We start from the raw sequence: 140,881 nt of genomic DNA, 5'->3' as shown, positions 1-140,881 counted from the left end.
AATGGTCCTTTACATCAACCCGAACTCGCATAAGTTTGCCGTGCATTGAATATATTGAGCTCCATTCGCAGTCTTCAGGCTCAAGATTACAGAGATACGCGCCCATGCAGGTTTAGATCACGACGTCGGCCAAAAGGACTGCCCCTTGTTGTCAAATTTCAGAGTGTTCAATGCCTTGTCGCCAGTTTTCAAATAAGCTTCGTGATTTCTGACGTGAATAGCGGGGCCTACACGGCTGAAGCTTTCCGTATGAAGGTTCCTGTTATTCCGAATTTTCTACGCATGGCTCATACGGAAACCATACGGAGCACGCTGAGTCTCTACGGACTCTGCGGACCAGCGCTAGGAGAAAAGAAACATATGCGTTCTCCGTATGACGTCATGCACACCACACGATAGTCACATGGAAGCCTCAGAGAGGGCATTAGAAACTCTACGGAAAATATATGCATTGTATATTTCATATTTTACGGGATCTGCATCGTCATAATCCGTATGTTCGGCTCATACAGAACGTTTCAACACTGCAGTATGCAACACATTGTGTGAATTGTCCACAAGCCGCCCTAGTGGAATGTGCCGTAAGAACCGTACATATGGAATTATACGAACACGAAGCCCCTATGGTGTGAAAAACAAACGAATATTCGTATGTTTTCCGGGCGGTTGCTATATCCTTGCCGCAGTGATTCCGCATTATTTCTAGATTATGTTTATGACGCCATGCGGAGTCCGCAGGAGTTTAGAAGCTTCCGTATGCGTTGTCTGTACTACTCATATGGACTCCGTATGTTCAAATGGTTTACATGTGGGCCACACAGGAAGCATGCAGAATTATAAGAATCATCATATATGAAACATATCACCAGAGAAACAGGCGAATGAAATGTTTTACGTAAAACAACTGGCGCTCTTTTCGCAGCTGCGACGTTCGTGGTGGCCCCGAACACTCAACCCAAGCCGGAAGAACTGACGCATCTCACCTACGACGGCCAGGAGTGAGTAGGGCTATGGATGACCGCACGGTGCGGCGACATTTAGCGTGTGCGGTAGTGGCTGAGTGGCTTTGGCGTTCGGCTGCTGAACATTAGGTCGTGGGTTCGAATCTCGACTGTGAAGTTCGAATTTAAACTGAAGCAGCATGCAATAGACACCCTCTGTGCTGTGCGATGGAAGTGCACGTGAAAGATCCCCAAGGGGTCGAAATGATTCCACAGCTTTCTATTACAGCGCCTTTTTCTCTCTTTCTTCTTTCACTCCCACCTTCCTCCTTTTCCTTCCGGCATGGCTTAAGTGTCCATCTTGAGTGGTCCAATTACTGCACCTTCATTGCCTCGCTTGAAGGGTGTGTTCAAAATGCCAGCGTACCTCACGTGTGTACGTTTTGTAAACTAACAGAAATTGACAGCGTCTGATACCTTAACATCTTTTCAACTATATACTTCATGGTGTTTTATTCAGATGACCTCTATTGGCTCACTGCATGATGCAGCAGGAAAGTCTCCACGATTTCTCCCGGCAGAAATTAAGCTGACGTGCTCTGGCATTTCTCAATGTTTTGTCATGCTAGAATTTTCATTTAGGCACTTCTTCCTACTTGTGACTTCCGTACTAAATGTCTCCACATTAATGAGTGGCGAATAACATGCTTGGTCAGTTCACCTCTACAGTGCTTATATAATCTTAAGGAAGCATTTAATAAATGGCATTGCCATAAATAGAAAATAACTTAAATACTTTTTTCATATCACAAGCACACCTTAGTGCTTGTAATTAAGTGATGTGTTCGGACGACCCTCCCTGTAAAATTTCTTAATGAATATCACTATTTAAGCGAAAAAATAGGATGCATTTCTAACGCATTTTTAAGTGTAAAGAGACTAAGGCGAACTGTTCTCAAGTGATGCAGCAAACAAAAGTGCACTTGATATGATTTAAAAGTAAATTTTCATTGCTAGCGACTAAACTGGCGTGCGCATAACAGATGGCGCACAGGTGCGTTCATGTGCCACCAGATGGTGTTCACTACTACAATGGCACAAAACGGAGGGGCATGGCTAATGACGGTCGCAAAAATCGAAAGCAGATCAGGTGGACTGCCCAGCTCAATTCTGCAGCCCATTTTGCTGCAGAATTTTCAGTGTAGTTACAGGTAGCGCCAAAAGACCTCACACAGGTAATCACAAACGTTAGAGAAAATACGGAGAGCAAAAATAGAGGAAAACTTCGGATGACGATTGGGATGGAGAAAGATGCAGCGTAGTTTTGTAGTAGTTCTGAATAATAAATTCACTCTAGTCAGGAAGATAATACTCACAGCTGTGGCCGCTTTTTGCAAGGCGGAACAACCGTTGCCGACGCAAGGTGCTTATGAGTTCGAGCATGGGGCCATCGTTTCGTGAACTATGGGTGCTGGGGGTCAGGGGATCAAATTTGGTCACGGTTATAATAAGCCCCTTTCTGGCGTTTCAGTGAAGGAAAGAAACCAAAATCGTGCGAGTGATGTGCCTCTGTCATATGAGACACTAATCATGGATGTCGGTCGAGTCCAGGTTGTCATATACGTCCACGCAGGAAGGGAAAGCTTGGGCGTATTGCCAAGACTGACGTGACGGTCCAGCTGCCCGAAGGCCGCCACTGGAACGAGTTCAACTGGTTCTCGTTGTACTGCACTGATACCAAACAGAGCTACGCCGACGTCGCCATAGACAAGGCGCTGGCCGAAAGCCTGCCCCTGCACATGCCTGAAAAGAACGTCTCTCCGCCTACCCCAAGCTCGGGTATAGGATGAGTCGTGTCGTCTTTCACTATCGTTTGTAGTCTTGTTCATGGTTCTTGTAACGAATACCTTTCAACTAGCCCAACTTTAGTCGTTCGGACAAAAGTCGCTTACCCGCCGCGGTGGCTCAGTTTTTAGGGCAATCGACTACTGATCCGGAGTTCCCGGGTTCGAACCCGACCGCGGCGGCTGCGTTTTTATGGAGGAAGAACGCTAAGGCGCCCGTGTGCTGTGCGATGTCAGTGCACGTTAAAGATCCCCAGGTGGTCGAAATTATTCCGGAGCCCTCCACTACGGGCGCCTCTCCCTTCCTTTATCTCTCACTCCCTCCTTTATCCCTTCCCTTACGGCGCGGTTCAGGTGTCCAACGATATATGAGATAGATACTGCGCCATTTCCTTTCCCCAAAAAACCAATTATTATTATATTAAGTCGCTTGGATAAACCAGCAAACCAACTAAAGGCAGCTTTTGGGCTCGTGCCCGCTTACGCAGGCATGGACATCCGGCCCCTGCCCCTGTTGACCGTTTTGGGCCTGGCCGCTGTGGCAGCAGCGGTCACCGTCAAGCGCCGACTGGGTGAATTGTATTCCTTTCCTCGCACTAAGTTCTGCAGCCCATTCGGCTGTACAGTTGGCAGTGCAGTTAGAGGCACTGCCAATGGCCAGGTTGACGGCGCCAAATGCCCTCTTCGTTGGCAGATCTCTACATGAAAGCACTGTACTTGCATTATATCAGGCCCACTAAATGGCAAGAAAGAATATTGAGTTCTGTCTGCAATTGGATCTTACGTATGAAAAAACACGCGAACCCAACTTAAAGAAGTTAAAAAACCCAAGCACATAATGATGATTAGTACTTCATTTTGGAAAGGTCTTGCAGAGTCTCCGACGTAATGTTATCCTGCTGAACGTTTTTAGCTTGCAAACTATTCAGTGTCCTAAGGTAACTTTTGTTCATTTCGAATTTGTATATTTCCACGGCTGGTTTATTCAACCTTCACCTTAGTTTCGTACACCTAATTCGGGAGCAGCTAGTAGCATTTTAACCTACATCTCGCGCCTGAAGGACTACTGCTATCTCCCTACGCTTCATAATGCGTAGGACCTAGAGTGTTTTCTAAGCGTTTCACCTCTGAGAATGCCGTACACATGAACACGGCAGACATCTACACATTTAAAACCTCGTGTGTCTCCAGAGGGGGTGCTAGTTCAACTCAGAACCTCTCTCATATAACGAAGATGCTCGAACAAAAAGCCATTGGTAAATGGGCTGTAGTTATGCGCTTTCACGAGTGCACACAAGACGTACCCACGTGCCTTAGTGTGGACGTTTTCAGAAGCAATCATATTCAGCAACAATCATTTATTTACCCTTGAATGGCCCCTACCGGAGATTTACTTTAGGAGGAGGTGCGAACAAAATGAACGAAGTGCAATCAAATAAATACCATGGTAATACAACAATAACTCAAAACAAAACAAAAGCATCATCAGGCCTATTGTGCAAATTATGACATGAACGTGTAAGGCTTATTTTATTAACCTATTCCCTTTCATGAATATGCTCAACAAGAAGAGGGGAACACCGCTCGACCTCACGCTTTCAAACATTGGAAGAAGTCAGCATTGATGATGCCCGTTGGAAATAGGACATTATTTAAACTCTTATCTGGCCTGGAGGGCAATGTGCCCATTAAATTTGATTGGGAATGAATTGCCAGAATAAATTTAATTCGAATGCTATTTTTTCCTTCTGGAATGAATGTTCTTGTGCAGAACAACAAAATTTTTATTACAGGTTATAGCCATGCGCCGAAAATTATTATTTTTTTGCGTATGGACTTCAAAGACTTTTATTCTTTATTCAGAGATACCCCGCTTTTCCAAAGGGCGTATAAGCAGGGGGGGGGGGGGGGGGGGTATTTTTTAGAGCGTTTGCGACTAACACAACTGAACCCTAGAAAACCTATACAAACACTTTTAGCTTTCGCGGCTGTCAGTAAGTGCTCCATGCAGCTGAGCATCCATAGTTATCACGACAACTCGGACTAATTGGTACACCCCATCGATTTTTATGGCCGTCAAAAGTATTCAGTGCAAGTACGTCAAAGCGCAAGCTGAGGGACCATTTCTTTAAGTCAGATTTTGTCACGCCTAAGTGCACTAGGCAATCGATATTCATATATCTGCGCGGAATGTCGTCGCGCTCAATAGGTTTCTCTCAATTAAAAGTGAAGATATTGCAATAGATTTACGCAGTGTTGGCTTCTAGCCGAGTAACGTACCGCAAGAAGAAAACATTAGCGGGCTATATACGTGGTGTCCGAAGTATTACTTGAACTAAGGTTTTGAAAACAACGGACTGAGAGTGCCGAGAGAGGGCTAAGAGTGCCCTGAATCGTGCTAAGCAAGCCGTCCGTCTTTCCATCCAGCACACAGCTCTGCCTAAGCACACCGTGTCACTTTGGGCTGCCTTTTTGTTACACGAGGCGTCTTCCGCGGACAAAGCTGAAATGGTTTGATGTCCCAATTTTAATGCTATGTTTCCCACTTTTATTTCAGACGGCCCTCAACGCACTAAATGCAGCTGATGACGGCTGCTTAAAGGAACAGTGTGGTAGGTACTTCTTTAGTCATCGAACCACGGCAAATACGCCTCCAGGAATGGTTTCCTTTTCAAAAATCCTGCTCATAAGCTGAGGGTACTCGTCGTTTCGACCCGCATCTTTGGCTCGGTGTAATGGCGTTCCACTGCTGAGCCTTAGGTCACGGGGTAATGCTATAAACAATAAACATAGATTAAATAACTTGCCGCTTATAGCGTGCACAGACATATTTAATAGCTTAACTACGCAATGCATTAACTTTCCTGATGCGATGATTTTTTTGAGCCAGTGCCTCACGGTCTGATTTAACTGCATTAAACGCAATGGCGATGACAATACCGAGAAACCAGTTGAATAGTTTCGCCTAAATATCTAATATATTAGATACCAAAAAAAACATTTCATTGTTATTGGAAACAAACTCGGTACGAGATCTTGCCGTCGATAACGTGAATTTCAAGCAAGCCCTTCAACCTGTGACAAGGCTCTGGGCTACAAACGCACCATTAAAGAACACTACACATGTAGCTCTGTGACTCCTTTCAGGCACTACCCAACCCCTCCCCCCCCCCCCCTTCCGCAACTCAACGTCACCCATACTTATATTCTTCTCAAGATTCACACCAACACCCTTCTTACCCCAGCTCACCTGCATCACTTTCGCATTCGGTCTGACCCCTCCTGCCCCAACCGCCATCCGAACTCCCTTCGTGCCCCGCTTCTTCCTACCTGTAGTACCTGGCATGCGTCAGACCAACTGAATGACCAGCGTGCTCTGGTGCTCCACGCCCAGGATATTTTCAGCGCTTAATATGTCGCTATTTAATAAAATGCTTTTTTTCCTCTCTCTTAGACAAGCCAGCACCTGAAGATTGCAAATTCTCGCAAAAATTTGTAGTATCTCGAATATTTCTCACTTTGAAGATTTCTTATTTCGAAGATGTATATAATATGCATTGGTCGGCAGAAAGGTGTTTCACGTTAGCGGTGGCGAGCTCAGTAGGCACCGAATAGCATTAAGACTAATGCTGCGATTTGAGCTTGTGGCATCACGCGAATGTTATTATTTAAGCTCTAACCGCATTAAGCGATAACTCTCGACGACACTCTGCTCGATGGCTTCGCTCGTTGAAATGAAGGCCGACAAACTACTGTCCCTTATTGCGTCGCTCCGATTCTGGGCTTGCAGAAAATTTTGCCCATCGCCCGGAAGGGGCCCGTGAAAGCAACAAATGGCAGAAGGCACTGCGGGCACATGCGTGGCTCCCGATCTATTTTCCGAGCGAAGCTCGTTTCTCTAGCACGCTTTCAGCCTTGAAGCTGCCGAAGCTTGCCTCGTCGTTATCCACGCATCTAAACAGTTCAGCGAAAGCCTCGTAAGAGCTGCTGAAGAGAAAAGGTTGCTGTACCCGGTACGCTTCTCGCTCATTACAAATCTCAGCACCTCAGAGATATAGTTAGGTGCCACTGTTTAGTGTTCTCCTGATCCATATACTTTAAAAATGATATGTACTACCAAAGAAGGATCTTCATTATCCCTTTATTCTGCTTCATGCTGTTTAAAGAATTAAAAATGGGGTGCTAGTGCAAGTCTACTCGTCTGGTAACGCGAGGTGACTGAACACTGAACCAGCCACAGCCGAGGGACACTGCTGAAACGCGCCGATCTGCGGACAAGTCTCGTCACGTGCTAGTGTGAGAAGATTAGTGTCGCTATCAGATGTCGCGTTGAGAGGAACGTTTCACGCAGTTACCAGTTTAAGGCAGTTTGTTCTTAAGACCATTAAACGTGTCCGTGTGGCGCGTATACTAGATTGTTCTTGACAGTACGGCCGCACTGTGAAGTAGGCGGAAAGGCGAACAATAACTTTATTAATTGAGGGGACTCGCTAAACGTGATGAAGTCGTAAGCTAGCGGTATAATTTGCTTCATGCGCAATCATTGTGAATCATTACTTCATGCAGCCGCCAGGGCATCCACAGTGTGGCTTCATCCGACTGCTTCGAAGTCCAGCGCCGAGCTCGACACCCAGCGTCGCACTTATGAACTGGCAGCGGGCATCGTCCACTGGAGCGGGTCTCAAAAATAAATGCTTGCCTCTGAGAGTGAAATACAACCCCAATCTTCGAAGTGACTGATTACGTTACTACAGCAGAGCTCCTCCTTCCTAGAGCTCGCAATAAAATCATCTACTTGCCGCTTGGTGGCACTGCCATCTGTATGCCGGATACATTTTCAAAACCGGCGCATGGGTGGTGGGGAAACAATACTGTCGGGAACAGGCCCCTTCAAGTAAATCTGCTCCGCTCAAAGAGCATAGCAGATGAAAACGTAAAGCGAAAGGATCACTCTTGTTTGCAGGAAAGCTTAACTATTCAGGAGTTACCGACCAGATGCGCAGTTTTGCGCAAGTTACGACGCTACCTTAGTACTAACCATAGTTTCCAGTGCTGCATCTGTTGTGCTCTGTCTCGGGGTATTGGTTAGTTGGGCCAGCTGGTCAATACTAGCTCACATTAACACCGCATACAGGGCACGTACTTACGGTACCCGTTTGTCCTTATGGATCCAGACTAGGCACTGCTTTATTTGAACCAGAGTTCTGTTTATCTGTGTCCCGTGCTGAGAAGCATAGGGAGCTTTTATTGGGTGGTATTGAAAAGGAACTGAAATGTCTCTAACCAATTTATTGTTATTTTCTCTCTCTTTTTGTCATCAAACGAAGGCTCGTCACTGTTTTCCCGATTCAAAGTGTGCTGATCTCCAGCAGCATTAACTGCTCGCGTAGTGTCGGCCAAGTTCTGTAAATAGCGTGCCTCTGCTCAGGTTTATTTGCAACCAAACCTTGGAAGTAAACTCAAGAAGCAAGAGAGAAGGCAAGTGCGGAATGCACATGCCGGCAATCGCTGCCGAAGCGGCGGAGCGGAGAAGCTTGCGGGAGTATGAAAAGGTTCCAGCAACGACAATCATTCTCCAACGTAATCGTGTTGTTTTTAAGAGTTAGGATCTGGTTCTCATGTCAATAATTATTATTCATTTGGTTTGTAAGTGGCACCCAATTCCTGTACAAACAAGCAAAGGTTAAAGAGACAATAAATACTGCTATGCAAACTGTATGCTGAATGAAGTATCTGTACTATCCACCAGCAAAGCGTATATCCACCCCTGCACTTTGGCGTCGCACAGCAGCTGCTTCCTAATCACATGCCGCTGACCGAAAAGCTCACTGCGAGATAACAGAATGAACCTTATTCTCCGTTTCAATATTCTCGGTCCCCTTCCACTTTTGTGGTGGTAATCATCTGTGTATAATGATGTCACAGCAATATTCGGATAAGCTCGAACACTCAAACGTTCACGCAGAAGCATGCAGCCTTCAGTGCTGCATACCTTTCACGTAACCGAATTGCAAGCATTAAAAAGGAAGCCTTGTTCCACTGACAGGAAGGGGCTCACGCTTGTAAACGCAAATGTGTAATTAGGACAGCACGAATCTTCCAGTTTTTCAACCCATGCCCACCAAGTAAAGCAACTTTTCCTTGCCACCTATGTGTTGATGCTGCTTTCACTAGCATGTACATTCCGCATTGGCATAGACTTGGAAGTGATACATGCGGCTGCGAAGAGACAGTAGATCAACTGCTGTGTGAGTGTCTTGATTTTAGCGCCTAAACGCAAACTGTGGAGCGCTTTAGACTGCCTCTATCCAAGCCCTCTAGCGGAGAGTAGAATCCTTCCAGAGTGTCCACAGGAATCAGCATTCATCAAGGCATACTAAGTATTGTTTCGATTCCTGAGAGCATCGTGCTTTCAGGACTGCTTTTGACTTTGCTGCACATATGTGCATACCTGATGTCCTTGCTCCTCCCCACATCCCTCTCTTTCCTCTTTCCCTTCCTCATCCGTCCTTACTACTTCCCTTTTCTCGTTTTCTTTATTCCAATTCTGGTCTTTAAAGACTGACATGCCTAAGCTGATTGGTCGGTTTTTTGTCTGGGGTGCTGTTCTCGCAAGCAGTCGTCGCTTAGTACACGATCCGCCGTCGGACAAATCCAAACCGTCGCCGCAATTCCTCAAAGAAAACACTCAACAAGCATGAATGTACATTACGAATGCAATAAATGTAAAGTATTTCAGGTACGGTTCTGGATTGCGCCCTTTACACTTAAACGGCCCAGAGGGCGCAGTGGGCTCTTGGCGCAATAAGAAAAAAGCCGGCAGGGCACGAGCCACGTTCGGTGCCCCCGCGTTCTCGCCTGACACCGCACGATTTTTTCCGGCTAGCTTCTAGGCAAAACGACTGCCCAGAGCCACGTAACGAGATAGCTATCCATGAAGCCGTCAGGACGCGATTCCGCCTCGCATCCGCGGCAACCCAGCGTGACCGCCGGCCATCGAGAGACGTCCGACGTAAATTCACCGCCTTCGAGGTCTGTCCGCGCCCATCGCCAAGCCAGGGACCTGCCAAAGTCACAGCGGCCATCAGCTGAAACAGAAGGTTCACCGCCGCCTGGTCATGTAGGTCGGACACCGAGCATCTCTGGTCCTTCCGTCACCCTTACACGCCGCGGTCCTCCACGGCGCAGGCTGACGGCTTCCACGAGTGTCTCAGCGTCGCCCGTCCCAGCAAAGCCGCACACCTTGAAGCCCTCTTCCGAGATATCGGGAACTTTCAAGCGCCCTTCCTCAGAGGCGACAGGACGTCCTCCTACCAGGACAGAGAGAGTCTCTGTAACCCCGACGGCGACGATGCGGGAGCGCTTCGTTGATGTCCATGACGCGTCTACTGTAGTTCCGGGTAAGCTTCAGCCGCACCAAGAGGTGTCAATGGCTCCCGGGGAACAGAGCCGAAAGCACGAAAGATCCGATGAGCCTCCAAAAGGCGAACATGCCGCACTAGGAGTCATGGCAGCTGCGAAGCCACACCCGATGCACGCTTCGCCCAGTGCCGAACCTGCTGCCGCCAAGACGTCGTCACAGCAGGCTGTTGCGACTTCTAGAACACGACAGCGATCAACAGCTACATCACTGCCAAGACCCGAGCAATACACGGGATCACGGGTGCTTCCAACTTCAGCGTTCCCTCTTCCTGACACGGGGCTTCATAAAAAGCATAAAATGGACACTAGCAAAGCGATGGGAGACGTGGCCTGTTACGGTGCATGGAAAACCACGACAAACACTGGCAGACCAGAAATGAGCCGAAAAGTTAAAGCGTTTCGCCCAGATGGAGTCCCCGCCGGAGCCGCTAGCGCAACGGCTTTTTTGAAGGATCCTTCTGCGGAGAGCAGCAGTACAGAAAGTCGACCCGGTGAGCCTGTAGGCAGCCCACCGACCGGAAACTTTCAAGGCCTTGTCACATCGCAGCAGCTTGGCGATTTCGCAGGAAACTCCACATCGCTGACCGGAGGATTGGAAGACCTTCGCCGAGGGCCCGACTTATTGCCTGATGGTGGCACATTGGAGGTAAGAGGAAGCCTTAAGTACAAACTAGGAAGGGGTATTGAGGCTTGCTTCGTTTACAGAGCGAGCGATTATCAGAACAAGCTCAAAGAATCTAACAGAGGAAAAATCACTGATGTTGAAGAATTTAGGCTCGTAAAAACTCAAAACATTTTGTGATCCACTTCATATACCTCAAGCAGTATATCCGGTCTTTCTTAACATTCTGCGCCCTTGAAGGGGTTCTTCCTATTCCTATTTCTTATTTAACACTTCTCTGTCTGCGAAAAAGGGATAAAAATACAAAGTATCAGCTAGTTTGTTGGAACAAAAGCTGCATTCTCTTATGATTGATATCTGCTGCTCGTTGCCTTGCAGGTGCAGGTGGACATCACAAGGAAACACCATGGCCCAGCGGCGGCACCAGCTTCGCCAACATCGAAAGTCGATCGCAGTTCATTTTCTTCAATCGTAGAACGCATCCTTGCGACGATCATGATTCGCCCAGGCAACGCAGGTGCGATAAAGAGGGAGCAGCCACAGCCAAAGGCGGACGAAGTTCAGTCTAAAGAGAGCAAGCCACCGAATGAGCCACCACTTCCCACAGGAGAAGAAATTACAATCCCAGAACCCCAACAAGAAATGAAATTAGAGTTAAAGAAGCTCGAGAAACCTAAGGAGTCGAAGGAACCAGAAGAAGAAGTTGCATACGGATCACCGGTGGATTATGAACGCTTTCTTCCAATGTCTAAAGAAGCTCTGGCCTACACCGAACTGCTCGAATACCCCAAGGTCCAGCAAAATCCCCCTGCTAAACAAAGTAGAGAAGATTCAAAGAAGTCTGAAAATAAACCCAAAGAAGACGTTGACCACGGGTGGCCGGTTGACTGCGGACGTTTCCTTCCACAGTCGAAAGAATCTCTCCACTACACCGAGCTGCTAAAATATCCTAAGAGTAGGCGAGAGGAGTCAGCTAAATCAAGCACAAAAGAACCAACGAAGCCAGAGAAACCAGATGAACCTTGGGAAGATATTGAGCACGGGTGGCCAGTGGACTATGAACACTTCCTTCCCAAATCTAAAGAAGCTTTGCAGTACACAGAACTGCTCAAGTACCCGAAAAGAAATCCGGATTCCATTGATAAAGCAAATACGAAAGAAGTAAAGAAGTCAGAGAAATCAAAGAAACCTGAGGAAGGCATTGAGCATGGATCGCCAGTGGATTATGAGCACTTCCTTCCTCAATCAAAAGAAGCTCTGCGTTACGCCGAGCTACTAGAGTACCCCAAGAGCCACCGAAAGCTCTCTGTGGAACTTAATAAGCATCAATTAATGTGGGGGACGCAGGGTGTGCGTGGAGTCTCGCCACCAGTCGAGAGGTTTTCCTGGTCCTCCCCGGAGTCGAAGTCACCGGTATCCCCGACAGGTCCACGCAGTCCTTCGAAACCAATTGGCCCATCCAAACAGGAGACCACGCCGCCGCCCGCAGCGAAGCCAACACCGGCAGTCGCCGTCCGGCCCTTGAGTGGATTAGTACATGACACCAACGAAGAGCTGAAGTCAACGACACTTGCAAAGCAGGTCGACAAAAAGAAAAAGGAGACACCAAGACGAGCTTCTGCACCCCAAGACCCAAAGCCAACTCCCGAAACAAAGATTTCACCCAGTTCCCCGTCAGAAGACCACGTGACACCCCCTGAGCCTTCGCAGAAAGGCACACCTGAAGCTCATCCGGAACTAAAAAGAACGACTGCCGTCAGATCAATTACGGCCGCCTCTAATGATGACGAAGAACCGCAGGAACACGACAAAAGAAAGCGCCTTGATTTGAGCTCATCGACCCCTTCCACAGTTACCACACCTGATAAACACCGACCGGAGGAGGGTATACCCGCTGAGCAATCGGCTGCAGGCAGTCCTGAGATAAAAAGTGTCCCGGTCCGGCCTTTAAGTATGGCATCGCATGATGACTCTCGTCAGGCTGCACCAGCCCAACTCGCACATTCGGAGAAAGCATCCGATCCCCTCAGCCATCCGACAACGCGGCGACCAGGTATGCGGCCCTTCAGTGGTTTTTTTCACGCCATCCCATCTGGAGGAATCGGAAGTGCGCCCGGTGCGAAGCTGGTAATCACTGTCAAAAAGCCTAGCACACCTTCCCACAAAACGGCCGAGAAAACTCCGACCACCAGGCCCTTTATTACTAGCGTCCGACAGACGCTGGCTGAACGCTTGGACACGAAGCCTGTTGCCCACGATACGAAGCACGGTCTGAGTCATACGCCTGCCTCCAAGGCAGGGACTGCGCCTCTGGCCCCCAAGGAGGCACCTAGTCATGCCCCTTCATTAAAGAGTGGTGTTCATTCAAAGGAGCGAGCAAAAGAAGAAGGGAAAAGCCACGCGACACCGGTACCTCAAAAAGACACTACTGAAGCGGCTAAAGCACCAGCTGAGAAACCACCCGAAATACCAGAGCCAGTCTCTGTGTCAGGGCCCGCTACTGGTCTACCTACTGGTACGCGCCTCCTCAAGATGTCAACTAATGATAAAGCTTACCGTGAAATGATGTTGTGGGACTATGGACCGGTGCCACCACGAAAGACTCCGGTGTTACATGTCAAAGACGGATCTGCTGCAACAGTAGCGCCTGGACCACCCATCACCATACCTCCGAAAGAAATAGCTGCACCACAACAGCCCGCGACAAATGCCGCACATGTGTCCAAGGATACGGCACCTGCGCCTGCCAAGGCAGGAGCGCCGCAGCCAGGTACGGCTGTCACAAAGTTGCCCAAAGAAGGTGTGCCCGTAGCTTCCAAAGCAGCAGCACCACAAACTGCGGCACCTGCATCAAGGATGGCCGAGCAGCCGGTGTCCGCAGCTGCCAAAGCAGCTACTCCAAAACCTGTGGCGCCTACAGCAAAGGTGGCTGAGGTAGTGGCCAAAGGTGCCAAGGTAGCAGTGCCACAGGCCACCGCAACTACCGCCAAGGTGCCCATGGAGACAGTGTCTGCACCTCCCATTAAGGCTGCCGCGCCACAGGCCACGGCGCCTACCGCAAAGGTGTCTCGGGAAACAGTGGTTGCACCTTTGAAGGCAGCCGCACAACAGGGCGCGATACCTGCAGCCGAAGTACCTAAGGACGCAATATCTGCACCTGCCAAGGCAGCCGCACCAGAACCCAAGGCGCCATCCGAAAAGGTGCCTCAAGAGGCAACGTCTGCGCCTGACAAGGCAGGCGGACCAGACCTTGCAACCTCAACCCCTAAGCTGTCTAAAGATACGGTGGTAGCACCTGCCAAGGCAGCCGCAGCCACAGCTGAAGCAGAGAAAATGCCAGAAACCAAAGATAACCTCGGGAAACCACATCAGGAATCTGCCATCTCCAAACAGAAACAAACAATACCGCAGGCCGGAGCTGCCAAACTGACCATTAGTGCGTCTGGGGCCCATAAGACTGCCGAAGAGCCGACGAAACAACCGGGTGGCAAACCTGTTCCGGACAAGGCGCCATCGGAAGCCGCTCTAGGACAGCCTACCACGAGCCCTGCGCTCGCCAAACATACTCACGAGGCCGCACTACCTGTAAAAACGGCTGCAACCGATCCAGAAACGGGGATTCAAGGGCCTAAACCCCCGGAAGAAAAACCAAAACCGATAACGGCTGCTGCAAAGGATGCCAAACCAGCAGAAATAAGGCCTGGTTTTGGAACAGCTGCTAACGCTGCCATAGAATATCTTTCAACTCCATCACCTGAGATGGAAAATGAAGCCTCCCCTGGGTCCAGAGAGTTTACAGCTGCGATTTTGACTCACAAATATTCCAAACCAGCAGAGAAGCCTGCTTTTGGAACGGCTGCTAGCACCTCCATGGAAATTAAGTCAACGTCATCACCTGAGATAAAAAGTGAATCTTCCTCTGGACCGAGAGGGGTCACATCTGCGGCTGTGACTCGCAAGACTCCCACCGAAGAAAAGGGCAAGGATGCCAAACCAACAGGTAAGAAGCCTGTCTTTGGAATAGCTGCTAATGCCACCGTGGAACCCAAGTCACCGTCATCGCCTGAGATGGACCTAGCTTCCCCTGTGTCCAAAGACTTTACAACTGCGATGGTGACTCACAAGAGCCTCAGCGCAGATAAGCACGAGCCTCACACGTACAAGTGTGCCAAGCACAGGGATGAAACAGAGGCGCAGTACGAAATGAGGAAGGCCAAGGCCAAAGCCAGGGCAAGACTGAGAGCAATGGCAAAAGCCCAGGATGCTTTCGAAGAAGAAGAGCAAATATCTATTGTAAAACCTTCGAAAAAGAAGAAAAAGAAGCGCAAACCAGTGTCTACCGAGAAAGAAGTCACAGATCTGTCAAGGAAAAAAGATAGGAAAAGCCAGCTAAGCGTGACGCCCGATCATTACACAAAGTCCGGAATGTGTCCCTGTTGCATCATCTTGCTGATTATTCTCTTCATCATTTTAATCGCTTTGCTATATTTGTTATGGCCTCAGCCTGGGACCCCGCAAGACACAACTACCTCCCAAGTAGCGCCAACCGATCAACCCACTAGTCGTCGTCCTACCCTCAGTACATACTACTGCTCTAGCGATGTTTGCAACGCAGAAGCCAACTATCTGAAGTCGCTCCTCAGCACAAGCACGAAACCCTGTGATAATTTTTACGAATACGTGTGCGAAGCTTGGAGTAGAGCCCACGCGGTGCCTGGAGGGGGAGCAGGTGGTGTCGTGTCCAGCGACACAATACTGCAGGACAAGCTTGCCAGTGATATGGAGCCAGTGCTGCTAAGTATGCAGGACGCAGATGTCAAGATAGCCGCCGGTTTGCACGAAGACTGCATGAGACGAGACAAGGTCGGGCAAAACGGCAATACTGTGATCAACGTGGCCCGGGAGCTCTTCCGAGACTGGGCAATCAAGGAATGGCCCGTACTCAAAAATGGAACAGTCACCACTGAAGTGGCCTGGATGTTCGCAGGAGAGCTCGTGCGGGACCTCAATGTGGCTGCGTTAGCCTCCGTCTCTGTCGGCGTCAGCCCAAAAGCCTTGGAAGTCGCGGCTATCGAACTTGACAAACCCCGGCTTGTCTTCTCCTGTAACGACGCTTCTAGGCCAGCCGTGACGAAGCTCTTCAAAGACGCGCTCCTCGAGGTCATGAGTAGCTTCGCTGCGGCTTCGGCGGCCGTTGGAAACAGCGATGTGGACAACGTCATGAATGTCTTCATCCGGCTCGCCTCCTCTCCAACTTTGGCCGCCAGCCCCGACACCAGTCCTATCATGTACACTAGCGTCAAGCTCGTCGAACTCGAAAGCGGCTACAAGAACTTCCTCGAAAAAGTCTTCAACAGTATCGTTAAGATAGACGACACGACAGAGGTCGTTCTGAAGTCTCCCGACTACCTGCGCAACGACCTCAAGGCAGCCATGCAGGAACTGCCCCCTCAAGCCGTCGTTAACTACTTGGGATTCATGGCGCTGGTTAAGGCAGCGCCTTTCTTTCCGGAGAAGTTCTCCAACCTTCGGCAGCTCTTCGGCAAGGACGTCCTGGATCGAACACTGCCCGACGTCTCGCAGACGAAGGCGCTCTGCCTACTTGCCGTGCAGCAGGTCCTTCCCGGATGCTTTGCGAAGGCTGCCGCCAAGCTTCGAGGCATGTCCCACACCGACCTGCCCCTGGCCGAATGGCTGTCTCGCCTCGAGTCCACGTTCGACCGCCACCAGGAGCGGGTGGCATGGATCGGCGAACTGTCGGCGCTCATTGTGCGCTACCGGCTCAGGACGAACCGCATTGCGGCGTTTCCGTGGGGATCCCGCCAGGAGCCGTGCGCGCCAACCCCGCAAGAGATCCCGCGGCGCAGCGAACACCCGCTGCGCTTCTTCCACCAGGTGTCCATGCTGCAGGAGCAGAAGAGGCTCCAGCTGGTGCTCAAGACTGGGCAGGAAGTGAGAGCGCTGAGAGGCGAGGCCCGCTCAGAGCTCGCCACCATCCCGGAGTATGACGTGATGCGCCAGGCTGTCCACGTACCCATGGCGCTCTTCAACACGTCCGTAGCGAGCAACACCACCATGTTCTCATTCCACCTGTCCAGGTGCGCATCATGTATGGCCTCTTGTCGTTAGGAAGCCGGCGCGTTTAACTAATGCGCCTACTCTCCCAGTGCCTATTTCGCATTCGCCACTTAGGTATGAGCGGGTCGAACATTCTGCGAACCTAAAGCTGACGCTGTATTTTTGGCCGTCGCTAAGCCCAAGCTGCTTTTATTCTCCGGATCGCATCGCTACCAGCTGTCCGAAATGAAGCCAGTGATTTCAGCGCCGCCATATTTCAACAACAGCCACCACCTTTCGATTGGCAGTTTTTGCATTTTGTAGCAGCAGTTGGCATGCTATTGCAGGCGTGCAAAAATTGTAAAGGAGTGAATTGCGCATAGACAACACAGGGTATAAAAATAACTGCACGCCCGTACCAGTCCCCCGTTTTCCGCACGTCGAGCTGGGGGAAGAAAGTAGTAACAATGCTTCATTCAAATTACTGCTCCTTAAAGGAACAGTGAGGAGAACTCTATCAATTTTATTGTTAGCAAAATCTGATTGTTCGGCATTTCGTGGCTTTGTCGCCACTTGTCCGGGAGCGAAATATGCATTTATTTCAAAGAAATTTGCATTCGAAGTTGAAAATGTTTTCCCGTCGCTCCGATTCAAACTAGACGCCCTCTTATTACGTCACGGCGTCCTCTTGAACGTCGTGGGATGTAGTGACGTGAACGTGACGTAAACGCAGACTCCGTGATTTCTGGCGGCTAGCGGTGCGGTCTAGCAGCTGCCGAAACGAAAGCTACCGCAGCCGCACGTTGAGGGCATCCATTGGGGGTCGCTACCGTCGCTTCGTTTACGTTTGCACCGGCGTCTTGCCAGCGTTACGATGGATCCCGTTCCCAAACCCGACAACGAAGTTATCGCAAAAACTCCCGCCTGCATTTAAGCGACCTTAGCCCCACAGAGCTTGCGATGCTTTTGAGGGAGCAGGGTTAGGTTAGGCGCCGGCGGGTCGTTTCCCCCTTCCTCAGTGAGCAGCCGTTGCTAATTAAATATCTTAACCACAGTGCGGGGAGTCGCGAGGGTCGAGGACAAGGTCGGCGCGTCACGCGCATCGGAGGCTTTCCGAAGCTTTGGGGTCACTGGAATGTGATTCCTTGAACGGCGCCGTTGCACGGTGCAGCAGGCGGCATCGAGGAGGTTTCCCGCGGATGCAAAGGCCAGTTTTTTTTTTTTTTGCACAAAGAACGGATGGGTGCTCAAGGGCGCTCGCATTTAAATTTGGCGGCTAGAAAGTAAAGGCGACGCACGACGCTTCAACGGGTTCCGCGCGTTTCCGGAGGTACGGGGTCCACTGGATCGGGCTGTCGCGCTCACTTGCATGTACCTTCCGATGTGTACTGTGAATGGATTAAATTATCGGAGAGCTCAAATACAACAGCTCCGCCCAACCGCCGAAGCTATTCAATGGAGCCGCAAACAAAGAAGTTGGCGGAAAGCAGAGTCACGGTCTCTGCAGGTTCCAAATCTCTTTTTCTTAACTGCCTTAACTCCCTAATAAACAATTTCCGTAAAGTAGTTCGAAGTTGACTGGCACAGCCGGGAATGTTTCACCGGGCGAGCGTACGAAGACACAAGTGCTCTTTATACTGCATTGTACGATCACCGACCATCGTGTCATCATAGTTTTTCATCGACCGTGGCGATCATCTGGACAGCCTTAACAGGCTCCTTCAAAGGTTAACTAGCCCTTGAAGCGGCACTTGGAGTTCCTCTGCTGTTCGGCGCTTGTAAATCGAGGCGCGTCAAAACAAAACCACGGGGCACGCAAAGCTCATAGACGCGAAGCGCCATAGCAAACCGAAACTCTCCTGTCCGCCTGTGGCGCCGCGAAGCATCGGTTTTCTTTGCTTCCAACATTCAGGTTGTCTTAGACAATTGTCTACCTTTCTTGTGTGATAAAAGTGCACTACCAGTTTCAAAACAAAACTTACTTCAATATTGAACTGCCTTCCTTTGTCAGCCTCAGAGATTCGTGGATCCATGGAGGAAGGAAAATTCCCCCCATGGTGACGCCTCTTGTCCTAAGACGTCATCACGCTTGTACTTGCGAGATTGGCCTGTGGCGGCGATACCTGTATTTTGGTTCTTGCTATTTTCTACCATACAAGAGCTTTGTTTTCAGTAAGAGGGGCATTTTTGCGATTAGGAGCTGGTATTCTGTCGATGCAAGCCAACTCAATCTGTCCTCAGTGTCTCTTTAATTCAAATTAACTTCTTTTAAAAGCACTTTGAAGCCTTGAATGCGGTTATGTCATCTACACTTCCTCTCCCAGCAAGCCGCTGGCCTCAACAGCAGTGCTAGCTTCATAATGTGATTCATTACACCTTCATAGTATAGGGTCGACACCTTTGTTACTAAAAACGTTGAATACATTACGGCCTCATTTTACGCGATGTTGAGCGACGTTTTGCATAAAGCAAGCATCCATTTCTTCACGCTACGCGCCGCGGTCGCTCAATGGTCATGGCGCTCGTCTACCGAGCCGGAGTACATGGCTTCGATCCCGACCTCGGCGGCCGCGTTTCGATGGAGGCGAAACGCAAAGGCGCCCGTGTTCTGTGCGATGTCAGTGCACGTTAAAGACCCCCAGGTGGTCGAAATTATTGCGGAGTCCTCCAGTACGGCACATCTTTCTTCCTTTCTTCTCTCAGTTCCTCATTTATCCCTACCCTTACGGCGCGGTTCAGGTGTCCGCCGAGATGTGGGACAGATACTGCGCCATTTCACTTCCTCAAAAACTAAAATCCAATTTTTTCTTTGCCTAGCGTAGTGAAGCTTTCCCTACAAAATCCAAGGTGGAGGTGAAGTATGCATTTCTGCATTAAAATTTGCATGTCCTACATAACGTTATCTGATTCTGTAGTAGCGAAATTAATTGCCAGAATACTACCTAAATTTCACCATCGCCACAGCGTGGACCAGTTGTTTTTCTTCTCTTTGACGTACTTCCACGAATCATTTGAGGCACTTTTTTGTAAGAACACGTGGCGTCAGGTTACAACTCACCCGGGCCTTGCTCCGGCATCCCCCTAACCTCTCCATTCGCGCTGTTCTCTTTCCCGCAGGGTGGCCGTCCGCCTCTACCGAGCTCTGGTGCAGGTCCTTTTCCCCAACATCTACGAACGCGACGCCCCGCTGTCGCTGAACGAGGAGATGGCGCGACGCCTGGACAGGCTGCTGTCGTGCTTCGAGGAGGACCTGAGCAAGCTTCCGGCCGACGTCCGGGGCCCAGTGTCCGTCGACTCGGCCAAGTTCCGGGGCGCCCTCCTGCAGCACGCGGCAGCGATCAGGCTCGCACTGAGCGCCTTCGAAGACCTCCAGAGCGTGTGGCGCGTCTGGAATGTGGACTTCCGCTTCCAGGACCTGCCGGACTTCAACAGCGGCGCCCTCTTCTTCCTATACTACGCGCTGGACAACTGCGAGTCCGCAGACCCAGTGTACGAAGAACACCTCGGATCCTGGATGCCCGCGCACTACCGTGTCAACGCGGCGCTGCGGCACGTCCCGAATTTCGCCTCGGAGTTCAACTGCACCGGCGCACAACCGATGGCAGCGAAGAAGGTGTGCGAGGTCTTCAAGACCAGTCGCCGAGAGACGTCCCGACATTGAGGAATGTGGAGCCGCGGCAAGGCCTATCTATCTTGGCGTTGGCTGTTAATTCACCAATTACACGAACTGGCAACGTCTATAGATGTCGCATGCACATTTACATATTAGGGCTATTTTGTCACGAGAAGGCATTCGATGAGTCTTTTAAAAGCGCCCAGTACTGCTGTTCGCTTGTGGGCGAGGTATTCAAGCGCATTGCCGTGCACCTTGAGGCACTTATTGTATATGCCTCACCTCCAACTCTAAGCATGGTCTAGAGCCGTTGCAGAGCAAATTAAACATTGCGCATCGCACATTTCTTATTTGTTCTTTTTGTATTTCTTGAATAAACGCATATGACAAAATAAACCTCCTTTCCCAGACAGGAGTGATATGACTTTGCGTCTTTTATCTCTGCTTTTGCTTACTTTCTCCGCCGATTTGAGCTGATTTTCGTTAATTCGGCACATTTAATGTACAAGTGCATTCTAGGGCTCGCAAGCCAGATTTTGGAGGACATAATTCTGCTCCCCTATTATAGGTTTGACTGAGAACGGTCCAGACCCAAGCAGATCTTTTGAATTTAATCACCGTCTATACAAGCCCGTGCTTACAGGGACACGTAGGCAGGAGGCTAGGTCCGCCGTGTTACTGAGGAGGAAGTAATATCAGCCTAACATTGCTTAACTGCAGGACAAAGATCTCTATGTCTCCAATTAACCGTGTCCTGTGCCAGCTGCCGCAGCCTTATTCCCGCAAACTTCCTCAATCTCGTACGCACACCTGACTTACTGACGCCCCCCTGCTACGCTGGCCTTCTCTTGCAATTGGAGATGTAAAATGTCTAGAAATTTCGAATGCTGGAAAAAAAAACGAGGAAAAAAGTTTTTCTAGGGAGGGAGGGATGGATGGAGGGAGAAATAAACATTTATTGCGAGGGAAGAGTGTGATTGGAGCAAAGCAGGCGGAGTCTTTAGTCCAAGACACCAGTGGCTCTGGCCGAAGCCGTGAAGATGGCAATAAGCGCCTCCTGACCTTCCAGGATGGCGCTGGTCAGCCGCATGTCCTATTGCTCCAAGGCCGCATTGGGCGGCTTTAGCTGGTGTGGTTTATGGGTGCATGTTCATGTGGTATGGAGAAAGATAGGACTGGCGCCACACGATGGGTGTGCATTCATATATAGTGTTGAGTGGAGGCGGTGTAGATGGTGGAGCAAAGTGGAAGTTAGGGCTAGCTGGTAAGCCATAATTTGGAGGGAGGGGGGGGGGCATAGCGCGGGAGAAAAACGACCTCAGAGAGGCACAGAAGGAGTTGTAACTTGCAACTGAAAATTGGAAGCTAAATGACGTACTCTAGGAATGAAATGAACATCAGCAGTTATCCACTTTTTTTAGGTATTTTCAGGAGGATTTTCGGGAAAACTGAAGTTGTTGGCCACTCTAAAGGGCAGCTAGCTAGGGAGATTCTTGAAGCGTTATTCCTTCATAAGTTGGAAAGCGCTAAGTGCGTCAGTGACACAACGCTTGTGTTTGTACGTAAACAATCTATGTTGCCAAATGCTGAGTATTCTCTTCGATGTTGCTGCTTGAAGGTGGGGGAGGTGCTTCCTGTTTTTTATGCTCTTTTGGTCGATTTCAAGCCACCAAAATATCTAAGTTCAGTTTATCTTGATATCCAACCGCCACCTCAATTCAGTGTATAGATGAGCATGCGCGTTTGATTCCTCGAGCACGTCAATTCTGTTCTAATTCCCCAGTTGCAAGTTAACGCTCGTCCTGTGTCCCTCTCATGCCCTTATTTCCCTCGCGCTAAGCCCGTCTAAAATCGATGGTGGATTTTGGGTAAAGTAAGAGTCCGGATTCGGCGGAGCATGCAGGCATCCGGCGAAGACAGGTGCTTGTGAGGAGGGAGTTGATGCGTGGATTAAGTCGTAAGATATCAGGGCTCATAGAGTAGTGGGTCGAAAAGGGGTACATGTTTGGTATGTGTGTCTACGCTCGGTTGGTGTAATCACGAGCTAGGGTGTCAGCCTTGACGTTGCCTTCTAGGCCTTCGTGTGCGGGGGCTCAGGTGATGGCATGATCTTGCTGGTGGTCGACACCCAAAATGCGGCGGGCAATCTTGGGGGCTCGGCCGTTGATGAAGGGCTGACGCGCGGCTTACGAGACGGTGATAATGTGGGAGCTGCCCATTTTTTTCGTGTGCTTTGATGGTAAGTACGACAGCAATAGTCTCCGCCACGGCTGGGTTAGGGGCCTCAAAGGATGCAGCAAGGTAGAGAGAGAAGGAGTGCTTGACCGCCGCTGAAGTGTATATGAAGGGTAGTGGGTAGGAGACCGCGTACACATAAACCACTGTCGTAACGTTGCAGCACTGTCTGCGGAGGTAGAGAATGCGGGCTCGACGTCAGATAGCCTGGAGCTCGTGGTGCATGTGGAATGGGAAGGGGTCAAGGTGGAGACGGAACCGTACTTCCACAGGGGGCATACTCTGAGGGTCAGGGAGCGTGAAGCTTGTGGGTCGCCAATGTGGTGAAGAATGAATCTGCCTGAGGTAGTAGTGCGGAGGCGAGTACGTTGAGAGGCGAGGTCAGCCTCCCGCATCTCTTCGAAATAGATGTGGGTGTCAAGGGCGAGGAGACGTGTTGTAGAGCTCCATCTAAAGAGGCCGTGGTCACTGTAGCACAGGATGCATAGAAGAACGTTCACCTCGATCAGACCTGCATGAGTGAGGTAGTTGTAAGGCGGGCCGTATTCGATGCGGCTTATCTAAAGCGAGCGCTGTGACCAGGTGGAGAATGCCCTCTTCACGCATCCCCTTTCGATGACCGGCCTCCGTCGTATCGTGCGGGCGGTCTTCCGGGCATTGGTTCGAAGGATAGTAATAGTATTAGTAGGACGCCCATATTGTTGGAGCCAGAGGCCAAGGACGTGTATTAGTGAGCGCTCCATGATGGAGTGGTTATCGATAATGAGGTCAATGCGCCCCGGCTATGTGTAGTTGCGGCCATGCATACGGACGACTTCTGATTTCTCGCAGTCACATTGCACGTCACTTAAGAGGACACAGGCTTCTGGCGGATGGGACATGGCGGATGGGACAGCGGCCTCTTTGTCGTCCAATGAACGGCGGGAGGACCAGATGGCGATGTCATCAGCGTAAAACGTGTAGCCAGTCTGAGGGAGTAGGGAAAGTTTGTGTGCCAGCATGGACGTATGGCAATGTTGAAAAGGAGTGGACAGATGAATGCGCCCTGGGGAGTGCCTTTGTTTGTTGTTTTGAAAGTAGGTGAATGTGTGGAGTCGGTGTCGATTGTGTTAATGCAATTTTAAAGCGATGATGTATTCAATGATGCATTAAGAGTTAGCTGGTGCGCTAGTTGGTCGTCACACATAATCAAAGGATTCTAGCGCCCAGCCGTATACAACACACAAGGAAGAAGACAGAAAACGACACGGGCGCTTACTCACAGCAGTCTAATGAGGTGAAAGCGATCGACATACATACCCTTCCATAACCTTGCGCATGCGCACGTTACAAGACAACAGGAAAATACAACCAAAAGATCTTATATAGCAGGCGTGAAAGGAATATCTCATTTTCGCCCTCGCGCAAAACACAACATCGCGCGCCAGCAAATGTCCGGTGATAAGTTGCAGCAACAGCTACAAATGCTTCTATCCGAGCTACCGTAAGAAGACCAGCAAAAATGCGATAATTCTTCACCAAATACAAGCGCAGTCAGAGAGCATGCATTTCTGCACCAGTTGTGCCCAGCTTTGTAGGACTGTAGTATCTTCATAATTTGATATTGGCTTGATCCGAGTTAAGAGTACCATGCAGCCATAGTTAAGATAACTAAACCAGCTGCAATAGCGCTCATGAGCCCTCTCTGCCCTCCCTTGACAAACCACGCGGGCCGCACTACACGGACAGAAGAAGCAACGGACCAGTTGGACTGAAGGTAAGGGCACACGGCGTACGCCTGCATTCAACCTTGGTCGGCGTCCTTGCTGTTCTCTTAATCTGGGCATTCCTCACGTACGCGCAGAAATACGCGTCGCTCTATTTGCTTCTGCGAGTTATTTCTTCGCACTGTTTCCATGTGGGCGCTGGGGGCGTTCCCAGACGGTTTGGGTGGCACCAGTTGGCCTAAGATGAACACCCATGAGTGACAGACGTAGCTGTAAGCAGCGCCTGAATAGTGTCGGCAACCCTTGATAGTTCTTCTTACGGTCAAAAGCCGCGTTTCGAAGTTTTATGCAGGGACAGAACCAGCTTCTAGAGGCCCCAGCGTTGATTAGGGTGCACAAAGATGCTTTCGGCACAAACATGAAGGCTAACGAAAAGCCACGAAATTAAACTTCCGACGGGCCGCGCGCGGTGGCTTAGTAGTTACGGTGCTTCGCTCCTGATTCGAAAGATGTGGGTTCGATCCCAGTCTTGGCGGTCGCATTTCGATGCAGGCGAAATGATCGAGGCCCGTGTACTGTGCGATGTCAGCGCACGTTGAAGATACGCAAGTGGTCTAAATTCCCCAAAGCCTTCTACTACGGCGTCCCTCATAGCCTGACTCGTTTTGGGATGTTAAACGCTATAAAAACAAAATTAATATAAACTTTGAGTGGCGCAGCAACCTCTGAAAAGGAAAATTCTTTGCGTGGTGTTAAGAGAGAATATGGGAAGAAACGCTGGTTAGAAATATGTAGCTGAAATGAACAAGGGGTGGGTATGGGAAGGGTACATAATGTGAATGAAAGGGAAGCGATGGTCGTTAAGGGTAACGGGGTGGATTTCTAGAGGTCAAATGTAGCGTATGCGGCAAGGAGTTAGGTGAGCGGATGAGATTAGCCAACTTGCAAGGATAACGTGGCTGCAGCTGCCTTTTGACGGGGTTAAAAGAAGGACGGTGAAGATGCCTTCTGTCCTGCACTGCACTATTCGGCTGATTATGATTCTGACGATCAGGAATCGCCACATCAATGGGAGATATTGCCCTGGATAGTTTGCTTCTGACATCAATTCCATCCTCCGATACCACAGTCAAAATATGTGTGGCTAAGCACCTTCTTGGAGCTCTACATTTTTTAGATCGTCTGCAACGCTTACACAAATTCCTACTTCTCTCCAGCCCTTGCTTGCTGATTTTCTTTCGCCGTGATTAGGCAAAAAATAATGTTTTTTTTTAAGTAAGGTTGAAATATAGAAATCGCCTTACAATTAGCCTCGTAGAAACTTGCAATCAAATACACAGGACTTCCCTTTCTAGAAGAACAGCACAGCATTTTTGCAGAAGCGCCCGGACCATTTTTCGTGCTTGGTCAGCACCGTTCACATCTCAGCCCTATCATATTTATTCCTTCAGTGTTCCATCATTTAAAAGTTTCAGGGTGATCTTGCAACCACATTAAAGCGAAGGTCTCTCCGGCGCTTCTTAATTTTCCTGTTGTCGTTCTGTTGCAGAATCGGCCCAGACATGCTATCACAAACGGAACACGATGCTCTATTAAAGTTTTCCTTGAGTATGTACCAGCATCTACAGGACCATAACTGGCAGAGAGAAAACTTCGTATGCTCGCCGTTCAGCATAGCCTGCGCACTCGCCACCTTCGCCAGTGGTGCTTGCAACGTCACGGCCACACACATCTTCGCCGCACTAAACCTCAAGGCGAGCAAGTGCCGAATCCAAGAGCAGTTCTTCAGACTGCTGACGACACTATCGAGCTACGCCCCCGATGTCACGTTCCACGTAGCCAACCGAATTTACAGCGATGAAAAGTTTGCAATCCATATCAGCTACCGCGCCCTTCTAGAAGAGTCTTACAGTGCCACCATGGAGTCGGTCGACTTCGAAATCGGCCACGAGTCGATTCTGCACGAAGCCAACGCCTGGGTTTCGGAGAAAACAGCGTCCAAGATTCAATCCATCCTTCCATCCGGAAGTGTGGACGCTAACACGGCCTTGATTCACCTCAGTGCCATCTGCTTCAGGGGCTTCTGGGAGTGCCCTTTCGACTCGGATCATACGACGCGAAAGCTGTTCCATCTCAGCTACCATAGAGCCGTGCACGCGGATATCATGTACCAGCGCAATAGATTCAAGGGAGGCTACTCGGAAGAGTTGCGCGCCACTGCCCTTGAAATTCCATACAGGGGTCAGATGATGTCGATGGCCATCCTCCTTCCGGACGACGTCCAGGGACTTCGCGACTTGGAGCAAAGCCTGAGTCCAGCCAACCTATCTGAACTTTTAGCAGGCATGAAACTGGTGGCCAACGTGCAACTCTTTATTCCCAGGTTCAGGATTGAGCACAGCGTGGCTCTGCGGGAGACGCTCGAGGACCTCGGCGTCAAGGACTTGTTCACGCCGGGCAAGGCCGACCTCTCCGTAGCGTTCGAGACCGGTGCGCCAAGCGTCTCTGACGTGATCCACAAGGCGCTCGTCCAGATCGACGAGGAAGGCACAAAGCCTGAGGCGGCGGCAACGAACGCGGTTTTTCAATCCGCTCGTCCAATCGCTGCCCACTTTAAGCATTTTGTTGTGGATCGTCCTTTCATGTTCCTGATTAAGATGAACGACTTAGATGTTATCCTGTTTCTATGGTCGGTTCTAAAGCTGTGAACACGGATGACGGCAGACGTGGAAAATTTCTGCGCTGATTTCAGAATAGTTCTTCATTGTTTCTGTCACTGCAACACGACTGTGATTATCTTTGTACCTTGACACATCAAAGAAACGCGAGGGCAAAGTTCTCTGTTATTTCGATATTGTTTTCCAGCTGACTTCTGACCCCGTGTGCTGCACTCAGAGCTGTTCGTTGCTCGATATTACATCTTTGAACGCTTTTTACGTCGGACAAGTTGCCAACGTGCATTCGTGCAAATTTTTTTCAGTTCAAAGCTCACACAAATAAGCACTGTGACTCCGGAACGTACATGAGAGATACTCACGCACCACTAGAATCTATAAAAGTGAAAAGGTGACGTCACCTTGCGGCACGCGGTTGCAAGGAGACAATTGGGAGAAGCAGACATTTTTTTGTAAAACATTTTTCTTGGTTAATGACCACGTGTACATGACCTGCTATCTACACGCAGACCTGAATGTTTGATGCACGCAACCACGTCCGTAGAATTTATACTCTTTATCACCCTTTAAAGCATCAAATTTTAATTTTTATTATTCGTAACCTCATCCCATCGAACGTGCTTCTTTGGCGCTCTACACCAGGTGTTAAATTACTTTTCAATACCTTTTAAACAGGCATCGTTGGCTTTAACCACTTTTCGCCCAGCTGTTTGTCAAACGTGATCCTTTTATCGCTTTTATGGCCCTCTGCACCATTCTGGCGTTTTCTGCACATAAGCGTTGTGACTGGCTGCCTGTATAGTCCGTGTGCCTTTGAAAAATAAATATCAATTGTCAGTAGCATGTGGTCTTGTGTCTTAACTATGAATATTATATGTTGCGCTGAATTATTACCTAAGAGAGCTGCCACCGGTGGGGCTTTGAGGCCCAGGTTGCTCCCCCCGAGGAACCTCTCACGACCAATAATTAATTCCAGTTAAGTGGGAAGGTTGTGATGACGCCACAAGGTCGCATGGCCTACGTAACCTACCTAGGTTGCTTCTGCTGAGATTTTTCGCTGACAACACCGACGGCGACGCCGTATTTTCTGACGGGAGCCTTAAAAGACAGACAGCAAACTTTTGCTTACGTGTTTTCGTATGAAAATGTGTTTGACATTAATATATAAAGCTCCCCCCCTGATATTCGCGTACGAAAGCTAGATAATTTATAACTCAATTCCTTCTTGACGCTGTTTTCGTTTCATCAACCGACCGATGGCTGTGGCGTATGTTGGTCTTAAGATCATGCCTGTTTCTATTGTGTGCTGGCCCTTTATGGGCCAATTCCCAAGTCGATGTGACTGGCGACAATAACATGGACTTTTTCTGTAACGCTTTTGAACACGTTTTATACATAGCGGTGGTGTTCCCCTGCAAAAACCTGCTTTCGCACATTACTTCGTGCTGGGCAATGCTAAACCGCCAGCAATTTTTTTTTTTCAGCACGTGCTCATGCAGACGGGCGTATGCATGCATGTCGTCAACTCCAACGTCTCAAGCGGGATACGAGCGGGTGGTCTTCCATGTTTTCTGAGCCAGCGCCTCTATTTTTATAATGCCTGCCGAGTACGGCTGATCCCTCTCCTATCCTCCTAACACCCTCTCCTATTCTCCTCTCCTGCTCTCCCCCGTCGGCTAGCCTTCGCGCCTGCTCTACGCCTGCGAGGGATAGTGGCGCCTGACGACGGAAAGCGGACGAAGACAATCTTTTTAAACGTTCTCTCTTTCTTCGCGAGGCGGCGCTCCGCATCCCTCATAGTAATCATGCTGCCTGTCACCTATTGACGTGTCATAGAGCGCGCCGTTCGTGGCGCTGCTCACAACGGAGCCGCTGCAGGCGCTGGTTTTAAAAGGAGCCACAGAGAGTGGGGTGCAATGGCGTTGGAATTGTAACGAAAGACTGTGGCGACTTGCTCGAATCATGTTTGTCTTTTAGCTACAAGGCTGAAACATTCCGGGAGAGGTACTGAAACTGCTTGGCAGAGATATGAAATCAGAGGGTAAACGTAGTTAGTAATACGTTTTACTCTATTGATTTGCGATTCAATCATGTTGAGTAAGGAAAATGAAAGAATGAAATAAAGAATGAATGATTTATCTTCCCGAGAAGGCATTTTTCGAAACTGTCAAGTAGCAGTAGCTTTCAAGTCATAGCTGTACTTTTTGCAGGCTCAGCTGTCATCGTTACGATGACTAGATAAAGATATTTCTCTGTGCGCGGCAGACTGCAGCTATGATTGTTTTAAGAAGCGAAAAGAACTCCAGTCACAAATGCACGGCGCAGCAGCTGATGCCGAAGTATTTCGGACGTTCTGCCTGGTCTTGACTGCAACCAGGCGTCAATAAAACTATGCTAAACTAAAAAAGTGCTTGAAGGAAAGGAGGAAGATAAAATCGAAATTAAGTCCGCTTGAGCACGTCTTCAGGGGAAGTCACCGTAAAGGCCGAACCACAAGACAGCGTTTCTTCGGCGCAGCATCAGCGTTTATTTTACCTTCGTTGTCGCTTCAGGCCGTAGGAGAGGGCGATCAAACACACGAGGGCATACGAACTGATTGTCCAGACGGGCGTTGGGTGTGTTTTGTTTCGTTCACTGTTGTTCCGCTCGCGCACGAGATGCTTTGTCCTCCTCGAGCGTACAAATGTGGTTGCGCCACAATGCATATTTCTTATGCCTGTAAATAAGTGTCAATACAAGCAAATACACAAAATCTAGAAATGTAAATGGTTATAAACACAGAGTTGTAATGTATATAGCAGCAGACACATGCAAAGTATCGTATATGCTATTGCTGTAAAGACTTGTAAATATATGTAAATAAATGCACGTGAACGTCCCCTTCTTTTCTAGAAGCAAGCTTAAAATTTCCCACACTTCGCACAAAACTGAAAGCAGCAGTCGTGCTTGCCACAATTAACCGGTGCCAATTCACTGCTGCTGCGAGGACACCTCGTCAGCATCACGGAACACACCATTTATCCGCGCAAAACAATTTTCGTTAATCATGGTGCCACGAAACGAACAAACGTAACAACTTACAACGCTCTATTCGTCTGGCAAGGAACAGCATCCTCAAGCGATAGGCGGAGCGAACGCCTGAGCCCATGTGGTGAACACAAATATGCCGCGGATAAGCCGCGGTGCTGCCAGCGCGGAACGTAGCCGACCGTAGTCGACCGTAGCCAGCCGGCCGCCGAGAGAGGGCCGGCGCACAGGAGGGCCGGCGCACAAAGAAAGAATAAAACTTGTTGGCACCGAGACTCCAAGCCCCACGCCTCGTCTCTGCTTTCCTCGCGCGTGCCAATACCCACCTCTCCAAACGGCGAGCAAAGCTGCTTCTCCAGCCGATTGTCGTTGGAAAAAGCGCTGCGCCGCGGTTGAATAGAGAGCTACGCAAGAAGAGGTACGAAGCAGGATTCTGACAGACGCGTGGTGTAGGCCTGTAGTATAGGAGTAGGAGAGATAACGCCAGCACCGCGCGACCGTTGGCAAGCATGACGCAAGCAGTCCAACCATCTTGGTAGCGCCGCAGCGCGGCAGCTAACTGAAGTGAGGCATAGTGGCGGCTCCCATTGCGAAGCGGGCGATGCGGCTGGCATTGTAAAAATAGAGGAGGCGCTGTCTGAGCATTGTAAAAGCGGATATGCTGAAAAATTTTCTGGTATATACAGAGTGTTTCGCATTTATCTCTATTCATTGTTAAAAATTTTCCTGCGCAAACTACTTGCTTTCTGGGCTCAAGCAAAGACCATAGAGTAGCTTATGATGATATCCGTTTCTCAATAAATAACTTAAACATCGGAACGTGCCTGAATTGTTGGAAATCGGCGAACTGCAGTCGTCTGCGCGAATTTTCGTCTAGGCGAGCAGAACAACAGATTTGACAGGCTGCGCCATCTGAAGTACTGCGAAATATGCACCAGCTCCGAGCAGGGATATTGGTTGCATCGCAGTTCGTCAGATGGCGAAGTCTCAAATCGGATATCCTGCTCGCCTCGATGAAAATTCTCCGCGCAGACGACTGCAGTTTTTCGCCGATTCCGGACAATTCAGGCAAGTTCCGATGTTTAAATTATTTATGGAAAAACGCACACTATGAAAAGCCACCCTATCGTCTGTGCATGAGCACAAACAGGCAAGTAGTTTGCGTAGGAAGAGGAGGAAGGAGGAGGAAACTTTATTGTACTCTGCGGTTTTGGGGCATCTTCGGAAATGTTATCTCTTTGGTTGTATCCCCAGGAGTCTTCTCTGTCGACAGAACTGTGCAGGAGAATGTTTTACAACCCAGACAGATAAATACGGAACACCCTGAAGTAAACGGAGCGCGCCGCGCAAGAAAGAACTGCTTGTCAGCGCCGCCTAGCCAAACCACATGTAAGCTCAAAATCGCGACGCGCATATGCAGGCCCCCTACCGGCGCAACCCTCTCATTGCCCCGCTTGCCTCGCATTCGGCCGGCGTCAGGGTCGCGCTGATGATGATGGTAATCGGATAGTTGCGCCCTTTGTAGAGAGCGGGCATTTCGGAACGCACACACCGCTGCCCTAATGTCGCAAATCCCGCGGGGGCAACGCTACCATTATGCCGTTTCATCTGAGACAGCTGTAGGCGCGTTTCCATCGGAAATAGCGCGCGTCCTTCGAACTTTAGTTGCCTCTGGGATCCATTTCCGTCTCGCTATAGACCAAATATACTCAAAACACTCGATCCACCGCCGCAGTTTCGGGTTCTTTTAATACAGTTACCGTTCATTTTCGGCTTTCTCCTATGAGGAACCGATGGAGCGGCAAAGCATGCGCCTGGGTGTCTGTCGTGCGGCACATTGCTCCTGCATTGGAATTTCGCCTAGGAGGTCAGCTTAACTAATAAGACGAAACCGCCTTGGCGCTCTTTGCATAGCGATCCAGCGTCGCAAGGATAGTGACGGCTTCCAAATGTGCTGGATGCAGCTGCTGAGTTGCCACGCCTATATTGTCAAACAGACCAATGTCTATTTGTAACAGCGAGCAGTGAAGTAATGCAGCTCGCACAGAAGAGTTTGGATCGCTTGCCGGGTTCTGTCGTGGCTCCTACTCTGATTAGTGGGCGAACACGGATACTTATAAATGCCGAATTCCGCACGCAGAGCACGCAACATTGATGCACCGCTGCCGCGGCATTCCCGTGGGTGAGACAGCGGGTGCTTGTATAGTCATCCTAAGATGCGAAAGTGCATGCAAAGTGATTACCATGAGCTCGGCTCCGCACATGACAGCGCGATAGGCAGCGCACTGTCTCGGTGGCGATAAGAGCGTGTTCCAGTATAGGGACAGTGTGTTTCGCGGCAGACAGGCAGGGTGCATGCACTGCGCGACGCGGCGCCTGGCAGGGAGAAGGCGAATTATCAGTGATAACTGTAGAAAATTAACACGAAACTGCGGCAGTGCGCCTAGTGTTTCGAGAGCGTTTCGTTGCGAGCGAGACGCAGAACAGCCCAAGCGGCAGCAAAAGTTCGAAACACGCGGGTTATTTGCGGCGCAAACGCGCCTCTAGCTGTCTCACACGAAGCAGCTTAATGGCAGAGCCGTCGCCGCTCAATTTGCCTTATCAAGACAGCGGTTTGTGTATTCCGAAATGCTCGCTAGCTACACAGAAAGTATGGTGGAGCTGCCATAAAGAAAACGTAAACCAATAAGCTCCTGCCTGTGCCACTACGTATAACAGGGAGCGACCATCCAATCATGATCGTCATCAGCGCGACATAGACGCCGGACGAATGCGAGGCAATCGGAGGATTGAGAGGGTCGCGCCGGAAGTGGGCCTGCACATGCGCGTGGCTATTTCGAGCTTTCGCATGGCTCGGTTAGGTGGCGCTGACACGCAGTTCTTTCCCGCGCGGCGCGCTCCGTTTATTTCTGTCCGCGCCTGCTGTACGTACCCCACATGCGTGAAGCATCACCTCTCATTTGGCTCATTAACGAAAAGTTTCCCAGCGCGGGTCATCAAGCATGCAGTACGCGAGGCACCGGCACGCAATACCTGATTCTAGCGCATTTCATTCCGGTGCTCGTTCTTTTCTCTACAGCAACGCTGTAGCATACAGATGCGAAAGTCAGATAAGTTGGTATTAATGGTACCCGCCCTTCTGCGAGAAAAATTACCTACAGCTCAGCTACTGCTAAACCAGGTTAGCAAGCGAAAGCTATGGTTTATCGGGCAACTAGACGCGGCTTGGCGCCTGTAACGTTGAGTGCGTTCCGCCCACTGGACAGGCAACGCGCCCACCCTGCCAGTTGGCGGTTAAATTAATGGCTGAACGCGAGAGGTTGCTCATCCAGTGAACGATGCGGCATATTGCTGCAGTGCCGCGTGTCTGCCACAACGTTGTCAGCGCTAATGCATGCAGCCAACATCTCTACCTCTCACCACCGCCACGTACTTCAAAGCGCGATTGAGGCGTCCGCTGACCCGCCGCTAAGGCGCCCGTGTGCTGTGCGAGATGGCAGTGCACGTTAAAGATCCCCAGGTGGTCGAAATTATTCCGGAGCCTTCCACTACGGCACCTCTTTCTTCCTTTCTTCTTTCACTCCCTCCCTTATCCCTTCGCTTACGGCGCGTTTCAGGTGTCCAACGATATATGAGACAGATACTGCGCCATTTCCTTTCCCCAAAAACCAATTTCGTTCACTCATTCTCGCCAGGCGCCCCTCGCAAGGCGAACGGCCTCCACAAAAGTGCTCTGAGATTTTACACAACCGGAAACTGAACTCAAGAACCCGCCTACCTCCTCACCCAGGCTTAAAACAGAATAAGCAGTACTCTATCGACAACTTGATATCTCCTCACCACTTTATACTGAGCAGGATGAACACAACGCACTATTCTTCCTTTCTTCTTTCACTCCCTCCTTTGTCCCTTCCGTTCCGGCGCGGTTCAGGTGTCCGGACACTGCGCCATTTCCTTTCCCCAAAAACCAATTATTATTTATTATTACGTCCACTGACCACCCGTCGCGGTGGCTCAGTGGTTAGGGCGCTCGACTACTGATCCGGAGTTCCCGGGTTCGAACCCGACCGCGGCGGCCGCGTTTTTATGGAGGAAAAACGCTAAGACGCCCGTGTGCTGTACGATGTTAGTGCACGTTAAAGATCCCCAGGTGGTCGAAATTATTCCGGAGCCCTCCACTACGGCACCTCGTTCTTCCTTTCTTCTTTCACTCCCTCCTTTATCCCTTCCCTCACGGCACGGTTCAGGTGTCCAACGATGTATGAGACAGATACTGCGCCATTTCCTTTCCCCCCCCCAAAAAAACCAATTATTAATTATTACGTCCACTGACCCAGAGAGCCAGTTCTGCGCCTTTCCTTCCCTCAAAATCGCCGGAGTCTACAGCGTTGTCAACGCCAGTGAACACAATAAACGCCGACGTCGCGTGGTTCTCCACGGTTCATGGCCGTATGAAACACACGCCGAACAAGCTACGGAAGGAAGTAGTAAAGCTTTCACCTTAAGACAACATTCAACCGCATGATGTGAGCGGAAGGTTATGCTTGCATTTCCTGCCGACAGCCACAGCCGGCAGGCGGCAGACTACAGTTGGCGGAATCTACTCCGATTCTTTTACGCTTAACGTAACGTAACATAACGGGTGCCGGACAAAAGCTCGCCAATTCCGAGCAGTCCTAGATAAAAAAAATCACTGCTTTCTTTAGTGAACCCGAGCAAAAGCTGGCGGTGCGAAGCCTCACACCTATTACATTACTCCTTCACAGTTTACATGACATGTTTTCTTTTTGTTTCATGATTCCGCTTATTGTGTTAGGTTAGGGTTAGAGACTATGATTAGGAGCGATAAAATACGGTAGACTCTGGTGAGCTCACGCAGTAGATGAAAGGACACTGGTCAGCTTTTGTAAGGTTATGTAAAGAGATTGGCAGGCATAAGTGTGCTGAGCTTTTGTACAATCACGAAATAAATCGGTAAGATTTTGCTCGGGTATGTACAGAATTTGAGAGCTTTCGTTCGATGTGTTTCTTTCCGCAATTTATAGCATTAGAACAGCACAAAACAAACAGGTCTGAGCTGTTCACGCTCTCCCACTGTTAAAGAGGGACAATGATTTTAAGGCAAAATGTACTACAAATCCCACGTCAACCAACTGCTGCACAGTTTGCGAGGCCAATGGCTGGGAAGATGAATCGGCAATTTATTACGATGTCTGTGTCCATGCCCTTCTTCTTCTTCTTCTTCTTCTTCTTCTTCTTCTTCTTCTTCTTCTTCTTCTTCTTCTTCTTCTTCACCCCAGGTATATCCATGCCCTAACTTTCCTAACTTCGTTTTTCTCCTTCCTTGATTTCGAAAATGAAGGGTTAGGCTAACATGAGCGGATGGTGGTCATAACACAGAGCAAGTCTGTCGTCATCATCACCAGCCTGATTACACCCACAGCGGGACAAAGGCCTCTCCCATGTCTCTCGACTTGAGAGACGGCTTTATCCTGCAGTGGGCGTATCCATGATGATGACAGAAAACCATCCGCGTAATTACTTTATATTTATAAAGTTTATTCTCTCTCTATCTCCTATGTCCCTCTAATTAACCCTGTCTTTTGCCACCTGCGGCAACCGTGTCCGTGTAACTTTTCAATCCCATCCGCCCACCTAACTTTCTGCCGCCCCTGCTACGCTTTCCTTCCCTTGAAATCCACTCCGTTACCCTTAAGGACCAGCGGTTTTCTTGCCTTCACACTACATGCCTTGCCCAAGCCCATTTCTCCCTCTTGATTCCGACTAGGATGTCATTAACCCGCGTTTGTCCCCTCACCCACTCTGCCCGCTTCCGGTCTCTTAACGTTACGCCTATCATTTGTCTTGCCATGGCTTTCTGCGTTGTCCTTAACTTAAGCTGAACTCTTTTCGTTAGCCTCCAAGTTTCTGCCCCGTAGGTGAGTAGTGTTAAGGTACAGCTCTTGTACACTTTTCTCTTGAGGGATATTTGTAGACTGCCATTCGTGATCAGAGAGTTTTACCCGCAGCGGTGGCTCAGTGGTTAGGGCGCTCGGCTACTGATCCGGAGTTCCCGTGTTCGAACCCAACCGCGGCGGCTGCGTTTTTATGGAGGCAAAACGCTAAAGGCGCCCGTGTGCTGTGCGATGTTAGTGCACGTTTTAATAAAGATCCCGAGGTGGTCCAAATTATTCCAGAGGCCTCCACTACGGCACCTCTTCTTTCACTCCCTCATTTATCCCTTCTCTTATTGAGCGGTTCAGGTGTCCAATGATATATGAGACAGATACTGCGCCATTTTCTTTCCCCAAAAACCAGTTATTATTATTAAGAACCTGTCATATGCGCTCCACTCCATTCTTATTACTTTACTTATTTCCCTCTGATGAATCGGATCAGCAGTTACCACCTGTCCTAAGTAGACGTATTCCCTTACCACTTCCAGCACCTCACTACCCATTGTGAACTGCTGTTCCTCTTCAAGACTGTTCAGCATTACTATGATTTTCTGCATGTTAAGCTTTTTACCCATCGTGTCGCAGTTTAAGTTAAAAGCAAGAGTTATTCCACGTGAAAAAGGCATTCAAAAAAAGTTAGTATACCTGTATTATTACCGGCTCAGAGCACGAACCAGCGAAAACTGTTATAGCTTTGGCTCGGGCTCGGCCAAATAGCCCAGCGCTCTGCTGTGAAACCTCCTTCAGGTTGCGCATTCCTCCACCCTATATCGTAACCTTCTCCTGCCACGGTAGCCACCCACTGGGTTCTTCGTGTGGCAATGCGGCTGGGCATTCCTTCGCTCTCATCATAACCGCCCAGCTTCCCAGTAGCCGAGCACCATAACTACTGAGCCACCGTGGCGACTAGCATACTTTCTATGTTTGGTTCATGGTTTATGGGTCTGTAAAGTCCCAGAGCGACTCAGGCTACGATGGACGCCGAAGTGAATCGCTCCGGAAATTTCGACCACCTGGGGTCCTTCAACATGCACTGACATCGCACAGTACACGGGCCTCTAGAATTTTGCCTCCATCGAAATTCAACCGCCGCGGCCGCGGGATCGAACCCGCGTCTTTGGGGTCCACAGCCGAGCACCATAACCACTCAGCCACCATGGCTGCTGAGAAACTTTCCATGCATCAGATATGTGCTATACAAACAACATAAAGGCGCCTGATAATCTGGGCTTATTCGTTTCGAAGACATCACAAGCAGATGGCATTGCTGCCGCTGTTGTAGGCCCCTGGAGCACAGTGGCGCATGCCTATTGGAGCTGGGAAGAATAGAAGAGAAATTCGTCGCGTGCAAATAATTAAAAAGAGAGAGCATTGCGATAATAAAGCGAAAATTCAATTTTGATGGCATTTATTTGGAGGCCATATATGATGTTCATAGTTTGCTTCTGCGGCGTTAAAGGAGTCTAGCCCAAATTCCGCCGAATATACAAGGTTATAAAGGTATCCGACTGTCGGAAATTTAATTTGGGACGTTGAAGAGAGAGAGAGGGAATTAGAAAGACAAAAAAACAAGGGTTGGTGAGGCCCGGATGCCTGTGCCTGTCAGCATCCTTATTATTCTTGGTTTGTTTGTTGGCTTTTTTATTTTTGCCTAACCTTTCTTCGGCGCGTAAACATAGTACACTTATTTTAATCCAACAGCATGGCCGTCCTATAGGAGTGCCATGAAGGAGAAAACTGTTCGGCGTCGGCCAACCACCCAACCACCAACCAATCATGGCAGGTGGTGTTTAAGGGGATTTCCCTCTCTCAACCTGCCAACCATCGGCGTCTCCAACTGTAAAGGAGAGGGAGACACCAGACTAAGAATGACTCGCAAAAATTAATAGAAAGAAGCGATACGAATATAAATGGAATGCGAATAGAATCAGAATTGGAACAAAATCAGAACTGGGATAGGTTGACGAGTGAACGAAAAATACTATCGCATTTCCTACGGATCAATCCAGTTGTTTTCATTTGAATTATTACTTTTCTTCCCCCTTTTTGATCGACCTTATTGTCGGTACGACGACAAAGACAAAATATTTATGCACAAAAAAGACGAAACCTGCGCGCGCTGAAAGGGTGGCGCATGCGCACGTCGTCTACTTCGTCTTCCCTCGGAGTCAGGCCTAAGGACACGTGTACTAAGCACCAAGAGACGACGACGAAGCTGAAGGAGCAGCCAAAGCTCGCGCGTCGCGCGTTCCACTCGTGCTGGCGGTATCGAACGGGGCAGTCGTCTTGGAAGAGCGTCCCCGCAGCCGTCCTTCCATTCAGGCCCCACCGCGACTCGGAGTGAAGGCGTCGTCGTCCCCAGCCCTCTAGGCCCAGATGCGATTCGGCGGGCCACCCAAGCGGCGCCGCGATGCGGCTGGAAATGCGGGCCGCCTGCCTCCAATGTGGCCCCCGACCAGCGGCCGGCCGGCGCACGCGAGCCATCTGTGGCCGCCACGCTACCCGCCGCTCGGCTCGCCCTTCTACATGCCCTACATGGGCGCACCCCCGCCCGAGCCCCCAAGCCTGACCGCCGCGGCGAACGCGCAGGCCAAGAAGGACAAGGCCAAGATCGTCCAGTTCGAGTGGAACGGCTGCACGTTCTACCGCTACATCCCCGACAAGATGTCCGCCGGAAGACTCATGAGCACGCCAGGCGAGCCACCCGCGCACCAGCCGCCGCCACCGCCGCCGCCGCCACCGCCTCCACCACCACCCTTCGGCAGGCCCCGGTCCTACGAGTGGCACCAGCGACCATCGCGCTCACAGAGCCGTCGGCGAAAGCAGGTCTACCCACCCAGAGTCGCCCCACCTTGGACTCCTGGCCCGACGCTGCCGACGGAGAGGCCCGCCGGGGGCGCTTCCGGCGGAAGCAGCAGCAAGCAGTACGGTGCCGCTTCTTCCATGGCTGCCGCCGCCGCCGCCATGAGTGCTTCGGGAGGAGGACCGTTCCGGACCAGGGAGAACCCTCGGATACCGCGCAAGGAGAGCAAGCCACCGGCAAGTCACATGCATTTGCCATCGTTCCTGGCGACACCTTCGAGCAAGCCCGGCGCGACAGCGAAGACTCCTTCGCCGCCCACGGCAACGCACGTCCAGGGTCCACCTCGAGCCGCGGCCTTCAGGAGCAGGGATTCTCCGTTGTCCGCTGTCGCACCGCTCCCGTTCCCTCTGAGGGCCGCCTTCGGGGCCGATGAAAGCGGCGCGTCTCCCTCCCTGCCGAAAAGGGCGGAGCACCAGATGGCGGCATCGTCGACTAACCAAGCCAAATCCAAGACTAATGGAGGCATGACTATTCGCCGGTCCCAGGACGCCAGCGTGCCAGAGTCGGACGTGCTGGGAGCCAAGCCCAAGAAGCCACAGCGCATGAATAACATGACTTTCAACAAGTCCTCGGCGGAACGCTCCGGAAGCAACTCTGCCTACAACAGCAGCAGCAACAAGACGTTCACGAGAGCACCGCCCTTCAGGAACACTCCACGGGTCTACAGCTCGACGGTGCTGAAGGACTTCAATCTAGGCGGAAAGCAGGATGCACGCGGTGCAGCTGGAGACGGGAACAAACCAGTCCTGTCAGCACCCAAGGATTCCCCGCCCAAAGAGCAACGCGCCACGCGCCAAGACCGCCGGATCCGCTACAAGGCTGAGATTGTCGGCTCCAATATCATCGTGACTCCGCAGGAGAACAGCCCGGACAAAAAGCTAGACGGGGCTGCGACGGCGGCGCCAGGCACAGGGCAGAAGAATTCAACTCCTCCGAAGGTATCTGAAGGAAGTGGAGACAAAAAGAAAGCCAATGGCAGTTCACCTGCCGCGCCCAATCGTCCCGTCGATGCCCACAAAGTCGACGCAACCCGCTGGAAGGACGGCGAGGAATCAGCCTTCCAGAGCCGTATCCTGCATGCCGCCTTGCTGCACGGAACCAACCTGGCCAATGTGGGACGTTCTTCGGCGACTGCAGACGCCTTCACCCAGCTCACAGACTTCGAAGTCAACGAACAGTTTGACCGCTTCCTTTCTCCGAGCCCACGTTGCGTCACTCCAGGGAAACCTGAATCAAATGCCGATATGTCGTCTCCATCCGAAGAAGAATGGCGCGATCAGAAGTTCCGAAGTGTGTCGGTCCAGACTGCAGACATGGAAGCGACCCCGTCTGCCGCGGTAAAACTAGAAGAGGGCAAGCCTGCAGATGCGCCTCCAGAAACGAACACGAAGCACCAGGCGCAGATACAAGAGCCGGAGGCCAACAGTGCCGCCGAAGCCGAAAAGCTGGCTAAGCTTGAGGTGAACGGCTTACTGGAACCGCTTTCTGAAGGCGAGCAGGAGCCTTCACCGTTGTCGTACGCGGAAGAATTGCCTACAAGCAGCTCCGAGATCTACCTGGACAGTTTGGTATCGAACGGCACTTCAACGTCTTCACCACGGGATGACGCCTGCCGCAAATCAAGCAATGTTCCTGAGAAGAACCTGAATCCAGAATGCCCTGTGGCTCGTCTGGAAGAGCTGGATGCCTTTATTAAGGAATGCAGCCCCATTAAGGGAGCGCCACAAGATATGCAAGAACCGCAGGGAGCTCCTCCTAGCTGTGAGTCACCGTCGACTACTCCATCGGACGCCGTCTCGAGGGGCACCAGCGCGGATTCGGCGAGCCCACATGCTTCTTCATCACAAGAGTCCTCGTCCCTGTCCAGAGGCGACGGATTTTCTGACATTTCAGAACCCCGCTCGCCCTTAGCCAAAGATCTGCAGGTGCCAGACAGTACGTCTCTCGCGAGCGATGTGATCCTCATCAACTTCGCCGAGGACACGACCACGCTCAAGGAACACCTGGACGGCTTGGTGGCCGACTACAAAGCGAAGCAGGAGATCGATGCCACCAGTACTGCCGGGACGGCGTTCTGCCCAGACGGCGTCAGCATTGACGGCGCCAACAACGTTCTGGAAAAGCACGCCGGGTCCTCCCCGGCTAGATCAAGTGCTCCGGTGCTTCAGCCTTCTGACGTCTCGCCGCGAAGTACGCTCAAGATGGAATCAGAAGAAACACGCACGGCGGGTGGGGACTTCGGAACCACATCGGCCGCCAAGGAACTGCCGCAGGACAGCAAGACACGTGCAGCAAACACGCTCACCGAGAGGGGCGACTCTTCAAGTTTCAAGTTTCCTGCCTCAGGCTCTGGCATCCTAAGTGGCGAAGGCCGTTCCTCATATGGCGCCTTCGGCACTGTCGAAAACGGTGGTCACAGCTCACTGGCCTCTTGCGACAGCTGCGGTGTCTACTGCACCACAACCGGTTCCATGAACAGCGAGAACTTTTCGCGCTTATGCTCCTGCAAAACACAACAAGGTGCCCGGGCCAAGTATACCAGGCCGCCCATCTCGGTGCAAGTTGATGAAGCTCTCAAGGAAGAGTACAGGGATCCAGAGATAGTGCCGTGCTTCGTCGAAGAGAGCGTTGAATACTTGCTGCGGAGCGAAGACGAGGAGTACGAAGAACTGATGAAGCGTCGCAAGGCCGCCCGGAACACGGGTCATCACGGGAGTCGCGGGCGGTATACAACCGGCGGCGACGAGCAGTCTATTGCGTTCCAGCGCTACCCGGAGAATAGCAGGAGCTGGAACAAAATCAAGGCAGGCTCCGAGGCTTCGGCCATGGCTGCCGCTGCGGAGCGGTGCTGCAGTGACGCCACGACCCCGGCCGCGCCGCGGCCACTTATCTACGACTGCCCCTGGTGGACGTACGACCAGGGCCCGACCGACAGCAAGGGCACCAGCAACATTGCCCTGGCCAGTTGCGGCCAGGCGTCCGACACCTCTGTGTCTGCCGCCGCCACTGAAATCTCTAACGCAGCAGCCGTCCTGCATCCATGGTCTACCACCCTCAGGGCGGCGGCGGCTGCAGTGGAGACGGGTCTCCAAGGTTCCCACGGTCCGGCGGCAATCGGTACAATGACGGCATCTGTCGACAACAGCAATCCCTGGGCACCTTTCCTGGCCACCGCCCAGTCCTTTGTTGGACCCAAGAAAGAAGCCGCTATGTCGTCGGGAGATCATGAATCCGCCGACGAAGTGGCGCGCCAACTGGCCCGTTCGGACACCGACTTCACGACGCTCTACATGGAAGGACAACCCCGAAAGCCGTCGCTCAAGCAGCGCTGGCCTCCTGCGACCGAGGTAGACGCCATCGGCACGACCTCAGCCGCGGCGACTGCCGGGCAACAGCAGGGGCGTGCGAGCGGTGGAGGCGCAGGTGCGGGCTGCGATAGGGACTCCCTGTCATTCTACGAGTTCCCCATGAACGAGCAGCAGCACGAGGCACTCCCACCCCAGCAGCATTCCCTGAGCATGGAGACCCTCGTTGGATCCAACCGGCTCGACGCCACTTCGACGGCATCGACGGGCGGTGGGGAGCGGAGGCTTGCCGAGGGCGAGCCCATGCCTCCACCGGCAGAAGTCATGAGTCTCAAGGGATCGCAGGGTGCCCAGAGTCCGAATGCCCAGTACTGCGAGCTCGAGCTGTATGCCCCCGTGAGCAAGAGCGGACCAGCGGTTTGCGCGGTGGTGGTTCCGCCTCATTCGCTGGCCGAGGGAGACGGTGCCAGGGGAGGCGAAGTCCTGGTCGAAGCTGGACCAGGCGTCTGCGCTACGCCCCCCGAAGACTCGTCGTGCACTGACAAGAAGGTCGTGGAGGGTAGCGTCAAGCCCGTGGGCAAGATCCGCAACAGGTTCCGCGACCTCTTCTGGAAGCACAAGTGACGGACCGATGCTCAGCGCTCGGTCGCTTTTTTTTTTTGTCGCCCTGGAAACCAGTCTCTCATGAATGCTCCTTTCTCGCATCTGAGAGGCTGTTTCCAGACCAGGAAGTTCTTTTGTTCTTTATTGCTTGTTCTTCTCGTTACTTCGGGACAGTTTTCGCGTCTTCTTGTTACCATTCACCCTTGTACTGAAGCTCTCGCAGAACGTTTGTTTTTTCATCGCAAGGTGCTTTTTTACGCGAAGGCTAAAACAAGACTGAAATAGCAAGCTTTGAAATTATTGGCGGCATTGGAAGCTACAGTCATCTGTAGCAGTAATGCTGGACGTTGTTCTCCTGAAGGCGTTCGTTGAAAGATGTCACTTGTTGAGAAGCACCTATTGTTTTGTTCTGCTGAGAGCTTCTTCACTTTTGTGTCTGTTACTTTCGAATTGGCTTCTCTGTCCGTGTTGTGAAACGTCAAAAAATTGCTTAACTGCATTGCTGTGTGTCTTGAAACCATGTAAGCTTTCTTGTGCAATAAACTTGAAAGCAGGCTCGTTTGTTTGGTTGGATGCTCTTACTGGAGTCAACTTGTCCGAGTGGGCTCTCTCGGCCGAACGCGCTTCACAGCGCTAGGATCGCGTAATCTGTGATCGCATCCTCTATCGACATCGTTTAGTGCTGAGTTCGATGAGCTTTATTAGGTGGGCCTATTAAATTAAAACAAGCAAGTTATTGGAAATCCGTACAGAGGCTGTCGCGGTAAAATATGCCATTTCTGTATTTAAACTATGCGTGCTACTGTCTAGCTTTTTTTTCATACCAAAATCTTGTCTTTGTTGTTGATTAGTCTCCTTTATTCCTCTCAATTCTTACCCGATCCCCTTGAGTTGGTACATGCCGCTAGACTACCGGAGAGCAAAGACGTCGCGCACTCCCGCCGGCAGGTACGGAAAGTGTGTCTGAAGATGGAGTTCTATTCGCGTAGGTGGTGGTAACAGTATAGAGGCTAGAAGGGTCAAAACTTCTAGCCTCTATAGTAACAGCTTTACCAGGTAATAGAGGCCCCCGTTTCTATCACTTAGAGGCCGCCACTCTCTGCCATTCAAAAGCACCGCGCTACGAGCCGCTCTTTGTGCCAGACCCAAAGAAAGGCTACAAAGAACATACGAGACAAATCCGTATCCGAATTCCGAGTCACAGCAAAAGAGAAACATGGCGGCCGCTACAGTGGCAACTCCGCCGGTGTCTTCTCCAGGGGAGCAACTGGAGAAATGTCGCGAGGACTACCGGAAAAAGCTCACCGAGCACAAGGAGATAGAGAGCAGGCTCAAAGAAAGTGAGTATCTGACGCCGCCGATGGACCGCCGTCTTCGAGTTTTGCATCCCAACAGTCCGGTGTGCGCTGCAACTCGCCTTTGATAAACGCTGATTCACGTTCGTCGAAATTGCCTCCATTCGGTCCATGGCGTGCCTGTAACGGTATCCCGCAGGAAATTTAAAGTGCAAGATTAAGAATTTTTCTAGTTCTCGTTGTACTGATGCGTGTAGCGACTTCTTGCCTTTTCCAGCTAGCCTTGAGCTACTAGTGTTATTCGCTGAGACCAGCTACAAATTGCGTTACTTTTTTTTATTTTCGTAAGAATGAATGAGTTTCGAATTGTCGCTCCGCTCGTACCGTCTCTTTTCGTTGCACGTCCGGCGGTTGTTTTTCTCTGACAAAGCCTGAATCGTTTTATTTTCTGTCAAGCTGAATTTACCCTCGTCGATCAATGGGAAGCACTGGGCTGGACTGACTGGCGAGACAGAAAATTGCGTAAAACCAAAGAAATCAAAGAAAACAGATGACTGCTGCTAGTTTTAAAGATCAAGGAATAAAACCAGTGGACTACTTGAAGGAGTCTAGAATTTGGTTGCGATGTGCTGTTGTGGCTGTACTTCAAAGAAAAAAAAAAGCAGAATTCGTCCTCGGAGAGATAATGTTTGGCGAAATCGGCTGTTATAACACACGCTCCGGGAAGTCGTCTGCCGACACAAGACAGACGTGTAGAAATGCTGTGGGGGGTGTATATCTTAAGCGTGCTTTTTTTTTTTTATACTGCACACCAGTCTTGAGAAGCAGCAAGCAGTACATGAATCAGCTGTTTTTTTCTGAGCTTGTATGTATCGTTGCAACATTGCATCGCTTTGCATTGGTTATCGCAGTGATGGCAATACTCAACTCTTTTCAGTGCGTGAACAGCTTAAGGAACTAAACAAGCAGTATGAAAAGTCCGAAAATGACCTGAAGGCACTTCAAAGTGTTGGCCAGGTGAGTCTTAAGAGCAACGAATAGTTGTATTGCATTGTCTTTTACATAATTCATTTCTTCACATGGCATATTCATGTAAAATATGACCGCCACATGCAAGATAGCCATGATTTTAACTCAAAAGTGTGTTGACCTCAGGAACTGTTGATATCTTATTGGTCTCCTAGCCTTCACTGTTAATCTGAAACGACCGTGTTGTGTGTCTGTTTTAGATTGTTGGCGAAGTTCTAAAGCAACTGACAGAGGAAAAGTGTGAGTGGTTCTCTATATTTGTTGAGTCCTCCCTCTTGACGTGTTACAGTTGAACATTGATGCTGAGTTTATCCTCTTGGTCAAAAAAACCTAAGGAAGTATGTTGTTGTTATTAACCTGCAGTCATCGTTAAGGCAACCAATGGACCACGTTACGTGGTTGGATGCCGGCGACAGTTGGACAAAGCCAAGCTGAAGCCAGGAACACGTGTGGCCTTGGATATGACCACCCTGACCATCATGAGGCAAGTGCAGAATTAGTGTGGTCTGTGACGAAACCTCAATTAATCAAAGTTATGTGAACGCAATGGCTGTCTAATTCCACAGACACAGAATTCAAAATATCTTGTGGACTTAGAGTTGTGAAAGGTGGAGCAAAAGTGCATTATGACATATTCTTCCATGTTGAAAAAGTATAGACACCTAACTTTTGGATGCGCGTTTTCTTGTTTGTAATGCTGCGTAAGGCATTACTATACATGGCTTACCACGTGGTACTCTCCTAAGACTGGTAAATAATTTATAATCGAATTTCTTTCTCGTGCTGTCTCAGTTTCAACAGCCGAATGAGGACTGTGATGTCAACGTGTGCTTCAAGCCACGTGAGACATGAAAAAACTGAAATATAATCGCTGCTTCCACATTCGTTCTCTTTGGGCTCTTGAGGAAGGCTGGCTTCGGCACTGCAGTAAATTAAATCGATGAAGCAGCGATTATATGGACGTTTTGTGAATACCACATTAGGGGGGGGTATTTTTTCCCTAACAGGAAATTTTCTCTGGGAATACCACATCACCTCCCATTTGGTCCACAAAATGAAATTTTCAAGAACTACATTGTGCAAATACGCTCAAACTTCGTTTGCCACTGGTGGTAGAGATGGAAGGAGACTTGAGAGGCCTGGTTTCTAAGTTGGTTGACTAAACTGTGTGGTTATAGGAGCCTTCTTTCAGCGACACTGCACAGCGTCTGTCTTCATCGTTTATATAGAGGCAACCTTACAACAAGTTTGGTTTATGGTTTATGGGGGTTTAACGTCCCAAAGCGACTCAGGCTATGAGAGACGCCGTAGTGAAGGGCTCCGGAAATTTCGACCACGTGGGGTTCTTTAACATGCACTGACATCGCAGAGCACACGGGCCTCTAGAATTTCGCCTCGATCGAAATTCGACCACCACAGCCGGGATCGAACCCGCGTCTTTCGGGCCAGCAGCTGAGCGCCATAACCACTCAGCCACCGCGCCGATTTCCTTACAACAAGTGTCAAGCTTCGTGTCTCTGCTTTGCAGTTTTACATTGGCAGCAAGTTGGCACAAGCAGTACATGCTTGTTTGGTTGAAGTGTTATGATCTTTAGTGGCTGGTGTTAATAAAAAGGGTGCCTTTGCATCTGCTTTGAATTTAAGAAATATCTAATGTTGAAGACTAAGACGTTTTTTTTTTTTGGGGGGGGGGGGGGCCACATCGCTGGCTAAAATTGTTGTGATTTTTTACTGTAGTTCAATACTTGCGAGGCTTAATGGTACATAAGGCCATTGCCACCATACACTGTGCATACCTGGATGGCTTTGTGTGAGGGACTGCAAGTGGGTGCTTCGGCCTCGATTTCTGAAATTGAACGTTAACTGCTGGGAGAATACCTTGGCCGCGTTCACTCAGTCAGTATTCTGGCATTGTTCACATGCGGTTGTTTGGCCCCTAAAATGTGTGCCTCCTGCCACCTCTAGGTACCTGCCTCGCGAGGTGGACCCCCTGGTCTACAACATGTCACACGAGGACCCCGGCAACATCTCCTACTCTATGATCGGAGGCCTTGCCGAGCAGATCCGTGAGCTGCGGGAGGTAAGCGCAGGCCAAACTGCTGCTGAAAGAAAGCCTGCTAAAAGCAGTGGGTCTTGCATCTTGCTCTTTCATTTATTGGGAAAGTAGTAAGGGCACCCTTTGGCTGTTTTTTTTTTGTTTCTATGAGTATGTGCGTGGTTCACAGTGGTCGTTCAGAAAACACCACAGAAGATGACAAAGGACGCGTGCTGAATTGCTTGTACAACCATCTCGCTTCTTGTTCAGCATGGACAGCTGTGTTTTGAGCTGAGAGATTGTCAACAGTATCTAATGCATTGGCATTAGAAGACACATTGTGAGCACCCGCCGGTGTCGGCATATGTAAGGCTGTAACACGAAAGAGCCACCTGCCACGCCTGGCATGTGGCATTGTGCAGAGAAAGAAATACAGTCTCCACTTGTATTGGGGGGAGGCTGAAAGTGGCTGGCATTAAAAAAAACACACAAAAATGACTACAATTGACTCAGCAAAAATGAAAATGGTGCTCATTGGTTAGGGCACTTGGTTACTGAGCACCAATTCCAGATATCAAGCCCACCCTCCACTACAGCACCTCTTTCTTCCTTTCTTATCTCACTCCCTCCTTTATCTCTTCCCTTATGGAGCAGTTCAGGTGTCCACCAAGATTTGAGACAGATAATGTGCCATTTCTTTTCCTGGGAAACCAACTTTCAATGACTAAGGAAATGCAAGAATGCCTAAGAAGAAGAATGAAAGAGTAGTTCAGTAAGCAGTGAAGATTGTGCCTCATGTAGTGCACAAAAGCTTCTAATGCTAATGCATTGTAGCTGAATAATGTGACTAAGCACCACCCCTTAAATTTTTGTTCTACTTTAACTGCTGAATTTATAACGCCATTAGTTCACATGTAACGATCAGGGTTGCCTCATAAGGCAGCGCCATGGGAATTTTTTCCTCATTGTCTGCGCGCTTTAGGTTCTCTGACTTGAACATAACTCTCAGAAATTGCTACTCACTAAAAGTGTACATTGTTTTGTCGAGATTTGTGAGTCAGTTCTCCCTAACATTGCGAAGCCAGCCAATTTGGCATTTTGGTGAAATGCCTTGAGTACTAGACTTCCGGCAAACACAGTTCAACTGCCGTGTCATCCTGCAATCATGCCTTGACATTGAGCTCGCATCCTTGAAAATTTGAAAATTCTTCTTGATGAAAGTGTCTTTAGGGCTCAAAAATTGGTGAAAAAATCAACTTTTTTGTCATTAGTGTTTTCAAGAAGTGCAGCCCATATTCTACCTTTCTCTGGCATATTTAATTTTTTGGATGAAATGTTAGGCATGATTGCAGTTTATAATTTGAATTTTATACATCATCTCTTCATTTTTCCTAATTTTCTCAAAATGCAGATTTTTGACTGTTTGCTAGTTTACAAGAAGGATATCTCAGCATGTAGAGTAGGTAGGGCAATAATTTTTGCTGGTACATGGTGCTAAATGATTTAAGCATGCAATGTTGGGGTCACATTTCTCAATTTGTTATTACAAATTCTTTCATATGCTGTAATTAGGCTGCTTGTTAACCAGTCCTATGAACGTTGAATTTCAGTGCACTGCAAAATAACTAATATTGGCCCAATCTGAAAGGTATTTCCAACATTGGATTCCTTGTAGTTTATACTATCTAGTCACGTGTTACAAATGGGCTTATGATGAGTGTTTTTCTTTTTCTACTGTCTTAGCAAACTAATGACTGTAAATGTGCGATATCGCGGCAGATAATTGACATGTAGTGAAAAATAGATTAGATATTTGAAATCAGCGCAAGAAACTGAATAGGACTGCGCAGTTTCATCACATTTGTCCCCAAAGTAACAAAAATAGCTCCAAGCCTTTTGACTTCAGTAGCTTTTTGGCATTATTGTGTATGTGGCCTTGAGCCAGAAACGTGGCAGGTGGGAGTGTGACTCGGTGTTATAACAACCTGGCTCTGATTTCTCTTGTCAGGTGATTGAGCTGCCCCTGTTGAACCCCGAGCTGTTCCAGCGTGTGGGCATCACCCCTCCCAAGGGCTGCCTGCTGTACGGTCCCCCTGGCACAGGAAAGACTCTGCTCGCCCGTGCTGTCGCAAGCCAGATTGAAGCCAACTTCCTCAAGGTGCGTGTGCTGGCATGCGGTTTCAGTGTGTGCTTGTCATGAATTGTCTTGTTTGTATGCAGTCGGCTCTCGATAGTTCAAGCTGGAAGGGCACCAAGGGTTTGTTCCAATTGAGGAGAGTCTTTTGTAGCGATAGCTACATTATGGTAGTATTTCGAGCCTTCAGCGTGGCGGCGCCGCCACGCTGTCACGTGGTTGGTCACGTGGTGCGGAGCAGCTGCCGGCGGCACGGCGTCGTGGCTGATCACGTGACAAAGTTCCGCTCAGTCAGTTGTAGCTGTCGCGTCACTCCAGGTTTAACCAGAGCTAAACCACCACCAATTTTTTTTATGCACCAAATGTTGAAGGGACTGATGCATCAATTGAAATTAAACAAATAAAGTTTGAATTAATAACAGTCCACTCTTGCATCTGTTGTCTGCAGTAGAACCTTGATGATATGCATTTATCACAAGGTTGCGAAAAAATCTGTATAATCCAAATCGAACCAAATCTAATATGCAGAAGCATGTGAACTGCATTCACACAGATCTGTTTATGGCTGACGGGATTTATTTACGGCCATGCGACCACAGCTTACTACTCATACCTACACATTGTAGTTCTAGGCGTAATAATTGAATTAAGATAAAGAGCCTCTCCCGCACCACTACTGCGCACAGCACGACTGGTGATCGTGGCTTTGCCTTTGTATGGGCAGCACTTAGGGCTTAAGGGTGTGGTCTCGGTATGCTTGACTGTATCACCCGTAGTGGTGCAGGAGAATGTTCGAAGAATCCAGAATTCTGCATATTGTGCACAGTGCTTTCTGGCTGGGGAATTTTACAAGTTCACATCATCCCAAAATTCGTATTATCCATGTTCTTATCATTGAGTGTCTGCTGCAGTGTGTTATCTTTATGTTCTGTGCCTTGTGGATGTCACGCAGTCCCCGGTATGAATGGACCCCCTTGTCACTAATGCAGGAGGGACTTGGTTTTCTTTTTTTCATTCTTTATCTCCCATTGAGTATCGACCCCTCCTGCAACCTTCCTTGGACTTATAATGTTCTTCCACTTGCCGCTTTGCTCTTTGATGCGGCTTTTCTAGTTAATGACACTGAACTAGATGTACTCTTGCTTGGAGACATCTCTGCGGTCTTCCTCAGCGCTCATGTCGTTATGGACGCTAGAGCTGAAATGGGCACGTGGCACCATGCTGCAGTCTCCTGTATCAAATCCCTTGTCCTGCCTGCAGGTTGTCTCAAGTGCCATTGTTGACAAGTACATCGGCGAGAGCGCCAGGCTCATCCGCGAGATGTTCAACTATGCCCGCGATCATCAACCGTGTGTCATCTTCATGGACGAGATTGATGCCATCGGTGAGCGGTTCTTCCCAGAGGCAGCAAGCTCTTGCTTATTTTGGCTACATTTTCAAGTTCAGTTGTGTCATTGCGATGCACTGAAATCTATTGTGATTCTGCCTAGCAGTTATTACTTATTGCTGAGTGCACCTGAGAGACTGTTTTTACGCATTTTACATACTGCAGACACTCATGAGGCTATGGCAGGAGGTAGAAAGAACTGCTTACGTGTGGCACCTCTTTAGCTTGTGGCATTGCAGATCGTAGTTATTTTTTCTTCATTTTGAAGTGACCGTCAAAATCCTCCCTGGAAGGAAAATATTGGTTCTTGCACACTTGCACCAAGGTGTCAACTCCTGTCACAAATTATTGGCAGAGGACAGATTTCAGCGTTTGTATTTGTATGTTGTGCAGGTAGAGCTTAAATCTTGCATAATGTTACAAATGTTGACTCATTGTGGCTGCCGTTCGTCACTATACTCCGTTTCATACATCAGGCGCAGCGTTGTCAAAGCTAGCGCTCTTGTTTGCTCTGCCTGCATCCGCAACCAAAAAGTAGTGCATTCCTTGTGGTCAGCGAAAAGTAATGAATTCTTTGCACATATGTCTATTATAGGATACAATTGTCATGAACTTGAATAAATGCGCTCTTACTGCTCGCAACATGCTATCGATTTCTCGTGCCTTAGACCACTTGGCCATAGAACTAGCACGGAGTAACACGCCGTCCTTTATTTTCTCATGTGGACTACTTCCGTACCTTTCACAGCGTTGCACCTGATGTATGAAACAGAGCATAGTGACAAAGCTGTTGCCACTTGTGCATTACCCCAAGGCAGCACTGCGCACGTGTTCACAGCAGATTGCTGACATTTCCATTGTTTGCCGATGTCCAGGAGGCCGCAGGTTCTCAGAAGGAACATCCGCTGACCGAGAGATTCAGAGGACTCTCATGGAGGTAATGCCTTCCGTCTTTTCACCTCTTTATCTCTCTCTCTCTCTTTCTCCCTGTTTCTTTTTTTCATACAATCACTTTTCTTAGATGCTTGATGCACATGGAAAGCGGGGTTTAGGACCTGTTTCCACTTGTCACCATCGCACTTTACTCGAAGTCACGTTTTTCTGAGGTGCAACGTGTGTTGCATTGCTTCTTGCGCAGCTGCTGAACCAAATGGACGGCTTTGACTCGCTGGGCCAGGTCAAGATCATCATGGCCACCAACCGTCCCGACACCCTGGACCCCGCACTTCTGCGACCCGGTCGTCTCGACCGCAAGATTGGCAAGTCACCTTTTCACTGTTTGTGTCTGGAGACAGTACAGCGAAACCTTGATACTAACTCACATTTGGCTAATTCTAAATTCCAGATAATTCGAAGAATTTCTGCGGGCCCGTAATTTCTAATGTAAATTTGACAGGATAATTCGAACCGATGGCTTGCACCAGCCTGGTTAACTTGAAGATCTCGGGTGCTATGTTGGAATGCCCAATACCGAATTTACCGCAAATCCGGAGAAGTGCCCCAGCCCTGTTTGTTGTATGGCTCGCAGACCACCACAGCACATGCTTGCAGAGAAGACATGCTTCACTGCAGCACAGCAGGGGGTACTGGCTTCAGTGCGGCTAGCTAGGGCATCTAGGGGAGGCACTGACATTGAAGCACCCCTCACATGTCAACATCCTGTCCATAAAAAAATTCCCCTTGATTTGTCATATTCCGAACAAATTTTTAGCCCCCTTTAGGTTTGAATTGTCAAGGGCCGACAGTAGTAATTCTCGAGTTTTCTATTTAATGTTGAAGCTACCAAAAAAAATTCATTTATTGCAAAGCTAAATTATCACAAATTCTCATGCTTGGGAGTCTGTTGACTTCTCACATCGGGCTGTGACCGTGTTGTCAGAGCTGCTCACTCAGCATCTGTGTCGCTAGAATGGGTGTATGATTGCCATCATGTTTGCAGTCGCCTCCGTGCAAAATGATTAACAACAGGCACAACACATCACATACACTAGTATTAGGAGTCTAGATGGAGCATTGCTACTGGCAGCAAGGAAGCCCATGGTGTAGCATTTTTGAAAAAGCACCAGCCATTAATAAGGTGCCAGTGGCAGTCACCAGAGTGGCCACCTGCTGGCGCCGCTGGGATTCATGGCTGTAGAGTTCAGTCACTGCTCAAGCCCTCACAGCCCACCTGCGGATCAGTGAGGGTGCGCTTGCCAACAGCGGTAGCGGAATTCACGAACCAGTCACTTCAAGCTGAGCCATCATACCATACCGAATCCTAGGAATTTTATTCGCTGATCTCATTGTTCGAGAACTTACCTTTCTGTTCGTGGTCTTGCATTCAGGTATTCACTCATTCCATGTTTTCATCAAGCGATTGCTAGAGGCACATTTCTGTTTCTTTGTTTTATTTTGTAGGGCAGGCATTGTGCTTGTCTCCGCAACAGTTGCCATGGCTCACAGAAATGAAGTTTCTTCTGAAGCAGCCTCAATCCCAGGTTTTACTACGGCTTCCAGGGGCCTTATGCTTATGCTTAACCTTATGCTTAACAGATGAATATTTTATTTTTTACAGAGATCCCGCTGCCAAACGAGCAGGCAAGGCTCGACATTGTCAAGATCCATGCTGCACCCATCACAAAGCATGGCGAAGTTGGTGAGTGGAGAACGTTTCGGGTTGTTTCGAACCTGGTGGTATAATTGTATCGCGAGTGCAGTGCTGCAGCTACTGCAGTGCCTGTGTTTTACAAGAAGTTACATTGCCTAGGTGTAGACGACACTTCACTGGCAGGGAGTTGTGCTTGCAGGCGCAAGCTCAAAGTGAATAACGTGCCCAGTCCCTCACTGTTGCTTTTGAAGAGCTTATTTTGTGTTGTCATAGTTGTAATTCGCTTCCACTTCTCTACCCGTCTTTTCATTTCAATCTTGCTAGCAGAACCAATTGAAAGGAATTGTATGCAAGTTGCTTTGAGTTCATTTTATTGCTTTCGCTGACCTCATGTCTCTTTGCTTGCACAGACTGGGAGGCTGTGGTCAAGCTCTCGGATGGGTTCAATGGCGCGGATTTGCGCAACGTGTGCACTGAAGCTGGTGAGTGTTGCTGCGCTTTGTATGTTTGGCTTCCATATGCCACATCCTGTTGTGCTCTTGCCTTAGTTTATATAATGCACTTGTGGCATTAGGCCGTCTTATGGCCGATACTTGTTGGATTTCCTGAACCTGTCATAACTGCTGAATGAACTAGAGTGTGCGCTTGTCTTCACAAGTTTGTTGAACATGAGAATTGGGGAAAAGAAACCTTGGTTTTTTTAGCTTAGGCTGTCAGGGCTAAATTGAATGGTAGGCTGTGCACCTGTGTTTGTAGCTCTCACTTGTGAGTCATACACTCGAGCCACGAGAGGATGGTTTGTGCTTGTCCACTACACTGCCAGTGCGTTTCATTTGTTTTGTGCTTCAAGCCTGGTGCGTAGTTTTCTTTTTCTTTGCGAATTTATCATTACTTCAAATGCCCGGTGACTGCAGTGGTGCGGCCTAATGGCTTGAGCATCCATACCCACCGGTGTTACTGTGGGTGCAAGCTTTCCCCTGGCCTAGCACTCAGTTGCTCTGGAGTGATGTTGTGAAAATGGGTTTTTGACCCATGTTAGTCTTGGCACTTTTTGGCAAAACTGCCCCCGTGTCTTTAAAAATCAAAATCTCGGATGCATGCACACCATTGCTACCACAAGAGAGTAGTAGCACATGTTTATGACTATGATGTTGCGCATGAAACAACACAACTTTAAAAGGGCTCTGAAACGCCTTTCAAGGAGAGCACATCAACTCGCTCAATCACTGCATTCCCTCGTCGTACTGGCCAAATAATGCACTTCTACATGCAGCAGAGAACCGCCAATCACGTGCGAAAGTTCGGGAGCACTTTCCAGCGACCTTTTCATGCTCGCACCCTCCTCTGTCGCACCACTCCTGCATGTACCAGTTCAGAAATGGCCAATGGTTAGATTCTTTCAGATATTGGTGGCGAGTAAGCCACTTAGCTCCGGCGAGTCAGGAAGCTCCGCCCCCTGCTGTGGGGCCACTGGATGAGCGCCGACCTTTCAGTGTGCAAAACGTGACGAGAGGAGAGGGGAAAGCACAAAGGCACTGAAATTCAAATCTACAAAATGCATCAAACAAATTCTTGCTGAAGGATATTCGTGAAGCGGCGTCCTTTAACATCACCGCAATTTTATGAGAGCCCCTTTCAGAGCTCCTTCGAGATTGTCATCAAGCAGCAACCTCACTGGTTGGCAACTACAGTGTAAGAAGTGGTTGGAGTGTTTTGGATGTCACCGTAACGTTCGCCGCTTTCTGTCTGCACAGGCATGTTCGCCATTCGTGCGGACCGGGAGTTTGTGATTGAGGAAGACTTCATGAAGGCGGTGCGCAAGGTGGCCGACAACAAGAAGCTAGAGTCCAAGCTGGACTACAAGCCAGTCTAGGCATGGTTGCCACTTGGGATGCACTGGCCGCTTGGCCCACTGTATACTAGGACAAGAGTTGGTGATCAGATTAAACACTTTTTTTTTCTCCTTTTTTCTAACCTCGAACTGAGCCCCAAGCTTTGCTTTTGCATGTCTTGCTGACAAATCCAGATGGCAATCTGTTTGGAAGTTGCTCGTCTCTGCTGCTCATAAAATTTGTTCTGCGAGTGACTGTGGTCTAAGAGCTTCTCATGGGCAAAAAGCAGCCAAGAAAGCGTTGGTGCAGTTTTTGCTTGTGCAGTTTATTTGGCAGTGTGGGTGGTAATTTAATCAGTTTAGGTTTGCATCAGCTGTGCGAAGTGCAAGTTGCTCCGGTACCCATTGTCTGCTGCACTTCCTCACCCCGGGACCAGCTAGTATTCAGTGAACAAAAAACAGGCCTGTCACCAGTGTGGTAATATGTTCAGCTGGTACAGAATGACAAAACATCCAACTAACATGTCGGACTGCAGGCAAGGTTGGCTGGACAAATTCAAGGGAGTGGCGCTGGCATCTTCATCATTCACAGTCTCTACAGCTCAGTGCAACCACCGTCACCAATCTGCAAGTGGAGGCTTGCTGCAAGCTGTTCACTCTGTTTTGCGCTGATTTGGCTTTTCTATCTCCTTGCCCTTCTGGATGAATAACTGGCATAAGCCAATGTGCTAAAACTGGACTCAGTAAGCAGCTGCTTTACATCTTTATGAACAATGGCTTCCTTGTCAAACTTGATATTCGTTCCACACGACCACAAACAATGGCACTAAGCGCTTAATAGGACTGATGTCAACTTTGATTATTGTTCAGTAAAAATTGAGTCTGTCTCTCATTGGGTAATATGTTGACATTTGTACGGCCACAAAAGATGAACTTATGGCCGAGAAAACAAATTTTGAAACATTTTCCTCCCACTGGATTCAAGAACGTGATGTTCACGCCGAGAATGGCTGGTTGCCACGATTTGGGATCTGCATCGAAATATCGGTGTTGACGCACACAGCTGAACTTGTCAAAAATGGTTGGTGATGGAGATACCTGTATTTTGTTTTCTGAGCACCTTTTTTATCTTACGTAGTTGCCCTGGCTTGTTCAAAAGCAAAGCAGTGCATTTATTTTCACACTGTAGCCCATTAATAAACTATGATCATAAATATGGGGCAAACCAAGTCCCTGCTTTTGCACTGATTTATATTTACACTGTTTGGCTACTTCACCGACTCATGGCTGCTGTTTTGACTTCCTTGAGACAAATTAACGCTATTCCTCACAATGCATGAGCAATCTGTATTCTGCCCTTGAGAGCAGCTTTACACTCGGTTTCGAGTATGTCATTTCCAAATATCACCATCAGGCACGGAGCAATTACGGTACGAAGGCATGAAAGACCAATATGTAGCAACAGCCTTCTCCATAAAGCAGTTATATTGTCAATGCTTATATCCAGTTCGTACGACAACTTACCAAGCAGCCAGCAAGTGGAATGTATTTGGCACTGTTGCACAGCTGGTTACAATCCTGACCGAGTTCAAACCTGTTCGACATCAGATCTTTGATCCAGACCAAGAAACGGCCACTCTTACTGTTGTGTTCAAGAAGTATTCAGATGCTATAAACAGGCCCTACTGCTTGCTTGCACACAATTTGGAAATTGAACGGAAATATTTTCATCAAAAGTGCAGCTTGCATAATGGATCGACAAATGATGTCCCCAATCGAACAGATGGTGGGAGGTGCCACCGGCTCGGAAATATTTTTTTGAACGTTTTGCTTAATCCTAACATTACTACTATCAACCTTAAGTACAAGTGCATGCTGTGCCAGATGGGAACTTGCAGCAGCGTTGGATGTTGAGTGCACTGAAATCTCACGATCAGGATCAAAACTGCCACGTAACGAACCTCCATATAGCTAATTTCTCAATGTTAGAAGTTTCTCAAATACTCAACGCCGCCCCCACTGAAGCACATGCATTGGTAAACTCCATGTAACGAAGGTGTTGCAGCGGTTGACCTTGATTTAGCCGAACCACACAAAAGTTCATGACAATTAAATGTGAGCACTGATCGCAGTGAGCGAACGCAGTTGACACAAAAAGCTGTTCACTTCTTGTGAAGTGTGATGAAGTGAAGCATGGGGAATCAACTAGCCGAGCAGTTCGTCCTGAAGGCAGAAAGCATCCCATTATGACGAGAAAAAGTCCAGTGTTTCTGGGCAAGGAAATGTCCACTGCATTAAGGCATACCGTGCGGGCCGCGGATTAACTACGCACAAAGTGGCAGTACACCCTAGCCGAAAACAGCCAAAATATATCCGCTGACCTGGAAAAGGGTGATACCTGAAGTACTCCACGTAAGAAAGCACACGCGGAAGCTTTTATTCATGTAGGTCCTCAGAAACTCGTCATGTCTGCTGCCAAGGCAGCCTCTCAAGCTAAGTGCACCCATGAAGAGGCACCTAAACCAGGTACCAACTGCTCTATTGGACCCTGCATTCAGGCAACAGTTGAAGCACGTCTAGCACGCGCGCAATTTCTCCAATAGGGCCTGGGCTGCCTCATCGGCATCGCTTGCATTGGACGTCATTTATCCAGTGCTAGAAGCAACAATGTCACAATCAAATGACGCTGCAAAAGTCTGAACTGCACTATGTCTCTAAACTTGCAAAAGGTGCCTGTTTCCACTGTGCCTTACCACTGCAAGACTTCTGCCAGATTCCCTTCACAGGCGTCGTCACTGGTGGTGGTTAGCACTCGGAGCTTTGCCCCGACACAAGATGTGCTGGAGAGTGACGTCACTTAGTAAGCACTATAGTCAGAAACAACTCAAGAACGAACCGGCTTTTCCCACCCCTTCCAGCCAATGGCGTCAGCCAATTCTCATGACCCTGCTAGCATAACAATGCAGGATAGTCCCCTTACTACAACTGTCACGCTATCAGTCATGAGAATCGGCCAACGCCACTGGCTTGAAGGGGGTTCTCTGACACGGAAGAGCCGCTTTGTTCTTGAGTTGCATCTGACTATTGAGCGCGAAGCACGCGATCCATGACAATGCAACGAGATGGCGCCCAATTGCAGCCCTGCAGTGAAGCCGGCCAGCCAACAATGCAGCAATGGTGAAGCAGTTAGCAATTAGGAGCACTGGTGAAGTTTCCTTGCAATGCACAACGTAGTTCACGACTCATTACAAAAGACTCTTCAGCTTCGTACACGCTAATCGAGATTCGCGTTAAGCCACTGTGTTGTTAAGCGGGCACCGAGCACAAGAGAAGCCCAGTCGGGAATTTCATGCGACAAGGTCCTAGGCAGAACTACCACTTAAGCGAGTACATCTTTACATCTTAACGATGCTTTACTCGGCATTGAAAGCTTGCCTAATATGGCACACACACAAATCGCTGCAATGACAGCAAACTGCTCTGATGAGCCCAATTCAAGAGGCCAGAAACAAATCATAGGCTGATGTTTTATACATGCAAAAAAAAAAAAATGTAGACACAGACTGCAAGGCGGTGCTTCTGGCTAGACTATCATCTCGAGTTCCCGAGCGTAGCCTATGGCCTGGATGGCTAGGTCTTCTGTGGAGATGACGTCCTCCGTGTGCTTCACCTCGGTGCCAAACTGGTACACGTTGTTCGTGGCTGACCACCCGCGTTTGCTGGCGTAGACGTCTGTCAGTTGGGGTGAGTCAAGGAAGAGCATGCGGGTAACCTCGGGGCTCGAGATGCGCTCGTACGCTTTCTCGATGCAGCGTGCAATTTCGTCCCGCACCGTGTCCAGCAGGATGTCCATGAAGAAGCTGTAGTTGGGTGCCGGCACATTCCCCTTGGACTGGAAGACCTGCGTGCCAAAATCATGCAACTCCTATGCACCATTTCACTCTCATCCCGACGCAATGAGTGCGCATGTTGAAGTATGCAATTCTGCAGCCTATCACACCAACTTCTTCCCCATGCAGGCACAGCTGACAGTTGTAGCCTACCATAGCGTAAATAGGCTTCCATTTGTGCTATCTACATTCGCACCCACTGAGCCACTCACTTGGAAAACCAAAAATTAAAGAGCGCCAGAGCCCAACCTAAGGGTGAGCCCAAAAGCATAGGATGATGATGTTGCTGGGTTTTTTTCGTGCAAGGGCATCTAAGGCTAAAGACAAAAACACAAGGTTTTTGGTTGGCTCAGGCTAAAATATGTGCACATGTTAAAATCAACACCAGGTGCACAGGGTGTCGGGAGGTGTATAAGTTGGGTGGAATGGCCTAATGTGGTGTATAGCGCCTAAAAAGTGTGGCAAGAGTTGTTACATATAAAGGAAGAAATCAGGTAGCTCAACAGAGGTCCTTGCTTGAGCAAGAAGGGTGAGGCATCTGGCAGCTATGGCCAAGCTCAGCCTTCTTCTCAGCAATGAGGAGGGGCTCAGGTTACTTGAAATAAGAGATGTCTTGTAAAAAGCCTACATGAGTAAAAAATTTAAAAACCCTATGCAATGCAAACTTGTAGTCATCACCAAAAATAAAGAAGGGTGCATTGGCATTTTAAATGTGTACAGTTCTGGGAAGTGCTGCCATCTTTCTGTCTCCAATCTCGGGCACATGATTAATGTGTGGACAACTGAAATGCGGGCTCCACATCTCGCGCCAGTATATCCTTTAAAAGATGCGAGTACGTGCTGTATGTATGCCCTATCCTCAGTCTGCAAAGGGCAAGTTCTTTGAATCTATTTTGGTTTTCTGTGGCTTAACTTCCAATCCTTGGTTTTGACGGGGAAAAGAACAAAGGAAGAAGGCCAGTCCTGCAGTACCTTGTTGTAGCTGCCTTCCATGAGGAACTGCTCAAGGGAGACAGGGTGAGTGATGTAGACATTGCTCTGGATCTCCTTGGCTGGCAAGAGCTCCAGCTCCTGCAGTACAATGCAGGGCAGCAAAGTTAACGAGCCATTCCGAGGCCAGAAAAGAATCGAGATATCTGCTTTCATAACACGGCAGCAAGCACAAGGGCAAAGCACCAACAAAGACTGACAAAGCTCGCACAAGCCAAGAAAAGGCGAAAGGAACAAGACAGGAGACATAATCAACAAAACTTTGCACAAACTACAACAGGACACGAGGCAGAAGCACGTACACACACGCGTGTTGCGCTCCTGTGAGTGTGTGTGTGTGTGTGTGTGTGTGTGTACGTGTTTCTGCCTCGTGTTCCATCATGGTTTGTGCAAAGTTTTGTTGATTATGTCGCTTCATCAACTGGCCCAACAATCTGCACTTACTAAGGGAGGAAAGGATGTGCAAGACAATCCGAATGTGTTGTTCTACACACATTTCACTTCAGCTGCGCACATTTATCACTTGTTTGTGGGTTGTTAGGCGTGTATTGATCAGCCTTGCCCACGGGCTCTAGCAAATCAACGCATCGATTTAACAATACTGCAATCAAAAAGCAAGCAGCTAGAAAATCCACATACAAGAAGCACAGCAAGTAATTTGATTTTCGCAGCTCATCTCTGTTTAAGACATGTTATTCAACCTTGCTTCTTGGATTTCAAACAAAAGCTGCGCATAAAAGGCAGCGGGCATATTACTAACGCAACAAGTTGTTGCTGAAAAGCATCACAAACATCAGGTTTCCCAAGTTCCCACAAGCTAGAATAGCTCTAGTGGACAGACCCTTTTTCACAAATTGAAAGGCCACAGCAAGCACAAACCTGAAAGGCTAGTTCACTGGCTACTGTGCCCCAAAACACTCGATCATGCACATTTTTATCCCTGACAAAAGTTCCTGGGCAGATCACAGCACAGCCTTTGTGTGACAACACAAACCGTAACAGAGCAATGAACACTGTAACGCAGCTGCCTTTTTTGGACCAATAGGATTTCAACTCCGTGCAGACTCAAACATTAACTTCACGGCAGCCTCTACACAATGCCCAGAAGCTAACAGAATGAGCCAGGGGTCCTTTGTTTCGAATAATTTCTGCTATAACAAAAAAAAGAAAATAAAACACCATGGTTTGTGCTTAAACACTGCCAACAGCAGCAGGCGAAAAAATGAACCAACCTTCATTAACTCCTGTAATGATAAACCTTTTGGGCGCCGTTCATTAATTCAATTCAAAACAAACATTTGCCCAACTGAATACTATATCAAGGCCTCTAGAAAGTAATTTCATTAGTTTTTCAATGCGAAATGCCAACAGTTAATTTTTTGCAGGCATATACAAAGTCAGAATGGTTGAAAATTGTAACAGCTAAATGCCAGGGTGTATCAAATAAACATTTTGAAATAGTGAAGCAAATTTTTGTTTCAAATATGCACATCACGCTACAAATTCAGGGGGGAAAAGATAGGAAAGAAAATTGATGTCATTACTGGTGGCAGAATCTGGCTGCCTCTAAATGGCAGAGAGCATGCTACCAAAGCTCGATGTTTTGAGAAATGACATTCACTGCATTCGCTAGTTGGCATGAAAAAAGCACACTACATTCGCAATATGAAGGATGACAAATTCGCCTGAAACAAGGAAATAAATGCTTGGTATACTGCACTCTGAGGAAAAAAAAAGCTGCGAGTTCCCCATGCGCACAACTGTGTACACAGTGCATGAAATCGTTGAGCAGCATGGAGGACGGGATGCTTCAATTGTGACAATGCTCACCGTGTGGAACTCGGCAACCCTGTTCTGAGCGAGAAGGCAGAGCAGGTTGAGGCCGAGCAGCTGGTACTTGTATGCTGACTCAGGCAGGTCATTTCTGCGGGCAGTACAAATCGCATCATCAACATTATGGCGCGCAGATGCGATTTAGGAGAAGGCACTGCAGCCACAGAGCTGAGCGTCAGTTATGCTAGTTCACATGCACTGCTCGCCGGCGCGGCACACAGTAATAAGGCGTTCGGAACCGGCAGAGTCCCACCGCTCTGTCCCTCAGGCGTGGTCGAAGTGTAAAGAGTGAAAGTTGGAAGCAAACCAATAGATGTTCGGACACTATTCATTTATCAGAAACATCTCACAGAAGTACCTGTTGAAGGCGCCGACACCCGCTGCCCTTATGAGAACACTTGCATGAAGTTAAAAATGTTTTACTAGCAAGCTGCACCTCCTAATGCTGCGGCTGATGCAGCAAAATGCTCTGCTACCATGCTTTTTCTATAGTACTGCTAGCGGTAACAATATATGCTTACTCGGAAAGCCAGCACCGGTACCTTCAGATGTGAGCGCTTAATTTCGTATCGAAGAATATCAGTGCGTGTGAATGCGCATTTTTGCACTTGGTACCAGACGTCTTGCCCTTATTTCCAGTCCCAAGTTACTTTCGCTCACAAACTACTGAGAGGCACGGAGAAGGCAACGCTGCATGTTCAATATTGTTGAACAGTTTCAGCTTCTGTTATCACTAACGGGGATTAACACTTTGCAGCGAAGGAACTGGTTCATTAAGCAAACATTACTACAGCAAGACCAGCGTGAAGACCATAGTGCAGCTGGGAGCCGGTGACAGTGGCTACTAGTTTGGATCTTAAGCAGAAATCACAGCTTCTTCCCTTCACCTTTTGAGCATAATGTTCAAAAGTATATCAAATGCCTGGGTGAGATCTGAGAAAAAACAAAATTTACGACAAAGTTTATCGTATATTTATATGGCATTTCAGGAAATCATTATTACTGTCCGTTTCGCTTATTTAGAGAAATGGAAGTTATCAGAATAGCGTTTTTCATGTGAATGGCTGCAAAGTTGCCATGAAAGACGCAGCCATCGCTCGAACTTTGAAACTCGAACTGCAGCTCTCTCATCTTTGATTCTTGCTTTCTTATGCTGTGTTACCTTGCTGACATGTTCCCACTACCTTCATTGGATGTGATATGTCTTTAATCCCGTTACAATAATGCCTCGTGGGCGCTGTAGGCACCTGTAACAAATAAATAAATTAGCATGGTGGTCATAGCACACATTACCAGGCGGTGTATACGAACCGAGAAGCACAAGGGCTCAATGAGCTCCTCCGTAAAATTGTCTGATGGCTAAGCTCATCAGTTTTATCCTAAATATTCATTATTTGCAATCAAATTACTTTTAAGCGCTCACACGTACTATGACAGCAGCTTTCCCCACCTGTTTGGAACAGCCCAAAGAACACGCCTTTGACCCTGAAGGTTAAGCAGTGAGAACTGACAGTAGGCTAGGCTCGCAGCCAAAGCCAAGAGCAAATGCTTACTTTTTATACACATCCCTGCAAAGCCAAACAGAGATGAGCAAGAAGAATAACAACAAACAAAAACGCCCTGCAAGCTTAGCCAACTCCACATCCCACCCCTGGTAGTTTTGCGATGGCTGCAGTGGACGACACATTCAACCAGAAGCAAGACTCGACTACAGTGTCATTAGTTCTCGTGACTGCCACTAGGACCATTTTCTCCACTGGCCGGCATGGGAAGCTGCAAAACTGATTGACATCTAGTTGCGTTGGCTAATTGTACGTGGATGTCTGAGGCTAAGCTACTCTGCCATTCATTTTCGAGCAGTTATCGCGATCTTTCTCGCCCTTTACCTCCCAAGTTTGAATGGAGTGACAAGAAAAAAAAAGGACCCGTATTTATATCCAATTTTCTGTTATAAATGTGTGTCTTGCTGCTGGACAATCATAAGCATAGCCAAAAAAAGCCATAGAACAAATTTTTACTAACAACAAATATTAGAATTATCGTGGGTGTCCCTTTAAAAGAAATGCTGAACTGGAAAGGCACAAGCACTGCTGCTTTCTTCAAGCAGTACAGCTGGCATCATTCACACCCGTTGTCGAACCAAGAAAAGGGGCTTACTGGTAATCGAGGTAGTAGCACTTGAGCTGGGCCATATAGCGCTCGAAAGACGGGATGTCTCTCGTGACGATGCTCCACTGGGCGCCAATTTCAAGGATGTCCCCTGAAACACGGCAATAAGGCGAATGCGCCTACAACTCAGTCACGCATCCTTTTCAAAGACAGTCATTGAAAGGCACTGTAGTGAAAGGCACAGCATTTAGGTGAACCTAGGGAACTTAGCAACCTGCTCCTGAACAACGCTGCCAAATAAACGGCGCAAACGTCACCTCATGGGCATGAGATGCCAATACAATGACTTGCAGTATGTTATTTGCTTTTATGCCGTATATACGACCAAAGCTCTCAATCGCCAAAGACTAGGTTAGAAATACGAGTGTTCTGTTTAAAAGAAATAAAGGATTTCAATGTTCATGTTTAAAGCATTTCCTTCCTTTAGAAACAAAGTATGATTTTGCAACATTCAGTACGTGAGGCACAGAGGTAATCCGTGCATATTAAGAATGTTTCTGGAACTTCGCTAGCAATATTAATTTTTTGGTAAATCAAACGAAGGCTTGGGTGTACGGGTGATCTAAAAAAATAAAACAAAGAATCAATCCTAGGTGGTACGAGAGTTCATAAAGGACGAGAGATCAGCTCGCCGAAACTGAAACCGAACAAAACTCACGTGCTAGGAGGAGCTCCTTCTTCGAGACGTGTGTGTTTGAGGTGGGCAGGAACGGTAGTTGCGTCAGTGTAACCTAAACAGAAACACGGAATGAGCGGACGTTCCCGCGTCAGCGATACAATAGATCGGCACCGGTGTACAGCTCATTCAAAAACGCCGGTGCCTCGATGGCAGGAGAGACTAGAACGCTGCAGATCAGCTCCAACTTCGGAATAAACGCGCGCTAATCAGACGACGCATCGCTTAAAACCTGCCCCTCGGAATCCGACGGCACAACACCTCAACTGAACAGGGATTGCACCGAAGACATGACATTGCATTTTCCCGGTACCGAAGTACCTAGGCTTAATTTCTTCTGTAGCACGCGTAGCTTCCCACGAATCATACAATCAGTAGCGACAAACTGTCCTCTCACCTTTAACTTGACTAACAGGTCGCCGCATCTCTTGACATCGCGCGTCTTCTTGTTCCATTCCTGCGTGAGGAGCTGGTAACTCGCAACCAGTTCGTCGACGAGCGCCATGTTAGCCATGTCTGCCAATGCTCACTGATGAGGCAACGCGGTTTTTGACCGCAGATTCGTAACTGAACTGAGCACGGCGCACACAAAACTAATGCAACTCTTTATGCTCATACAAACTACTCAAATAATACCTGAGCACTTTTTTTCTATTCCAAAAGAGTTTAAATTGAACAATAATTTAAAAGGCAAAATAAAATAATCACGCTGTTTGGTATGAATCCAAGCTGAGCACGCCGGAACAGCTTGTCAACTCGACGGGGCGAGCGTGGGTCGCTATCCGATTTCACTTTCGGAGATATTTTTCTCCTGTGTGACATGGATGACCATGTTCTGTCAGCATTGGAAGATCTCAGGCAAGTCTCCGTATAGTGCGACTAGAATTTCCAGTCGTATCGTTATCCTGTTCCTGCTTTGTCACTTCTGTTTGACGACACCGTACCGGCACAACTCATCCACGCTGTCGCTAATCGTCGCTCTAAGCTTTCAACTGACGCCAATCGTTTTTTGCTGGGTGTCTCGATGGTTGCTCTCAATTAGGCGAGACTCCGCACACATGGTATACGTCTCGCTAATGTAGTCTCGCGTCACAATTTCCAATTGAAGGTGTAACCGCGTCCTAAGCGCTGTCGTCGTTATTAGTGAAAGCAAATATGCCGCATTGTGCTCGTGGCCTGTGGCATGTAGCAACCCGGCGTTCCGTGGACTGTTGCGTTGCCGCATGGCTCACAAGTCGTGCTGTTTAATCCGTAAGGCCTGCGAGGAATCCGACCATCTTCGCTTCGGAGCATTTGCGAAAGCGCCTGCACTATCTTCGAAGTAGCCTTGAACGTTCCTTTGCTATTATTACTGCCTCAACTGCGCCTTATAACGTGTTCGCTGTAGAGTGGAAGCTACTAGCGCGAGGCAACCGCTTCCTGAAGCATGTGGTGCGGTTGGCCCGCGAGGTTAAGCACACTTGCGCAGGCTGTCTCCTCGCGCTCGTAGCTTCCACTGCGCTTTAGGAAGTCGTGATGTGGAGCACGGATGTGGGCAGACCATCGCGTTGTTTACACGCATGGCTCAAAACGCGTGCTTTTTTAACCGTCGCGCGCACGTGCAGAAGACGCTCGTGCCACCACGTGCCATGTGTTGAAACGCACGGGCGCTGTACGAAATTTCTGCGTTTTACGTTTCGCCAAACCGCTGGGATAAAGAAGCCTGCGCTGAGCCGGGAAGGTAGCTTGAAAGTTTTTTTCAGTAATCGGGACGGTCTGCTCAACTTCGAGAAAGGGCTCAAGGTACTGTGGGCAGGGCTGCTATGACTTGTATGCGTTCGTGTGCTGTGCGATAGCAGTGCACGTTTAAGGGACCCTGAAATGATTTCGATGGGCATATTCTAGTGCAACAGATCTGTACAGGTGGTCTTTGCGGGTATTTGAGTCAAATTTGAAAGCTCTGAATGGTACCTATAATTTAGAATGAATTTTTAAATATTGCTGCTCGCAGTAGCACTACCGATTATGGCAACACACCTCATTGTGCGTCACCTACTCCGGTGATGTCAGTAGGCAGAAAAGCCAGCTTTCAAGCTCGCCCCGTCTGCCCTCTGACGTCATCAGGAAAGGGGACGCACGGTGAGATGTGTCGCCCTAATTGGTAGCGCTACTGCGAGCAGCAATATTTAAAAATTCATTCTAAATCATACGATCCACTAAGGCCACCTATACAGATCTGTTGCACTAGAATATGCCCATCGAAATCATTTCACGGTCCCTTTAAGGAACCCAAGGTGGTCTAAATAAATCCGGAGCCACTGCACTATGGCTGCTCTTCCTCTCTTCCGTCTTTCGCTCCCCCCCTTCAATACCCTCACGGCACGGTCGAGGTGTCCACCGACAAGTGACATATTTATTACTGTGTTAGCATTAGAAAGGTCTGTGCAGGCGGAGATGGCGACCACCGTCACGCGTGACACGGTTTGAACGTTCTGACGTCATCACAACCTGCCCATCGGATTGGGAGCAGACTGCCCACTGTGGCATGCGGCTGTTAAATTAATAATTGGTCACGATAGGTTGCTCCGGATGAGCAACCCTGGTCTCACCAGTCCCACCGGTGGCTGTGTTTGAAACAGCCACTTGCCTGGGCAGTGGCGCATCGCTTGACCGCTGCACCACTGTGCCAGGAGTGGCACGAGGACTCCCAGTGATCTATGAATGTAAACTAGATGTTTTATGTTTTATGGGGGTTTAACCATAGAGTTTCTTACTATTAACAAGAGGGAAAGCTGGCAGTGCTGCACCTGAACCTCCATGGACGCGCAAAGCATCATGGGGCGATGAGCTACCCGGTGCGGGACAGTAGGTTTTTTTCAGTAACACAGAGTGGCGTTACAGAGCTGTCCCGTTCCGTATCCACGGCGCGCTTCGCGTGCAGACGACTTTGGCGTAAAAGTAGTGTGCAAATGCCACGGCAGCGAGAACGCAACAGCACACGACGGTAATAAAAGGTTTTTGTTTTCCGAAATTCTGTGGAAAAACCTTTTAAAGTGCTGAAGCAACATTTTTTTCAAAAACATAACTCTTTTTAAAAGTGTGCCTGTTAAGCACGAAATATTGGCTTTTGTGGTCTGCAATGCTTGGCCAATAGGAGTGCAAGCCATTGCTTATTTTGAGCAAACTTTGCATTTACATGCTTTTCTGCTCGTTTGTTGCGATTTATAGACAGCATATTGAATGATAGGACATTCTTAATTATCGAACAACATTTGTTTTTCATTATTTTGTGGCCAAAAGTTGTAGTTCTGCAGTCGGTAGCTCTCTGCCCCATGATGCTTACAGTGTCCATGGTGGTACAGGTGGTCTCGAGGAAGCTCCATGCAAACTCCCATAGGCAGGGCGCCAGCTTTCCCTCTAGTTAATAGTGAGAAACTCTATGGGTCCAACGTCCCAAAGCGACTCGGGTTATGAGAGACGCCATAGTGAAGGGCTCCGGAAATTTTGACCATCTGGGGTTCTTTAACATGCACTGACATCACACAGTACACGGGCCTCTAGAATTTCGTCTTCATCGAAATTCGACCGCCACGGCCGGGGTCGAACCCACATCTTTCGGGTCAGCAGCCGAGTGGTCGAACCCACATCTTTCGGCCGAGTGCCATAACCACTGAGCCGCCGCGGCAGCCGGATGTAAAGTAAAGAATGACTAATTCCGCATATATGGGCATTAACTGATGAATACTGCCGCATCATATACTCTTAAGGCAGACCTACAATAGAATCAGCAGCAACAGAAAATGCTGCTGCACTCAAACGATCCACCGAGCATCAGCTAAGGTTTTATTTTATTTACTCAGAGTACCCCTAAAGGCTCTGGAAGGAGGCTATCTTACAGAGAGGGAGGGAAGCGGCAGTGACGGGATTTGCTATGAGCTGGGAGAATAAGCTTTATAGCAGGAAGTAGAAAGAGGTTGGCCTGGGGGATGATTACTCATCCATGGGGGAGGGGAAAAAGGAGAGGGAAGGTTGTGATGGGAAGCAGGGCGCAATATTAAACAAAATGTACTGGAGAATCCCTTGACCAGACAGAAATCAAGAAGTCAAACCTCACGTAAATGCTGTGATCTCTCCCTGCCTTATTATCATTGCACAAGTGCTGTTTATAGCAATTGCCTTTCGCCTCTGCAAAGCATAATGAAGGAGTTTCTGTGCGCCGTAGGGGCCAATATCAATATTTTTTCATAGAATGTTTAGAGAGGATGGGAGTAAGTTTTGTTACAAACCACGAGATGCATAGCATATAGGTGAGGCATCGACCAGGTGATGTTCCTATTCAGTTGTGAGAAGAGGAGCCCTTAGCCCAGAAACATTAGAATGCTATTGTGTAGCATCACCAGAGTGTGTATCTAGGCTTGAACCGATTTGACAGGTTTTCACAGAGGTTGTTTGTTGTTTGTTCTCATTTAGTTTATGTAACTACTGACGCTCTATGCCACTGTGCCAAAAGAAGGTGGGTGAAATGTAGTGGACTAAAATGAGGCCAATAGCAATGTGTTAATTCATGTGGCAAAATGCAAACACATGTGCATTCGTCTCTGTGTTCATCTACTGCAACAAAAACAACACTTAAAATAATTGTCAATGTTATTTGGTAAATTATTTAATTTTTTGTTGCCCTGAGTGAACACAGTCTAAAAGAGGATAAATGACATATGAATAAATTGATGCAATTGTTATTGTTTCACCTGCTGGAATGTCTTCATAAATTGTTCTCAGTTGATATGTACACTCGCTTTTTCTCCTTTTATTTGATGTATTTGTCTGTGTTATGAAATAGGTATGATGGCCCCCTGGCCGGTGATGAGCTGTTTGCCAAAGAGATTGAGGAAGCCAAGTCGGTGAAGTTCACTAGTCTTGTGGCCTGGCTATCAACTGAGATCAAAAACCTCTGCAACCTGGAAGACCATGTTAATGCCATTACAGGTTGAGTTCACAGTTTGTTCAGATTTCCTGCACTAATTGTAACTGATGGGGTGTGACTTTCCACTGATTAATAATAGTGAATGGGGTGGGGGTGTTGATGCATGCTATACCATGCCTGCTGTCATGCATAACCTATTGCTGGTTAGTTAGTTGACATTTAAATCGAAGGAATAACCACTCATTTTTTATTGATGTTTATGGGATGAGAAAATAGCTGCTCACAATACTACTACTGTTGTTTCAGATGTTGACGACTGGAACACATTCTTGCTCGAGATCAGTTCTTTCCTAAAGGAAATGCGTAAGTGCCGAAGCTCTGAATTTTTTTTTTGCGTGTTAATTTTCACCTTGTGTTCCCTGTTCTGAAAACACCGGGTCCCATTAACTTCTCATTTCAGAATGCCCGATAAATGCGCTGATGGATGGCCCTGTAAGCCAGAGGTTGGTGTCGAAAGAAAACAGGCTTCTGCTGCTGGGTGAGTTTCGTGATGCAGTTTAATAGAAGTGGGGTTTCCTTTGCTTGTTATTTCATTGCGAGGAGCATTGCTGCCATTGTACTTTGTGTTGTGGTAAAGGATGTTTCTGTTCATTTCAAAGTGTTCTCCTGAAAACTATATTTCAGTAAGGAGTCTTCTGCTGTGCGCTGTTGCTTTGTGCCACAGATTGCATCATTATTCAGTTTCAGGTGTCAGACATTGTGGCTTGAATAAGAGGTCTCACAGTACACAGTGTTTAAGGCTGTGTAGCCAGTTGCCGGACTGTCATCAGCTCTAAACCGTACAAGGAAGGAAGGAAAAGACTCTAAACCATATACAAGGGCTTTTCAATGTGTGTCTGTCTTTTCTCTCAGGTTTTCTGTGTGACGAGCTGCAGGCAGCGCGCATGATCAAAGTGCTACACCCAGACAGCAGTGCCCTCCAAGTGCAGATGGTGAGTTCATGCCTGTCACTTGGGTCGCTGGAGAACCTTTCCTTTAGTGTTTAGTAAAACAGGTTGCTCAGGTTTTGTGCAGAGCCTGGAAGCTGCATAGAACCTTGGATTAAGCCATTGCCACAAAAAGCTTTTGGCCATTTATTAGTCACGTCGCCGCGGTGGCTCAGTGGTTCAGGCGCTCGGCTACTGATTTGGAGTACCCGGGTTCGAACCCGGCCGCGGTGGCCGAGTTTAGATGGAGGCGAAATGCAAAGGTGCCCGTGTGCTGTGGGATGTCAGTGCACATTAAAGATCCCCAGGTGGTCCAAATTATTCCTATGGCACCTGTTTCTTCCTTTCTTCTCTCAGTCCCTCCTTTATCCCTTCCCTTATGGTGGGGTTCAGGTGTGTGAGGAGATGTGAGGCAGATACTGTGCCATTTCCTTCCCCAAAAATCAATTTTTTCATTTATTAGTCATACCAGTTAGAAAAATATTTTCCAAATTTGGCTTCTTACTACTAGAACTTGCCCCACATAAAAAATTTTCCATAAAGCCGTGGAACATAGAGTGCCTGGACTGAGAACCCCAGCGTGGTTTTCAGCCCAGGAGGTGACAAACTCTGGAAAGGTTTCCTTTCCTTCACTCTCTCTTTCATTTTTTGCTTGCCATAACATGTACATGTTCTGAGAAAGTAGCTTTTCCGTGAGCTTCCCAAATGTGTAAAACCTGCCCATATGCAAGCTGTGGCCAATCTTAGTGGTCATGGCATTTAGCTGCTGTTCTAAAGTGACGAATTTAAACTTGGCCTTGGCAGCTGCATTTTTATGGAAGCAAAATACAAGCATACCCATGTTCTGAGATATCGGCACACATTACAGAATGCTGGATGGTCAAAATTAACTACAAGTCCTTCACTGTAGTGTGCCCTCATAGTGCACGGAGTTGCTTTGGCACGTACTATATTCTTTAGGCTACAGTGCATTTTCTAGTGTAGCTCGCTGCACTTTCTCAGGCACGTGGTGTACAATGTGGCCAGCAGAAGCTCTTAGTTGTGATTTTGCAGCATCAGTCTGAAACAATGATGTGGGGCTATTGCAACGCCAGCAAGAATGGACTTAGGAGTCCCCACCTTGTTGGCCTCTGTGGGTCGTAGCACAGGTGGCCCCATAGGAGCAATTGTGAAATACGTAGTTGAGCACTTGGCTTGGCAGCCAAGACATGCAACCAAAGCCAGCCTTGCCCAATGGCTTAGTGGGCTAAACACAGAAAGCTCCTCTTCAGTCTTAGATTATCTTTGAGTCGAGGTTGTGTGTAAGCTAACATTGTGAAGCTGTAGCCTTGCGGCGCATTCTGCGAGTTCAGGAAGATTGCGTTCTTTAGTAGCCAGTGTGAATTTCTACATACATTATATCAATGCAATGCAGCTGCTTTCGGGACAATTCCAAACTGCTTGTTTTGCCTTATCGTCAACAAGCAGTGGCTAATTGTTGGTTTCATGCAGGATGAATCTGCGTTGGCCAAGGCAATGAAAGGCATGCTGATAACCCTTGGCTTTGGCAAGCCACCACCAAACATTACTCCTGCACAGCTCTTCTCAAAGGCGGAATCCAAAGTAAGCAAGGCTGCAGCAGCAGAGTGTGTTTGTGTAGAAGCTCGTGTGAGCATGTCAGACAAGTGGGAACAAAACTTTGTGCTGTCAAGAACTGTAGCATGTATTTCCCGCCCTAACAGGGATTGCTTGCATGAAGTATGGTTGTAAAAAAGCAGCTTAGATAGTGTTTTGTTTTGATCTTTGAAGTCTTCAGGTTAATGTCAAGTTTGTGGCTGCTTCTGTCAGAATTGCGGTCGCATTGTTTTTCACTGCAGGATAGCGTGGCATAGCATATTCATGCAAACCCGGGGTTCTCAAACTGAATTCCGTGCAGTGCTTTTTATGTGCCCCAAACATCTAAATCTCTGCATAGCATATCTCAACCCCTATATTTTCTTCATGCAGTTTATTTGGGATCTGACCTTACCGTGTGTGTGCTTATAGCACTCTGCAGGAATTCATTTCTGTCAAATTTGGCCTTTTCTTTTTCTGTTTGTGGAGCTGTGCATCTGCGTGCTATGTTTTTTTGCGAGTATGTCAGGCAGGAAGGGAGGAAAATAAAGTCAAACAGGACAGGTTTTCTCTGCACTTTGTGAAACTCTTTGGGATTCCCTGAGGCTAATACATTGACTGGACGTTTGCCCTTGCAGTGATGCAATTTTCAATAACTCGGGCGATGCAGAATGGTGCGACCAGTTGGGTTGTTTAGTAGTAATTCTGGGAAGGGCTGTAAAGTAGGGTGTGGGGTCCGGGGGGGGGGGGGGGGGGGGGGGGGGGGGGGCAGGGTGTAGTGTAGGCGTGCCTCACACACGGCCATTTGTCATGTGTGGCTGCTCATCCACCCATATAATGTGGGCTACCCGCATAACGAGCAATGTGCCGTGTTGCCATGGCCTCATGCATGGCGTCACTGAATTGTGACCAGTCAGCATGATGCATTGCACCTGCTTTCTCTCTGTCGCTCTCCCCTTTCCGCTTCGCAATATTTGACGTTATGCCAATGCCGCAGAACCGCGCCCTTAACAGGTGTTGCTGCATAAAAGATTGAGGACTCTTTGTCTACAACACTGCACATGTGCAGGTGCGAGAGCTGGTCCCCAAGGCGGGCCCAACGGTGATGAACAAACCGCTGTTCCTGGGCGGCCTCACCGAGAAGCAGTGGTTTGCGCTGGCCAAGCTGCAGGAGCAGATGCAGGAGGAGTACCGGGTGCGGCGCGAGACGCTCATCAAGCGTCTCGACGTCACCATCCAGTCCTTTCTGTGGGCCGAGCGCCTCAAGGTGGGTGCTTTTTCTCAGCCCCCCCGAGATGCACCTTATGTCCTGTGCCCATGCCGTTTCAAAGCTGTGGCCTTGTTGTACTCCTGAGTGTAATCTTTTTTTTTTTTTACCGCCAATCAACTGAAGGTTACATGTGCTTGTAAATCGTAGTTCTCGACTTTTTGCACGTGTTAACGTCTGTACGGTCCGCTTAGGACATCTAACAAGTTTGTGGCAGTCTTGTTGTTATCTGTTAGCTTGCCCTCTATTATTGCTGCACAGTTCACCGAAATTATTTTTTTACTGAACACATCAGCACTGTGCTTGGTGTAAGGATGCATTGTGGGAAGTCATTTAGTCATGTGATGGCCTACATGGTTGACCAATGCAGCCCACAAAAATGGCCAGTACAATGAGCAACAACGCTCACAAAAGATTAGGTACTATCTCGGTTGAAACATTTGGTATTATCAGTGGTCACAGTCTGGTTATAAATTACATAACGTCAAGTCCACTTATAATGAACACCCACTTGGTACGCACAAATATGACGCGGCCGTCATGTTGTACATTAGGGCTCTGGCACCAAATCTCTTATATAGAATGAACATCCGCGCACAAAATTTGGTTTAAGTTAACACGCAAGCACCAGGAACTCGTGTGTCAAAGCAACCTGCATGGTCTTCATCATGGTATTGCATGAGCATCAATCCAGCTCGCGCTTTTCAGTCAAAGACCAAGAAGAGAGAGAGAGAATAAAAGTCTGTCGCTGGTGCACATCATCACTTTGGCTACTGCGCACTCAACTGTGAGACTTGGCCCCTTCGGCAAATGACATCATGGCATAGAAGGAGCGGCTCATTGATGGGTCATCACTGGTACCTGTCTTCCCCTTCAGATGCGGGGCTCCGGGAATGCTTTTATGCCGTGTCATAAAAAGAGGGATTTTATCGCGCCTGAACACAACTACAGGATGAGACTCGATCTCATACTGCGCCGAAGTGCATTCTTCAGTCGCGTGCGCCTCTTATCGCATGTGCCGCATGCACTGATCCGTGACTCCTTAGAAGCCAGGTTAAACTTTGCAAGCTGAGAAAGCTCGAGCTTTTACTTCGTCTAATCTGCGTGCTTGTGTAGTGCCTGGACAAGAGCAGACAGGCGGTTATGCCTCACGGGCATCAGCTGTGCGTACGAGCTTCCCAGAAAGGCCCCTTCTCTTGCAGTGCATCCGTGCTATGCTCGCCAAGTGTCCCTACACTTTATCTGGCCCAGAAATTGACTCTAGCCAAGACTAAGGCTTGAATAATATGGAACGTCTCTGCGCAAGAGCCGGCCTCTGGTGCCACCACTGTACCCGCACACCACGTCTGTGTGATCTTCCACGAAGGACTGTCACTCGTTAGCACTCTGCAAAGTCGGCATCTTGACAAAACCTAAACGCCATAAATGCAGAAATGGCCTTATCTGCAAGCACAGGTTTTGCATCTCACTAATATATGCGCCATATTAAATGTGGCCTTTCATCGCATGATGTACTAAACTTTGCACATGATGCTGATCGCGATGTGCGTGTTGCTTGCATTGTTTCCTAACTGAAGCAGAAACAGGAATTGTTGCAGAAACGTGCTAACCGACATCAAGACGCGGCCAGGCCGAGAGTCATGGATTCTGCGTAGGCAGACCACCACGAAAGTCTGTCTTGCAGTTGTCATCTATGTTATGAACTGCGAACATCCGGACATAATGAATGAATGGCGCGAAATGGTCGTGTTCGTTACAAGTGGGCACGTCTGCAGCTGTGCGGGTTATTTCATGTTTTGTTAGGATTGAACATTTAAGCAAAATAGTTTTATTATTACGCAGTACAGACTTTCAGCTGCGAATGCTTCCAGTGGGCTTCTTTGTTCAATGTGCAGGGCATGGAGGACAAGATTATGCAGGTGTACCAGCCGAGGCGAAAACTCATGGAAGCCGAGCCCAGTGTCAGCGTCGGCCATGTTCTTGCCGCCAGAGAGGGTGAGGGCACGTCTGTTGCTGGTGGTTAGATTACTGCATCAAGGAGGCCACTACTGGCTTTACAAAATTCACTTCGAATTGCGGGAGGTGTATTACCTGATGTCCAAATCTTGTGCAACCGACTGCATTAACAGTAGTTCTGTTTACTTTCAACAAACTGGAGTGATGAAGTGGCAACCATGACTAGCACAAGGCAAGGGTAATTGGCAGCATCCAAAGGAAGCCTGCTTTGTGCAGCAGACTCTTGATCATTTGGTTCTTAGTCATTGTGGGGCCATGTTTTCGTGACAGCTCTTTTTCTGACGCATACATTTGCCCCCTTTTGCTTTGGCCTGCACCACCTTTGGTACCAAAGCAGGTAATATACAGGCATAGCTCCAATGAAAAACAAAACAGTCAGTTTGCACCTGAAAATGAATGGTGTTGTTACTTCTGCACTGAACTTGAAGATGTCTGATGAGCATTGTCCACCCAGAAGAAACCATTTTATAACGAAAGGTAATGGTGTTCTCTTTAGCCATGCTTGTGAGGTAATTATGGGTTGAATGCGGGCAATGTGTTCCTTTCTGTATTGGAGCTATGCCTATGCATTACTTGCTAGTTCTCAGCCCTTTGCATCGTAGGCTGTAGCAGTCAGACGCTCCTCCTCACTCCCCTTGCAGACCTGACGATGCTGGAGAAAACGAGTGGCGCGGGAGTGCGCAAAAACACTAAGAGCGCCATCAACAAGGTGCTCATCGGCATGGTGCCCGACAGAGGTGGCCGTCCCTCGGAACAGGAGCCCCCACCCCCTGAGATGCCCAGCTGGCAGAAACGCACCGATGGTCCACAAGGTGGAGGAGGTGGGTAAAATCTTTATAGGGCACATCGTGCTAGATTTGCATCTTACGGAGAATCTGCCCATGGTTCTTGACAGGCTTGAGCTCTAGTTCCTTTCTACAGCAGTAGCCGTCAAAGCAGCATCTCAGCAGGGAAAAAAAAAACGATGACACAGGCCATTCGTGATGAAAGATGAAAGGAAAGGTGCCACAGGGGCACTTGAGTGGTCGGAACTCCACTGCGCTTAGCATCGCGAGTGGGAAGTTCTGATCAGACGAAGGGTGCGGGAAGTGTTGCACTAAGCAGAAACTACACACTCAGGTTTGGTTGCCCTAAGCATTATGAGGAAAAGAATCTTATGGTTAAAGTAAAGGCGCATCCGTTCCTGCAGTAGTCTCTTCCAGCAGTTGCAGCTGTGCTGCATTTCAAAAGCACATCCAGAAATCACTTCTCAAAAGCATCTCTCAAAATGTGTATATCACTAAGCAGCTGCTGCTGTCAGCTTTATTGCTGCCAGTCCCGTTTCTTTATTGAAAGTGCTGTATTTAAATCAAAGAGCAAATGAAAAGAGACAACAGCAGAGAGTTGTCTCTCTTTGTTAGTCCTCATTACGTCTAAACACAGTGTTTTCAAGTCACAAAAGAATGCAGCACCAACTCGCCTCCTTCCCTGCACTGGTGGCAATCAAATTTGTATTCCGCTCATTCATTTTGAATGCCCTGACTGTTGTCAAGAGTTTTTGCTTGTCCACTTTTTCTGGTTCCATTGCAGAAATGGTTCCTTTTGCTGAGGCACCTTAATCTTCATAGGTGAATTTAATTGTATACCTAGCACCAACTAAGTGCACCGATGGGAAATTGTGTACATGACTTCTTATTTATTTATTTATTTGTTTATTTATTTATTGAATGCCTGCTTCCCCTTGATGGCATTAAAGGAGAGGGGTAACTGTGCACAAATATTTGGCTGTACAGATGGACATATATAATGCAGTTAAACCTGGATAAAACAAAATAGAGAAAAGTGCACAATTTTTCGTTGCTTAACAGATTTTCGCGTGAAGACTCGGAAGGACAGTGCAAAATGGAAATGAAGATGAAAAATGGATGTAGGTGAAATTATCTAGCAAGCCTTCACAGTAAATCCATGTTACAGTAAATTCTGTCGTGAACACAGAGAAACATTTAGCGATCGCATTGATAACGCAACTGTGGCAGCAGCGGCCGCCATCTCCGCCTCTTGTGACGCGACCCTTCTCTTGCTCTACACGGCTGCCATTGCCCTGGAAAAGAGACTGAGCCTCATGTCTCTGGCACTGTGTGCTGAAACCTGTGCGCTAGCAACACAGGTGCGACAGTGGGTGCACACTGATCGTCCCCTGTCTACTTTGCTATGTCTTGCTATTTTCTGCTGCTTTCGGACCTGAACTGTTGTAGTGCCACTTGGTGTGATGCTACAACACCAAAAACTGTGGAGACCAATGCACTTTCCTTAAGTAGGCACCGACAGTGCTGGAGCGCTGCATGTTATGTCAACTTTGTTCGCCCGTTGCGGTCAGAGACGTTTTTCTCGTGGCAGTTCAGTTGTTGTTGTCACGGAACTTTAGCATGCGAAATTTCAAATAACGCAGCTCTGAATAATAGGTAGTCAGCCTAGCGAGTTCGTTACATCAAGGTCAATTGTCGCGGCAGCATTGAAGTTCACAGAAACTTGAAATTCACAGTAACGTACATTTCAGTGAGGGCAGCATTGAGGAACTGAAAAACTTCATAATATTGAAGAATTCACTGCATCCAGATTGCATTCAGGTTTAACCGTAAACCAAAATGGATTATGTACCTGCGCACACATAAATGCATTGTTTGATGTCGAAACAATTTCATGCGGCAGAGCATTCCACTGGTGACACAGTCAAATAAAAAACAAGTGTCACTTATCTGTTCACTAGTGACAACAGACCTCCAGCTTCCTTCAGCAGTGTGAGCTTCCGGTGTGCTGCAAAAAAAAGTGTGCCTTTTGCTATTACAGTAGACTCTCTTTAAGACGAACTTGGAGGGACCAGAAAGTTTGTTAATCTTATCAGAAGTGTGCCTTAATAGAAATGCCCCTAACGAAGATGTGTGAGCATGCTAGGTGTGTCCATGTATGTGTTACATGAGAATGATTAAAATAGCCTTTCAAAGAGAGAGCAGAATTTCAAATAGGGCATTGAGCTGAAGAGGGCATGAAACAAGTTCACGCTGTACTGTTGAAAATGGAATTGGCCTTGTTTTCTTTTTCTTGGTCTCTTTTTTTTTTTTTTTCACTCCCTTCCACAGTGGCTGCTATTTGTGTGTTTTCTTATTTTTGCTTTCTATTCTGCTCCGAGCACTTCGAAGGTGCCCAGAAGGGTAGCTGTGTGTCTGCAGCATAGCTGTTACCAACTCCACGAGCAGGCGCACCGCACGTCTTTCCACGCACCACAGGCAGTACGCGCGGCGCCAACATCTGGCCATCTCTACGCCGCAATGCATGTTTTGAAGCCGTGTCAGTTGAGAATCTGGCTGCAGAGTTTTTGAGCCACAAGTCAACAAGCTGGTGCACTTTGTGTCTTTTAGTCTGTGGGAGCCAGTGCACAGCATGTGACACATGCGCGATGACAAGATCTCTGCACCAGTGCAGGCCCAATGGAGCCCTGCCTTTTCCGCACCGGCAAGAAAGCGCGCTCCCGCAGGGTGGCTTCTCTGCAGTCTTGCCTGAAAGTGCAGAGAAGTCATCTTGTGGGGATGCACTTTTTTGCATAGAAGCATTTTATGTTTTATTTCCTTGACAAAGCCGCACGGATGCCCCGCGAGCGCCATTGTGCAGGGTCGCCGTCGTCCGCCGTCAGTGCGAATGTTTGTCTTCATTGAAGCGCATGCGAAACAGTTCGTCTTGAGAAGATATTTTAGTGAGAAAGCATTTTTAGCCACACTCATGGGTTTCAGCAGTGTGCGTCTGTCTTCAGCCTCCAAGTAGCAAGTGTAACTGGCTCACTGGGTCGGTGGACACCTCATCGGGCTGTGAGGTACGCGGTGGTGGTGTCCACGTGCAAACGTGCAAAAAACCATGCTTTCACATAATATTTCGTGCTTAGCAATGCTAAACTTCCAGCCATTTTTTTACGTTGAGTCCTGTGGGAAGCCAACCAAATCACCTCACATTGTTCATCTCATCCGAGAATTCATCTTAACCGAGTTCGTTTTAACGGGAGTCTACTGTGCTACTACAGCTCTGGCAGTTCAGGTACAATTGGATCACTTTCGTTTTAAGAAGATGGGGGGGGGGGGGGGGGGGGGGGGGGGGCAACTGCTGTGGCCATTATTTGCAATGAATGCCAGTCTTATACTACATTACTACATTTGATTTTCTGTTCATCAAACTGATGTCACTGTCACGATACACTCGATTCTCAATAATTCGAACTTCTGATTATTCCAACAAATTTCGGGTCCTCGTTGTGTTCGTATTATCGAGAGTCAACTGTATTGTTCTTTGCTCACACTTGCATCGTGTAGTGAATGTGTGAAACGATCGTTGGCAGCATTCAGGGCAAGGGGCGGCCGTGGCGCCTACAATCGGGGCAGACGTGAAGACAGAGGGCATTACTCCGGCAGTGCACCCAAGCGTGGCCGATTCTGAATGCTGACTCTACGGCACAGCTCATCACACTGACTGCATTGGCACATTTATTTGTCTTTTTTTTTTCCTGCTGCCACAGTCAAATGCATTCATCTAAAAAAAAAGCTCCCCCCCTCCCAAGAAAAAAAAATTTATGGAGCCAATAAACGCATCATTACAAAGTCTTCACTTCCCTGCCTACTTTTTATTTTGGTTGCCGGTTGAATCACTCCCAGTGCTCCTCCATAGTGCACATCAACTTTATGTGGTAACGGTCACCAACATGACTGACTGAAGTTAACTGAATACAGACATCAATTATCATCATCATCATCATGTGTTTTCTTCTTTGCAATGGTGCGTAAGATGTTAGTGTACTTGTATCACCCTATGGTATTCACCTATGACGGCTAAAATTTTTTCTCATGCAGTTTAGCCACCGCGGTGGCTCAGTGGTTATGATGGCGCTCGGCTGCTGACCCGAAAGACGCGGGTTCGATCCCAGCCACGGCGGTCGCATTTCGACGGAGTCGAAATGCTAGAGGCCCGTGTACTGTGCGATGTCAGTGCACGTTAAAGAACCCCAGGTGGTCGAAATTATTCCGGAGCTCTTCCTTATGGCGTCCCTAATGGCTCGGGTCGCTTTTAGACGTCATACCCCCCATAAACCGTGAACTATCATGCGTTTTTAATTTCAATGGACATTTGATGACTTACATCAAAGTTCAGTATAGGTCACGTGAGGGATGAAAAAGCTGCTATATAACTGCTTCTTCACTGTTATAACTCCCAATGATTTAAGCCAGCCTGCCTCAAGAGCCAAGATGACAGCAGCAATTTTACCGCAGTTTTTTTATGCCTCATGTGACCTATACTGAACTTTGACATCACAGCCATTGGTCAGCTGTTAAGACTGAAAACTGAAACAGCATGAGAGAAGAAACTAAATTATAAATGAATTAGTTGTAGATGAATACTACCTGGTGATTATGTAAAACGATTACCAAAATTGAAAATATACAACCAGTATTTGGTGTCTGTAGTCCTTCAAATATTGGGGTCAGTAAGGTAGACTGAATTGGAAAGTAACATTTTGAACTAGAAGAACTGTGTTCTAAATTTAGTGGAAATGAAAATGGCGGCACTTCTTGTGTGGGATGGGGTGAGAGCTGATGTACATCAGTTGTGTTCATGCAGATGCTTTAGTAGTGTAATAGTTAGGTAACCTGATTTTTGGACCAATGAAAGTGCCAGATTTTGACACAAGACCTGTGTGGAATTTGGCAACTGGTATACAGTAGATTCCCGTTAAGACAAATTCTCGAATAACGAACTATGTGACGCCATTTGGTTGGTTTCCCATAATACTGAATGGGGAAAAAAAATCCGCTTAAGACGAACTGTTACGCCTGTGAGTCGGTCAAGAACTTTCACAGCAACCACAAACCGTGGCGACCCTACGCCACGGTATTCTATAGAAAAAAAAAAACTAAGAAACACTTCCACGCAAGAAAGCGTGCCCCATCAAGGCAACTTCCATGCACCTTTGCGCCAAAGTGCAGAGAAGCTGCATTGCGGGAGCGTGCTTTTTTGGAAGAAAGCTTTCTTTCCGGTGCCAGATCTCGTCATCGCACGCACGGAGTACGCCCGCACGTTGACATGGGGCTTGAAAGCTCCGGCGTTGTATTTTCAACTGAAGTCGTGTCCCAACATGCGTTATCGCGATGCAGAGATTGCCAGATATTGGCGCCGCGGCGTAGTACGGAAAGGTCCGTGGTGTGCCTGCTCGTGGAGTTGGTAACAGCTATGCTGCAGAAGGAGCAAGAAATAAGAGAGGGCTGCACAGCTACCCTGCTGGTCACCTCCAAAACATTCTGAGCAGGATGGCAAGCAAAACACACAAATAGCAACCACTGCACTTCTGTTTACACAAACTTCTGATCAGACTAACAAATTTTCTGGCCCTTCAAACTCGTTTTAAAGGGAGTCTACTATATATAATCAAAGAGCTCTTTTCAGACTGGTATCCCTGACGCATCAAAAATATCAACTTGAAGGCATGGTTGTGTCTTTTTGGCCTGAAATGTGCATTTTAAAGGGACTGACAATTGTCGGGACTGTGTTACGAGATTATGATGTAAATTAAAAGGTCTAGCCTAATGGGATGGACAGTTAGACAAGTTGTTAAAGGTGCAATTTGGACGGAAGAGCACAAAACGGACGAAAGACTCAAGAGTAAGGTGTGTTCCATGTTTCTAGTAAAGATCACATTCTTTCTCTTCCACCTCGCTTGTTCGAGGTGCACGTTAATTTGGCATTGGATGTGAAGCAGACAGCCAGACGATGGAAGGATGAGGCCACAGGGATGAACGGAGGAACTGGACTTTGTAATACTTCAAAAACAATACAGGAACAGGTGCACACAGAAGAAACACAAGCTTCACTCAGCTACCAGAGCTGACACAGAAAGTTACACTGAGCTCACTGCTCGGATGCAACACGCTGTTATATAACGTGGCCTGAAATCGCTAGAAGCTGGTGACAATGCTGGGAAAGGGAGTCGGCGCCGCAGCTTGTGTTAAGTGTAAGACAGGCCTTCGGCTCCCGAACCATAGGCGGCTGGCGCTCAAGGGGGGACACTGGTCATTGGGACCAAAAAATGACCCAGACATCAATTTTTTAAAAATGACATTTTTGGAGCCTATTGCTATTATTGTTCAACTCTAGCAGTTGTCTCCTCCAGGAAATTTGTATTTTGACCATAACATTAAATTTAGATCACTGTGTGGGCTCAATTTGTGCAGGAGCAGGCGATTTAACACCATGAAAATTTTGGACACCTGGCTGTCTTAGTGCGTCCAATATCTCAACATCTAGGACAGATAGACATGTCATATTGTTTACTAAGGGAAGCTGAAGTCACAATGTATGCAATAATCGAAGCACAATTGTTCAATCATGCTTCTAGAATGTTTAACTTTGCAAAGTTTATCGATGCATGATATTCACACATCAAATGCTGCTTTTCTAAGTGCTCTAAAATGACTATTGAAGGTAAAATGAAAAAACTGCTGTGATTATTGCACTCTTTTCTCACCATACTATGTAGCCATGGGTTAAAAGTTCTCTTTTATTGAGCTATTTTTTTGTACCGAGGTACTAATAAATGACTAATTAAAATTCTCAGAACTAGAAATTAATTTAAAAAGCAATTTCATATTTGAAATGACTAAAAAAAGAGCAAGTTGATAGTTTCATTAGGATTGGACTAAAAATAAGGAAAATAGGTCTAAGACCAGTGTCCTCCCTTAAGGAAGAAGACGACGGCAAGTGAAAAATGTTTCGATGCTCATGCGTGCTCTGGACTGACGGCTGCCTCTAGTCTGTACCTGGACTGTACCGCTAGCCGTTCGCGACGCAGCGCCTTGGAAGTCGTCCTGCATTACATAAGCTGCATCTCCCACCTCCTGCCTTCTCGATGGGGCTTGAATCATCTTGAACCTTCCGTCCACGCCAGTCGCTTCTTCAAGGTCGAAGGGTGAGGACGAGCTGGGCCGTGTGCTGGGACGTGCCTTCAAGACCGGGGACCTTCGAGAGCATTCAAGAAAATTCCTTTCTTTCTTTTTCTTCGTTAACAGTAGCGGCCTATATTCCTTTTTTGTCTTCACTCCATATTGTGCTGTTCCACCCAAAAGCATCTTGCCTAAAATTGACAGAATCAAGCATATTAGTAACGATGAAACTACAAGTTATAGTTAAAGTTTGGCATTGAGAATTAGCTGAAACAAGCTGAAGTGCCACTGTGTAGTGAAAATTTGGCTAATATTATAGGTGTATCCTGCCACAAACTACATCTTGGTTTTTTTTTTTTTTTCATAAGTGTTCATATTCATGCTTTATGCACGGTTTATGCTTTCTTCAGTGTTTTTTCTTTAGGTAAAAAAAAAGGCGTGGGTTGAAAAACAATGCTTCCTTTGCATAGCTGATAAAGTGCTTTGAGACATCGCTAAGTGGCACCACAGTGTTTTGAATTTCTTTGTTGAACGAACGGTCGCAGTCCAATGAAGCTGTCCAATTGCGGCCTGGCAGTAAAGCCCGTATTATTTTCTGGTCCCTCACTTTTTCTGGTGTGCAGCCACTGTCACGCTCACTGATCATGAATTTCACCATCATCATTTAAATGAGTGCATTCACCGATCTAAAAATTCTAGGTAATAATCCTCTGTGCCATTGAGAACTGTTGAAGGAGTCGGCATCTTAGGCACTTAGCTTTCCGGTGCGGCAAAGAAAATTTGGCTTGTAAAATTAAGGTTGTTGGTCCCTTTTATGCAGCTGAAGAAAGCGCACCTCTCGCTTTCTCTGCAGGCCGTGGAGGAGGCACAAGCTATTCAACGGGCCGTGTCCAAAATGCCGGCTGGGACGACCAGAGGAGAGGGGGAGATGGACGGGGTGACGGAGGCTACGGCGGTGGTGGCTATGGCCAGAGGGACCAGAGGGAGTCTAGGGGAGGGCATAGGCGTGACGGGGGTCACCGTGGTGGCGGTGGCGGCGGCTACGGAGGCGGCCAACAAGGCGGCTACGGAGGTGGTCAACAAGGTGGCTACGGAGGCGGTCAACAAGGTGGCTATGGAGGCGGTCAGCAAGGTGGCTATGGAGGTGGCCATCAAGGAGGCTACGGAGGTGGTCATCAAGGAGGGTATGGAGGCGGCCACCAAGGAGGCTACGGAGGTGGTGGTGGTAGCCACAGGCAGGACAACTATGGCCAAAGAGAAGGATACAGCGGTGGAGGAAGAGGCGGCGGTGGCTACAGGGGGGGAAGGGGAGGCAGGGGAGGGGGCAGTAGACAGTATGACAGATGATTGTAGAACCTTTGCATTAACTAGAACAAAAGGATGGGGCTGCAGTGGGGGGTTGGTTGGGGACCTGCATTTCAAAGATGCATTGCTGCAAGGGAACAACACCCTTTGTGAGATTGTGGATGCAAGGGGAGGCGGCAGTGCGTCTGTGGTTAGGGGGACAAATAAAGGGGCAAAAATATGCATGTGATAACCGTATGTACTCTTCATATGAAAAGAACAGCAGCTGTTGGATAGCGCTTGGAGGTTGCCAACAGATGCTAGTGCGACAGGATCTGATTATATGCACCGTTATCAGATCGTCGCAAAAAAAAAAGTTCAGTTGTAGTGCGTTCCTTAAAAACTCATGAAATGCAGCCACTTCATTGCTAGCATGTTTGCAGGGGTTTGTTTGTTTACTAAGAGAGGGCACCATTAGTTATGGCCCTGGGCCAACGCTTCCCTGAGTAAGAGAAGAGGCAGTCACAACGCACAAGTTATGGTTTGACATGTACATTTGAGGATAGATGTGTCCAGTCTTCTGTCGGGAGGCGAGGCTTGGAAATGAAGGAGGATGGGTTGGGACTCGGACAAACTTCATGGTCACTGCATTTGTGAATCGGGAAGGGAATTGGAATGCATTGAAAGAATGTGCTGCCACCCATAAGTTATTTTTTAGCATGCATGATTTTGCCGTGTGTTTCTGCTCTACAGCCAAAGCTGCTTGTGTGAACTGTATGAATGAATTAAACTGGTGGGTTTTGCACTCTAAGCCTCGAGTTCTGTCTCTATGGAAGTGTGGGAGGCACCAAGGTAGGACCTCAATTGCACTGCTTGCCTGGCTTTGAGAGATGCCAGAGAAAAGGCACAACTTGCGTTGCATTGATTCTGCAGGTGCTTGGTGACGCAGTGCTTTGCATCATGCAGGCATTGGTTAATTGGCCCTATTTTGATTTATTTGCTCTGCAAAGTAGAAAGCTACAGATTTGTGGCAGGGCTTTTGTTTGTGCACGTGCATAGACATTTTCAAACGAGGCTAGAGGTATAGCAGAACTTTAAAGGGGCTGTGAAGGGGGCTGTAATAAAGTTGCGGGATGCCTGGGATATTGAAGCACGCCATTTAACAGTGTCCAGCAAGAATTTTTTTTAATGCACTTTGTAGAAGCTGAGTTATCTGTAGTTAAAATTTGAATTTCAGCGTCTTTGTGCCTTTCCTTTTCCTCTTGTCACATTTTGCACGCTGGAAGGTAGGCGCTGCTTCGCCGACCCCCCCCCCTCTCTGGGAGCGGAGCTTCCCGACCCGCCAGAGATAAGTGGCTTATTGGCCACGGTAGCTGCCCGACGTCTAAAAGAATCTAAACAATGGCCGCCTCACCTTGTCTACGCAGATGCGGGGGTGCGAGTATGAAAAAGTCGCCGGGAAGGGCTCGCCAACTTTGACGCGTGATTGTGGGTCGTCTGCGTCGTGTAGAAGAGTATAATTTGGCTCTGGTTTTCATGGCAACACAGTGCAGTTATTAAGTGAGTTAATGTTCTCTCCTCGGAAGGCTTTCAGAGCCCCTTTAATACACTACTGTGAAACCCCATTAATTTGAACTCCAAGAGGCCGGGAAAATGTCCGAATAACATCCGAAGATTGAATTACCGAACGGGCCCCAAAAAACTGGCAAGAACTGTTCACAATATAGTAAATTTATTTGGTGAAAGCTAGGGTGATGGTCGTTGCTTTTCTGCTAAAAACTGCATGGAGTCGACTATTGTGTCATTACTACATGCACACTGTCGGGAACGTCGAAGCAGAACTGCACCAGAACTGTAAAAGCCTCATGGTGCGGCGCGGCATCAGTGGAGCATTCATCGTAAGCAGCAACCTTTCGTGTGAAAAGGCTCCATCACATGAACAGCGAACGGCTCGTGACAGGGGCTCAGTTTCGGCACAATGGAAGTGCGGAAGAACAACATATGCAAGCAAAAGCAAGGTAAACGTGCCTGGGCATTTCCTAGGCAAGTTGCCAGCAATTTGCGTGGAGGATAATGCGTTGGCATGTGGGCTTCGATTTCCTGAGCAATTTGTGTTCAACTGAATTCATTTGAAGCAACGACGGTCTAAGTTTCGCTTTGACAGATTATTTATTTGTTTTCCAATTATTTAATTGCAATTCCAATTTTAATTCTTATGCAATTTTTTCATTCAATTCGAATTTTTTTTCAATGCATTGGCAGTTCTTTCACTCTTCCTAACCCCTCAGCTGCAGCGCACCTGTGCGCTCTGTGCTATCAAGGGCATTGCTTTACTCTGTGCTTCCTCCTTCATGCTATGTCCTCCTGTTCCTTATTCCGCTTCACTCCACTGTATATGGTCAGACAGACGCCGGGTTTTCGTTTGCATGGCCACTCTAATGCTCATGCATTAAAAAGACCACCGATGCGCCGATCATCCGAAATGGCGCGTAAATGTGCTCGGCTGGCTGGCCGATGCGTGTGCGAAGCTCGAAAAACCGAAACTATGCGGCCAGAGTATTTTTTGGCGACGCCTGCCATGGCAAGCGGGCCAAAGGTGGGCGGGCAACACAGCACAGTGCAGCCATTGCCAGAGGACGGCTGTTTGCACGACTGTGCCAGCCATACGTCGATACGAGAGAGAGTTCTTGTGCATATTAACTCTTGTGTTCCTGCTCACTGCTCACACGCAGTGGCCCCGTCAAAAAAAAAACGGTAAGCCAGCATATCTCTGCAGCTATGCTGAATCTTTCCATCATCTCCAGTCAGTCAATCATGAATTAATGTGCACCTTATGCCACAGACTTACACGGACCTTAGGTGTTCATGGCCATGCCAGCAGTCCAAACCACACTATGAGCCTTGTTTCTAGATTCCCAAATCAACAGGGGTTCAACCTATGTTTTACTATACCGGGTCCCAGGTTTTGACATTGTTCATGCTGTCTTCTTTCTCAAATAGCTGGCAACTTGGGAAAGCGTATCACTGGTCTCACAAATTCACAATTTCTTTGATGCATACCAGGCTTCCAGCACACTAGTATTCGCTTTCATTTGGCCTAACAAGCACTCGCAAAAGCGGCACTTATTGAGACCACGTGAGGGCAAGTGCTCCAGTAAACTGTTATGCACATGGCCAAAGGCTCACTCAGAAGCTTAGGACCAGCAGGTGCAGCAGCGCGCACCTTTATTAGACTTTGTACCCATGCCGGTTTTTAAATTTTCACATGAAAGACGTGCTTTTGGGAACTATAGGATTGCAGAGGTTTATGCTGCTTAGCAAAGGTGGCTGTCCCTGCAAAAGTTAGTTAATTTTTAAAGAGATGAGGTCTCCTAGGCAAATGAAGTCAACTAAGGGCTGTTGACAGTGATGTGACATAGGGTGCAGTATTTTCCACAACATTCTAGAGAGAAGCAAATTTTTTTTCTCGGACTGAATCTCTTGGGACACTCAAGATGGACCACTGTAAAGTGGCAGAATTTGAATTTCGTGTGCTTTCCGTTAGGACCGGCAAAAAAAACAAAATAGATGGTACAAATGTCACAAACACTTCAGCTGGCTGTTTATCAAGGTGATCTACACCTTCCACATTGACACTTATTTTTTCCCCCCCGAGGCCAATATTCAAAAGTTACCTAGTCCTTTGCAAAATCAAAAAATACTGCAATGAAGAGAGATAACTTCAAAAGCATCCAGTTGGTCCCACTTTTGGCTGGGATGGGGCACCCGGTAATATATGCGGGCAAGGGCTAAAACTAGTTTACCCTGTTTCAGCAACAATTGAGCCTTGTTTGTATAGAATACCGTATTGATTGATTTGTGCACTTTGTTTTAATTAAAGGGACACTGAGGAGAATTCTATCATTTTTTTTTGTTAGCAAGATCTGATACTTCGGCATTTCATGGCTTTGTTGCCGCTTGTCCGGGCGCGAAAGATGCATTTATTTCAAAGAAATTTGGATTCGAAGTTGAGAAAGTTTTTCCCGCCGCTCTGATTCAAACTCGAGAACTCTTATGACGACACAGAACGGAGTGACGTGAACGTGGCGTAAACGGAGACTCCATGATTTTTGGATGCTAGCGGTGCGGTGCACAACCTTCCTTTGCTAGCCTCAGAGATTCGTGGCTTCCACGAAGTAAGGAAAATTCCTCCATGGTGGCGCCTCTTGTCCTAGGAAGTCATCACGCTTGTACTTGCGAGATTGGCCTGTGGCAGCGACACCTGTATTTTGGTTCTTGCTATTTTCTACATTACAAGAGCTTTGTTTTCAGTAAGAGTGGCGTTTTTGTGATCAGGAGCTGCTATTCTATCGATACAAGCCAACTTCAATTTCTCCTCAGTGTCCCTTTAAGGCTTCAAAAAAAGGGCATGCAAATTACGCACACATTTTGTGAACACATCTAAAAAAAACTCTACAAAAGTCATAACCCGCCACACCGTATATTGCTGCCCATACACCGACCCCGAAAGCAGGCCAAAAAAAAAGCAGACTCCAAATATAAAGCTGACTGGGAGGCTGCCTGCTGTTTGTGAGCGACAAGAAAATGAGTCACACCTACCACTGGCCTGGAAGTGAATGTTTATTACAAAATAAAATGAACAATGCAAACATTCTTACGGAATTGTTCTTGTGAGCAAACATGATTCGTAAGTGCTCCAAGCAAAAAAAAAAAAATGGTCAAAAATAATATGCGGGAAAGAACGCTCTCCTCAGAATCACAACAGGGATCTTCGGGCAGCACACTGGTCTCTGCAAAACCGTCCACCAAAAATTGACAAAGGAATGAAAATGACCAGACATTATATTGGACAGGTGCTGCCCGCAACATCATACACTCGGAAGAATTGTGTGGCGCTAGTCGGTTATTGTTGCGGGTATTGTACAGTATAATACAAGTGGTGGAGTAATGTGCCCTGCTCGAAGGCAAGGGGGTGCTAAAAGAACAGGTGTATCGACAGAAAGTTCATTTGCCTGCAAATGTGACCAAACCCTACCTACATACACCCATGGCATCATTCAGTTCCTCGAAAGGGGGGCAGACGAGCGCTATGTACAATTACGAGTGATACGAGACTTAACCATGTGGGGTGGCAGGAAATTACCGGTCGGTATACCTAGGGTGCTACCACTCCAGCCACTCGACATAAAGCAGCGAATTTCATCTACGGAAGAAATCGAGGCTTAGAATTAATACTATACAGAAACAGGATTTTTACAGTGCAACGACGACGGCAGTGGCATCGCCACCATTGCACCGTCGACTTATATAAACAAACATAAAATGAAAGAAAAAAATCCGTGTATACTAGTAAAGTAGGCGACCAAGTGTTACTCTTGCCAAGTGGTGCCAGGGGAAAGTCAGACCGCGCACAAAGGTGTGCGCAGAACCAGACTGATCTGAACCGCAAACAGCTTTTTTTTCTCATTTGGATGTTCTCAAAATACCAAATGATAAAGCCACAACCATCATCACCTGTTTACCAATGCATAGCATCGGTCAATCCAAAGGCAGCCCATTCAAACTCGCTGCGCAATTAGGAATGCCAGACGACATAGTGCTTGATGATCGCACATTGTCAACGAATGAGGGTCTTGGTGCTTCGTGTAACACGAACGACCTTGGCAACTAGTGGAAAAGCAGAGAGGAATCTGCACGAGCCTTTGCACCAGCATTAGCGGGTGCGCAATTAATCACTTAATCTTCGCGGACTCCCCGTCACTGCCAACTCATCAATACTAGATCGCTCTGTCATGCACAAGTTGCAAATGACAGTCCTTAAAGACAGCCGCCACTTTTCCGCAAAGCGCACAGATTGCACAGTCCCCTCCGCTGTTCTGGAAATGGCCCGTGCGTGCTGGCTGTCGATGCTTCCAACGCAGTCTCTCTTAGACGCAGCGCAGCTCGACGCCAAAGCATGTGTCGCCAGATGCAAGCACTGTGGGAGCCCAGGCGTTGTTGGAGAGGGTTACATGATGGCGGCGCCAGGCAGCAGCTTGTCGAGGACACGCACGCCCTTCTCCTCATATTCCTGGCGGCTCATCCAGAACTTGGGGTTGTCCTTCATCACTTCGGCCAGGACGGAGCCTCCAATGAAGACCATGTCCTTGCGCCGGGGAGGGTCCTCGATACGGATCTTGAACTTCTGCTCGCAGGGCAGAGAAGGAAGAGAAGTCAGGAAAAAGAGATGCGGATGATTCCCAAGGACAGACATAACGCTTTTCTAAACACCCTAGGCTAACCTGCGTCGCATGGAATGCCATGACCTATTGTGATCACTGCACGCTAGAAACTTCCTACAGTGTCTTTACATGCACCGACCGTGAATTGTCTAGGGCACCACAACTGCATGAGCAGCCCAGTTGTGGCATTCAACACACCTTATACCCCTGTCACACGGGCACTTGTAAGGCCTTAGAAATTAAGGTCCTTTGCCCCAAAGGCGCGTGACGCGCATCTACACGGCAAAGCGTCGAGACCTTTGCGATAAAGGTCCGTAGCAATAAAGGCGGCCGTCAGCGACCTTAAAGTTGCTTAAAGGAGCAACCCAGACGGCAGCGCCAGCTAGCGAGCTCAAAGAATAAAAAAAATGACGCAATTTTTAGTCTTGAAACTGTAAAAAATATCTAATTTATCTTATTTAATGGTTAATTTTGCGTTACAGTGCACTTAACCGTAGAGGAGGCTATGACTAAAGACATCCACACTGCTAAGAAAGGACTTGAACGCTTTTCAGCAGCCGCATCGACACCCACGTGCTTGTGCATTCGCTTTGCTGTCTTTTCTTCGTTTGCTCTTTGTTGTGTGCGTGTTTTGAGTTTGCTTGTGTGCACAAAGACACAAGCAACAAAGCACGCTTCTCGAACACGACGAGGAGCCGAACGGAAAAGTGCACCCTACCGTGGTCGGACCAAGAACGACGAAAAAAAAAAAAATGTTTCAAAATATCCGTTTCTCACCGTCAGAACGCTCGTTTATTATCGTGATAGCTACTTTTTCTAACATAAATGAAAGCACTCTTAGCTGAAGTGCTACCGTCTGCTTTAATTTCATAATGTTACTAGCGCCGCTTCACACACAGCGGTGACTTTTGGCATTCACAGAGGCCGCGTTCTAGCTCCTTTGGATTTGCCGTGTAGCAGCGCCGCTGCTCCTTTTCGGGTTTTCTCCTTTAGTGCAATAAGACGACTTTACGGCAAAAACAGAGAAGAAGTCCCGTGTGACAGGGTTATTACACAGTGGATACGAAGGTGCGAGAATCTAACAGAAAGAACTCCTCATTCACAGGGCTGCTCTGGACATGCACCAAATGGTCCGGTGACACTACAGCATTCCAGCACCACTGGGTGGAATGCCTGTTTGTGTGTGCGCCCAACTGTAAACAGCCACACAGAAATGCACACCAACTGCCAATTTATGCAAGGAAGAGTGCAACGCAGCTAGAATAACCCGGCTACGCTTTCGACAACTGTGCAGCATGCAACAGCTAAATGGGCACCCGCCTGTCTTTTCAATAGAAAAAACAAATCAAGAGCTAAACATAAAACACCAGCTACTACTTTTAGCAATCCTCCCATTGGCCTCGCTTCAGCAAAAAAAAAAAGGCATTTTAAATTTTCAGGAACAAAAATATCTTCCACGGCAGCGCTAAAATAATTACTGCTCTTCCAGTTTTCAGCCCAATTTACTGCCTTCAGTGAAAGCCACTCAAGCGGCACATGCAACCCAGTGGCTTTTGTCATCTAAAAAAATTGGCGATGGTTTAGCTCTGGTAAAACCTGGAGTGACACAATAGCTACAGCTGGCTGAGTGGAACTTAGTCACGTGACCAACCACGTGATCAGCCACGGCGTCGCGCCGCCGGCAGATGCTCCGCACCACGTGAGCAACCACGTGACAGCGTGGTGGCGCACCACCACGGTGAAGGCTCGAAACGCTGCCGTAATGTAGCTATCGCTACAAAATTTCATAGAGTCTGGCAAGGGTGCAGCTTATTCTAGGTATGAACTCGGCACCTATCCAAGACAAAGGACAGAAGCTATACACAAAAACAACTTTGTGCACAGCTTCTCAACAACCATTTTCAGGTTGTGAATGGAGGGAACAGACTCCTGGGATACCATGCACTATCAATGAGCACCCCTCATCATCGCAGATCACCTTCCCTGTTTTGCACAAGCAGGAAAAATTAAGGGGGGGGGGGAAGCAAACAGACGCACCATGAGCTTCTCCGTGTCCCCCCGGAGCACGCGCTCCAGGTAGAGCTGCTTGATCTCGCGCTCAAGACGGCTCGGCAGACCCGGGTACATGGTCGAGCCCCCCGACAGGATGATGTACTTGTACAGCTTGGGCCGCACATCCATGGCCGCGCTCTGAATCGTCTGGAAGAGCAGCTCCGCGATGCCCAGCCCCTCCACGTTGATCAGGTGCGGCTGGAATAGGGCCTCGGGCGCCTCGAAGCGCTCCCCGCCCAGCTTGATGGTGCGGCCGTCTGGAAGCTGCATGCACGTGAAGCACAGTGAGAGGGGCCTGCAACCACGATAAGGCTTTCGAGCACCTATGCTGAGCTGGAATAATATAACAACTCTTGCCACTTGATTCTATTCCACTACTATCACCTGTCACGCCAACTAGCAGACCCTGTCAGTCAGTGGCGAGGGCATGGCGGCACCTCAGCCCATGACGGGCAAAAAAGAACAGAATTATGCAAGGAATCGCTATATTATCCCAGCCTTTTACTCTAGTCTCAGTTGGTCAGTACTTTAGTGGAGATGCCTCATTAGTAAAACTAGAGCCGACTATGAACTCTACTATCCTTTAGACTTCGCCTTGGTTTAACCCCATTCTTAAGAAACCTGCTCAGAGTGCAAGAATCGCGTAAACCTGTATTCTACCCGAAAACGGAGGGATGTACTGCACCAATGGAATGACACTAGTGTCAACAGTTGTCTAGCACAGCTGTGGCAGGGCAGCAACGATACAGTTGGATGCTGCTCATGTACAGTGAATGCAAAGAGCTACAACACACAGAAAGGCACGCGCTCCATTGCACGTACACTTGAGCACTGTTTCGCACTGTGCACAGCACTGGCTGGATGCACCAGTGGTTTTTCAAATGAAGGTCTACAGGCCCTGTGGCATCCTCAGAAAGTATCAACTAAGGCCGCCAAAGAAGCTCTTGCTTTTCAAAGACTCCTCCAACTTCTCTCCACTGGACAAGGCCCAAAGGAGCAACGAGCGTTAAGCCCACCAGAGAGGCCGACAATGCATATTTGTGGACATTTTTATGCTTCAAGGTACTTGAAGAACAGCATTTCAATTGTTTAATGTTGTAGTGTAGAACCACAACACACACAAACTAAGGAAAGGTATTCCTTGCGCTACTGTACTGCAGAAATTCAGCATTCCTTGTGTTGCTTTCTAGCTAAACCCATAAAACCTGTTCAACTGGTTGCATATTCTTTGTAGTTGCATAAAACCTCCAGCAAAGGGGGGCTCTAGGCATTCCAAAGGCTAGAAACCATTCGCCAGCAAGATCAGCGCTGGTCGCTACAACCGCAAAAGGAGAAAAATGCACGGAACACTCACTGTGTACGACTCCACCAGGAAGGTAGTTTCCAGGGCGAGCTTCTGCTCCTGTTCCACGTTGTAGCTCACATAGCAGAGCTTCTCCTTGATCATGCGCACTGTCTCGAAGTCGGCGGAATGGTTGAACACATAGCCACGCAGCAACAGCAGCTGCCAGAAAAAGAAAAGACCCACACTCAAGCAAAACCTTCACTTTCCTGCACTATCTGAGCAACAGACACTCTGACAAAACTACATCACTGCCTGCAGATAACATACACAGACACCACAGAGCACGAGCTTCACCCAAAACACAACACTATCAGTGGCAAAGAGGCACAGCACACCACACACTGTCACATTTTATATTGCATCCTGCCACACTTGCTGAATCGCGGCTAAGTAAAAAAAAAACGGTTTTCTTTGGTTTGTCGTAAGATTCCTTGCAGGGTGCAAGCTAGTAGGTACGCTACCTGAACTCGTTACTTCAGAGAGAATGAAATGGTACCTTGATGAGATACCGTGTGATGTCTCGGCCAGCAATGTCCAGTCTCCGTGTCAGGTGATTCAGGGCAAAGCCCTCGAATACTGGGCAGATGTGGGTGACACCATCACCTGAGTCCACAACCACACCTGTGTAAAGGCCTGCAAAAAAAAATTAATAATAGTAAATAGATAAGTTAACAATGCACTACCTATTACATTCAATAATGGATTAAAGAAACAAAGAGAAGACTACTAGTGACAACATTCACATATTCTGCCATTTGTGCAAAGCGAATTTTTTTTCCCGAGAACAAATTTTGAAGTGCAACCCACTGAGGTAGCACCTCGAACCGCAACAAATGTCCAAGATTCCGGTAACTTCTGCATAAAAAACTCCGACATCTCTGCCTTCAATCATTTCCCTGCCCTCGAAGCACTGCTAGAAAGCCGGAGAGTGCAAGGAACGGCAATGTGCTCATGATTCACACACATCACTCACTACAACACACCTTTTATTATTCCAGCAATGGCAACTCTGGGATCGTGCGCAGATATAACGCAATGAAACTGGCCAGTCTGACACAGCAATGAGATGGGGAACGAGGAACACCAGCAGTTTCAAGCAGTACTTGAGAAAGAAGCACGAACCCTGCGCATATAGCGTAAGCACTGCCTGGATGGCGATGTAGGCGCTGTCAAACTGGTACTTCTCGAACATGACTTCGATCATACGCTCGCGGTTCTTGAGCGGGTTCATGGGCGGCTCCGTGAGAAGCACCTTGCACTCGCGTGGGTCGATGGCCAGCTTCTGCTCGCCAAACGTGTAGTCCCACACCAGGCACATGTCGTCCCAGTTGCGGACTATGCCGTTCTCCATGGGGTATTCCACCTCCAGCATGGAGCGCAGCTTGGACGCCTCGTCACCCACCATCACATCCTGCAACAGAGAGAGGCTGTAGCACAAGGTCCACGCGCCACAGCAACTGTACACAGGCAATCGCAAGTTTAATTGCACCAATCAACACTGCGTGGCAACTTCTTTAAAGGGTACCCGTAAAAAGCAGAAGCTGGTGAAGAGCAATTCGTGCAGCAAGGTATTGTTTTCAAGCAAGTTAAACGAATTCTACAGCTAAGGCCAGCCACCAACCAGCACTGTGAAATGCAAGTAGAAGCAAAGAATCAGAGTGAACCGAAAAACTTCTGGATTTGCCAAGCAAAACCATAAAAAAAAAATCGTCCTTATTAATGCCCAGTTCGGTGTCCTTTTTGTTGTCCTAATGTTTACTTTTACAAGTTCATGGCGGCTGCATAGATGGATAACACAGTGCAAGCACTGGAGAGGGTTCTCTCACAGCTGCCGCCGTCACCGTTCAATCATGTTCTAAGTGGCATTTATAGCATTATCAGATGCTTTACATTCGCTAAACACTCACACATTCAGGGTTAGGATACTGCCGACAAAATGCCATTTCTGTGCAAAATTTGGGCTCAAACAATTCACCCCTTAAACTGTGAGAAGCATTCAATGATGCATGTAAAATAGCGGAAAACACTGTACACTCGAAAGTAAAGGCTGGACAGCCGTCACCACAGCTGAGTTGGTAGAGAACCGTAGCATACAGTGGACGTGGGTTTGGATCCCACTAGTGGCATATAGTTGTTTTTTCGTTTACATTCTAATAAATTATTTTAGCTGGTCAGCAGTGCATGCCAAGCTTCGTCAATTACAGGTACCCACAAATAAACAAGAAAATGAGCAACAATACGGACGGAGGCAATTATGTTACTGTGGACTCCCCCCTCCTCACCTAAACAAAACTCCAACGCAGTCTGTGTTTACATGCCGTCTGATGATGTACCAGCAATGCAGAATGGCACACAAATGCAAAATGCAACACTCAAGGCCCCACAAGACTCAGTTTTATCTCATAAACATGAGCACAGCCCATTCACTGCAAAAATCCGCCTAATGTTTACGCTTGGTTTCGAATGCTCACAAATCCATGGTACATTTTACAAGTGTGCACGAGAAAATAAAAGAACCCTTCGTGCAATGCAATCATTCCCTTTGTCTCACATGCAGATGAAAGGAAAACAAGCAACTCCAGAGGTAACCAGAGACAAGCAGTGACGAGGAGACTCGTGCAGTCAAGGGCCGCTGGCTCCAGCAGTAAGCAAGCCAAGCATAACAAAGTATGCAGATCACCAAGCCCTCCCCCTTACACCAACGTAAGAGGCTCAAAGTCAGTCAGGCAGAAATGGAGACGCCGCTTCAAATGCTGCAGCAAACTGCTCATCAAAGTGTCGTTTCCCGCTTATTGCATGCAGCCAATTAGCGCACTCGCTCGTTCAAACACGGTATAACAAGTTTATGAACATGCAGCACACTACTATCGCAAACTCCCGGTTGCGACTACTACGGAAGGCGTTTATATATATGACAGCACAAACATCGTCGATTGCCGGTCGGCGGATACACAGACATCGGCACAATACCACACGAAATGACACTCGCGGCTTTCCCTTCGTCATAGTGCACAAGAATGCATCGCAGTCGCTGCAAGGTGCCGGAAAGACAGGTGCGGGCGTCTTATCAGAGAGAAAAAGTCACATAATCTCGGTGCGATGACTAGCGTACGACTCTTGCGATACAGTACTCACGTATGTCTCGGTCGTTGCGTCCTATGCAGCGTGAACGTGAGAGAGAAGTTATTTATAAAACTGAACGAACAACATACTCGTCGAGAGCTTAGGCGGGCCGAACTCTAACGCTCCCAAAGTGAGAAACCCTGCAGCTGCATCGGAACCCCCCAGAGAGTCGAGTGACATCACCGGAAACTACCCCGCAAAGACCGCTCCCTAAACTCGATAGCGGTCTTCAATGCACAGTTCGCGTATGCGCAGTCGGACGACACCCACATCTGGACTCGCAACATTCGTGCCACACTGACGGCGGTCGCGAACAGCGTTCAGTTACGGATTGGGAGTCAGTTCGACTAGTCCGCATTTGTTTCGAAACAAGTGACTCACCTTAATTTCGATGTCACCTATCTTGTGGGCGGCTCGTAGAATCGGCCTCCCGACGAGCGACGGGAATCGGAAGGCCGGGAAATTGGATCCCGCGTAACCACATTTGACAAACTGCAAAGCGTAAACACACGGGTGAGGCAACGGGGCCGGGCCGTCACCATCTTGGGCCGGCAGCAGCAGCAGCAAGCGGTTGGTAGTACACCGGCCTCTTGACAATCACAGGGCCATCGGCGATCGCCGAGCGCCCTAGGACCCAAAATACCGGCTCCGCCGTGTAGAGCACTTACCCCCGTTCCGTTGTCGCAAACAATAACTTTTTTACCTTGGCTATCCATAACGATTATTGGGGACAGAAAAACTTATCGCTAGCTAGACATTCAGACGCATATAGATTACACCGACATTCGCCGCTCTCCGCCCTACCATCACCGGAAGCCACACAGACCGGAAGTTTCGTTTGGCACGAGAAGGACGGTTGGGGCGGGGCTCGTCGTAGCCTGCGGTTACGTTACGCAGATGGCGCCACATGTTGCGCGCCCAATTTCAAGTTTTCACGACATGGTAGCAGGGACAGTGCATGGGTTTATTTCCTTTCACAAACTCACCGGCAACATGTTCTCCAATAAGCGCCGGCAACAACACCATACTTGAAAAACGTGCCAGAACACTTCGCATGATCTTATAGTACCATTTTCTTTTGCAGGCACTGCAAGCAGCAATCCACTGAAGCACTAATTTTGACATCAAATCAGCACGGGCAATTCAGCACTAAATAACACTTCCCATCAAAGTGAAAAACCAATCTATGCTGCTTGCATAACACAGATAACTACTAATGACATGCACAACTCCCCTTCGCACCTGTAAGTTCACGCTAGTCTCCAAAACTGTGTCTTAGAACTGCAAGACATGTTTCCAGTGCAAATAACTAGGTATCAGTTATCTGCACTGTTTCCCAGTTGTGCGTCTTACATATGGCAGGCAGTCTGCCACTACACTGCTGTATATTCTACTCCTGTTTACAGAAGATTATGCTTAGTACGACAAGTGGTGACCATAAACAGCTCTACTTGTTCAAGAAAGTTGAGAGCAGACACATTTTCAGTGGCCCATTGAGAATAGGCAACCCTAGATTGCTACTAGAGAGACGGTGCATAGCACAAGAGCAGCCCTTCATCTGCTTAACCGAATTAACGTGCACAATATTTCAGAACAAGCAGCACAATGTTGCCAAGGTGAATGCATCCCTAAAACCTTCGATGAACAGGAAGGTGGACCGAATATTCCATCTTTCTGCAGGACACTGCTCTCACCAGTTTGAACACAATCTATGATGTTTCAGCACATACAAGCCAAACAGTTTAGCTTGACCAACCATGCTACACAAAGGCACCGTGAAGACAGAACTGGAAGGCAGTTCCCATAGCTGAGGAATGTCTTCCCTGAGCACTCTTGAAAGGGCTGCCCACACTACAAGCTGCACACACGATGGACACTGAGCAAGCATGGTCCCATCAGCCAAGTTCGTGTCAAAGGCACCATCACGGAGAGTTGAAAGTCTGCACGCTGTCAGAGCAGCACTTCAACAGGGGCCACAAACTGCACTCTGGTGAAGGGCACAAACCCGGGGATTCTGGCAGTAGTCCTCGATGGTCCTCCACTCTTTCACGATGGAGCTCCGCTAGTTCAATGGCGTTCATTCACTTCGACATGCGAAGGCGTCCTTTCCACTTGTTTGATGCCTGCTCCCTCAGACGCCGTCGTTGAAGTGCTTCTGCTCGCTTCTTGGCAATTTCTTCAGGAGTGCATTTCTTCAGGGGTGCAGGTTGCGCTACGACAAACGAAAACAAGCAAGCGACTATGGTGAGTAAATGAGTGTAGAATACAGTGAAAAATTTGTAAGCAATTTCATTGCAGGTGGCACAAACAAGATAATTCTTAGTGGACCAGTGCAAAGACACGAGGCCAATGCGCTGGTTCACTAGGGATTATGTATGACCAACTTTCCCATCAGTTCATGTTGTACAAGCAAGGTAAGTGGCATAGACCAGACTTTGTCAAATGAGTGCCCTGAAATAATACGTTCCCTGGTAAGGAATTAAGCCAATATATAGAGTTCAGTACCTCTGACTTTAGTGTTCAGAAAGCGTTGTGTACTGTTTTGGTTTTTTAACGGCAGACAGAATTTCCCAACTATTTTTCAATTGAAGTCACAGAGTAAGAGATAGGAAAAGCAGCAATGCGTTTGAAACATGCCACTAATGCTTCGCTGATGTCATGAGCTCACTGTTTCCCTCTGTTCTCTCTCTCAGCACCCTTCCTAGCCGACATACCACATGTTGTGATCACTGCGAAACGAAATGCTGGCGCAAGCAACAGAAGGAACATTTTCAAAGCAGCACAAGAATGCTTGGCCAGGACACAGCGGGTGAGTTGGGAACATTTCATCAGGGCCACTGATGTCACGACGCCACCTATTGAATGTGCCACAAAGCTCCACCCTCATGAAGCACTAGTTAGTCATGCACTCTTTTCAGCAGAGTTGGCTCTCCTGTCAATTTTGCTCTGTGGTTAATGTATATTTTTACATGAAGGCTCACCAGTTTGTATCAGTGAATACACTGTTCACTGATTCGTACGGCAATATCTGCAGTCTTTATGATGTTTTCCACAAAACTCTGCACTGCACATTTGCGAAGGCAGCGCAGTGCAAAAGGAATCTTGCCCACGCATGCCGTAGAAGCATCCAGAAGCTTGGACAAACAACCCCTGATTACCCATGGAGAGCCTGTAACCTTGTGCATGCTGAGCGATGCCTTCTCCACTTCCCTTGTAAGCGATGGCGCTGTGTCGGAAAGAAGTGATTTGAAACTAATGGAACCCATCTCCATGCATGACCAATGGCGACACGTGCCTCAGCTGGAGAGGGAAAGAGAGGCTGAGCTGTTGATGCTAACATTATGCATGCACCTGCTTTGGTGCGAAGTGACAAACAGATGCGGCGGCACCTACAAATAAAGGATATTTAGCATCATCGGTTAGCGTGCTGCAATTCAAGCTTCGAAGAAGAGCTCCGCACGACTCCTGGATCAACGCCGCCCAACTAGCAACGGATCTGCAAGGTAGCGCACGGCAGTCTTTAGGACACCCGGCGGCACTTCGGTTGTTGGACTGTCGCAGTGCCCGGTGAGCAAACTGCGTTCTCTTTTGCTTGTCTTGCTAATGTATTAGTGCACTTTAGTTGCAGGATCTCTCTCGTATTGCAGCCTCTGTTACGTACTACACTGCATTGTATTGAAGAACACAGTGCATGTGCTCTTATGAGTGCTTCGTAAATCTTTTGGATCGTCCCTTTGCTGCGTAAAGCTTGTTTTTGTTTGCGAACCTGACTCTGACCCATCATTCTCTGGCTCGCGATCAGCGAAAACTGGGCAATAAATGGACACCACCGCCCCCACTTTGTCACTTAATGGCTGTTTTCTGGCTGAGCTTGCCACGCTGAGTCCAGGGCATCTCCTGGGAGACCAGAACAGCTACCCCAAAATGCTCTAAGGGGGTCTGCGAGCACATGCAACCAGTGCACATTGTGACAATGTTGAAAACCATGTAATAGTTCTTTGGTGCTCACTTGCTGGTCATGAACGCTACTACAAACCTCTTCCCCGCTGCATGTTCAGAGTAGGCATATACAGTGCAAGAGGGCTCGATTTGCCAAAACCACGTCATCTGGCTGGCATTGATATCGAAGAGGCACTAACAGTGTGGGCTGACAAGTCACTCATCCCTTTGTTTCAGCCCCTTAAAAGTGAAGCTATCACTACCTCCAAGCAGTAAAAACAATAAAAACAATGCAAAAGTACTAAAAACATCGGAAAGAAAGCAGCTGCAGGAATGCATCTAAACCACGTGAGAGCTTAGACAGCTCTCTACAGACAAAAATTTGGAGCAATTTTCATGACATGAATGCACGGGCTTCATTCCTTCCTTACAAATTTTTGTTTTTCACAGCCAGATACATTCATATAAAATTAAATGCTGAGTTATCTAACTGTAGGCAGCGTTGCCCTGCTTATCTTAATTACGATGTGCTCTGCCCTGAAGCCAAGTTCTCTGCTGGGAACCTGCGCATACTCCTACTTGCCATCTACCCTCCCCATATGTCTGCTACAGCAAGTTTTCTGAGATAAAATTACACTGTCTAGAATATACAGACTAATGTGCCGAGCACCGGCAGCTTGCCGCGGAAAGGGGAGGGGGGGGGCGGGGGGCCGTCATTTCCAATGACTGCCATCAAATGTCGTTTGAGAACGCTACACACACGGAGTGTGCTACAAAGGATATAGCCTCAAGTATCTATCTATCTGTGTGTCGCCAGCCGACAATCTCGCTTAGCAGATACTGCTTAGCGTGGCTGCCATTGTCGTGTGCACAAGTGCTTAATTTCTTTGGTGTGAGTCATTTCTCTGGCGTGTGTGCACAACCCGACTGTCGCAGAGCAAGAATGCCCAAGGTAAAGTGGTTTTGTTTAGTTTATGAGGGTTTAACGTCCCAAAGCGACTCAGGCTATGAGGGACGCTATAGGGAAGGGCTCGGAAAATTTCGACCACCTGGGGTTCTTTAATGTGCACTGACATTGCACAGTACATGGGCCTCTAGAATTTTGCCTCCACCTAAATTCGACCATCGCGGCCGGGATCAAGCCCGTGTCTTTCGGGTCAGCAGCCGAGCGCCATAACCACTGGGCCACCGCAGCGGCCCTAGGTATAGTGGCTTTGCAAAGAACGAACTTGTGACATCACAAGGCCCACCACTGGGAGCAACTGCCATTACAGAGCAGTGGCGCATCGCTTAGCCGCTACATCACTGCACCAGGAGAGGTATGAGGACTCCCAGGGATCTACGAATGTAAATAGAGAATGACCTTCTGCATATATGAGAATTAACCCACTACGCTATTGCGTCATACCCTTAAGGCGGAGCTTATGTGTCCCTTCCAGTTTTATACTTAATCATTCAGAGCAATTCCAAATAAGCAAGCCAAATTTCACCGCTCTACGACAAAAAATTTTCAAATTTACCTCCGATCCCCGCCTCCCCTGCAACAAAAAACACTATACCCTGCATATGAATATGTAAACACAAAATGATGTTGGAGACTTACATTCAACCTCCTCCAACCAAGACATGACCTCTGGTGTTGCCAGATCCGAGTCGTCGTCATCAAAGTCCAGGCCAGCCTCGCCAGTCCTTGCCGTCGTATACACACTCATATTTCCAGAACGTGACGCGCTGAGAGGGGTTTGTCTCGATGGAGACCTTGAATACTGATGCAACTTCAACGTCATTGGAACACGAGGCGGCGAAGGAGATGGTCGCTTCTGAGCTACTGGTGCCTTCACAGGTGGTGTCTTCACAGGTGGTGCCTTCACAGGTGGTGCCTTCACAGGTGGTGCCTTCACAGGCGGTGCTTTCACAGGCGGTGCCTTCAAAGGTGGTGCCTTCAAAGGTGGTGCCTTCACAGGTGGTGCAGCACATTTCTGAAGAACCACTTGGACTGACCTTGCAAGAGAGTTTTGGGCACAGGTGACAGGTTTCTGATTCACTGCATGTGATGAAGATGGAGCCACAGGTTTTGCCACTGAAATTGAGCTGCCCTTTGATGCTGTAATAAAACTCGCAGCATTATCAGACACTGCAGGTCGTACTGAGACTAGTGTGCTGCCGCTCATTTCCTTAGGTAGGCCGATTTTTTTCACTGAGGCGCAGTCTGCAAGACGACACAGAGCAGTCGACCCCTTAGAAACTTCGGCTTTCGGCGCTGACACAGAGATGGTCTTTGAGGAGGTAATGGAGGTACTGCTGGAAGACCTGAATGCTGATACGACAGCAAGAGAAGATGAGGCCGCAGATGTTGCAGGGGCCTTGAATAGAGGTGGAACAGAGATCGCTGCAACTTTGGCTTCCAGTTGCTGCTGCTGCTCTAAGGTGCTGCAGATTTGGTCAAGAAACTCATCTTCATCGTCATCCTCGAACAGAACTTCTGTCGATGACTTCCTCGAGCTTGCTTCCAGGGGTCGTGGTGGCGCCTAAAGGATCGAAACAAATGAAGTGCGATGGTTTCTTCAACTTCAAATGCAAGCATTCAAGCCAATACTGTAGACAATTAACCTATATTTTACAGACCAGTGAAACGAATGTTGCATGAGCTAGCAGATCATATGACACCCAAAATGCATTAAGTTTTATGAACAGGTAGACAAGTTCGATGGATACAGTCACCAGGGAGGGATGGAAGACTGACATTAATGGAACAGCGTGCACCATGAGAGCAAAGTGCACACAAGAACGTTGTGCTAGCCTTCTGGAATACTGCCATCATAACACTGTCACTACTGCCTAGTGGAGCATGGCCAGAACAACTAAGAATTGCACCAGCTTACACCAAATCTTTTTCACAATGAAAGATTGGGAAGTCAGAACTCAAAGAAATCTTTTTTTACTCCCATGCACTTTGATCTCACATGAAATGCACCAAAGTACATTAATGACTGCGAAGTATAACACAAGGGCAATAACAAAATTTGGCTCTCAAGTTGTGAGTGGCTATGATAGCCCAAGTATACTGTGATGTGGAGTATACTAGTGCATACTCTTCTTACTGAATCTGGTCTATAGTGTAGTTGGTGGTTACCCTGCAGATAGGAGAACAAGAAGTAAAAAGGGTATAAACACAATCTGGCTCTAGGTTTGTCACACTAAGTCTACAAAATGCACAACACAATAGTTTTAAAGTACGAAAGTACTTCCGAGAAAACAACCAAAAGTTACTAGTGCTATAAGCAAAGAAGCACTTAGCAATGATTCTTCAAGATAAGTTTCAGGGCCATGTGAGCGAAGAAAAATGGCTAAGAATGAAGGAAACTGAAGCAAAGCATCTAGTAAATGTCAACATGAAAGAATAAAATGCACACAAATACTGAGAAAATTAAAAATGCGCAGTAAACTTCAAGCAATATACACACATAAGCTTTTCCCTACTATGTGCATCAGACCGGAATGAATCGCGAACAGTGGTTACAAACAAAACAAAATATTTTACCTGTCTACTTTCAGCTACAATGTACAACTAGCATAGTTCATGTCTCTGGGAAATGGAGGCAGTGAACTACGTATTTACACGATTGTAAGTCGAGCTATTTTTCAAAATTTGAAAATCCGAAGTGGGGGGGGTCTACTTAAAATCGAAACCAAACCAACGCACCATAAGTAAAGGCAAGAGAAACGAGATATCAGGCATGCTACAGCGTGGTTGCATTTTTGCTGCACGGGTCCGTCGCATTGCTCTTGGTGCTGGCCTTGAGCAACTGCTATGTCAACGGGCAAAACCGACATCCCCACCCTGCGCGAGGCGGCCGATGGTGGCTGTCGACAAGCAGCAAACTGCACCAGCGCACTCCCCACACGTGGCCCCAGATTGCGTCTGCTGATAAACGGCGGCGGCCCGATAACGCAATCACGTTCTACTCTTAATAGGCGCCATCCAAGTTTTTTTTTGTTTAATTTCAACTGCGCACTCGGCACTCAAGGGAGTGTTGACAGTTGATGGAAGGGCCGGTGTTCCAATCATAGCGGCACCCCCACTCGGAACTGGAGCGGCACCGGGGAGTGTCGCTAGCCGACAGAAGAGCCGACGCCGCTCACACTTAGTTTCTCTTTGGCTCTCACGCATTTGACTACTGCCGGCCGCATTTAGCAAGCTTTTAATGTAGCGCTTCGTCATTTGTGCTCCGGGTCCAGTAAGTGACCGGCGCTCGTTCACGGCTACATTCGAGATGGCTGTCATTCTTTGCACCGAAGAAACGAACAACTGCGCGCTGGGCCGCAAGTTCGACGTTTGCAACAGGCAATACAGGTGTGGCAGCTGCAGCGAGGCAAAATTTTCAGCTGTTCCACATGATGTCGTCATGTGGCTTTTTGCGAAGTGCGGGATTTCACTGCACGACGATGTTAGAACGACGAGCTGTGGGACCGCAGCAGCGATCACAACGGCAGCGCTAGTGAAGATGATGGCGCAAGTGTGCAAGAGTAGTCCAGTGACAAATACATTTTCGTTTTCACAGGATAGTGCTATCGTATTCTATTGTTAAAGGCAAGCATAAACAACCTTCAAGTCCAATGATTTCCCAGTTCGTATGCTCAAAATCACGGACATTGAAATATTCCCATAGAGTTTCACTATATTTCTCCTGGTTAATACGTTCTCGGATAACACATTTCCTGGCTACTACATTCAAAATTTGGACAAATTGTGATCGTAAATAATGTTTATTTACACACATGCTCAAACATACAAGTGGGCCAAACGTGAGGGCACGCGACATTAGAGTGTTTTAGTTTCACGTACGTAGAGGGTTCACGTACGCAAACGTGAGAAGTCTACGTAGCCTGCACGCAGGTGGTTTGAAACCCTTATAGTTACACGTACGCGAAACACGCCGCGCATTACGCCTAGCGCCATCTACTAAAAAACATAGACACTGGTTGTAGCCTAAATCATCCAAGACAAGTCTTTAAGCCAAGCCATTCATAGCGAGACGGTTGCTATGACGACGACCAACGCTACTTCGTCAGGCTTAACAGCTGAAAAATCGCCCTTCTGTCTGAAAAACAAAAGCTATTTGTCACTTGAAACCTTATGCGAGGGTTAGAATGGGCGAATCGAAGGCGAATACAACAGTTTAGAACACGATATCGCCTCGAGAGATTAGCGACGAAGCTGTTATCGCCGTGAAGCGGCGGGCAGGGCGCCGCCATGTTTGTCAACGCTACGTATGCAAGCAACGCAAAGACCGCAACGTAAAAATCCGAATCTCACGTACGTACATGAGACTCGCGCATACCCTTTGCGTTCTGCGCATGCGCACTGGTCACCCGTAAGAGCTCTACGTACGTGAAGCCTCTACGTACGTGAAACTAAAACTCTCTATTAAGAGCTGGAATGCAGTGCCCGTAAACTGCTAAGATGGCTTCTTTGCATTGCCTAGGTGTAAAGAAGCGAAGCACCACCACCACGACCACCACAGCAACCACCACCACCAATAACAACAACAAAAGAACACCGCACAAGCATTAAAGAGAGGCATTTCTGCAGGGACGCGACATGAAGAGGAGAAACGCTTAGGTTTTTTTGCGGTGCATAAGCGCAAGAGGACAAAGCAGCTATGAACTACAGCGACGCGCTTAGATACGAGTGAGCCAGGTCTACAGAACGCATCTTAAAAAGCAGAAACACTGCGACAGTCAGCCGCCGCGGTGGCGTCCCCGCAGTACTTATGTGCAAGGGTGCGTAGCATTCGAAAATTACTAGAAAGAAATTTTGGCTACTTCCGTCACTGCTGTTGACGGACCGGATGTGTCATGAAGTTCCTTCTGCAATTAAGAAAGCGCAAACACAAACTGATATCTGCAAGTACTCTCCGCGATTAAGACAGCACAAACACAAACTGAATTCTGCAAGCACTAGAAAAGGATCTGTTCAGATCTTGTTCCAAAAAATGCAAATCAACATTTTTCTGAAGTCAAATTCCCAATAAATGTCTTTGTACCTCATTCAATGGTCATATTTTTCAAAATTAGGACGTTTGGATCGTAAGTTTTCTCGGATAATACATTTTTTTCAGCAATTCCTTTTAAACATATCAAAGGGGTTTTACTGCACTTCACGTCACCCCAAGTAACTATCAACTGTGCCTAAAAGCAAGTAAGCGAGTGGCTGGTTCCTTGTCACTTAAATTTATTCCTGGCCACGAAGGTGAATTTACTACATGGTGAGCTGCAGTAGTTTAGCCAATAGGCTCAGATGCTCTATGATTACTACGCTCACTACATGGTGAGCAAGACTCCTTTATAAATAATAAAAATTAAAAGAAAGTAAATGCAACTGCTTGCACTACCACCATCTATTATTAACAGAAAGACAGCAGTGGTCAGCCAAGCCTTCATTATCAACGAAGATGTTAAAGTGAGTCGGCGCAAGCGAAAAGTATTACCTCCACTGCCGGTGTAGGCTTCTCGGCCCTCACCGGAGCAGGATGTAGTGGTGATGGCGTCTTGTTGAGTAACATCATCGATAGCCGCGGCGACTTGCGAGTGGCACTCATCAGCCTGTTTGGTGTGCAACGGCCATCTTGACGCTGCCGAGGAGATGACATGGTTGGCGTTTTGCGCAATGGCACTGTACTGGTGCTCGAAGCCGCTGGCACGTCGCAGGTGGTGTCTGGCGATGATTGCGCTTTGCTTGAACGTGTCGGTGTCTTGAAAGGTTTCCTGAAAAACGCCGGGTGCAGAAAACTAAACCTGAAATTCAAGATGTTAGCACACTGCCTGCCAAGTGAAACCACCCTTCAAGCCATTACCAAAACAAATTTTCCTTCTAATATCCCCTGGAGCATGTTACCTGCTTGATGAAAATGAGCTTACCCTATAAACTGTACTGAAAGCACGAATGTCACACAGGTGAAAAGCGGCACAAGATGAACTGTTCTGAAATTTCAAATATGAATGCATTGTTTTCCATATTCTGATATCTTAAAGATTTAATAGAAGCAAATTTAAAAACTAAACGATGTCGTGCTGGGCTATTTGGCCAGAAGAAAGTGCCCAGAGATAACAGGCACACTCTCAAGCAAGAAGTATGAACTGCTTTCGGCCACCACTTTTCCCACCCTCTGTTATTGTGGAAAACAAGAAATTGACAATACACTGTACTAGCATGTGGCGCCAGGCATTCTCACGAGTCCTGAATAAGGAACAGCTGTAGCACAGTACACGAGGCACAGTAACAATGAAACGGGTACTGCTGCCGTTGCCAACTTGCTGTTAGCCTCACAAAGAGCCCGCATCAGTTTCCCATCTCAAGATGTGTGTCAGTCGTACTGGTTCCACACAAGGCAATCCAATGAATCTCAAAAAAAAAAAAGAAACTCTTCTGTTGTCATTACAATATTCACTGGCCATGATGTAGAGCAATTGTAATGCTAAAAGTTCTGCTCCACAGTTTCTACAAAGTTCAATCGATTTCCAACTGTGTGAAGCCAATTACTGTTCAAGTGTGTTCACGGCATGGGCTGCAAACACACTGTAAGAATATTTCAAGGATTGAGCATTCATCCAGCTCTACAAACCAAATTCACTTTCGCACTGTTTACATAGCATTACACAGGACCTTGTGTAAAATCCACTGTGATTTCAACAAGTTTGCCTTTGTCTGTAGGCACACTGCAATATTCCTCCAAAATCCCATCCGCACTGGCACTGTTGTCATGGCCATTAGCCACTCAAGCAAACCTTTCAAGCAGCACAAAAACGCACCACCCTTAATTAAAAGAGCCAACATGGGAGACAAACCAAGGAGTGCCAGACAATGTCAGCTCAGCACATGTCACCACATGTTTGAACAACAGCACTCCGCACAGTAGCACCTGCCCTTGAGACATGTATACCACCCACTATCTTACATCTCGCTTCACAGACTACCTTGCGGATAAGGGAAGCTCGATGTCTTGCGTTGCAGCAGCCAGAATGCTTTCGTCCCCCGTCAGCCACGTGTCGTAATCCTCATCGTCAGCCGTCGACTCCTCAACCGGCACAACGACCTCCGCAGTGATGCTGGTGCCACCTTTCTGGGATGCGATGTCTTCTTCCACATCACTGGCAGTGGAGTCATCACTGAAGATGCAATGTGTCAAAAACTATTTCTAGATTGTGTCGTGATTAAGAATAAGTACATAAGAAGAAACAGGGCGATAATGACTTGTTTAGTTTTAAGCAACAACGCTTGCACACTTCATAAGTTCTCGTATGGCATATCCACAATGGTAAATACAGCTAAAATACTGGATTTGCATAGGACTGAACTGTCTGGTTTAATGAATAATAATAAAAAGTACAATACACCAGCTACTAGCCTGTGCACAAAAAGTGCGGAACTAATTCACAGCATAATGCTTTGTTTGCAGACGTATAAGAAATCGCACTTACAGTATATCGCTGCTTGCAGCATCTGCAATGTGAAAAGGGCAAGAGAAAGAGACAACATAAGCACTGACTAACTGCACTTACATACAAAAAATTTTTTTCGGTTCATTTCAGAGTTGCGCACCAAAAAAATGAAAAGAGGTGAAAGTCGGTAGGCTAACATATGCTCTCGTGTTGCCACACTCCTCACAGATCACCTATAAAATGCAGCTGAATCATACGGGTGCAAATATCTGCATTCAAATATGGAGGAGGAATCGCACAACCAGTAGTACCATCACTAATATCGTCATTATCATCATCAGCCACATCATGTACACTGGCAAAAAGGACCCTCTCAGTGTTCTCCAAATATCACTGTCCTGCAACACATCATGGCCACTTTATCCACTAATCTCATCTCTCCAGCTGACTTTTCGATGCTCCCCGCTACACTGAACTAGAAGCATGGGTAGTGGAAAAATCCTTTCTTATTAGTGCAACTTACAAAAAAAAAATTACCTCTTCCAAAAAAAAAACTTTTTTCCCTGTGCATACTGCCAAAATATATCAGCAGGCGTATTGTTTTCAACACCACACAACAAGATGGTTCATCAACATTTTGGTTGCTGCATTATGAGACAAACAAAAGAACAAAAGTGACATTTGCAAAATATAAGTGACACCCTTGCATGGCAGTCCAGACATAGTAAATATAAACCGCCTAAAAAAAAAATATTTAGGGACATCTATAAACCACTACCTGTAAACAAATCAATCACGAAGCTGCCAAATTACAGCTGCATCACATTTTCGAACATATCTAAATTGCTGAGAGCAACCTGGTTCCAACTTGAAGGATATTCACAATAGAAAAAAAAAATGTTGGTTTTAAAACAGAAACTTAACAAAAATCTTGTTCTATACCTTGAAAGCCAACTATGGCACAGCATATACAAAGCAGCCTGGTCAAGAATCATCAACTTCACACTGTCAAAAGCAGCACACACCTATCAGTTCAAATGCAGAGCCTCTTCCATCGTCACCATTCAAAGTAAGTAAAGAACGAAGGAAAGGAGGAAGGAAGGTATGAAAGAAAAAAGTTGATGTAAACAAGGCACGAATGAAGAAAAACAGAAAGAAAGGAGGAAAAGGAAATGCAGGAGTAGCCAGCCCGACCTCGAGTGTCCAGAGGAGCGCTCCTCTCAGCCACTGCCGGTAAGAAGCCATTCTGCTTGGACTGCTGCACTATGTCCCACAGTTCCTGCATCTGGGCCATGACTGCCTGTGCACTGCTGCTGGTTGCGCTCGTTCCCTTCCTTGCACCACCTTTCTTCTTCCTGCAAGACCCACCACGGTGGCCGAGTGGCTTCAGAGTCTGCCTGGCGAGCACAAGGTGGCTGGGTTTCAATGAAGTCAAAAATAAAGATGCGAGAAGGCCCGTGTGCTGTGTGGTGTTAGTGCATGCTCAAGAACCCTAGGTGGTCAAAATCAATCTTGGAGCACTCCATTACAGCTCCCTTCATTGTCCACTCATCGCCCATATCAAACTGCCTTCCCAGAATTTACACGACAGGAATACACGAGGCACCAGTAACAGGCAGTTCCTCAGCTTTCTTTTTGGCAGAATTTACCTGCAAAAATAAGAGAGGGATAATTTGTGGTTCCCCCATGATGTCTCAGCAGCTGAAAAAACTTTGCAATGCTTCCAAAGAATGGTTCACTCAAAAAAGAAAAACTACCAGTTCCAACAAAGGATATTGCAACCATAAAGCATGTTCTTATTCTGCTATTCAGCTGACAGAATGCAACGCATACAAAAAAAAATAAGAAGAGATGCCACACCTATAGGAGGTATTCACGTGACGTCATCCGCAAGGGGCGCTAGTGGCCGGCGCGGCATTCGCCATGTTGGTGGTCGCGCGCGCGGCAGCCGCAGCACTTACCTCGCTTGTGATGTGTGAAATGTGAGTGTATTTAGCGTCTCGCGCAAATCATTTCTGTCCGACCGGTAACACCGTGTGACTGAGTGGATACGCCGTGAACTGCGCGAAGCAGAAAAGAGCGGGCACGCTGAAAATGTTACACTTTGTGAAAACGTCGACGCGTAGGAATGTGCAGGTGCCGGCGTGGTGTGCGACGTACTACAAGACGGCTGCCGTGCATTGAATTCACCCATATTAAGGTCCGCCTTGTGCACGGCGTAATTTTGCCGACAGGTCGAGGAATTAAAGCATGCAAATCTATAAGAGTGTGCAATTGCTTGACAAGCGGTCGACCCAAGCCCCACATCCGTGCTGAGGGTGCCGACGGCCGAAGTGCCGTTTTTCACCTAGGTGAGTAGTTAAAAGTGTTTGTTCGTTTAGCTAGCGTAACTAGTCATCTCTGTCTGCTGAAAGTGACGTGTTACTACTGAATGTAGCGGAATCGCTGCACATCGCGTTGCTGCGAACCGGCCTACAGATTCCAGGTCTTGTGCACTGGAAGCAACGCTACGTTTCTACAATAAAACCTGCAAAACATTCTTGTTATGTCTGACATTCGTGCTGCGAGTGCATGACAGTATTTGCTCGACCATTTTATCGCGTAAATAAAGCAGCTATGACGCAATATGCGTTTTTGCTGAAACAATGAGGCTTCGGCAGTTCGCGGACTACAGCCGCTGGAAATATGAGTTTCTGCAGCGTCCGTTTAGGAATATCGGTAATCAATCATGTGCTGTGTTATCCACCATGTGTCCTGCATGAGTAGCTGACAGCTATGAACTGATATTAAAAGCGGCAAGTCGTGTACATTCTTGCGTGCAATGCAGCCGGCCAGTTTTGCTGCCGAGTTGCGGCACACAGCTCGGTTAAATTACGGCACAGAATTCTGCTGCAAACTTGATGCACAATAAGCGTTCCACAAAGAAAAGTGGACGTTGGCGCATTTAACAACGTGCAAAGATGTTACAGATCACTAACAATACAGGCCGGGTACTTCACGGCGTACCGTGACACTGCGCGAGCTTTCGTGAAACGACCACAAACATGGCGCGTTTGCCGCGGCGACGCTCGCGCCGTCTGGTAGCGCGGCCTCAGTGAATACCTCCTATAGTTCGAAAGAATAAACAGTGCACACAAATATGCTAACCTGAACAAAAAGACTGCGTTCCTTGGACAAATCAACAGTTCCTCTTGAGGCAGCCAATGAAATCACGGACCGTAAATAGCTGATATGTCCAGAAGTATTAAGCATCTCCGGACACAAAATGTCCAAAATCTATCTTTAAAAAAAAAAGGTGCCCTCAAAAGTAAGCCTCCCACAACTAGCGCACAATGTCACCTGTCATGAATTTCTCTTCGAAGGCATTGGATACCGCAAAAATGCAAACGAAAGTTCCCAAAGTCATGGAGTGATTCAAATTCACCTTGGAGTCCGAACATGGCCAAGGGTCGAAGCCGTGACAAAGTTTGGACTAATGATGCTCAGCGCTGACGTTGTCGGCTTGGTTTCTTGGGGCTGAAAGTCGGTACATATATTGAAGGTCTCAATGAAAACGCTATTCAGTCTTGCTGGTACGATTGAGACGTGCAAAGCGCAGCAAAACATCATTATCAGAGACAATCGCAAGCGAAATAAACAAAAAGCAAAGCGTTTAACCTGAATATGAGGCTGCTGTTCGACGCCAACACTTTAAATGAACTTACCTTTGAGCGGAACAGCTTGACCAAGCTCTGTACGTCTGATCTACCAGGAGACCTAGCTGCAAATTCAGAAACAAAACGCCGTCACTTGATCCCTTGATGACTTTTGGAGACTTTAGTGTCACTTCTGCATACAAGAATTTGATAGAGAGGTGCGAAACCACGCCTTATTTAATACCTGCAACCAGCCTGTTACGCGGTGAGCTGCAGTCCCAGGTGACATCGCTGTTAACGACATCTTGTGAGCAGAGGAATTCTTCGACGGTAAAGTTGTCGAGATCGACTGGTGCATTGTCGTACGTTTGCTCGTGGCAGTTCTGCGGACTGCTTTCGTTGCAACCTGAAGGCAGACATGCAATTGTAAATACACGAATGTAGGCATTTTTCCCCCTATTCTTCTTTAGGTGCAGCACTTTAATGTCCTACCATTCGGCGTTGAGCGAAGTTTGTGGGGAGTTGACTTTGGTTTTCCTAAACGGCGCTTGGGTGTCGCCAACGTGCTCGACGCTTCTTTAGGCGGTGAACTTCTCGGCTTCTTCATCTTGAAACAGTCAGTGATTTGCCTATTCCATGACATGATCAGGACTCCGAAACGCGGCGTAGTCCACTAAACCCATATGACCGGCACAACGACAATCAAAACCTTTCCGCCATATGCAATCAGCCTTTGGCGATGCCGATGCGGCCCGCGTAACCCGCGATATGTTTAGTTATGTTTATGTTGTTCTTCGCCAATGATGACGATGGCCATCAACTCCGATATGGAAAAGTACCGCTATAGTGCCTACAAGGTTTCTAGAAGGACCTTCTGGGCACTATAGTGCCGCTATTCCCAGAATTTGTTCCAGAAACTCCAGTTACCTCAAGCAATCATAGAGATGACTAAGGATCATCAAGGATATCTAAAGATCACGGCTTGCCATGGCCTGCCAAGTGGGTTCTACGCTCACGATCAGTAACAAGTCTTGTAAAATGAGCGATCAGGGCGATCTGCTTTCATGTAACGTTCGAAGTAATGCGTTGATGACAGGTACGTGTGGTTCCAATGATGCTTCTGGTTGTGATCGCTAATAATGTGCAGCCCGTAAATTAGGATGAAGGCACATGGAGGAAAAAAATTCCTCCATATCACATCACATGGGAATGCGAGAGAAGCATGACATTCCGCAAACATACAACACCAAGTGCGGAGCAATGGGAGAGCCGGCTCACCAGCTGCGAGCTAGGGGTCCAAATTTAAGGGCCCTCATAGCACAAGCAAGCGAGGTGGCCCGACTCAGTGGTGCCCTGGACTAGGGGCCCACCCAAGGCTGAAGAGGACCCAAAGTTATCAAGAATGAAGCCTTCGTCCTCAACTCGCTAATATCTTAAGAACCATTAAAGTTTTCCATTCCATTCTATTCCATTCCATTCCATTCCATGGAAGGCGCAGAGGAGACACCAACGACACGCTTCCGTGCACGAGTCTGTAGTCTGTAGCAGGCAGTTTCTAGTGAGAAGCGAAAGTACTGTTCTTTTTTTTTTAGCCAGAAAATTATGTTTTTACACAACATATGAGGCAAGACATTCTTTTCCGCTTATTATGGAGCATAAAGGAAGAACTTGCGTTGATTTTAGCCAACTTAGACAATTTGCTTGCAGATACTTAAAAAAAAGAAAGAATTCCTATGAAATACTTAACTAAAACAAAAATTAGTAACGCGGAGGCAGGTATGGTTGTTATCGATCGTGGTGCAATCATAGAGTTTCTTACACTCAACAAACTCTATGGGTGCGATCATCATCACCATCGCCGTAGCGAAAAAAAAAAGAAAGGGAACATGGCCGCTGTGCGTTAGAATGCTGTGAAGAGTTCTGCGTTTCATTTTTGATTTGATTTGTTTGGCTAATATTTCTGTTAGCATTTAGCGTGTAGGAAAGGAAATGAGCACCATGAAGTCCAGCAAAGTGAGTACATTATGCTTCAATGTGTAATATTTTTTTTTCTTTCCAGCGAGATGCGTAATCAATCGCGCCGCTGGCTTGCTGCGGTCGTCTACGACGCGTGCCTTCGCTGTGAGCTTTGTCCTTGCGATGTTAGCTGTGACGATACCAGAGTTAAAATTTTCTTCTCTTGTTTAGCGGATCGAGTGCTGGGATTGACTGCTTCCGGCATCGGCATGAACCCGTTCGGCTGTGTGATGATTTAGAGAAAGTATTGCGTTTTGGACACCCGAAACTAAGTACAAAAATGTACTTAAGGCGTGAAATGTATTAAAATGGGCACTGAATGCCCGCGATCTACATTCAAGCCAAGAAATTGCTAAGTGATGTGAGAAAAGCAGCACTCTTGCAAGAGCTGTTGATAGGCCTCCTGCCTACGAGTGGCGCAGTTCGCATAGCAAACGCTGAGTGGCTTACAAGCAGGCTTTTTGCGTTCGTTATATTTTTTTGCTCTGCGTGACGGCCCCGTGTGCCAAGTTGTGTGAGGGCCTCGGGCACCCTTAAAGTACTGAACTTAGGGCGCTGTACGTGCTGCAAAAACCATGGAAATGAAAAAAATTAGACGCTTGAGAAATCGAAAAGTGCCAGTTACGATAAAACAAGACTTTTAGCTAATGAAAAAACAAAGTAACTGCTTGTAGCTTTTCCCTGAGGTCCTTTCATTATTTTTAATGGAGAAGAAAACCTCAGCATTCATTTATGCGGTTATTAAAAGCGATACCCTAGCTCGAAACAGTGAATGTGGGGCAAAAACCATGGAAATCGGAAATAGCGCACTTGAAAAACTGTAAAGTGCCCATTACAATAAGACAGCTGCTGTTTCCTAGGGAAGAAGTTATCTAACAGAGCCTAGAATCTCAGCGAGCCTTGCAAAGCAAATGCTCACTTACCGTGAAGAACGTTCTTGATTAGGAGCGGCAGTAAGATGTGTTGGAGCTGCTTTATTGGTGGCATGAGACGGCACTTCGAAAACTTAGGGTACAGGTTTTTGGGGTAGGCGTCTTTTGAGAACAAATGAGCCTCTTAGCAAGCCTGCACACCTAGGAATGGGGGTAAACGTTAAGAAAATGAAAGGGAACCAAAGCCATGCAAGCATACGTGGCCAAATTCAGGCCTTTTTTTGGTAAGAACAAGCTTTTGTGATGGCAGCGAACTAACTCACTTCAGCACACGTACAAATAAAAGGATGAAACAAGATGAATGCAGCTCACTTTGTCTTCTTACATCCACCCTTTATGGTGGCTCAGTCAGTGCCTTTGGCTGCTGTTGCTAAGGTCATGGGATCGAATCCCGGTGGCCATATTTCAGTGAAGATAAGCACAGATGATTGTACTCTGCTTGATCTCTTCACACGTGCAGCCCCAAGGTCATTGAGTGTTTGTCAGAAAGAAGCTGCAAAATTCCTTTGAGAGCGGTTGAGCCCAGTCTCTCGGGCAAGATGAACTCCACCTTAGCATATCAGAATGGGGGACATGCTGCTGTTATGTGCCAGCTCCAAGAGCTCGTGACGGTCTGGCATGCTGCTCACCCTCTCTAATTTTTTTCCCTCCCTTATTTTCTCTCTTGTCTGTCCAAAACTCTGTCTCTTTTCTTCCTGTCGGCTACCATTCAGGTGCCTGACAGGTATGTGGCAATTCAGAAATTCAGCTGTGGGCACTCCCGTTTTGTTCCTTTCTTTTATATATATCAATAACTGCTATTAACAGGCAACTGCTTTGAAAGCAGCATCTGCGCTTTGCTAGAACTTTCAGCCTTCCTAGTGCTTGTCACGGGGTTCAGAAGAATTGATTCTCCATTCCTTTTCAAAGACAGAAACAAAGAAAAAATTCGAGATTACTGCAAAGATTGCATTGGAAAAATGTGAAAGCATTAGTGTTTGCCGTGACATTGGTGGCTCCTAGTCGACGCCTTTCTACACCTACTTACCCACTCCGTTAAGATCCGACCACCACTCTTCGATCTCTGATGCTACCACTCGATGATGTGTACTTTTTGTTGCTGTACTCTGATTGGCTGTAGGCATGAAGTCATCAGACATATGGATGACATCACAAGGGCACACTATTTGTTCGTGCTAATTAACCTAATTAACTATATTCATTACTCGCAATTAATTAATGTATTAATTAATGTCATCACATTTTCTGTGATTAGGACTATTAATTATGGTCATTGATTATTACCGTTACTTATTGAATAATTTTAATGACTAATTACTCTGACTCAATATTGTTTAATCATTGACTTTATATAGTTCACCACACTACTCTTCAGATCATGACTGATGACGTCGCATCCGGCAACACATTTTGCAGACACTTACGGTGCCGACATAGCCTAGTAATGTTTTTGTATTTATAATTATTGTTTCAGGTGAATTTCATATGCTACTATAGGAGTATTCATGTGGCATCACTGGTACCATTTGGTAGTACGGCGCGCACCTTCAACAATGCAACCCGGTGCAGGTGGCGATAAGCCTATTAGACACTTGCAATGGCTTTCACCATGATCCATGTACAGTCGTCCACACACCTGTCTAGAGCGCTCGAGCTCCGTGCAGTCTGCGCTCCGCAGCACGCAGAGTGACGTCTAGCGGCAGCGCCTGGTTCGAGATTATGCACCTTTGAGTGTTGTCCGAGCATCAGACATGCACTATCTCGAACCAGGCGCTGTTGCTAGCCGTCGCTCTGCGCACTGCGGAGCACAGATGGTACGGAGTTGGAGTGCCCTAGACAGGTCTGTGGACTGTACAACAAAATGATGGCCATGGTGACGTCGGTGAATACTGTCCATGCTCTAGCAGTGCGAATAAAAATGCTAGGCATTTTATGGGGAAGTGACTGTCACAAAATATTTATATTGATTTCAGTTGACTATAGATTTGAATAAATGTCATTAAACAGCTCCCCGCCGCCCTGCACAGATGCTGTTAAAGCTAACTGCCTTGCACATATATATATGAATACTTTTTTTTTTTTTCGCCGAGTACACTGGTATACCTGCAGGTTCATGGCTGATCACAAAAACAAGAGCATTGACTGCAAGAGCGCTTCATTGTTCAAACCACTCAACACACCTAGGTTTGACTGCCTGTTCAAACCAAAAATGCCATTAGCGATTTCACTGTAGGTTCTAAAGCCAGATATTGGTGTTTGAAAACACCGTCAAACTGGTTCCAAGTTCATTTGATCACCTGATCTGTGCCATACCCAACAAGGCTTAACAGGGTCAAAAGAAACGAGTACATTTGCCTGAAGTCCAGCCTCAAGTGATTAGCATCGTAAAATTGTCTGAACTAACCAGCACCAATTTCGTCTTCACTCTTCCAGAACGCATGATCTCTGATGGGTGGAGCTAGAACGTGCTCTTAACAGCAAACAAAAGTACCACTCCACCACCCTTTGCATATCCGTAATTTCCTATTCGAAGGTACGTGGAAATGCAGTTCTCTTGTCACTTCCCTCTTGTCTTTCTCTGCCACCTTTCGACATCGGGCGTAGGAATCTGGCTTGAAAATTAAATCTCTGACACACTAGTATTGGCTGCGACTGGTCATGCGTGACGCGATGTGAGCTGTCCTTGTCTGGATCCTCTTAGTTGAGCAGACGACAGGCCAGCGATGATCTCGACGTTTGCGTAAATACAACAGACGAAGTTGGGTTGGAGGGGCTCGTAATGGCATCGGCTGGTGTGTTTTTGGCCACAAACTGACCACTTCCTACGCCCACAGAGAGTGACTTCGCTGAGTCATCGCAACCCATCATGTGTGATCGTCCACTCGACATGTCCGTCGTCTGCCGTCATTCCCCCCCACCTCATCGTCGTCTGCTAGCATCAGTGTGACGCTACTGCTAGCCGTGCTTTTCTTTACCGCATTTTTGCATTCACGTCATCATTCTTACTGCGTTCTTGTTTCTCAGACGACTTTGTCGGTACTGATCCTCCAAAACACCCACCGAATTTTAGGAATGACTGACATCTGCAGGGATTTTATTGTACTGCAGTGGATAGAAAACTGGATCAGTCGGCTCGTATTCGCGCAGTGCAGAAGATGCAGCAGACGGAACAAGCGTGACACTGTCTGTCGTCTACTCACTTCTGTTGCATTTTTTTGCTGCGCAATCTCCTTATGTCACTAGAGACCCATTCAATGGTGTTTATAGTATCCTGCCAGATTTTGTTGACTGCACATACAGCGTGTTCTGCAATTAAACGCGCGCCGTAGAATGCACCTCACAGCTAAACCGGTGAATTGTTCAAGCTCGAGTTTCGCACAGGCATCGATAGTATTTGGTCAGCAGAATTGCTTTATACCTCATTAGTTCAGGGTACTTTTTCTGAATCAATAAGAAAAAGTCAGATACTTGCATCGTCTGCGTCGGCGACGAAACGAAGCAGGCCACTTTCTCAGCAATTGCACCGGTGGCGCCATCTCGTTTGTCAGCCGTGGAGATTTGACAAAGGACGTGGGGGAGTGTTTTGCGGGAGGTTTGAAGATGCTGTACCACAAAAGACTACAAACTTGGTACAGTTTTGTCCAAACTAAGCTTTTTGTGATCATTGATGAAGCGGTTGCTGAAGAGCCTTCAAACCTCCTGCAGAAGAACCCCCTCCTGTGCCTAATCTCCACAGTCGACCAACGAGATGGTGCCACGGGTGCAATCGCTAAGAGAGCGGCCTGTTTTGTTTCGTCGTCAACGCAGACGATGCGAGTATCCGACTTTTTCTTATTGATTCAGGCAAGTACCCCAAAGAGATGTGGTATAAAACAATTATGCTGACCAAATGTCATTTCTGCGCGAAATTTGAGCTCGAAAAATTCACTGGTTTAGCTGTGAGGAACATCCTACGGTGTGCGTTTAATTGCGGAGCAGTCTGTATGCCATTCAGATAGGCATTACAGTACAAGCTTAGGTGCCAGCTATTTATTTATATATAAACTAACAAACTTGTTAGTCATAATAAAATGAGTGAATAATAAATTTTCTTCATTTATTATTAATTGTTGTACTCTATTTATTTACTGTTCTGCCAACATAGTCAGTAGGAATAAAAACCATTGCCATTCTGCGGTCCTGCATTTCGTGTCATGGCTGTGAGATAGATGCACTGAGCATAAAACATTTTGTTTGTTTCTCTTGGCCTCTGCACCTTTTGTTTTTACGGCCACTGCCAGTTTGTAGGCTTCCTTGTGGCTGACAGCAAATGGCTAGATTTTGATGCTTATAGCGCACTGTGTACTCGCAGGGGAAAAGGAAGGCCCCTTCACCGTATGTGACTGACGCCGAAAAGGTGAGCAGGTGTTCCGGTTGTTTCAGAATATTTCGTATTTGTATTTAGCACACATCACCTCCCAAAAGCTTGTTCAGCTGATATGAAATGTCAGCTACTAGTCTGTGTGGTAAGAATATATCATTTGCAAGTTCTTGAGGATGTTCATATTCAACACTTTGCCTCAAATTGCACATTGTAGCCCGATTAGCCAAAGCCAACCAGTTGGGGACAGAAACGCACGTCGAAATGGTGCACCGCAGTATCAGTTGATGCTCACGTCACTATTCGTATGAGTGTGAAGCAGGTGACATGGCAAGTGTGCTGCATTTTTGGCCGAAGTTGCGGCATGAAGGTTTGTCTCGAATGTCTTGAAAAAGTATGTTGTCGTGTTGAACCTTAGTGCGATGCCTGAAGCAAATGCGTTTGCACAGCTGAATTACAGGAAGGCGTGCCCGCTGCTTAAGAAAAGCTGAAACATGGAGCTAAGTTTTGCTGCATGCTTTTCCAACATCTGAACATGTTCACTAGCTTCCAGAGCAGCTCTGTACAGGATTCTGTGTGTCTGATATCGACAAGTGGCAATGGACCTGGACATTATTAGTAAACACTTGTTTGAGCATGTTATGCAAAACATCATCGCACTCGGCACATAATGTTCGCATCACTCGCAGGCCCAGCAGAAAATGCCGAACTGGTATTACAACAAGAAGGCGCTACGCAAGACGCCCTCCTACCTCGATGGCATCTCGGTGGAGAAGGAGCAGCGGTACAGGCGGGAGGGTGCCCGGTTCATCATCAACGTGGGCACAAAGATGGGACTGTATCCTTTCTGCTTGTGGCTAATCGTGGGGCAAGTTCCAGGTTGGGAAACCAGCTCATCGAAATGCTAGAAAGAAGGGGAATGTGGCTGGCCTTGTTAAAGGCAATAATGCCGCAGCATCAAGTGACGAGGACAGCAAGAGAGAACATACACGCACAAGCGCCAAATTACAACTTGCGTAAGTTGTGCGTGTATGTGCTCTCTTGCTGTATTCGTCACTTGATGCTGTGCCATTATTCCCTTTAGCATGTCTGACCAACTTGCCCAATCCTATACGTTTCCTGGTCTTGTGTCAGGGTCAGGCACTGGAAGTGACTGCTATTTGTTATCACCAGTAACTAGCACTGATAGGCAGGTTGAAGCTGAAGACCTAAACGTGGCTGTTGGCAGAGTTCATTACAGCTGTGGAGGGAAGGCTACTTCTACCTAGTCGTCTTCAATTGAATCATGTTATGATGCCTCTATTGGCAGAACCTAATGAACCGGTCTCCTTATAGGTAATTTAATATTGCAGAGTGTAGGTCTGCCTCCAAAGACTTTGGCACTCTGTAATGCTATAGCAGACATGTTAGTCTTAGCTTCCATCGTCTTGAAAAGTTAAATAGCAACTGGTGACTGCTCGGGATGCAAGGACTAGGTGGCTACAACTTGCTAATATTTCTGAGCTTTGCTGAAAAGGTGTAATGGTTCTCATGCTAGTAACTGTTATTTCTTACTTAGCTCGGTTGCTCTGGTCAGGGCTTAGCCTTTTGTATTTGCTCTTAAAAGCCAGTTTTATGGAATCTTGTAATAGGTCAGGTTGAATCAGGACCATGAGCAGCCATTGTAGCAAAAAGAAGCTTGGCTGTACTTCTTAAGTTTGCGGTTGGTTGTCCAGTGCTCACTTGTGGTGATGTGCGTACGACCGTGCATTAGTGCATTGCACCTTGACTGCTCATCCCTCCCAGACGCTACGACACCATGGCCACTGGCGTGGTGTACTTCCACCGCTTCTACATGTTCCACTCCTTCAAGACATTCCCCAGATTTGTGAGTGCCGTCCTGTCTTTTTCATCGGAGGCCCCTTTTAATGCCACTAAAGGAATAAGAGTCCATGCTGTTTGTGCAGGATTAGCAGTATGGTTACCTTTTACTCTAGAATCAGCATGGCTAGAATGGATGCTTTTTAAAACTCTGAAATCAGCTTCCCTGTACAGCTTGAACTCCTTCAGAGTAACAGCGCAGCCTTGTCCTTGAGGCAGAAATTCTTCCAACGTCATATATGTGCATGCCCACTCTCTGCTGACGGATCCGCACAGTTCCTTGTCAGCACTCCATTCGCTTTCAACTCAGTGCTGACATCAAAGTGAAGCTCATTTTTAGCTTGCACCAAATCATGCAGGGACCATCTCTGCGTGCTTGAAGCCAAATACCACCGGCACAGCATATAGTTTCCGCCTGCAGGGCAAGCTTGCCAGCTTTATGAAGGGATTTTTTCTCTGCAGGAAATATTACTAAGGGTGTTTCAAAAACGGGTTATGCTCTTGCATTGCTCACTGCTCAAAAATGGAAGGTTTGTGGACAGGACAGGGTTGTCGTTGGGGTAGTTTAAGCCGGAACTTGTGCCATCGCCCTTGTGCGATTGCAGATCACAGCCTGCTGCTGCCTCTTCCTGGCGGGCAAAGTGGAGGAGACGCCCAAGAAGTGCAAGGACATTATCAAGACGGCCCGGTCTTTCCTCACTGACAAGCAGTACCTGTCCTTTGGAGAAGACCCTAAGGTCAGTCCCCGAGGAAAGCACAGTGCAGCTTGAAGAGAAGTGAACGCTTGTAACATGTGATGCTTAGTTATTGGATTGTTTGTGCCAGACATTTGTGCTGTACAAACAGCAGATGACCTGTAGTCTTGCTGCGAAGGTTCGTTCATTATTTCTTGGCCATATTGCAAATCCCGGCCATCCTTTGCATAGTGCAGTGCAGTGTCATTGCATAAGGAGGGATGCGGGTCTTAAAAGGAAAATTTGTATTATTAGGGATATTTTAATGAAATTAGGTGTGTATTCAATCTGCAGAGATATAAGCATTTACAAGCTTCAAAAAGAAAGGAAGGAAGGAAGCAAGAGATAAATCCTATCAAACCACTTCCTCTCGAAATTAGGCTTCGCTATTCCCCCATAATATGGCTCTAGTTATACTTCTGAAAGCAGTAAGCATAAATACATATAGCGTTTTGTCCTAACAAGCATGTGCAATGTTTTTGTTGTTTTTTTATGTCACAGTAAGTGTGCTGGTCGTGGGTTTGCACTCGTGTGGTCTTGTTGAGAAAGGGCAACCTGTGAGGTAGTACGAATCGTCTGAAATGCCTTTGACAGTATCTTCCTCTGCCATTTTGTGATACCCCGAACAGCAGCTTGGGCTTGTTCTACGTCCTGTGCTATTATATTAACATCAGCACTTTGTGATGCAGGAAGAAGTCATGACCATGGAGCGAATTTTGCTGCAGACGATAAAGTTTGACCTCCAGGTCAGTCATCCCTACGGGTTTCTTCTCAAGTACGCCAAGTGTCTCAAAGGTGGGTCACAGCTCATCACTTTGTTCACTTCTCAGTTGCCTTGTGACTGCATTCACCCTGTATAGCTGTCATCTCCTTTTGTTTTATGTTCTTTCTTTTGTCTTTTGCTTCAGGTCAGCTCGATAATCTGTTGTTGATTGTATGGAAATTTGTTAGTGCATTGGCCGCTTAAATGATCCTATGAAATCTAATTGTCTGCCTTGTTGAAAACTCTGCAACTTACATCCCTTGATGCACCCAGCCCGGTTTTGCGAAATGTTAGCTCTTGACAGTTGCCATTGTGTGATTAGCATGTCAAGCATGGTGTTTGATGCGAGATTTAATGCTTGACGCTGTCGCTTGCTGCAGGTGACAAGGCAAAGCTTCAAAAGATGGTTCAGATGGCCTGGACATTTATCAATGACAGGTGAGAACATGCGACTGTTTTTGTGCCTTGCCAACATTTGTCACGAACCCTGGGGTTTTGCCCTGGGGTTTTGGAAGCGTGGAAAGCAGCCTTGTACTTTTGAACGGAAGCTGCTGGCGTTGTTGAATGAGTGAGGAGGAGTAGATGAGGAAGAGTTTGAAACAATGTTGAGGCAAGCTGGTTTAGCAAGTATATAGCAAACTTTCTGTTGAGTTCTTGGAGAAAATCTTGTAAGTGAATGAATGTTAATTGTGCATTGTGATTGAAGGCATTCTTAAGCTTCCTCTGTGCTCACCCTCCTTAGAACCACTTTGAGTGAAACTTCCCATGTTTGAGGGACTCTACTGCATCAGGGATTGCTTTAGGTCAGAAGGGCTTCCTGCGTCAAGTAAGTTTCGAAGAGGAAGTCGCTAGCTCTCACCTAAATGATGTCATTTGGCTGCTTAGTAAGGCCAGCTACTTTATTCGAGAGATGGTTTTGAAATTTTTGGCCGAGACATGATGCTTCACACACTGTCGACTCTAGTGCTGTCACTATTGTGCGATTATCTTGTAGGGTTCTCTTTCTAGTTGCGTTCTATGTATTGCCAACTTTTTGCTGTTGTGACCAGTTGATGGCACATGTTGATCATCCCTGCGCGTGCAGCCTGTGCACGACGCTGTGCCTTCAGTGGGAGCCTGAGGTGGTGGCCATAGCGCTCATCTACCTGGCGGGCAAGCTGTCCAAGTTTGAGGTGACCGACTGGGTGGGACGCACCTCACGTCATCAGCGCTGGTGGGAGGTCTACGTCGAGGACATCACCGTCGAGCTGCTCGAAGGTGGGACACACTTACGGGCTCCCCTTTTCTCAGGACCTTTGGGCTAAAGCTCCATAAGCCAACTGCAATGAAATTTGACATTGGCTAGGATGCCTCCTAAGGGGGGACGTGGGTTTCGTAGGTGAAATTTTTTTATTTTTTGGCATAGAGCGATGAAATTTGGCATGCTTATTGAGATGTGCGCTAAATGAATAAATACAAACACCACAGCGATGGCCGAGCGGTTGAGCATTTGCCTCGCATGCGGGAGGTGCGGGGTTCGATCCCCAGTGCCGCCGGGTACCCACCGGTGATACAATGGGTACAAGCTTTCCCCTGGTCTGGTGCTCGGCTTGTTTAGGATGAAATGCTTGGGAAATGGGTCTTTGACCCCACCTTGAGAAATCAAAAATACCTTGTGCCATGGCGCTCTTTGGCCTCAGATGCCCTTGCACCATAAAAATTCATCATCATCATCATCAATAAATACAAACTTTAACTCATAAATCTTCAGTGGTTTAGACATTAAAAATTTGGATGTGCTTTATTGCTATACCGAACTTGCAGAATGCCTGCCGCGACAACATAAAATGGTAGGAGCCTAGAGTCGCTCTTAAATTTTAGCCTAAGGAATGGTTTGTGTAGTGACACTCCCCAAAAGATTTTATAAGTCTGAGCTCTTCTACGCAGAACTTTATATATTTATAATCGACTCATTACAGTCATGTCAAATTAGTGACAGAGGAAAAAAAAGTGGAAAAGTAATTCAGTAATATAGGAATGTCACAATGCAACAAATCGCACGAAAAATCCACGAAGCCATTGTCAGGCTATGTTTTCTGCAAGCAGGCCAGTAGAGTAAAAAAACACGAGAAAACTGGCAATTTCACAGAGATCACAGTTTTGTTTGCTATCTACGGTCACAAAAAAATATTTTTTAGAGTCATTTCTGGGGTCTCTTTGGAGAAAAGCTTTCGGGATATAATTGAGAAAGACCTTACAAATACGAAATCGGGTGTTTTTTTAAATTTCGTTTTTTTTCCCTAGGTTTTCACGTTTTGAAGGCCGCCCCCCCTCCCCTCTTAATCTGTTGCTTATGTCATAAAACAACATAAAACAATGTCAAAACTGTGAAAGCAGTATTCGGCTGCTTTTAAAAGGAATATATTCATTGCTTCTGAAAGCAGCGGCACTGTGTCAAGTGCTATTACTTGGTTTGCTGAGGTAGGGAGAGCCTGCAGTTACTGCTGCCAAACGTTCCTCAAAACGCATGTTTTCGCATTCTTCCGACTCTCAAGAGATATGCTATCATCCTTCCTCCAGCCATGTTCTACAGTTGGGTCGTAGACGCTTGGGCCAGCATTCCAGAGCAGCTCGCCAGTCGCGGTTTCAAGAAATGAGGGATATCGAGCACGCTCGATGGCGCCAAAGACAATTTCTCATATAGGGGTATCTCTGACAAAGGACTCTGAAAACAGTGCATGCGACGACGACGGTCACTATAGCGGGAAACGCAGTGAAAATACTAAATGCTTTGGTGAGCTTTCCCTGCTTGCATTATATTCACATAAAAGCTTTTTCTCTTCTTCTTTTTTGTTTTTGCTGTCCCCAAATTACACTTCTTAGGTGTGGGTTTTATATGTGGGTTTTATTATATATATATATATATATATATATATATATATATATATATATATATATATATATATATATATATATATGCAATAGAGTGGGCACACGGTGGAAAAAGTAACAATCTTTATTCTAACGTTTCAACCAGGGTTTGGCCTTAGTCAAAGTATCAGGTACTCTGACGAAGGCCAGACCCTGGTCGAAACGTTAGGATAAAGATTGTTACTTTTTCCACCGTCTGCCCACTCTATTGCATTTATGTTGTACCGGATCCATGCAATCTTCACCCCCCTGCTTATATATATATATTATGCATGGGTTTTACAGCGCACGTCATTTCCGGCACTTGGCAATGGTTTGCCATTTTTTGTTTCGATTTAAAAAATTACGATTTTTGCAAGTTATTCCCCATGCACTCATTTTTTTCATGATTGCCATCCTTAGTTTTTAGGGTACTTGACATATTACTACTAGCACGGGATGAAAAATTTTATTGCAGGTGACCTTTAAATGTTTTTATAGAAGAGCAGGTAAACAGCAGGGTGTCAGGCACGTTGTACTGTTGTGAAGGCATAAGACAAAGCACTGTGTTGAATTGCTGCACCAGACTGCTGTAGAGCACCTAATCAGTGCGAGAATTTCTGCTAGCTGCACCATTTTGTCCACCTGCTGTTATGAGACTGACAGATGCTGTGCTGTCATATTGACACTTTGCTTACAGCCTGATAATGTGCCCACTGCATTGTCATGCTTTGTCCATCAAGATGCATGGGCACCTTTATGTTGAGTTGGTGCGTTTCGTTTAACTTGTCATGTGATCTCACTCAGAACGCTCGTTATTGTTAGACCATAGAGTGCCAGCATCAGTGTGATTTGAAGCAGGGCAGCAACTTGCATGCCGGGGTCACGAGCTGTTTCCCCTTGTATGCAGTGGACTCTCATTAATTCAAACTCACTTAATTTCTTAATTTGAACTTTCAGTTTATTAAAATTGTCCCCGCCGCCGCACTGGCTCAGTGGTCATGGTGCTCGGCTGCTGACCCGAAAGATGTGGGTTCAGTCCTGGCCGCGGCGGTCGCATTTCGATGGAGGCAAAACGCTAAGGCGCCCGTGTGCTGTACGATGTCGGTGCACATTAAAGAACTCCAGGTGGTCAAAATTATCCAGAGCCTCCCACTACGGCATCCCTCATAGCCTAAGTCACTTTGGGACATTAAACTGTATAAATCTAAAATGGTCCCATCAATATCTGGTATATTAAAACTGTCGCATTAATTTGAACTCTGCCCCTAATTTCAGCAAATTTCCGGTCCTTCTGGGGTGAAATTAATTAGGGTCGACTATACGGTTAGGGCCCTCTCCTCCCTTGCCCAAAAGAACTTTCTGCCTCACTGGCAGCCACAGCCGCACTGTGTCTCACTGTATTCTGTGTGCCCTGTGTCTTCAGACATCTGCCACCAGGTGCTGGATCTCTACTCGACGCCCATCCCTAACACCCCGCAGGACTCTCCGCCAGACTCACCTGTGCTTCCTGTCAAGTCAGGCAGGCACTCACTACCTGTGAGTAGACTTTTCTGCCAATCTAATTCTAGCTGTAGTTAAAGAGGAGGAAATGTGCTTGGGAGGGAGCCTGAAATGCATAGAACTAGTAACTGATTATCCTTTAGGGTAAGAGCCTGTTGTGCAGAGAACTGCTAACTGATGATCCATTAGGGTAAGAGCCAGTTGTGCAGATAACTGGTAACTGATGGTCCGTTAGGGTAAGAGCCTGAATGCAGAGAACCGGTAACTGGTTATCTGTTAGGGTAAGCACCTGTAATGCAGAGGACTGGTAACTGATGATCCTTTAGGGTAAGAGCCTGAATGCAGAGAACTGGTAACTGATGAGCCGTTAGGGTGAGAGCCTGTTGTGCAGATAACTGGTAACTGATGATCCGTTAGGGCAAGAGCCTGTTGTGCAGATAACTGGTAACTGGTGGTCCGTTAGGGTAAGCTCCTGTAATGCTGAGAACTGGTAGCTGATGTTCCATTAAGGTAAGAGCGTGTAGTGCAGAGAACTGGTAACTGATGAGCCGTTAGGGTAAGAGCCTGTTGTGCAGAGAACTGCTAACTGATGATCCATTAGGGTAAGAGCCTGTTGTGCAGAGAACTGCTAACTGATGAGCCGTTAGGGTAAGAGCCTGTTGTGCAGAGAACTGCTAACTGATGATCCATTAGGGTAAGAGCCTGTTGTGCAGAGAACTGCTAACTGATGATCCGTTAGAGTAAGAGCCTGTTGTGCAGAGAACTGCTAACTGATGATCCATTAGGGTAAGAGCCTGTTGTGCAGAGAACTGCTAACTGATGATCCATTAGGGTAAGAGCCTGTTGTGCAGAGAACTGCTAACTGATGATCCATTAGGGTAAGAGCCTGTTGTGCAGAGAACTGCTAACTGATGATCCATTAGGGTAAGAGCCTGTTGTGCAGAGAACTGCTAACTGATGAGCCGTTAGGGTAAGAGCCTGTTGTGCAGAGAACTGCTAACTGATGATCCATTAGGGTAAGAGCCTGTTGTGCAGAGAACTGCTAACTGATGATCCGTTAGGGCAAGAGCCTGTTGTGCAGAGAACTGCTAACTGATGATCCGTTAGGGCAAGAGCCTGTTGTGCAGATAACTGGTAACTGGTGGTCCGTTAGGGTAAGAGCCTGAATGCAGAGAACTGGTAACTGGTTATCTGTTAGGGTAAGCACCTGTAATGCTGAGAACTGGTAGCTGATGTTCCATTAAGGTAAGAGCGTGTAGTGCAGAGAACTGGTAACTGATGAGCCGTTAGGGTAAGAGCCTGTTGTGCAGAGAACTGCTAACTGATGATCCATTAGGGTAAGAGCCTGTTGTGCAGAGAACTGCTAACTGATGAGCCGTTAGGGTAAGAGCCTGTTGTGCAGAGAACTGCTAACTGATGATCCATTAGGGTAAGAGCCTGTTGTGCAGAGAACTGCTAACTGATGATCCGTTAGAGTAAGAGCCTGTTGTGCAGAGAACTGCTAACTGATGATCCATTAGGGTAAGAGCCTGTTGTGCAGAGAACTGCTAACTGATGATCCATTAGGGTAAGAGCCTGTTGTGCAGAGAACTGCTAACTGATGATCCATTAGGGTAAGAGCCTGTTGTGCAGAGAACTGCTAACTGATGATCCATTAGGGTAAGAGCCTGTTGTGCAGAGAACTGCTAACTGATGAGCCGTTAGGGTAAGAGCCTGTTGTGCAGAGAACTGCTAACTGATGATCCATTAGGGTAAGAGCCTGTTGTGCAGAGAACTGCTAACTGATGATCCGTTAGAGTAAGAGCCTGTTGTGCAGAGAACTGCTAACTGATGATCCGTTAGGGCAAGAGCCTGTTGTGCAGAGAACTGCTAACTGATGATCCGTTAGGGCAAGAGCCTGTTGTGCAGATAACTGGTAACTGGTGGTCCGTTAGGGTAAGAGCCTGAATGCAGAGAACTGGTAACTGGTTATCTGTTAGGGTAAGCACCTGTAATGCTGAGAACTGGTAGCTGATGTTCCATTAAGGTAAGAGCGTGTAGTGCAGAGAACTGGTAACTGATGAGCCGTTAGGGTAAGAGCCTGTTGTGCAGAGAACTGCTAACTGATGATCCATTAGGGTAAGAGCCTGTTGTGCAGAGAACTGCTAACTGATGAGCCGTTAGGGTAAGAGCCTGTTGTGCAGAGAACTGCTAACTGATGATCCATTAGGGTAAGAGCCTGTTGTGCAGAGAACTGCTAACTGATGATCCGTTAGAGTAAGAGCCTGTTGTGCAGAGAACTGCTAACTGATGATCCATTAGGGTAAGAGCCTGTTGTGCAGAGAACTGCTAACTGATGATCCATTAGGGTAAGAGCCTGTTGTGCAGAGAACTGCTAACTGATGATCCATTAGGGTAAGAGCCTGTTGTGCAGAGAACTGCTAACTGATGATCCATTAGGGTAAGAGCCTGTTGTGCAGAGAACTGCTAACTGATGAGCCGTTAGGGTAAGAGCCTGTTGTGCAGAGAACTGCTAACTGATGATCCATTAGGGTAAGAGCCTGTTGTGCAGAGAACTGCTAACTGATGATCCGTTAGAGTAAGAGCCTGTTGTGCAGAGAACTGCTAACTGATGATCCGTTAGGGCAAGAGCCTGTTGTGCAGAGAACTGCTAACTGATGATCCGTTAGGGCAAGAGCCTGTTGTGCAGATAACTGGTAACTGGTGGTCCGTTAGGGTAAGAGCCTGAATGCAGAGAACTGGTAACTGGTTATCTGTTAGGGTAAGCACCTGTAATGCTGAGAACTGGTAGCTGATGTTCCATTAAGTTAAGAGCGTGTAGTGCAGAGAACTGGTAACTGATGAGCCGTTAGGGTAAGAGCCTGTTGTGCAGAGAACTGCTAACTGATGATCCATTAGGGTAAGAGCCTGTTGTGCAGAGAACTGCTAACTGATGAGCCATTAGGGTAAGAGCCTGTTGTGCAGAGAACTGCTAACTGATGATCCATTAGGGTAAGAGCCTGTTGTGCAGAGAACTGCTAACTGATGATCCGTTAGAGTAAGAGCCTGTTGTGCAGAGAACTGCTAACTGATGATCCATTAAGGTAAGAGCCTGTTGTGCAGAGAACTGCTAACTGATGATCCATTAGGGTAAGAGCCTGTTGTGCAGAGAACTGCTAACTGATGATCCATTAGGGTAAGAGCCTGTTGTGCAGAGAACTGCTAACTGATGATCCATTAGGGTAAGAGCCTGTTGTGCAGAGAACTGCTAACTGATGAGCCGTTAGGGTAAGAGCCTGTTGTGCAGAGAACTGCTAACTGATGATCCATTAGGGTAAGAGCCTGTTGTGCAGAGAACTGCTAACTGATGATCCGTTAGAGTAAGAGCCTGTTGTGCAGAGAACTGCTAACTGATGATCCGTTAGGGCAAGAGCCTGTTGTGCAGAGAACTGCTAACTGATGATCCGTTAGGGCAAGAGCCTGTTGTGCAGATAACTGGTAACTGGTGGTCCGTTAGGGTAAGAGCCTGAATGCAGAGAACTGGTAACTGGTTATCTGTTAGGGTAAGCACCTGTAATGCTGAGAACTGGTAGCTGATGTTCCATTAAGGTAAGAGCGTGTAGTGCAGAGAACTGCTAACTGATGATCCGTTAGGGTAAGAGCCTGTTGTGCAGAGAACTGCTAACTGATGATCCATTAGGGTAAGAGCCTGTTGTGCGGATAGCTGGTAACTGATGATCCATTAGGGTAAGAGCCTGTTGTGCAGAGAACTGCTAACTGATGATCCGTTAGGGTAAGAGCCTGTTGTGCAGAGAACTGTTAACTGATGATCCCTTAGGGTAAGAACATGTTGTGCAGAGAACTGCTAACTGATGATCCGTTAGGGTAAGAGCCTGTTGTGCAGAGAACTGCTAACTGATGATCCATTAGGGTAAGAGCCTGTTGTGCAGAGAACTGCGAACTGATGATCCGTTAGGGTAAGAGCCTGTTGTGCAGAGAACTGCTAACTGATGATCCATTAGGGTAAGAGCCTGTTGTGCAGAGAACTGTTAACTGATGATCCGTTAGGGTAAGAACATGTTGTGCAGAGAACTGCTAACTGATGATCCGTTAGGGTAAGAGCCTGTTGTGCAGAGAACTGCTAACTGATGATCCGTTAGGGTAAGAGCCTGTTGTGCAGAGAACTGCTAACTGATGATCCGTTAGGGTAAGAGCCTGTTGTGCAGAGAACTGCTAACTGATGATCCATTAGGGTAAGAGCCTGTTGTGCAGAGAACTGCTAACTGATGATCCGTTAGGGTAAGAGCCTGTTGTGCAGAGAACTGCTAACTGATGATCCATTAGGGTAAGAGCCTGTTGTGCGGATAGCTGGTAACTGATGGTCCGTTAGGGTAAGAGCCTGAATGCAGAGAACTGGTAACTGGTTATCTGTTAGGGTAAGAGCCTGTTGTGCAGAGAACTGCTAACTGATGATCCGTTAGGGTAAGAGCCTGTTGTGCAGAGAACTGCTAACTGATGATCCATTAGGGTAAGAGCCTGTTGTGCGGATAGCTGGTAACTGATGGTCCGTTAGGGTAAGAGCCTGAATGCAGAGAACTGGTAACTGGTTATCTGTTAGGGTAAGCACCTGTAATGCTGAGAACTGGCAGCTGATGATCCATTAAGGTAAGAGCATGTTGTGCAGAGAACTGCTAACCGATGATCCATTAGGGTAAGAGCCTGTTGTGCAGAGAGCTGGTAACTGATGAGCCGTTAGGGTAAGAGCCTGTTGTGCAGAGAACTGGTAACTGATGAGCCATTAGGTTAAGAGCCTGTTGTGCAGATAACTGGTAACTGATGGTCCGTTAGAGTAAGAGCCTGAATCAGAGAACTGGGAACTGGTTATCTGTTAGGGTAAGAGCCTGTTGTGCTGAGAACTGGCAGCTGATGATCCATTAAGGTAAGAGCGTGTAGTGCAGAGAACTGGTAACTGATTATCTTTTAGGGTAAGCACCTGTAATGCTGAGAACTGGTAGCTGATGATCCATTAAGGTAAGAGTGTGTTATGCAGAGAACTGCTAACTGATGATCTGTTCGTGTAAGAGCCTGTTGTGCAGAGAACTGGTAACTGATGATCCGTTCGGGTAAGAGCCTGTGATGCAGAGAACTGGTAAATTGATGATCCGTTCGGGTAAGCACCTGTAATGCAGAGACCAGTAACTAATGATTTGTTAGGGTAACCGAGTAGATTTGGAGTGAATGAAAACATGCATGCCCTTTGGCATTTATGATTTATCTGCTGCTTTATCACTTCTCCATCTCAGAGCAAGCCATCTTTATTTCATTTGCAGTCATGCAGAATGTGCTGCATTTTTATGCAGAAATAAAGCAGTGTTCTCAGTGAGCAAAAGAAAATAAAATCAGACTTCCACCACTGTGTTCAAGTGGCATTATTTGTATCTGTTGGGCTTCATCTGCATGACTGTATTTGCACGCAGGAATTTCCCTTTGAAACCTAGCATCAGCTGTTAGATGTCACCTCTTTTCATTTGCAACAAACTACGGTAGATTCCTGTTCAGACGAACTCGGTTAAGATTAATTCTCGGGTAAGATGAACATACCAGAGTATTTGGTTTGCTTTCCACAGACTCGGTGTAAAAAAAAAAAATTCACTTAAGGCGAGCTTTCGCATCATCTGTGACCCATGGCGACTCCGCGCAGAGGTACTCGTGGACCGTCCGTGAAGGAATGTTGAGGCAAGCCAGAGAGAGAGAAAAATAAGTGAAAGAATGTTTCCTCCAAAGCATACCCCGCAAGAGAGCTTTCTCGCATATTTATGTTACTCCCGCAAGTTGGCTTCTCCGCGCCTTTTCACGAATGTGCGGAGAAGCTACCTTGCGGGTGCGGGTAGGGTTGGCATAGCACCTGTGCACGGCGCATTGATCTGTCATACCCAGACATCAGCGTCGCGTACGCGTGTCACATGCCGTGCGTTGCCTTTGGCTGGCGAAAAGACGTGTAGGTGGAGCGTAGCCAAATTTAAGGGGGGAAGCTGGTCTTAGGGAAAAAATTTTTATTAACGAAGTCACAATTATGAAGTCTTCAGGGAACATGTATTCCTGCATGCCAATTCCAAAGATGGAATTTAATTTAATGTACAACAAGTCCTTGTGGACTTGATGCAGTATGTTATGTAACTTTTTGTGGAGAGCTTTAACAAAATTTTGCTGCAGGGAACTTGCTAGAATGTATGCCGTCCGCTTGTCTTGACAGCAAGCTATGCAATAAGGGTAAAATTATTATCCTGCCTATCACAGAAGTTCAGTTACAGGGTTTTGAACTTCGTACTTCACAAATGGGAAGAAAAATTTGTCTTCCTGTTTCTGAAGTGACAACTTCAAAATTCTATAACTCTACTTCTATGACAGGCAGGATGATAATTTTAGCTTTATTGCATAGCTTAATGTCAAGAGAAACCAGTGGCATGTATTCTAGCAAGTTCACTGCAGCAAGGTTTCTTGAAAGCTCTCCACAAAAAGTTACATAACATATTGCTTAAGTGCTCAAGAAATTGTTGCACATGAAATTAAACGCCATCTTTGGAATCAGCGCGCAAAAATACATGTTCCCCGAAGATTTCATAATTGTGACTTCATTAATAAAAATCTTTTTCTAAGACCCTCTTCCCCCCTTAAAATGATGTGTCGTTACAGCGCGGAGTTTTGCGACGCAATGATCTGGCATGGTCTCGTGTCAGCGCTGAGTCTGCATCACCTGTGGTGGATGGAAAGACGAGTGCACCGGCTCATATACTTGATAGCACCGATGTTGCAGAAGTGGTATGAGAGAGAGGAAGATGGTCATTTGCTTTCAGAGCCTGTACCGCACAACTAGCTAGCTAGACAACTTCAGTGCGGGTCTAGCTGTTGGAAAAGCAAAAAAGAAAAACTGGAAAAAAAGCGCAAACAGTAGTCACTGCCAAAGGGAAAGAAAAACGAGACAGCTAAAAAACTTTAACTTAGCCAGTGCCATTTTCAAGTAGGATGACATGAGCTTTTCCTTACCCTCACTCATCAGCTCATGTCAAATGTAATGTCTCCTTGTCATTGTGTTATCACTGCAAGGTAATTTTATTAATTCTTCTTGAGTGACAGATATTTTGACTCACCTAGCTTCATTATGTATACTTTTTGGGGGAACTTCTGATAAAACTTCTGGTCAGGTGAACAAGTTTTCATGGTCGCCTCAGGTTCGTTTTAAAGATTAGGAAAAGCAGTGTTAAAGATGACAGGGCTGGAGGGAAAGTTAAAATGCACACCTCAGAGTGAATGTGTGCTGTTAATTCTTTGAGGTCTGTGTAGTAATAAATTGAGGGCACTTCTGTTGTGTTGTGGTAATAACGTAGGTAGAGCTCATCTAGTTACACTCTGCGATGTTTACATAAGTTTTGCAGTGACTGTACGGCACATTTTTTTTTTTTTTCACACTCGGTTTCTTCATTGCACTGGCTGCACTTCTTTTTGTGGTACAGTCATTAAGTTTTGGTTTTTGTTCTGTTTTTTTTTACTGTAAATTCTTCTTTAATGATTGAAACCAGTAACGCAACATTTACACTGCCGAGTTGCAAAGGTTGTGTGGCCTTTTTCGACTTGCCTCACAGTGATGCTAAATTCAAGAAGCGACTCTTGTTTTGGGTGGTTTTTAACTGTCGAATTTTTTTTCCAACACCACTACAGGTCCTCAGCCAATAATTGGCACTCTGGGAAATGCACAGTGGCACGTCGTGTTTGTTTACATCTGTTTTCACTAATGACGACCTCCATCGTCGGCAGTCCTCAAAGTATGCTCTAATATTGCTGGAAGGAAGACAGTGTTTACTTTGTGGTTTCTGTGCCAATAATGAAATGAATAGTTGAAAAGAACTTTGTGCGTGGTGTGCATGTTTCATGTGTGATACTTTAGGTGGGGGGCTTGGAACGAGCACACGTTACGTTCGTCTTTTAGGCCTATGCATTTCTTAAGGTGTGTGTGGCAACTAAAAATCTTCAAGTTTTTACACTGCATTTTCATGACTACGTTTAGTGCCTTGCAAGCTTTTTATTTAGTCATATAGTTGTGACGGTAATCATTGCTGCCTAACATTAGTGCCATCAAACTGTGCTGAGCACCTCCACTACTCACCTATTGTGAATAACAGTCACTTGAAGTATACCGTGCTGGTCATCAGCAATTCGCACAACCTTTGTGACTTGCCTCTGTGGATACACTTTTAGCTTGCATACAAACAGCATAAATGACGAGTCATAGCTTATGTTAATGAATATGTCCACTGGCAACGGCTCTAGCCTTTGTTGTCAAAAATTGATCCACTCGGCACATGCCCAGGGACTCTGCAGCTGTCTCTTTTCACTGTTACGTAGGCTTGCATTCACGATTTGTCGCCATTGCTTGAACTGAGGCACAGGTTAACTGCGTCGTTACCGGTGCAGTCCTCCCCGCCCAAGTCTCCTGCAGTGGCGCCACCACCACCACCACAACAGCCTCTGCAGCAACCACCTCCAGAGATGGTGACACCTGTTGTGCCATCTGTGGTCGTGCCACCACCCTCAGTTGCTCCGCCCATGGCGGGCATGCCCATCCCCACCATCGACAGCAGTGTCAAGCCGGTACCCATGGTGGTTGACGTCGGGCAGCCACCCCTGCCTCCAAGGCTCCACGAGCTACCGCCGCCCAGCGAAAAGCCGCCGCCCCCCGAGGCATACAGGGGCGGCTACCCCCCGGCACCACCGCCCGGCTACACGCTTCCACCACCTCCGCCACCGCTGCCCCCTACTTCCCACCCACCACCCAACCACCCTCCGCCACCTCCCCCTGGTGGCCAGCCACCGTACTATCATAGAGCACCCGAGCCACCACCTCCGCCTGCGTACCCGGGAGCCCCGCCCCCACTGCCTTATCATGCTCCGCCCCCTCCCCCGCCCCCAACATCTATGCCGCCTTACACTGGTGGGGGGCCCGTGATGTCATACCCGCCGCCTCCGCCACCTGGTGGGTACCTGGCCCCACCCCCGCCGAGGCAGCAAAACCCAACAGGCGTGCCATCCGTGAGGATCACACGCATCACCAACTGACAGAGTGTCGGTACCAAGCGTGCACTAAAAGCCGGCCCCTTCCCAATGTCCCCCGCTACTCGCACACTGTGAGAAAGTGTAGGAGTTGCTTGGTGCGTGTGTCACAGGTTTGAGGACTTGCCCATTCCATTGGTATCATTTCAAGTTGCCAGTCAGTTGCTTCCTGCTTACGTGGATGGTTTAACTCTGTTCAGGAACTTTTTTTTTCAATTTCAAAGCCTGCTGTGACAGCACAGTAGCAGAGACTCCACAGAAGGTATCGGTGATAGCTGCAATTGATATAGTTCACTGGAAGCAGTATACATTAATATGTATACTGCTTCTAGCTGCTAGCTCTGGGTGATGTCTGTTTTTTGTTTACTTTATGACTTCTGTGCTTTCCAAGAACTGTGCATCAAGGTGATACGCTTTGTCAAGCTATGATATGGTTTGGTTGACTGGAAACATGCAGTGAACTGGAATGAATTTCCAGGTATGTGGCTTCCAAAAAACTGACAGTGAATGGTTCAGGTGAGACAAAACAAAAGCAGTGAATGTAGGCATGGCGTTACCTTTACGGGTTCTTGCGCCGTGTTGCTTATCATAAGCAAAAGGCCTGTCTGTCTGCTGTGTGAGCCATTAAACTCGTTTCTTCACACCTTGTTCGTTAATGATTTCACTAGTCCTTTGACATCATGACATTTCAGAATCAGTCTGTTCATTTCAGTGTGTAAGGCGTTATTTAGCATCGCAGTCTTACTGCTGCAGGTAGCACAAAATGCGCGAAACTTCTCATTAATTGCGCGCAAATGTAGCCAAGTCCGCTGAGTTGGGGAATGGAGGGCTTGACGTTTGTAAATCTTCCATTGACTGTTTTTCTGAGTGAATATGTCGAGACTCCTTTGGCTAGGCCATTGTCAGACTCGATCGATGTGTGTGTGAATGTAGACCTTGTCAGAATCTACTGTTTCATTCTTCCATGCCGTGGAGGCAGGGCATGTAGGATTTTGGACTGCACAGCGTCTTAATCCTTAACGCGACTTATGGACTGGCTTCAAATGCAGAAGCTTTGAGTACTTGTGTTTGTTCCTTCTTGCTGAGTTGCTGCTTCATTATGATTTGTATTATACAAAGACTCAGATTGTCCAACTGCAATAAAAGAAAAGAATGCAGGCTTCAAAGTGTGTGATTGTGTGAAGCCATGCATGCATGCAGGACATGCACATGTCATGCGGCTGTGAATCTGGAGCCGGACAGATAGTTTCTGAAGAGGGAAAATATTGCATGTGGCACTTACGACCAGTTGACAGTAAGCACCTGCATGCTTGTTGCATGCATATAGGCCTCTGCCTGTATGCTTAGCTCATTCTTGCCCAGGCCTGTTGCTGAGGTCAGTTTTTACCTTCTGGCATTCTTCAATTACCATAAAATACCGAGCAAGTGCCCACCTGAGATATGAAGGTAATCATGAAATATTGCGGGACAGGTGCTTGTTAGTCTAGGCATGAAAATCTACAATGGGGACATGCTGGAGTGGGCCCTTGCTTAGTCAGATGACCAGTCATTAAATTCAAGATGGCAGCCAGCGGGGCGGGGGGCTCGATAATGTGTAAACACCGAAGCTTTTCTTTGGAAACCGCTTAACCTTAAGCTTCGAGTTATCATTTGGATGATCTCATTGCCGCATGCATAACCCCTCCCTCCGCGATAAGCACCACGAGGATACTGAACAATTGGCGCTTTATGCGTCTTTGCTTTATTTTTGAACTTCTCCCGGACATGAGACATAATCGCATTGGCGCGTGTTTGGCTTTTTTATGAGAATTCATGATCTCAAGGAAAAGGGGGATAGGGGGGGGGGCTAGATATTTTACAGTACTGTCAAAGTCGCTACTTGCCTTATTTGTCCTGTGTTAATGGGAAAATCTGTCGTCTTCAGAACAAATAATAAGGAAGCAATCTCAATTGGTCAGATGAACTAGTGCTGCCATCTATCAAATAAGGCAGATCAAGCAAGTCATGCTCTGTTTATTCCCACCATGTCTTTGACACCAGTCCAGACTCCAACACCATGGCAGATTCTTCCAATCTAGATCTTTCACCAGTTCATCACTTTTACATGCAGCAATATGTTGATGAGAATACTGCCAAAATAGGAAAGCAATACGACGAGCGGTGTTGAGATGTGACAATGCAAAGTGTAGCTTGCTTCACATGCTGTACAATTGGCCACTGTGAAGCTGCTATGCACAGCAACTTGAGAAGTGCAAGCCAAGAACGAGATGAGAGGATCGTTCCCTTTCTTTCTGAACATTTACACCGCAAATAGCATGAAGGGACTTCATAGTAAACAGTGCAGTGGTGCCATCTGTTGATAAACATTGTAACAAAGGCACGTATGATCGTGATTTTTTTTTTGCAGCAAAAGCTGTTATAGGTTTGGTTTGGTTTGAATGAGCCCTGCATTTCTACCATGGAATCTACAGCTTCAGCCGTAAGACCGTAATTACTTTTTGAATTGATTGAATTTAACTTCGATGGCTGCTACCTACCAATATATGGCAGGTTGTGAAGTGGAGAGCAGGAAATCCCCTCCCCCACGTTTAGGGGAGAGGGAGGCAGCAGGTGGCCTGATCAGATTCCCTTTTTTTACACTGACACGGCTAGGCTTTCTCTTATGATTGGCGATGTAGATTCCATGGCCAAATGCAGGACGAAATGGCTAAGCCAGTAAGCTTAGCTCTACAAATTTTGTAGTGCGCTAGTACTAATGCCCCCACTCACCGATTTCGCCAATGTCTGCCTGGCGACGAGGGTTGCTCAGTCGCCACTGTCAGTCTGGAGACACTGGTTGCTCGGGTTGAGCAACCTGTGTTTCACAAGCCCCACCGGTGGCAGCACCTGCCATCGTAGGGCAGTGGCACATCGCTTAACCGCTGCACCACTGTGCCAGGAGAGGTATGAGGACTCCCAGGGATCTATGAATCTAAAGTAGAGAATAGTTTCGCATATATTCGTATCAAGCCATTAACGGCATTGCGTTGTACCCTTAAAGCCGAGCTTAAGTGTCCCGTCCAGTTTTAATGCACTAGCACTAAGGCCCCTAATCGTTGATTTTACCAGTCTTTGTCTGAAGCCTGCTTGACCTTGAAAACTGAGCCCTGAACGAAAACCAGAGTGAAAACCGCAGTGCTAGTGAACCTAATTCGCATTCAGCCTAACAACAATAAATCATCCACCATTTGTTTTTGTCTGATTGGTTGAGAGATTC

The 140,881-nt window shown here is 47.5% G+C and overlaps 9 protein-coding genes and 1 long non-coding RNA gene across 12 annotated transcripts in view; 7 read left to right on the top strand and 3 right to left on the bottom strand.

The window, feature by feature from the left end:
- LOC144134362 (protein Skeletor, isoforms B/C-like) overlaps positions 1-2,791 on the top strand; it is a 12,673-nt gene extending 9,882 nt beyond the window's left edge. Inside the window, exons 6-7 of the mRNA XM_077667286.1 lie at positions 923-998; positions 2,575-2,791. Coding sequence (XP_077523412.1) covers positions 923-998; positions 2,575-2,791 — 293 coding nt within the window. The remainder of the gene's footprint in view (positions 1-922; positions 999-2,574) is intronic.
- A 481-nt stretch (positions 2,792-3,272) lies between these two features.
- On the top strand, positions 3,273-7,420 carry LOC144135315 (uncharacterized). The gene is made up of 3 exons (XR_013315446.1): positions 3,273-3,357; positions 5,343-5,397; positions 7,352-7,420. It is a non-coding gene; the product is annotated as an uncharacterized LOC144135315 (long non-coding RNA).
- Positions 7,421-15,825: 8,405 nt separating this feature from the next.
- LOC144135314 (uncharacterized) lies at positions 15,826-20,697 on the top strand. The gene is made up of 2 exons (XM_077668019.1): positions 15,826-16,927; positions 20,004-20,697. The coding sequence occupies exons 1-2, from the start codon at positions 15,993-15,995 to the stop codon at positions 20,545-20,547; spliced, it is 1,479 nt and encodes a 492-aa protein (XP_077524145.1). The 5' UTR covers positions 15,826-15,992; the 3' UTR covers positions 20,548-20,697.
- Positions 20,698-38,331: 17,634 nt separating this feature from the next.
- On the top strand, positions 38,332-43,427 carry LOC144133058 (uncharacterized). Its single transcript, XM_077665884.1, has one exon. The coding sequence runs from the start codon at positions 38,476-38,478 to the stop codon at positions 42,889-42,891; it is 4,416 nt and encodes a 1,471-aa protein (XP_077522010.1). The 5' UTR covers positions 38,332-38,475; the 3' UTR covers positions 42,892-43,427.
- Positions 43,428-44,052: 625 nt separating this feature from the next.
- On the top strand, positions 44,053-55,321 carry Rpt4 (Regulatory particle triple-A ATPase 4). Its single transcript, XM_077665882.1, has 12 exons — positions 44,053-44,210; positions 45,103-45,182; positions 45,395-45,434; positions 45,558-45,678; positions 47,160-47,274; positions 49,238-49,387; positions 50,624-50,747; positions 51,626-51,687; positions 51,889-52,009; positions 53,308-53,388; positions 53,751-53,822; positions 55,095-55,321. The coding sequence occupies exons 1-12, from the start codon at positions 44,087-44,089 to the stop codon at positions 55,211-55,213; spliced, it is 1,209 nt and encodes a 402-aa protein (XP_077522008.1). The 5' UTR covers positions 44,053-44,086; the 3' UTR covers positions 55,214-55,321.
- Positions 55,322-58,686: 3,365 nt separating this feature from the next.
- Positions 58,687-65,267, bottom strand: Rpn12 (regulatory particle non-ATPase 12). The gene is made up of 6 exons (XM_077665883.1): positions 65,127-65,267; positions 64,712-64,784; positions 64,042-64,144; positions 61,882-61,975; positions 60,034-60,132; positions 58,687-59,072 (listed from the first exon to the last, which is right to left on the bottom strand). The coding sequence occupies exons 1-6, from the start codon at positions 65,241-65,243 to the stop codon at positions 58,755-58,757; spliced, it is 804 nt and encodes a 267-aa protein (XP_077522009.1). The 5' UTR covers positions 65,244-65,267; the 3' UTR covers positions 58,687-58,754.
- Positions 65,268-65,452: 185 nt separating this feature from the next.
- On the top strand, positions 65,453-85,538 carry LOC144133054 (protein FAM98A-like). Of its 2 annotated transcripts, none has more exons than XM_077665880.1 (10): positions 65,453-65,587; positions 69,549-69,694; positions 69,939-69,995; positions 70,093-70,170; positions 70,545-70,624; positions 72,110-72,220; positions 73,281-73,478; positions 75,374-75,473; positions 76,136-76,315; positions 84,297-85,538. In XM_077665880.1, the coding sequence occupies exons 1-10, from the start codon at positions 65,550-65,552 to the stop codon at positions 84,788-84,790; spliced, it is 1,482 nt and encodes a 493-aa protein (XP_077522006.1). In that variant the 5' UTR covers positions 65,453-65,549; the 3' UTR covers positions 84,791-85,538. The 2 variants fall into 2 exon arrangements, with proteins under 2 accessions (XP_077522006.1, XP_077522007.1); XM_077665881.1 differs by lacking the exon at positions 84,297-85,538 and adding an exon at positions 79,855-80,118.
- A 3,791-nt stretch (positions 85,539-89,329) lies between these two features.
- Arp2 (Actin-related protein 2) lies at positions 89,330-98,291 on the bottom strand. The gene is made up of 7 exons (XM_077665879.1): positions 98,137-98,291; positions 97,850-97,960; positions 95,468-95,756; positions 94,842-94,978; positions 94,355-94,504; positions 92,986-93,264; positions 89,330-90,911 (listed from the first exon to the last, which is right to left on the bottom strand). Exons 1-7 carry the CDS (start codon positions 98,182-98,184, stop codon positions 90,735-90,737), a joined length of 1,191 nt encoding a protein of 396 aa, XP_077522005.1. The 5' UTR covers positions 98,185-98,291; the 3' UTR covers positions 89,330-90,734.
- Positions 98,292-98,413: 122 nt separating this feature from the next.
- LOC144133052 (uncharacterized) lies at positions 98,414-114,248 on the bottom strand. Its single transcript, XM_077665878.1, has 10 exons — positions 113,977-114,248; positions 113,729-113,890; positions 113,554-113,609; positions 113,274-113,365; positions 111,044-111,204; positions 109,889-109,910; positions 109,385-109,576; positions 107,899-108,175; positions 103,011-103,935; positions 98,414-99,680 (listed from the first exon to the last, which is right to left on the bottom strand). The coding sequence occupies exons 1-10, from the start codon at positions 114,125-114,127 to the stop codon at positions 99,550-99,552; spliced, it is 2,169 nt and encodes a 722-aa protein (XP_077522004.1). The 5' UTR covers positions 114,128-114,248; the 3' UTR covers positions 98,414-99,549.
- A 1,097-nt stretch (positions 114,249-115,345) lies between these two features.
- On the top strand, positions 115,346-138,791 carry CycK (cyclin K). 2 transcript variants are annotated; one of them, XM_077665872.1, is made up of 11 exons: positions 115,359-115,497; positions 118,866-118,965; positions 120,784-120,828; positions 121,482-121,630; positions 122,578-122,659; positions 123,258-123,389; positions 124,076-124,181; positions 124,530-124,587; positions 125,234-125,406; positions 128,465-128,577; positions 136,990-138,791. In XM_077665872.1, exons 4-11 carry the CDS (start codon positions 121,494-121,496, stop codon positions 137,629-137,631), a joined length of 1,443 nt encoding a protein of 480 aa, XP_077521998.1. In that variant the 5' UTR covers positions 115,359-115,497; positions 118,866-118,965; positions 120,784-120,828; positions 121,482-121,493; the 3' UTR covers positions 137,632-138,791. The 2 variants fall into 2 exon arrangements, with proteins under 2 accessions (XP_077521997.1, XP_077521998.1); XM_077665871.1 differs by lacking the exon at positions 118,866-118,965 and having other exon boundaries at positions 115,346-115,497.
- The last annotated feature ends 2,090 nt before the right edge of the window (positions 138,792-140,881 follow it).

The sequence above is a fragment of the Amblyomma americanum genome, chromosome 5 (assembly GCF_052857255.1).
Source record: "Amblyomma americanum isolate KBUSLIRL-KWMA chromosome 5, ASM5285725v1, whole genome shotgun sequence".
Classification (NCBI taxonomy): Eukaryota; Metazoa; Arthropoda; class Arachnida; order Ixodida; family Ixodidae; genus Amblyomma; species Amblyomma americanum.
Note: the sequence above shows the minus strand (reverse complement) of the source record. Positions and strands in the feature narration are given on the sequence as shown.

Coding starts and splice junctions, on each gene's coding strand:
- LOC144135314 (XM_077668019.1), top strand. CDS start 15,993: ATGAGTAGCTTCGCTGCGGCTTCGGCGGCCGTTGGAAACAGCGATGTG. Junction 16,928..20,003: donor TTCTCATTCCACCTGTCCAG/GTGCGCATCATG, acceptor TCTTTCCCGCAG/GGTGGCCGTCCGCCTCTACC.
- LOC144133058 (XM_077665884.1), top strand. CDS start 38,476: ATGCGATTCGGCGGGCCACCCAAGCGGCGCCGCGATGCGGCTGGAAAT.
- Rpt4 (XM_077665882.1), top strand. CDS start 44,087: ATGGCGGCCGCTACAGTGGCAACTCCGCCGGTGTCTTCTCCAGGGGAG. Junction 45,435..45,557: donor GCAACTGACAGAGGAAAAGT/GTGAGTGGTTCT, acceptor ATTAACCTGCAG/TCATCGTTAAGGCAACCAAT. Junction 45,679..47,159: donor ACCACCCTGACCATCATGAG/GCAAGTGCAGAA, acceptor TGCCACCTCTAG/GTACCTGCCTCGCGAGGTGG.
- Rpn12 (XM_077665883.1), bottom strand. CDS start 65,243: ATGGCTAACATGGCGCTCGTCGACGAACTGGTTGCGAGTTACCAGCTC. Junction 64,145..64,711: donor GAAGGAGCTCCTCCTAGCAC/GTGAGTTTTGTT, acceptor GCCGTGTTTCAG/GGGACATCCTTGAAATTGGC. Junction 61,976..64,041: donor TGCTACTACCTCGATTACCA/GTAAGCCCCTTT, acceptor TACTGCCCGCAG/AAATGACCTGCCTGAGTCAG.
- LOC144133054 (XM_077665880.1), top strand. CDS start 65,550: ATGGATGACCATGTTCTGTCAGCATTGGAAGATCTCAG. Junction 69,996..70,092: donor TTCTTTCCTAAAGGAAATGC/GTAAGTGCCGAA, acceptor TTCTCATTTCAG/AATGCCCGATAAATGCGCTG. Junction 70,625..72,109: donor GTGCCCTCCAAGTGCAGATG/GTGAGTTCATGC, acceptor GGTTTCATGCAG/GATGAATCTGCGTTGGCCAA.
- Arp2 (XM_077665879.1), bottom strand. CDS start 98,184: ATGGATAGCCAAGGTAAAAAAGTTATTGTTTGCGACAACGGAACGGGG. Junction 97,961..98,136: donor TTTGCGACAACGGAACGGGG/GTAAGTGCTCTA, acceptor TACGCTTTGCAG/TTTGTCAAATGTGGTTACGC. Junction 95,757..97,849: donor TAGGTGACATCGAAATTAAG/GTGAGTCACTTG, acceptor TCTCTGTTGCAG/GATGTGATGGTGGGTGACGA.
- LOC144133052 (XM_077665878.1), bottom strand. CDS start 114,127: ATGTCATGGAATAGGCAAATCACTGACTGTTTCAAGATGAAGAAGCCG. Junction 113,366..113,553: donor TCAAGCTGTTCCGCTCAAAG/GTAAGTTCATTT, acceptor ACCGACTTTCAG/CCCCAAGAAACCAAGCCGAC. Junction 103,936..107,898: donor AGCCTACACCGGCAGTGGAG/GTAATACTTTTC, acceptor TCGATCCTTTAG/GCGCCACCACGACCCCTGGA.
- CycK (XM_077665871.1), top strand. CDS start 115,474: ATGAGCACCATGAAGTCCAGCAAA. Junction 122,660..123,257: donor TCAAGACATTCCCCAGATTT/GTGAGTGCCGTC, acceptor GTGCGATTGCAG/ATCACAGCCTGCTGCTGCCT. Junction 124,588..125,233: donor TGGACATTTATCAATGACAG/GTGAGAACATGC, acceptor CTGCGCGTGCAG/CCTGTGCACGACGCTGTGCC.